Source organism: Chaetodon trifascialis, chromosome 3, assembly GCF_039877785.1.
Source record: "Chaetodon trifascialis isolate fChaTrf1 chromosome 3, fChaTrf1.hap1, whole genome shotgun sequence".
Lineage (NCBI taxonomy): Eukaryota > Metazoa > Chordata > Actinopteri > Chaetodontiformes > Chaetodontidae > Chaetodon > Chaetodon trifascialis.
In genome coordinates, this window is record NC_092058.1 from 5,811,874 (window position 1) to 5,933,769 (window position 121,896).

The window sequence follows — 121,896 nt, forward strand, 5'->3', positions numbered from 1 at the left end:
CAGACCAGCGTTATGATTACGATCGGCTGATTTGTTTTGTTTAGAGCTCGTCAGTCACAGGTGTGAGTTTACCTGGAGGTGATCTAAATCTCCTGCACTGAAGAGTCAGCGTGACGGCTCACCGATCAACTGATCGGATGGATTTAGTTCAGGAAAAGCCAAAACGTGTCGCACGTGTCCGAATGTGGAACAAACTCAGATGAGCCTGCGACCACAGACTGAACGCAGATTAAGGTCGAAGGTCAGCAGGTGGCTGCAGCTCTGCAGATCAGCACTGTGACTGGTCCCTCACTGTCAGAGGAAAACCTCATATGAACTGTGGTACAATGTTGTAAAAAAACATAATAAATTCCTCCAAAGGCTACAAGTAAACTTATTTTCGTTGTTGGTTAATATACAGTTTACAGTCTTGATTAATAGATTAATCATTTGGCCAATAAGTCTAAAATCCAGAGAAGTGCAGTAAACTATAAAACACGGAAAAGAAGCCAATGCTCAAATTTGAGAGGTTGCAGCTAAAGTATTATTGTTATTATTAGTCTTTAAATTTGAATGAAATTATTAAAAGATCATTAAAATAGTTGTTGATCATCAAATTTGAACTTGTACTGAAAGCTCAGCGCTGACTTATTTGCTTTTTCCTTTGAAATGAATTGATTTCAGTCTAAATTGTGCTTCGTTAGGGCAGTTGCCGTCAGTCTGTCTGCTGTGCTTCATAACTTCTTCACCTCTTTGACTTTAGTCTTTGCAGTCAGGACGTCACGTGAATTTATATGGATGATCGTATTTATTGACAGTTAAAATTCAAGTTCATATTTGATTTGTTCATCACAGCACTAGCTCATCACTTCACTTCAATGTCCAAAAAAATAAGAGACTGACATTTATTAAAAGAAAACAAGAAATCTGATTTAATTGTAACTATTATAACATTATAACTACTGTTAATAAGTTTCTGTTTTATTGGTAATGACTGATCTTAATGTAAAGGCTACAGTTGCCGAGTTACTGTAACTATTTTAACTTTAACTTTTTAACTTTTAACTCATTGTATCTTTTTCAATGATTTGTTTGCTTAATTTTTCTTTCATTGCAGTCGACCAAGCAGTGACGTGTTTAGGGTTCATACAGGGTTTTAGATGCTGCTCAGTGTGTCAGTGTATAATAATGATCCAGATATAAAACAAGCAGCTGTTGTGTAAAATTAAATCTCTGACTGACATCATCACAGTGCTGTCTTTGATATATGTACTGTGTGTGTGTGTGTGTGTGTGTGTGTGTGTGTGTGTGTGTGTGTGTGTGTGTGTGTGTGTGTGTGTGTGTGTGAAAAATGTACTCCAACTCTTTCCATTCAGGCTGTGTTACTGTATTCATTGTTCATTGTGTGTGATGCAAGCTGTCGTCAGCTGTGGTAAATACAGATTTGATGTACTTGTACTTACTTTTTCCACGTCTATTCAGTAAATATTGTTCTTTTCACTCCACTACATTCATTTGATAAGTTACTTTGTATATTCAGATGAACATAAATAATGATATATTATTGTGGTTTAAGGTTAAGATAAGACTTTATTTCACAAGCGACCCAGCAGCATAAAATCAGCTCCACCTAACAGCTGCACCATTAAAGAAATGAAGCCTGCACGTAATAATTGTAATCCAGTAATATATATTTGTTTTAAATGGGCCATTCTGCGTAATGAGTACTTTTACTTTTGGCAGTATACGTATATTTTGATACTAATACTTTTGCAGTTTTACTTGCTGAAGTGTTTAGAACGCAGTATTTTTACTTCTAACCGTGTATTTGTCCTCTGTACGTCCACCGAGGACACATATCGAAACTGTCTCGTGTTCTTTTCTGACGAACGAGCGGCTCAGGATTGCAACATCGTGGCTCCGCCCCCTCAGGGTGACGACATCGCGGCAGGAAACAACGTAACCAAACAGACCCAGAGTCAGTCCGACTCCGGCTCCTCAGTCCGCCTGGAAGTTCTGGAGCCGAGCGGGGGTCAGAGCAGACCGGGGTCCGGAGGATCAGCCTGGACGTGAATCCACACCGACACGCGGACGTTACTGTACTTCAAACTCCGACAGGAAGCCAGGAGGACTCGGTTCCACTCGGCTTTGTTCGCTTCAGCGCCGGATATATTTCTTAAAAAAGAAAAAAGACAAGTTTCTTTTTGTTTTTTGAGTAATGCTTTGGGTTCGTCGTCGTTAAGCTGATTCTCGCCGTCAGTTTAATGATGATTGAAGAAGGAGCTCGGTAACAGCTGACTGACGACAGGTTGCGCAACCGACACGACAATAAGGACACAAAGGCGTCATCAGCGGGCTCCAGTCCTCCCAGTATCCGACCTGCTGCTCCCAGTCCGAGCTCAAACTGCACGAGAAAACCTTTTGTGTTTGTCGTCGGCAACTTCTGCTCCACAGTTAGACATACAGCATCAGCTCCACGGCCTCCACTGGGTTTCTACTGAGTGTGCTGGATCTACTGGTTTCCTGTTGCCCTGCAGTCCGGACCAGTCCGTCTGTCTGACGAGGACAAGGTAAGAAACTGACCTCAGAGCAGTGATGGAAGAAGTCCTCGATAACTGAAGTCAAAATTCTGCTGTAGTATGATCAATGAGTAGCCTCCTCGTGGCTTTTCTTTCAGGAATATAAACATCGATACTGGATTACTTCTGCTGATGCAGTAACGTGTAAACAGCAGCGTTATGTTGTGGAGGTGGAGCTCATTTCACTGCTGTATAGAGTTTGTGGTAGTTTAATCCAGAAGATGTATGACTGACAGGAAATGAAATACTCAAAGTATAAATACCTCATAACAGTTGTGCCTGTACTGCAGTTCAGTAAATGTACTTGCAGTCAGAAGAGTTCATGATCAAAGTGTTGAACCGCGGGGTTCAGTCCTGAACTCAAGGTCAGTTTACGGCTCTTTCTGGAACTTTCAGTCGGATCACATGGTCTTCATCAGCAGATGTTTTTTGCCTGGCTGTCACAGAGATGGGTCTGTCAGCAGCTCAGACGATTAAGTGGCTGGCTGATGTTTCAAGACCTCAACGCTTTAAAATGGCTTCAAAGAATTTGATCTGCTTTGATGGATGCAGTGCGATGCAGCTGAAAGTTCTGGAGGAGTCTAGAAAGTCGGGATCGGTTTGTCGAAGCACCAACTTTGATGCATGACTTTCAAGGCTGACTCCAGGACAGCTGAGCAGACTTCATCCCATGATGAAGACGCTGAAAGGCTGACAGTCAGTGGACCTTTAGGCTTAACGTCAGTCAACAGGGACACAAACATGAACAAAGGCAAATATTAGACTTTGTGAAAGCAGAGTTTTCTGCTGTGAATCATTACAACTGATTTTAATGCAGCAGGAACACTGTGAACACAAGAAATGAGCACAAATGTGGTGAAAATAAACAGAATCATAGTCAAATAAATAAAAAGTAAAACATGAACAGGACGCCTGAACTTCTGACTGACACGCTGACAGCAGCAGAAACCAAGTTGGTCCCATCAGATCAGTGATCCGTCCTCGTTCCAAGGATCCAAAAAAACACTAGCAGGAGAGAAAAGAAAGAAAACGAGGCTTTTCATTGCTGAAACAGTGAATTAGTCCATCAGCAAAAAACTGAATGAGCTGCCGGTGATTGGTTTGTGGTTTAAGTCGTTTCTTTTGGCAAAAATGCTAAAAACAGAGAAGTTCTCTGTGTCTTCTATCATAACAGACTGAATGTATTTGGACATTTTGGACATCACGTGGACATCTGAAGCTGATGATGATGAAGACAGGAGCGACTGTTCAGCCAGGCCTTCGTCAGGTTTTGTGTTTCGGTCGTTTGACCTTTGATTGTGAAGCTGCAGCCGAACACGAAGTGACTGAAGAGTGTTTCACAGAGCCGAAGAGATGAGACGTCAGCTCTGTGTGTGCGTGTGAGCGTGTGTGTGTCAGGGGATGACGTCGCTGTGGTGACGCTGTGACTCAGGGTGTTTCACCAGAGTGAAAGCAGAGTTAGCCAACAGCAGGTTTCCACACAGTGTCGCCGCGGCGACCAGGCTCTACAGACACACACGCACATGCTCTCTCTCTCTCTCTCTCACAGCGTGTGTGTGGTAGGTGTTGACTGTATTTAAAGGCTGTTTAAACTATAAACTGTTGTGCTCTGATGCAACGATCTGAAAGCTGAAGCGTCTGTCAGCTTACAGGAAGTTGCATCATGAAGCCTATAGACACGTCAACAGTGTAACGTGTGAGCGGCCGACACACAGAACACACACAGAACACACTCCTCGTACTGTATGTGGAAGTATCATTGAAGAGGGTTCAGTGGAGGGAGGGGGCACCAGCAGAGGGCGCTGCAGCGCAGAGATTAAACCAGGAAGAGAAGTTAACGTTTACAGTTTTAACCCGAATCGTTCTTGAAAAAAACTGCAGAACTGAAACGTGCAGACTTAAAGCAGCAACAATCAATATTCTGATAACGACATGTGAGATGAGAGCGGTGGCGCTTTGTCATTTCTAATTTTCATATTGGTGCTCAAACAGGAAGTGATGGTAAAAGTTGGAGAGCGGATACGTTCAAGAACACCGGTTCTGCTGAAGCGAACGTACTGTTTAAAACACCTCCTGCAGCTGCTTCACAGTCACAACAAAGCTGTGAATGTTAATTAACCTGATGATGTCACTTCTCTGCTCCAATCACAGATGAGCACGGATGTGACAGTGCGATCTCAGCTGTGCCTGAAGAGGCTTTTGGACGAGCCCCGGGATAATTTGCCGAAATGCAAAGTCGCTCGTCTGACTCCGCACCCTCCAGCCACCGGCCTGTCGCCCTGCCTCAAGCCCAGAAGCCCCGCCCCCAAGCCCAACCAAAGCCAATCCCCAGCTAGAGTCGGACCGTACCTGCTGTTTGAACGCTGCGAGGGGGAGGAGACTTACAGGGCGGAGCACGCACACACACAGCAGCAGTACACCTGCCAGGTAGAGCTGCAGTAACACTGATACTGCAAGAAGTACTACCTATACTACCACTGATACTGCTAGTAATGTATTAACTACTGCTAACCCTAACCGTCCCTCCCTGTTACCATGGTTACAGGTGCTTCCTCTGCGTGGTTACCAGGAACGGTTGGCCGCCTACACCCGGATCGGTCACCATGACAACATCTGTGGCCTGCTGGATGTGGTGATTGGCCAGGACAGCGTGTACGTCTTCCTGCCTGGTCACCATGGAGACATGCACGCCTACGTGCGAAACCGGAAGCGTCTCGGCGAGGAGGAGGCGGGGCATCTGTTCACGCAGATGCTGAGCGCTGTGACGCACTGTCATCACAACGGAGTCGTCCTGAGAGACCTGAAGCTCCGCCGATTCGTCTTCACTGACAAATACAGGTGAGACGGACAAGTACTCCATTAATACTACTAGTACTGCATACTACAGTGACCACTATAGTGACACGAGTGAGGCTGATAGATTAGTAGTACTGATAATACTACTGATACTGCATACCACACTGACACACACAGGCGAGACTGAAAGACGGAGTACTGATAATACTGGGAGTACTGCAGCATTATGCTCATTCTACTGCTATACTAGTGACACTACCACTAATACTGCAAGCGTAATACTTCATGATACTGCAAACAACACTAAGGATGCTACTGGAAATTCACGCAAGTTCAACTAATACTGTCTAAGAGTGCACGTGACACTACTGATACTACTAAAGCGACTAAAATTACTTTGGATACTGCTGACGGTGCTGGTAATACTGCTAACATCAGTGGTATCAGCAGTCTTAGTAGTAGCAACAACATAATTAGTATCAGTGGCAGGCACTACCATGAATACGTCCAGACGCTGTTACCTACTAGTAGCAGTTCTGTCAGTAGTACTACAGGTAGTACTGCTGTCACTGCTGGTGCAGTAGATTGAACCTGTGGTTTTCTCTCTGCAGGACTCGTCTCGCTCTGCTCGGCCTCAACGACTGTGTCCTCCTGCACGGCGACCATGGTGACGACTCTCTGACGGACAGACATGGCTGCCCGGCCTACGTCAGCCCCGAGCTGCTGACCAATGGGAAAGGTTCTTACTCGGGCCGCGCCGCAGACATCTGGAGCCTGGGCGTGTCTCTCTACACCATGCTGATTGGGCGATACCCGTTTCAGGACACGCAGCCTGCCGCACTGTTCGCCAAGATCCGCCGCGGCGCCTTCAGCCTGCCCGACTGGCTTTCACCACAAGCCAAGTGTCTGATTGGCTGCATGCTGAGGAAGTCGCCCGCAGAGAGGCTGGAGGCGTCGGAGCTGCTGATGCACCCATGGCTGACCAATCCCTGCACGCCACATCACAGCATGCACAAGACGCATCACAGCTCACAAAAAGCACTACAGAATAAACAAGAGGAGGACGAGCAGGTGGTGCCAACATGGACAGAAAACAAACACTAGCACACTTTTGTACTTCTATACTTGTGAGGACCGGCGTTAGCCCCTCACCGTAACCATCACCCAACCTTTTACTCAACTTAACCTGATTCAAACTTTAACCCTTAAAACAAGTCTGAACCCTCAACACTGTCTGAAGAGCTGAAGATCAGACAAAGTGTCCTCAGTCCCTCAACCAAAAACTAAAACTGGTCCTCACAAAGATAGACATACAAGAACACAGACACTACACAGACCGTCTGATCCTGGATTACTTGACCAACCCTCAGGTGCCTTCCTCCCGCTGTAGCTGTGACTCACTCTGCCTCCTCGGAAAGGGTCTGTGACGGCGACCTCCCCTCGGGGCCCGGACCTGCTCCTCGTCTTCCACAAATCACAACTGATCCACCGGTTCCACCAGCTCCTGACACGAGCCAGGACGAAGGGTGTGTTCGTTGTGTTCCCCCTGAACTCAGAGTCCCAGTTAAACTAAGGCCTCATTACTGACGTCCAGCAGAAGCAGCTTTATTGATCCACATCAACACCCGGACACATGATCAGTTCTGATTTACGAAGCTGATGAAGACCGCCTGAACCCACCATCGGTTTGAAACAGTGGACTTGGAGGACTAAAGATGGGACAGTTTGTTTCTCAGTGTTTACACTTCCTGGTTTAAGAGAAGGATCGGTCAGTCACCAAAGTCCAACAGCACCAAACTGTTAATTCAGTTTCAGGCTGTAAAACAACGAAGTGTTTTTATGACGATCAGTTTCATGGAAGCTGAAAGCCGCCGTGACAGCCTGTTATCTCAGGATGGATTTCACTAAATTCTGTTTTTGTGTTCCTCATGAAAACTGATCCTGAAACAACAACATACTCATTATTCTTATTAAATAGTTTTCTCGAGACATTTTGCCTGGATAACAAACACGTTCATCTCTGGAATAACGATTACATGCAACCACGCTCCCAAAATAACAGTGCAGTAAATTTGTGATCATGAGAAAACTATTTCTGACACATCAGCGTAAGAGGATAATTCAACGTCAGGACAAAGGAGCTAATTTAAGCTCCATGTGTTGAGTCATAATATGAAAATAGTGACGCTGGAATCTCGAGATAACCAGACATTACTCCTGACACACGTCTTTTGTTGACTGGCCGATCACGACCCAGCAGACCTGGAGCCAGCCAATAGGATGCCTTCTTCTGAATGTGTCATTCAGACCTCAGTTACAGTTTAAGGATAAATAAACATGTTTCACAAACTCTTCTGGTCCTGAGCTGGTTTTTGTTTGGTTTTAATTAAGGAAACATTTTATTATTGGTGCAGTTACACTTATCAGACAAATAAAATCACCATGCTGACCGGCTGAATCATAAGTTAACCAAACAAACATTCAAATGACGCATTAAGGTAAAGAAATAAATCATCATTAAATGTGCCGGTTAGTGAATCTTTTATCTCATCATGTGTTAATGAAATGGTGGGTGTGCACGCTCTGAAAATAAGAAATATGAGGAATCACAAGAGAAAAATAAGATGAAAAACTGAATTTTTAAATGAAATCACCCAATGTTATTCAGTGTACAAACATCTCAATGCACAAGTCAGTGTTCCACTTTAACTGTTGACCTGAAGACATCAAAATGTGGGACAGAAGAACACACAGCGCAGGCAGCCATGTAACTTCAGAGCTGAGAGAATGACGACCGTTATGTTTTACTCGAGTCGACGGCTGCGCATGTTGTCATGAGAGCAGCAAAACCCTCCAGTGAAGAGACACGGCGCACATTTTTCAGACACCTGTCGAACAAGCGAAAGAACAACGCAGCATCTTCAGCTTTGACTCAGCAGCTGAAGATGCTTCGTACAGTTCTGTACGAAGCGTTTGCTGTTGTCTGGGGTGTTTCTAGCAGACTATTTCTTGGCTTCCAGCACAAAACCCTTGTCCAACAGCAAATTGACATTTTCACACCAGATGTAAAACGTAAAAGTGAGCTTTTGGGGTGCGAGTAGGTGTCGAGCTGTTGCCCCCGTTCCTAGATTTTGCGCTAAGCTGAGCTAACCAGCTGTTCACTTCATATTTAATGGACAGATATGAGAGTGGTATTTATCTTGTGGAACTCGGTGCCAAAAAGCGAGTAAGAAGCAGCAGTTTTTCTCACCTTCGTGTTTAATAGTTAAATCCCATCAGACAGCAGAACAAACCCTGTGTCACGTCAGTCAGACTCTGATCCTTCATCACAAAAAGTCTGTTCTGTCCTCTTCTCAGTCTGAAACAGCCATTTAACAGTCAGTAAACTGTCCTTTACGTCTGCTCGGTCCCTGGTGAAATCATTGGCAGCAGCCAATCAGGAGACAGTGTCAGTGTCCATATCGTCAGTGTCGTCGCCCTCTGAGCGGCAGATCTCCTCCAATGCCAGCTCTGACAGACAGGAAATAGGAAGCGGAAAACAATTTGTCTGTTTACTTCACAGTTCTGACCGATGTTATAATATACAGCCAAATGCATCATTTTTGGTACAGCAGAGGACATTTGAGGACCAGAAATTTGCATATTCACAAAAGCAGATATTCTTTTTAAATGGAGAGAGCACCAGAGTGACATAGGCACCTACAAAGAGTGTTGCATTGTGGGTCGTTTGTAGCCTTAATGTAGATGGCTAGCAAGTTTCTTCAAGTCCATTTCTACTGTGTGCTTTCGAGAGTCAGTCCTAAAAGAGTTATCTGTGCAACATGTTTGGAGGAATTAAAGGAAAATGAGTCAAAAGCATCTCCTGACGTCTTCACCGCAGAAACAGGCCGGGGACCAGACCATCTGTCAAACAAGACTCAGTGCTGTCCACAGAAATCTAACTGCTACTGATCATATTTGACCATTTCAAGAGCCTGAGAGGAGAAATGTAACCAACAGAGACGATGTTCTGATTTGATGGGAGTATTTCTTGTTTCATTTTTATACAGAAAAGGCTTGAGGGTTGAGTTTGGCTGAGATGAAAACCTGCAGACTGCTGGCTGTCCACAGTGCACAGCTGGACACTCCTGAGCTGGAGAGTACATTTCCAACAACTGCCAACAACAGCGCTGCGGTTATGAGTCTCAAAACGTCCAGTATTTAATTTCACAAAACCCTGTGTGTCTGTGTGTGTGTGTGCGTGCGTGCGTGCGTGCGTACCTTCGCTCTCGCTCAGCTCGGGGATCTTCCTCAGCGTGTCTCGTACAGCAGGTATCACCTGGTCGTACATGTGCAGCAGCGGCCTGCAGCTCTCTGAGAAGCTGCTGTGATGCAGCAGCAGCCAGTGCAGCAGCAGCAGACACTCTCTGAGCAGCGACGCCGCCGCGCTGCGCCACCATGGCAACGAGGGGGCGGGGCACCGCTGCAGGGGCTCTGTGGGCTCCTGAGAACCACGAAGATCCAACCACTGACGATGGAAAACAATCACCACCGTCTGAACCAACTGACAAAGAGAGAAAGACTTGAGGTTTGTGCAGAAAGGTGCGACACAAAGTCTAGTGTCACTGCATGGAGAGAGAGCAGAGGGTCGGAGAGTTTTACCTCAGTGTAACACTGACAGGCGCTTTGACGGCTGGTGGTCCAGCTCTCTGCTCTCTGAGTCATCAGTCTGCTCAGCAAACGAACCACCTGAAACACAGACACAACAAAAACCCAAAACAGAAAAGTACTGTAATCAAACAATCGATAGCTTCATTCGCCCCCGGTGGGATGCATATACTAAGCATACACAAAGCACACGACACATGAATACAACGCTAAGAACAAAAACCATGAATACACTCAGTCAGTGAAAAGAATAAAAAACCAGCATAGTGCAAATAACTACGTTTTCCTCGTAGACTTTAGGAGGGAGACGGCAGAGGGTACAAAGAAGCAAGGTCTCAAATAAAAGCTGTTTTCACATATTAGCTGCTGCCAGCACAAACAAATCAAGGCTGAGCCTGTATTCAAACACTGAGGGGAGGAACTATGTGTTCTATAATGGTTTAAATGATGAATTTAGTACCAATTCCAGCAGTACAACAGTCATGTCATACTAGTAATACTGCTTTCATTAATACATTCATTCTGTCCCTTTTTTAGCTGCTGTCAGTGAAACTCAACACTTGTACACCACATTTATCAAGATGACAAGTAAGCATGGAGGATGTTTGAGTGTCAATCAACAGGAGCAATTCAGAACAGAGAATTATTAACAGCCCACTACTCTCAGAGGAAGGGTGTCACAGTGCTTCAAATGCTTATTGGACCATTTTACAGCATGTTTTTTGTTTATTACAAACAGTCTGACACTGAGACCACTGCACACAGTGGCCGGTCAGGCACATGGAGGTGTGAAAGTATTCAGGCTATGAACATCTCTTCTTTAATTGTTCACACCACTACTTCTGTGAAAAACACTATGAATTTCTGTGAAAACACTCTCAAAGTGTGCACCATTATCCTGATTTGGTACAATTTATGGTGCTGAGATTACAGGGACACACAAAAGACACAGAGTTGTAAGAGAGAGATCATGGAGACAGTCAGAGGCCATGAGCACGGCAGAGATTCAGAACAGGTGGAAACACTCCGACTTTAGACGTGGTCAGACCACACAAGACAGTTTATTTGAAACACGAGACCAGAACAAAACCTGCTGTTATCCATCTACACCCCCTGTAGGCTGTAGGACTGTGTGTGTGTGTGTGTGTCTCACCTGCAGGTCCAGCTCAATCCAGTCTGTGTGTGTGGCCCGCTTGTCTGTTCTGGTTCTGATAAACTGGAACAACTTCAGGAAAACACACGGGTCTACAGAAGACAAAAACTAAATCAAACACTGCTGCAGTGAAACCCTGTGGAGCAGAAACGTAAAGGTAAACGATGCAGAAACTGTTGGTTACCGTTTGTAAACAACATTCAAACCCGGCCCCTCCTCCCTGGCTCCACGCCTCCAGAAGTGGACCCCCCACACCCCAGAGCACTAACAGGCCAGTGTATCACCTGCAGTGTCATATACCTACGTAAGACAGCGACAGCAGTGTCCCTGACTGCCTGCAGGAAAGTGAATGATGAGGTGGCAAATACTTCATTAAAAATCATGTTTGTGTGTCATTAGCATTGTTTATATATATATATATGTATGTATGAACAAACAGCTACATTAATCGCTGGATTACTGGCTCTAATTACGCTTCGAGCTTAGCCATTAATTAGCAGACAATAGCCATGTGTCATGACACTAATGTAATCACGATGGCCAGTAATCTGTGGCGTTACAGACAGCAGTCAACATGAGATAAGCGTGCACAGACAGGAGAATTCAGCAGAGCTTCCTGAGCTGCAGGCACAGATTACAGCGTCAGCCTGGCTGCTACCTTTTTATGAAGTCCTGACCTCACCTACGCACTGTGATTGGCTGGGGGATACACACCCACACAAACTTCCCAACCACAGTGAAATAAGAAGAACATAAGGAAACGCAGGCAGCAGATAATCACACTGCCACACCCTTCTTGACGGTCTTCAGGGATCATTTTTTCAGAACATCCAGTATAGTTTACCCTTAAATAATTAAGTGAAAATAAAATAGTGATAAAGATAAGCATTGCAGTGAACATTAAAGAGCGGGTCCTTAGTGTATAAATGACATTAAATTACAGAGGAGTTGAATTCACTGCAGTAACGGCGCCGCAGCAAAGGGCGGAGCCTCACCGTGCTGTGAGCAGAGCTGCTGGGCCAGCGTCTGGTGGTCGGACATGGACATGAGGACGGACACACATCCTGAAGCTGTCTGCAGCCTGCAGTCTGCTGACAAACACACACACAGCACCTGCAACACACACTGCAACCTGAGAGAGAGAGAGAGAGAGAGAGAGAGAGAGAGAGAGAGAGAGAGAGAGAGAGAGAGAGAGAGTAATTAATTATCAGTCAACAGTAAAAAGATTATTTAATCATTTCAGTCACTTCTGCAGTAAAAACTGAACGCTGTCCAGAAGCTGCTCTTTTGTTCTCTGAATCTCTTTTTTCTCAGACGCTGCCATGAGTCTTGATACAAACTGCACTGATCAGGTTCTAAGGGTTAATCCCTGTCTGCTGTAACTAATCCATTTTTAAACACATCAGTTCATTTCCAGAACCTTCTGCATGTGATCTTCAGAAAGTTCGCCCGCAGTTCATATTTCATCAGTCATTTCTCCGGTCTGTTACATCACCGCACTGACTGTAAATTGCTGCAGATAGTTTACAGATATTGCATAACCACTGACAGTCAGTGGAAAATCCACACATACACACACACACACACACACTCCCTGCTGAGCCACTCCTCTACCCCCAGTAATCCTGCCAGGTGAGTGTTGCATCATAAGAGTGAGCGTGTGTGCAAGTGTGTGTGTCTTTCCAATGTAATCAGAGGAGTCCAAAAAAGAAAGATTGGTGCTAAATGCTGCCTCAGAGTGGGTGAAGTTTGTAATCACACCTTTAAGTGTGTGTGTGTTTACCTGTCAGCGTGTGTGTGTGGAGTCCTCTCAATGAGGACACACAGGGTCTTCATAGCGTTGAGGACAAGCTCGTCCCTCCGTGAGCCACCGCCGAGCCCCGCTTCACACAGCCGCAACACTGACTGCAGCAATGCATTGTGGGAGCACTGATCCACACCTGCAGCAGAGTGCTCGGCCTGAGACCAGCAGGAGAGAGAGGAGGATTTCAATCCAATGTTTTTATCTAAGTGAAAAATCCCTCCAGTGCGTGTGTGTGTGTGTGTGTGTGTGTGTACCTTCTCGTCTCGACTCTCCTTTAACAATACAGCCTCCACCACCTGGGAGCATCACAGAGGTCAAAGGTCAGAAAATACTTAACAAGCAGATGATCAATCGCTCTGTGTATGAACACCCGATCATTACTAAGATCACACCATACCAAACCTGAACTGTGATTTCAACAAGGACAGACACACTTACTCTTTGTGGACAAAGCCCACATCACAAAAGAAGTTACAGGTGATAGTGATGGAAAGAGTGAGCACGACATCCTCTGATATTTGTCTGGCTTTGAGTCATTACTGGTGTCTGTAGTATTACTGTGGTGTCATTACCTCGTCACTGTGGGCCAGCACCAGACAGAGGAGCCTCAGAGCAGCCAAACCAGTGTCCTCCACGCTGAAACCAGTCAAACCAGCCTCCTCCAGTCTCCTTAGTCCAGCAGCGGGAGCAGCATGGCCTGCAGGGAGCGAGCTGGCAGCAGCAGAGTCTGAGCCACCGGCAGAGGTGGAGCGGAGCAAGTCCAGAGCCTGACAGAGCCGAGACAGGTGAAGGTCCAACAGAGGGAGGAGGAGGGCAGCTCCGGGACACGACCTACACAAACAAACACAGGCACGCACCCGCACACACACACAAACACACAAGAAGAGGAATTAAGTTTTTTGTGCTTAAATGAGCGTTAGTTTCCCAAATCACGCTAAAAGTCTGTCAGTGATTCTCAAACTGAGAATCTGGTTTTGACAATGGTTATAATATTCATTGTTTATTTCTTCAGTTGACATGTGTTTGATAAAATTTGATATAAAAATGCAGTTCCTGGAATCTCCTGATTATCTACATGAACTCGTGGACTCATGGTGCTGCTGTTACAAAGTTTGGCCAAAAGAGGGCTGTCGTCCACAGACCTGTTCAGCTTTGGCTGAGCGTTGTTGTTCTGGATGTTGTCAGTGAGCAGCAGATATCAGAGTTAGTAAAGGTTCAGCAGAGCAGCTGTAGACTCTCAGTCCAGCAATCTACCTTTTGTTTCTGCTGCTGGCTGCAGCTTCTGGTCGGCTCTGACTCAGCATGTTTAGTCCAGTTACAGCCAGACTCTGGACTGGACTCAGAGCAGCTGTGGGAGCTCCACCTTCAGCACCACTGACTGCAGCATCAGAGTGGAGCAGAAAACCTGCTGACAGCCCACTGAAATCATAACACACAACAAAACACTGCATCAGTCCAGCTCCTTTGTGCTCGAGAGGCAATGATTACGACAAGTAGTGCTACAACCACCACCGCTGCTGCTCCTGTTTAAACATTTATCACGACTCCAACTCAACTCAAAATTGTGTTCATGAAGTTTTAAAATGACAAATGATATGGCATTAGAAGTTATTTTCTAATACAGAGCTTTCTCCCTTTAAGGATTGCGCTTTTGTGGATTTGGCGACACTATGTGGTGACTGGGGTGAAGTGGATGCATTAAGCCACTTCAACATGACACCGTAATGTTTGATTGAAAATCTTACGGGTTATTATTGTCATATATGCATGTGTAGACTTAAATACAAGATGTCCAAAGTCAGCCTGGTGTGCCGGCCTTAGGAACAAAGGATCCCGTCTTTTTATCAGCATGATGTATTTACTCGTCAACTTCATAAAACCACTTTCAATGAGCACGAAATCTTTTGTTTGATCTGTTTGTCACTTGACTAAAGTAGCTGGAGGTTAATTACCCTGCTCAAGGGCACTTCAGTAGTGCTAATGAGGGAGCATTAAGTGATGCTTGTTCACTTCCCGACCCAGATTTATTCCACAGCAGGCATTGAACCAATATCTGTTTCCCTCTGAGGTCACTGCTGTAAACACTTCACCCTCTAAGACATATGACTGCATTACCTTCCATGCTGTCATGGTTACAGTGCAGCGTGTTTACCTGGATGTCAGGTGGATGTCAGTCATACTCATAGACAGCAGGTGAGAGAGGCTGAGGCTGCTGGGAGACAAAGGCTGCTGCAGCAACAACCCCAACAGGACGCCACCTGGTGGACAACACAGAGCCACACACACAGACAGTTTCCATGAAGCCATCAGACGTGAGGGAGAGTAAACAAACAAACAAAAGAAAAAAAAGCCTCAGACATTCTGATTTTTAGTCTCTTATAAGGGTTAAACTCCAAAAGCAGCTCACATCTTTCCAGTCATTGTGGAAAGATCTGGCTTCTGGTTTGAACAACCAGGCTATTTCTTATTGCAATGCTTCACCCCCATTGCATAACCAGCGTAATGATGCACACTACACACAGACACACGGACAGACTGACCTCGGTGCTGCAGGTGCACAGGTCTGACGGACAGGAAGGGGTCTGGCCGAGACACTTCCTGCCTGTCACCAGATCTGCTGCTGGACGTCCCTCTGTCCCCACCATCTCTCCGTGTCTTCCTCGGAGTCTTCACTGGTGTTGTTCTGGATGGGACGTGGGCTCCAAATGTCTCCTTGGTGATGAAACCATTTTCTGTTGGAGAGGGGGAGCTGCTGCCACCCCCATGATGTAAGTGGGCAAGATTGCTCAGTACTTTAGGACTGAGAGGAGAGAGAAAGAGAAAGAGAGAAGAGCCAATCAGAACAGAGATGAGCAGACGACAATCATTCTGACAGTTATATGGGCCATTTCTCAATACCAAGTATGCCAAGTTCGGGCTTACGAACTTGGCAGTTCGGACTTAGCAAGTTCGACTTGGGAGTACAGTCTCTCCAGGACGGGAGGACGCAGGACCGTCATTCTGCAATTGGGACAGCAGCGTACTTGATGACGTTAGCAGGACGACACATCTCCGAAAACTTTGGAGCAAATTTTAAACTATGCGCTATTGTGATGAATCGACCACAGATTTTAAGTTTTTACATCCACTTTCTCACATAAAATAATCTTTAAACCACATTCCGTACTACTAAAACAGCAGTATTTCCAAACTTGTAACTTATAGTTGAGTCCTCTCCTCCGGCATCGTTGCGACGAAATGCATTCTGGGATACGTGGTTGCCCCAAGTCCGCACAAGTCACCATCTGATGCATACTCGATAAAGTGGGAGGGGCAAGAACACATCCGGGTATTTGAGTGTACTTGTCGAGATGCGGACTTGAGAATTGGAACAGTACTTGGACTCAGAGTGATGACGTTCCTCAAGTACACAAGAACACAAGTACAGAGAAGAACGCATATTGAGAAACGGCCATGCTCACTCGTGAGTCACAGCTGCAACTGTTCCACGACAGTGTGACCTCTGACCTTTGACCCCTTCATAAAATAACAGACTTCCTTTAGGTTTTGTTTTGCTTTTCTGAACTCCTCAAACTCTCAGTAATTTTCACAGTGTGCCTGTCTGACTCTGACCTCTACATAACGTCTTAGGATGTTTTGTTTTGTGCCACCAACAGTTCCAAACCCGACGATATTCAGTTTACAAAGATGAAAGAAATATATCTTCACACATTTAACGGATCACCAAACCTGTTGTAATATTGACTGACCTGTTTCTAGGCAGTGGAGAGGCCATCTTGTTTCTGTCTGAACTGTGCAGTTTGGTCTTCATCTCATTGATCTCTGCTTCTTTAAACTGCAGTTCTGACTGCAAAGATTGAACCTGAACAACATATCATTGTCATGTTATTCTGAGCATTGAATGTACTTTATGTACATACGTGTGTGTGTGTGAGTGTGTTTCAGCTCCTCACCTTCCTGTTGAGCTCCTTCTCTCTGTCGCTCTGCGCCCTCTGTCTCTCAGTCTCCAGCAGGATCTGGCTCTGCTTCTGAGCCTCCTTCTCCTGCTGAACTGTTTTCAGGGAGTCCCTCAGGACCCGGATCTCCCCGCTCTTCAACACAATCTCCTCCTCCACCTCCTTCAGCTAAAGCATACACATTCACAAATTAAGAGAATTCAACGTCAGTCAGTATAATGAACTGCTGTCTGCTTCTTTCATAATTTATTAAAAAGCCTTTATTACTGCTTTGTAGCTTTCAGTGACTTAAAACCACTTTACAAGAGCCCTGCTCAACAAAGACACGAGGATACAGAAAACTTAATAATTAATAACTTAATAACAAAATAATTTATTCATGCTAGAATCTCATGTGCGAATGCAACACTGAACGCGCTGTTCGACTCTGATTATGTGGTTCTGTTAACTGCGCTGATCCTCCAGGATGTTTTGTTCTAAATCTGCCCTGCTGATCTTTTGTCTGTTGGATGTTGTGAAGTTTCATAAAGGGAAAAACCAGCGAGTCTCACCTTCCTCTTCAGCTCTGCATGCTGAGCTTCCAGCAGACTGTAGGAGTCGTCTCTATCTGACCCAAACTGCTGCCTCTTACCTGAACAAATGAAACAACAGAACTTTGTCACAATATTCAACACAAAAACTATCATCAACTGTATTAGCTGTCTGACCTTCACTTTGACGTCTGCTAGTTAAACACTACGGTCATTCTGCAGGCTTTGTGAGCACCAGTAGAGGTGTATCAATACATCTTGGTACAGTGTACAATAATGCAGAAATATGCACAAGTTCCCATATGACAGTATGTGCACTGACTGTGACAACACACAGACTAGAAATTAGCCCTTGGTCACAAAAAATAAAGACAGAAAAAAAGAAACGTAGCTTCCTAAACATTGACTGAGATGAACAGTTGTTGATCTGAACTCACTGAGAAGCTCTCTGCTTGGTATCCCAGCATTCCCTCTGCTGCTGCTGCTGCTGAACTCAAACACGTTCTCTCTGTTGTGATTGGTTGTGGCTCTGCTCTGTTTGCTTTGCCCTGCAGAAGGCAGCCAGGTGGACCCATGGGCCAGCTCTGTTGGTTTGGTTCCTGGTTTAGACCCAAGCCCAGATGCAGTGGCTGAGGTGATAGCCTGCGAAGCAATGATGTCAATTTCATTTAAGTCGTCCTGGGTGAAGTCGTCGTCATCTCCAAATGGGTCATCAAAGGCCATCACTGTCGCTACATCGTGGTTCAGGCTTCGGAGGCGCTTGGTGGGAGGGCAGTTCATCCTGCTGGGGAGAAAGAAGGAGGGTAACCAACGACACACAACTGCTGGTCTCCAGTGTTGTTGGTGCAGCATCAGGACCTGTATTCATGAAGGGTTTCATAGCAGGAAATTGATTCTAGCTGGCCAAAAATTTTACTTTGTGATGCAACTTTAAGTTGTACAAGATGCAACTAAAAGTACAAATGAGAAAGAAAAATGTTTCAGTTTTAGGATGACAAATATAGATTTTATGACATCTCCACAGATTGTCATCTCTTCATATTTAATCTTATATTATTAAACATATTTCTGCTATTTTTCAAAAAGCTTCTCAATCTGACTTCCTACTTTTTATTGTTTGCCTCACAAGTCAAAGTTCGACCATTCCACCATACAGGTGACTGCTCATCAACAGCAGGTTTCAAGGCTCTGACAGTTAATGTTCATGGAGACGCACTGAAGCCAGTAGCTACTGCTGAGACGGAAGGGACGCAATCTGGACCTGATGAGTTTAGTAGAAGCACATCGAGAATGGAAACGTGTGTGTGAACACAGCAGCGATGCTGTCTAACTTTGTTCAGGCCAAAGTGGCAGCGGGTTGTTCGTTTCTCACTACACTAAAACTTCTAAACATGCCTGCCATTAGTTTTTTAGGAAGGCGTCTCACATTAACGTTACTTGCTCTGGATTTCCTGTTTTACCTTACCTGGTCTCCCGGTGGTCCGCTGCTGTCGCTCCTGTTAGCCACAAATACAATGCTAACTAGATAACTAATTTAGCTAGCTGTGATTCCGGTGGAGCCTGCTAAGCTAACACAGCTCACTTCGTCACACCACCATTTAATTGTCTGTTAGCATTTCATGAACGCGACGTTAGAGGTGTCTGATGACGGAGGTCGTTCAGGCGGTGCCTCAGCACCAAATTAAACGGTGAAATGGGTTAAACGTTTTCCAGAAACGACACACCGTGAAGTTACACAAGTCAGGATAAAATGTGTGCGAGTCAGGTTTTCAACCCGCTGCAGTGCATAATAATCTGACCAATCAGAGCGCGCTGCTCTGACAGTCTGACCAATCATAGGCGACCATGCGCTGGACGGGTTGCTGTACGGGTCCCAGTTCGAGACAAACTGTACTAAGCCCGCGAAAAAAAAGGGCGAAAGAAATTCTAAAAGGAGCAGATGTTTTGAAAGAAACATCGGCATTAGGGGAGCTGTTTTATTTCCTTGCAGTATTACATTACATATTTGATATCAGGTGTGGAGCAACTTCTTGGGCTCTCTGCTGGCCAGTTACACCTTTCAGTGAACCAGTGTCTGAGAATTGAGTGACAGGACTGATAGACCTCTCATGCATAGTTAATACACAGCTGCTGTCAGCATGCAACAACCTCACCTTAGTACAGAAACTGGATACAGCTGGGATCAACTGGCCTGGCTCTGTCCAAAGGGAACAAACTCCACCCATCAACACCTCTAAAACTCACCAATGAACACATTACTTTTCATAAGGCTCTGATATTTGACTTTTACTTTTTTTTAATTTTTTCTATGACATAGCAACATGTTCACGCTCCACATAACCAAGAGGCCATGCCTTACATACAATCATCTGCTCCACGTATCCCCCAGGCCTCAGCATGTTAATTTTGCTTGGATAAAGGGCTGTACAAGAATTTGGGGGTACACTTACTCTTTAATTGCTCTGAGCTCATAGTAATAAAGTGAGTCAGATGAGTGTGTCAACATTTTATTGGCCCTCTTTTCTCTCACCTGAGTTTGGCAGCTTGGACAGTCAGATGACATATTCACAGAGATTTTGGCGATCAAGTCAAACTGAAACTGTAAATTTGCAGGGACAAAAATGTCATTTTAAAGAGTGTGTGTGTGTGTGTGTGTGTGTGTGGGGGGGGGGTTCCTGCATCCTCTGTGGAAATGATCATGCACGTGTTAAGAACAAACAAAATTACAGGTCCAGCGTGTAGGATTTAGTGGCATCCAGTGGTGAGGTTGCAGATTGCAACCAACTTCATATCTGGCATCACTCCTCCCTTCCAAGTGTCCATGAAAATCTATGGTGGCTGTGAGACTAGTGAAAAATGCTGAAGACACTCTTTAAAGCCAGTGTTTAGTTTTGCTGGGCTACTGTAGAAATATGATGGTGCAACATGGCAGACTTGATGGAAGAGGACCCCCTGCCTCTGTACATATAAAGAGCTCCTTCTACAGGAAAGAAAAAACAATTCTCATTTTCTGGTGATTATATGCTGATGAGGACATGCTTATTCCATTTCTGCCAATAACTGCACCCTTGTAACTCCTGCCATGTTGGTGGTCTGACATTAGCTGCCACAGCCTTTATCCACATCTTATTTCAAAGGATGGTGGATGTTAACATGAATCCCTGTATGTACACTGCCTTCATATAGAAGCTTCTTGTGGCTTCTCAGCAACAGCAAGTGTGCTTTCCATTTTTAGATACAGACAGGTCTGTGTGTCACAGCTAAGGCTCTACAGTGTGTGTGTGTGTGTATGTAACTCTGACACATGCTCCCTCTCTCCCCCTCTCTCTCTTACGCCTCCATACTTCAGTACAGAAATGGCAGAGCTCAGCGAAAGGCATCCAGATGCACCCATCACCATCATCATCATCATCATCATCATCAAGACACACACGCACACAATCATCACTAACATCTGCACCACCACAGTATCACTGGCATCATCGGTATTCTGCATCGTTATGGGTCCCCTCTGCACAGATTGAGCTCTTCATGTCTTCAAAAGATAATTCAGCGACACACGCACATATATTTGGCAGGCGAGCTGGTTACCATAACAACCAAACAGTCAAAGCAGGGTCACTGAGTGAATCAGATGAAATGAAGCCTACATACATGTGTATACGTGTGCTACTGCAGAGCAGAGGAGTGACTGTAACTCTCAAATGAAGGTTTCTGATTCTGTCCATTGTGGATTCGAGACATCTCTGACTGTCCTCTCAGGAACGATTGGCCAGTGGTCTGGCTGCTACTACAACCAGACTGCCAGAGAGCTGTCCCTTGTGATGTCATATTCATAAACCTTTCTCAACTGGGAGTCACCAAGTTATTTTATTTGGCATTTATGCTTTATTTAGACAGTGACAGCTGGAGAGAGATTGGAAAAGCAGGGGAGGTAGAGGATGACATGCAGCAAAGGGCCCAGGCTGGGATCAAACCCAACGTACAGGCGAGCTACCCCAAACTGAGCAAGTTTAACAAAGGACTTGAAACTCCTGAGACCACATACTCAGCCCCGCGCCCCTATGTTACTGTTGCTACGCTTGGAGCAGAAGGCAACAGCAGTGATTGTAAATGTCATAATGAGAGGAGTATTTTCTGTTCTCTCACAGGCAGCGTGCTGGTCAGGTCATTACTGTGGTAGAAGGAGGGTATTTTTTTAAAACCTCCTTCACTTCAATCAAACCAGGAGCCCTTTCATAAAACTAGTTGATTTTTTTTTAACTTTATTTCTATAGCACTTTTCATACATAATAAAATGCAACACAAAGTGCTTCACGAGAGTTAAAAACAATATAAATTAAAATAGAACAATAAAAACCCATCCCTCCCACCCTCCATATGTACAAACACCCACCCTCAACCACGCACGCACGCACGCACGCACGCACGCACGCACGCACACACGCAGCACAGGGGGCACCCGCACCTGGTGCCCACCCAACCCTGACAAACCGGTGGACCCCCACACCAAGGTAGGGAGACCCCCACCAGCCGGGCCAAAGGGGCCCAAGGACAGCACCCCCGGCACATCTCTCAGTGTGGAGGACCTGCCAAGGAAACACTGGAATTAGAAAATAAACATTTAAAAGAAGAAAAGCTCATAAGATAATAAGTAACGTAGAAAAATAGGGTAAAATAATACAGAATATAGAACAGCAAAATAAAAGGCATCAACATAAGATAAATGATAAAATGTAATAAGATTTTAAAGGTCAGCTAAAAGCCTGATTAAAAAGGTGCATTTTTAACCTTCTTTTAAAAATATCAACAGTCTCTGCAGTCCTGAGGCTCTCTGGCAGGCTGTTCCACAGGTGAGGAGCATAGTGGCTAAATGTCGCCTCACCGTGGGTTTTTGTTCTGGCTTTTGGTACGGATAAAAGGCTGGTGCTGGAGGACCTCAGGGTCCGCGAGGGTTGATATGGTAAAAGCAGGTCAGATAAATAAGAGGGCGCAAGGCCGGTGAGACATTTAAAAACTAGTAAAAGAACCTTAAAATCGATCCTGAAGTGGACAGGGAGCCAATGCAGCAACTGTAAAACCGGTGTAATGTGGGCCCACCCCCTGGTCTTCGTCAGCACGCGTGCAGCTGAGCTTTGCAGTAATTGCAGGGTTGAAATACTCTTTTTAGGAAGACCAGGGAGCAGGGCATTACAATAATCTAAACGACAGGAAATAAAAGCATGCATTAGCACCTCTGTGCTGGCCTAAGAGAGAAACGGGCGGACTCTGGCTATGTTCTGAAGATGATAAAAGCCTATTTTTGTTATATTTTTGATATGTGGGATAAAAGTCAGCTCAGAGTCGAAAATCACGCCCAGGTTTCTAACAGATTGTACTGGTTTAAAATCTTGTAGTTTTGGTAAAAGTTTCTCAGTCTGGCCTTCAGGACCTATAACTAAAACCTTTGTTTTGTCCTGGTTGAGCTGTAGGAAATTCCCTGCCATCCATGACTTGATATCTAAAAGGCAGTTAAAAAGGGTATCTATTGGCCCGGTGTCATCAGGAGACATGGCAATGTACAGCTGTGTATCATCAGCGTAGTTATGGAAACTGATGCATGTCTCCTGATGACATCCCCAAGAGGAAGCATGTAAAGATTAAAAAGAATTGGACCTAAAATTGAGCCTTGGGGGACCCCACACTTAATTTCATGGGTTCCTGAGGAACAAGTATCCATACTTACATAAAAACATCTGTCTGTGAGATAGGAGTGGAACCATTTAAAAACAGTACCAGAGAGGCCAACCAGGTGTCTGACTCCATTTAATAAAATGTGATGGTCTACTGTATCAAAGACAACACTTAGATCCAGTAGAACAAAGACTGTAAGTTCCTTGTTATCTAAGTTCCACCTGATGTCGTTTAAAATCTTTAAAAGTGCTGTCTTGTTTAAAAAGTCAATGACTTGGTTAAAAAACAGTTTTTCTAAAATTTTACTTAAAAAGGGTAAGTTGGATACAGGTTGGTAGTTATTAAGAGCGTTGGGGTCCCTTCTTCAGAAGGGGCTTCACCACAGCTGTTTTAAAAGCGGTGGGTAAGATGCCCGTCTGAAGAGAGCAATTCATAATGTTCAAAAGCTGTTCCTCGCAGAATCCATAAAATGATTATAAAAGTGATGTGGGAATTGGATCTAAAAGGCAGGTTGTTGGGTTTACTCGGGAGAATACTTGACTAAGTGTCCTCGCATCAACCAGGGCAAAACTCTCCAGTGTTTCCTCAGGCAAGGACAACAATTTCCCTTGTGTTAACAGATAAAACTTGTTGGGATAAAAGGATGGATCTGATGTCCTTGATCTTGGTTCTGAAGTGATCTGCAAAGTTCTCACAAAGAGCGTCAGATGGCATGTTAAGAACTTTATTAAAATTTGTGCTAGTTAAAATATCAAAGGTGGAGAAGAGGAACCGGGGGTTGCTTGTGTGGATTGATGGTATTTTTGTTCATTTTAATGTCCATGCTAGCTTAATCATATTGTAACATTTCCATCTTGGCCAGAGCTGCATAATTTCAATGCTGCTATTGTTGCCAAAGTCTGCTGTGTTGGCTGCAGTGGTCAGTGTGACTGTGGGGTAAGTGAGGCCTGCGAGTGTGACTGACTGGCTAGCTAGCTACCCCTGCAGACTCTTATGGAGCTTCTCAAATCTGAAAATGTTTTCTTTTTCTACTGGTTATTCCTTTTTTGGAAAAATGCCAATATTCGAAAATTTCACAGTTGATTTCTCGCCTCAAAAATTGTCAGAAGTGAATTTCATGACGAAATAGAATACGCAAATTGTAAAACATTCTTCCCCTTGTTGGCCCGCCGTTTGTCATTGACACCATTCTGGTGCTTTGCATTGTGGGACACAGTAGGCAAGGTAGATTGGTCCAATGCATACTGGAGATTTTTGCCAAATAAGTACAACATCCTGGATGTTTATTATAGAGAAACATATTTGGAGAAACAACACATTGGTTAAAATTATGCTTAAATATTTTTATTCTCAAACAGTAGTATTTACTTTGACTTTGAGATAGTCTTTGGTAATTTTGGCTTAATTAATGTCATCTGAGGTAAGTCTGCGTGGATTTACTGGAGTGTAAACTTTCACACGCCAAACCAGATCAGGACAGTGCGGCTGATGTTAGCCTAATCGCTGATACAGTAACATCCAGGAACAGCCTCCACACCGTTGATGTTCCAGTCACATGTTTTCCTAACATTACCTGTAACACCAGAAAATATGCTGATGTTAGAGCAGACAAACACTGTTTAATCTCTTCCTTACACTTTTGCTTGTGTTTTTGTTTTGGAAAGATGATCAACCCTCCAAATTCTTTGTTTACAGAGTATCTCCCTTGATGTACTTCCATGGACACTGTTTCAACATGTGAAGAAGTCCAGACTGACAGACCTGCCACGCTTAGTCACCAGAGCTAAACTGTGACTGGGCCATAACTGTATGAGTGCGAGGTTAAGCAAACACTCAACTGACCATTTTAAACATGTTGAGATTTGTTTGCCAAACATATTGGCCCCATCCTGAAAAAGCTTATTTCATGTATTGCAGAAACATGCTGTTTTAAAATACAACCAGTAAATTTTCAACTATGAAATAAATGTAAAACCGTAACCAGTTGAGTTACAAGTGATTTGATTTTCTACTTCACAACAACAGTCACAACAATAAATGAGCATTCTATTGCAATGCCACTTGCAGCAAATGTCACATAAATGTCAACCACAAAGGAAACATGTATGAGCCAACAGCTGTCACATGGCCAACACCACACTAACATGGTGCATTAGTGTTTCATGTCTACATAATAGCGTAGTTGATACAGTAAATAGGCTATTTGGACAACATGTTTCTGAATTACTGTATTCCAACATATCACAAGATAAAATGTGCATTTACAGCAGAAAAAGAAGTTTAGAGATTAAAATGAACAGCACAGATTTATTCTACCTTTACTGCACAGTCATGGGACTGAAACTCTGAAGTCAGCATTGTGCTGAGGTGCTTTACCCCAAGTTATCATTAACAGCTGCTGTAATTTCTACAAACCTCCAAGGATCACTGTGCTCACTCTTCTTCTTTTTAGTTAACTGTGCACACTGAGTTTGGGTATATTCAAAATTTAGGGACCAAACTAAAACAGATCTTCAGCAGGCACACTGAGGGGACTACATCTCCCAGAATGCACTGAGCAGCATCTGCTGGAGGATCCTGGATTAACAACTAGAAGATGGATGGCTGGATGATGTGTTTCCTCTGTTACTGTGTGTATTGCTGCAGTACAGGCTCCCTCCTGCACATGTCGAGGCTTCATGAGGAGTTTCACTCAGAGAGGAAGACATCCACAGGGAGACCACTGCATCTGATTGGCTGATGACCCTTAAAAGGCCACCAATCAGACACCCTCCTCACTGTGTGACTGCGTGTGTTTCCCTCTCCGTCTCTGAATGCACTGTGTCAGCCTGCGCATATTTTTATGTTTGCAGCACTGCATGCATGCATGAGTGCATGTGTGTGTGTGTGTGTGCAGGATGCTACAATCTGGAGCTGTGAAGGAGGGGGAGGGGCGAGGATAGAGAAGCTGAAGAAATACATGAAAAAGAAAGAAAGAGGGATACTGTAGAAGAGAAGAAGGGAGGAGGGCAGTGAGGAGAAGACAGATGCTGAGGAGAGAGTGATAGTGAAAGGCACACTGAGGAGAGATAGGCAGAGTGAGGAGGAGGGAGAGACGATCTGCTGGAGGAAACAGCAGTATCGTTGATTTTCACAGGAACCAAGGCAGCTGCCCCGTTAGCGTGACGATGGGCTGCTGGCTCTCTGGACCGTGGATGGGTGACCAAACGGTGAGCATCCGAAGACCTGCCTCAGTGCTTTAAATGATGCTATGGGTGTTTTGTGACGTCTCTTTTGAAGAAGATGGACGTGAGTTCTGTACGGCACGTTCAGGTTTGTGTGTGCGCACGCGTGCGTGTGTGTAGATGCAGATGCAAAATGGCATCATTTCATGATTTCTGCATTTGTGTGTGTGCGTGGATGATAAGCCTAATTTATGTGTGCTTACATCTCAACTGTGTATGTGTATATATTTTGGCATTTTGTGCAGATATGTAGAAAATTAATGTTTGTATAGGAATGTGGTTTATATTTGTCATCATCTGTTGAAGGCTCACAGTCGTTCCACTGCCATCCTCTGTCTCCACACACAGGTGCCATTTTGTGCTTCTCGGCTCATGCTGTGGATGTGTGTGTGTGTGTGTGTGTGTGTGTGTGTGTGTGTGTGTGTGTGTGTGTGTGTGTGTGTGTGTGTGTGTGTGTGTGTGTGTGTGTGTGTGTGAGAGTCTGGTTGAATATAGCAGAGGGTGACTCATGGTTGTGATGTGCTGGAGTTAACAATATGTTCATGCGTCTAATTCTATGGCTGAGCTGCGTGTGTGTGTGCATGTGCGTGTGAAACAGGATGAGGTTCATGTTGGCTCGTAGGTGTTAACCCTTTGGTGCAAACATGGACATTGTGTCCAAATTTGTCATATCTGATTTAAATTGCCAAAATTTATGAATTTGGCTACTGTAATGGAATAAATCCACCATCTGTCTGCAGTCTTGTGACCCAGTTGCATAATGTCGATTAATTCAGTTTTCAGTCTGTAGTGTGTTCAGTTTGAAGTGCAGTTAAAATGGCAGCATGCAGACTAAAATTTGATCATAGTATTGCTGATGCTGTTATTCCACAATGCATGGCTGGATTACAGCATTGTTCTAGTGATTCAGTCTTTCACTTCCATGAAGTTGTTGGACTTGTGAGAGAATAGTGCAGCAGAGACTGAGGTATGGTGACTTTCAGTCCCTAGTATGGGTCGAACTCCCACAACACTGCACCCTACATTTCCCATAATGCAGCTGGATAACAGTTTGTTCTTAGACCCTTCCTGCCTGGTAAAGAACCTTTTTTAAAACTTTGCATCTCCAGTTTGTAACGCAGGCTCTGTTATATATCTAGAGTCCTCGAGCTCAAGCTGACATATCCCTAACACTACAATCATCAGCTATTTTTTTTAAGACAAAGCTCCTCCAGAGCCACAGAGACATTATACTCTCACGAGGTGAGGAAGACGAGTCATTCTGCTAACTGTGACCAGTAAACTGATCTGCATGTTTAAATATAGGTGGAGTACAGATACTACATACTGTCTCTGGAGGTCATCTAGGATTCAATGAATTAAACTGATGCAAGAACTATGAAAAAATTATTATATTGAAATAAATTAATCCTGCTCATTGGTTTATAAATTGCTAGCAATGGCCAATGACTGTTAAACATCTAATATTGACTAACTCTAGCCAGTGCTAATGCTAATGATGCTAAATGCTGCAGGATGCTCACAATTGTTGACCATTTTGTAAATTGTTTGATACCACATGATTAACATCAAATTAACCAACAGAGAAAACTGAATTTGTCTTTAAGACTGAGACACTCATCATTTCTCATTAGTAACAGATGCTTTGAGATGATCAGAGGATATAGTGAAGTGTCCTCACGTGAAGTACTTAAATGCAACTCTTCAGCCTCAGGTGTTGGTTTTATGACATATTTACCATTTTGTTCATTCTCCAGCACCACATGGTAGACAAGGTTAGCAACTGTCTGGTAAACAGTGGAATATCTAACAGCTCAAGACCAAACCTGAGCTAAAAGGAGGGTGAATGTTGCGCTTATATTCATCGGGTGGACATAAACATGGCTCCAGCAAGATGGTCATCTTCCTCTGTGTCTGCTGGATGGGGATCACATCTCTTCTTTCCCTCTGTCTCCCTGTTTCAGGTGAGTGGGCGGAGTCTCGCACACCTGAGCCAGCGGGATGCTCTGCGGATTCTGGCGGCCAGTCAGCGTCCAATCACAATGCAGATTAAGGGTCAGAGAGGGTGTGGTACAGAGGCAGGCAGGGGATCCTGGGAGCCCCTCCCCCTCAATCTGCAGCACCTCAACCTACCCCTCCCAAGGATGGGGGCAGGGCTTAACACATCTAGTCCCTCCTACCAAGACAGGTACACATACAAAGGCAGACGATATGAGGAGGATCTCAGATTTCTGTGGAGAATTGTTATTACAGATTAAAAAGTTAACAGCTAATAAAATCAACATACCATGAAGTCTTAATGACAGGTGCAGAAACTATAAACTCTAACTAATGCCTTTATATCATGGTTTGGGTTTCAGATTTCAGATTAAATTAATGACAATAAAATGAATGTTAACCTCATGAACATTTAAAAAGTCAGTAAAAATGTCCAATGTTCCCTTTTCAGGTATTCATGAACCCTGAATGTCAATTAATTAATTAATTCTCAGCTGGGGAAATTAGGGTGTGACTGACAACAGCAATAGCAGCAGGAATAATAACAATAACAATAACAATAACAATAATAATGATAATGATGATAAAAAACAAGTATGCACACTACTACAAAAAGTACATCAGCTCTGTGACATCCAATGGACCTGTACAGCATTTCAGTTCAGTAATGTAGTGAGCATAAAGTTATCGTGATCAGTAGGACAAAGCTATTTTATGCAAACACTGAATAATCACACTGAGCTGGATGAGACAGAACTCGCATTGCTAATGCTGCTGTTGTGCTTGAGACTGCTGTTTTCACATGTAACCACTCTGGAGAAAGTACATTTTCAAGGATGAAAAAATACATATCTAATTTAGCTGAAAGGTCAAAAATGAAAGAAAAAGATTTAATTTAGGTCTGCAGTTATTTCTGCATTTCCCCACCATGCACCTGTGCAGTAAGTACTTTCAAAGGGCTGCACACACCTCATGGGAGTATGCAAAGCAAAAGAGAAAACTATCAGGTATTCAAATGATATCTGAGGAGAACTTACTATCACTGATCCACAAATCCGAAAAACAAGAAATAAGTTATATTCTGAGGGTGGTTTTCTTAAGTTAGTTATGTTTTCAAGTGGAAAGCAGGAATTAAAGCTTTGGATTTTTTTGTTTTCTATTTAACACATTAAATTAAAATATTTAATATTTTAATTAAAATTAAAATAATTAATTTAGCTTTATTCAGTAAGGAGAAACTCAAACTATTGTACGAGATAATTAAAAATATCTTTACGCTTTAGCTCAACTTCCACATCCAAAGAGTGAAGAGGGTCACTCATATTTGTATATTAGGTTCTGCTTCGTAAAAGGATTAAAAAAAAATTATTTAGTGTTGAAAAAGTCTTAATTCTGTGATCTTCATCTTTCTCAGGCATTATTACAGCCATCTGTCTCTGCCACAAGATCACTGTGAAGGAGGACGGTACAGCTACCTGTCCAGCTCCCCACAGGACACAGTGGACATCGGCCACCAGGTAACACTAAGAACACACACACACACACACACACACACACACACACACACACACACACACACACACACACACACACACACACACACACACACACACACACACACAAGAAATAATTCCTATAATTACTAATAACGTAATAACTCATAAAAATATTGTGTTTCATTTGTGTTTCACATCATGAACCCCTAGGACCCAGAGCTGACTGGGCGTGGACCGAAAGGGCAGAACTGCCTGATGGGATGTTGCAATGCAAACTTAGAAGAGCCTAATGGCTGCCACAGTCAGGTATTCAAAACGAAGCTATGTCTCATATTGCTAGGGCTGCACATTGTCATTTTTCAATAAGGATGCAAATAAAATTTTCAGTACTCATACCAAAATAATACATTTTGTCAAAAGCTTTCTTGTTCTGGGTAGAGATGGCAGAAGCTGAGTGATATATCTTATTCCTCTGTGCCATAGAGCCTCATTGTTGTCCAAAAACTATTAAAAAGACACCAGAGAGCCACACTCTGCATTGATTATTCTTCATTACCATAAACACACACACTTTTGATATATTTTGACTCAGTCCCACATATACAATCCTACTGCTGGAAATGTCGGAGCATATTACGATTTTACTAACGCCTTACTAAATCTTTTAACATTTTATCAAGATCAGCATAATGGCTGTTGTATTTTATTCATGTCTATGGTTTATTAAAAGAGGGCTGTGGTCAGTTTTGCTTAGTTGTGTGTTAGTTGTTTGCTTCATGTTGCTTGCATGGCTAATATGTGACTGTATTATTATACTGATGTTTTGTTTCTTGTTGCTCTGCATGGCTTGCCTTCTCTCTTGAGGGTTCTTGTTTTGTCGTTGTTGCGGTCTTTATGCTGTATTTTCTCTTTATGTACATTTTGTGACTCTATAGGTTTTAAAAAAAACTTGCCGAAGGACTGCAGTTGAAATTTTGCCTAAATTCCATCATAAAACAAACAAAATCAGTACCAGTATCAGGACATATTTGATCAAGGGACAAGTCAATGGACCAAGAACAACAGCAGTAATTCACTATTAACCTTCAGTATTTGACAGATTCTCAAATGCATTTAATAATTACTCAGAAGGTACTAAGGTCCCACACACACACAGAACATAAAAATATGCAGTTATTTACAGCGTTTTGGTGTGTGTATTTGTGAAAACGACCTTAGGACTAAGGATGCCTGTTGTTACAGACGGATGACGAGGACTTCATGCTGGAGAAGCCGCTGGGCTTCCTGCCCCTCCACCACGAGCTGGACAGCGGTCTAGGCTGGACTGATGGCTCCCTCCACCAGGGGGACCTCTCTGGGCTAGAGACAGAGGAAGGCGGCCTAGAGGACTGTCATTCACATGGGGCCCTCGCACCGGGAGGCTGTGGGGGTTTCGGAGGTGGTGGCTCTCCCTCCTCTGAGTCTTTTATCTCCTCAGAGCTCAGTGACTCCGGCTTCTACAGCGTGAGCACCGGGGAGTTCAGGCACTTCCAGAGGCTACTGGAGAAACGAATGCGGCTGTACAATGCCAGGCTGCAACATCAGGGCGAACCCTGTGAGAGGCGAGAGCGGCGTGACAGCTGCCCAAAGAGCCACCGAGAGCTGCTGGAGGCCATCCCTGAGGCGCTGACCATGCAGCCTCAGTGTCAGCACCTGCAGCTCGCGATGGAGGATGGTGCTGGGTCCATTATGGACCTCCCACCCCGTGGACTTTTCAGGTACCAGCTGGTAGAATAATTGCCCCTTTTCACATGGTTCCGTCAGACTGGTGAATACCAGTTACCAGTTATCTAATACCAGTTCATTTCAACTAATTAAATGACTATAAAATTAGCCACCAACACCATGTGTTCTTCAGTGACACCTGTAGACAGTGACAATCAGAAGAAAATATTGAGAGGCAGTATGGACAGTATTAAGCACAATTTAGTGCCTGTTTAACCCAGATTAGACCCTTTTAAAACCAGCCTAACTTGTTTAATAATGTATAACTAGTTTAAAGACTCCAGTTAGCCAACAAGGCACAGTTAACTGAGCTAACTAACTGACAGCAGCTAGTAGCTACAGGCAAAGAGAACAGTGCTACAGTTAACGGGTACTTTGGTGATATGTTGTCCCATATTTGTTTGAAGTGACCTTTGAGGTGGCCAGTTCTTACACACTGCACCTTTAATCTAGTTTAACTGAAGTTTTCTAGAGTTAATGAAGCTGAACAGTTCAAAACCACCCCTTGGCTTCTGAACATTGTATTTGTACTTCCAGGGTTTCATCTGTCCAGTTCCATAAAGCTGATCGACCCTGTCTGAACCGTCACAGTTCCAGCAGTGGAGCCCTCTTTAACCCCTCCCATGCTGCAGTTTCTCGAATGACAGCCCCAGTCCTCTCCACCTGCAGCACTCCCTCCAGCCACCGGAGGCCACAAGTACCCATGCAGCAGCACCACCAGGGCTCTAGTTCAGTGGGTATGCTCAGGAGAAGCCGGACACTGCACCATCGCCCTCCTCCACAGGAGTACCGCCGCCGGGCGAGCCATCCAGCTTCCCCCTCCTATTGTGCAGCAACCTTGCACCACTGTGGAGGTGTCACACCATGTAATGTTCTGCCGCTGGGTTTGCCTGAGGAAGGTGAGCTAGTGGCAGGTGTGATGGCTTCCCACCCAGCAGGCCTAGCCCTCTCACCGCAACAGCACCCTGCCACTCTTGGGCACATTAGGGGTGCCAACACCCATGAGAGATGCTACGACAACAACCCTAACAACCAGATCCCTCACCACGACTGGTGGCACTCACAAGAAAGACACTTAATGCCTGAGCCTATGGTGACAGAAAGGGACAGAGAGATTGAGAGGGAAATGGAACAAAAAAGGCAAATGCAGAAGGAGAAAGAGCTGGAGAGAGAGAGGGAGGCACAGATTCAGGAGGAAATGGACAGAGAGAGGCAGCAGGAGCTGGGCAGGAACCGAGCCAGAGAGCAGCAGCACCTCCAGAGTTTGGTCCACCCTCCTGAAACTGGCGATGTCAATGACACCTGGCCAAAACCAGCCAGCCGTCAGTCCCAGGGTGGTGGAGGAGCCAGAGGTCTCTACAGTACCCTGGAGGGACACCCAGGGGCTTGCTCTGCTGCTGGATGGGATGCAAAGAAAGGACACATAAATGTGAGTTCAAGCCCGAATCCCAGTTCTGGTCTGCAGCCAAAACTTGATATTAGCTCCAAACCCAACACAACGTCACGGATCTCTAGGAACCAGCTCCTGAGAGACCGGGCTTCTCAGCTGGCGGATGAACGCAGCGGGATGAGCACAGATGAGGAGACCAATACTGACATGTTGATGGGTCGGTATTGGAGTCGAACGGAAAGGAGGGAACACTTCCTGTTGGCCCGTGAGCAGAAGCAGCAGCAGCTGCAGGCCAGAGGAGTGGCTATGCGAGATGGCATCAACAGGGGAGGAGCTGTCATAGGAGGGGGAGGAGCCTCTGTTGGAGATGGAGGTATGCTGGACAGCAGAGGAGGTGGTGCTTTTGTAGAAGGGCGGGGCAATACAGTCCTGGAGCTGAGTCAGAGGAAGCTGAGTCGTATGAGGAACAGGAAGCTGTTGGATGACTGGACAACAGTAGAGGAGCTGCTTACTCATGGGACCAGGCTGGACAACCAGGAGGAGATGCTGTGTCCCAGCTCCCTGCTGACAGTCACCACTGTCTAACTGCATGGACACCATGTGTAACTGTACTGTGTGTGATTGAGTGTGTGTGATGTCAAACCAACAATACAACATTTGAGTAAATCTTCTTGTTGTGTCTTGTCCAGATTCAGAGGTAAAGATGAACATCAGCTTCATCTCTGTGTGTCCAGTACAGAGACAGGTCGAGGACGTGTTTAGCCTAGCTCAGCACAAAGCCTGGAAGTTGGGGGAAACTGCTAGCTAGAAAAAATTGATTTCCCAACAACTCCAAAGCTGTCTGATTTGAAGAAACTTAATTTGTCATTCTTGGATTAAGCTATTTTAAATAACAGCGCAAATTGTACTTTCGTACAGCACCTGCATCTGCATAGTCACACATTTCCTCATCAAGCTAACTGAAGACCAAATTGTACTTTATGCTGCTGTGGGTCTGCAAGGGCGTGAGTGATGCCATTTTCATCTGCTCATGTCCATGCATACCCCGTGTGGATGTTTTTATGCCACATCAAATTTAGGACTGCACAGACTGTATGCCATCTGCCCTGCTGCCTGTGTCCTCTATGGAGTATTTTAGAGACTTCAGTTACGTGTCCATTATGAAGGACAGGTTACTCTTCATCTCTGTACTTGAAGCACAAAGGCAAAACTGATATCTTCGCATATGACTCTGGGACAGACAACATAAGGATCTATGGAAATGTTGGACTGTTCCTTTAATGAATGTGTGCGAGAGAGGGAGCCTCACTGTTATCGCTGTACATCACCTCAACTGATAGCTTTATGTGTGGGTGTGTCACCACTGTACAGCACTCGGGACAAAATGTGTGTGTCAGTGCATGACGCTTTTAATGACAAACAACCGAACAAGGTCAGATGAGTGTGTGTGTGTGTGTGTTTGCATCACATGTTTCACACTACATCTTATGCTACATTTATTTCACAGAATCTTAGACAAAATTACAAAAATTTGGGTTTGGACTCAAATCCCCAAACAGACCATGAGATTTCGGGGAGCAATACTGTTCTGCGTGTTGTACCTGGCTGTTCACGATAGGTCATAAACTACTACTTTTACATCAGGGCCACAGAACACATCAACTGTAGCAATGCAGGCAATGACAACTGAGATTTGATACCAAATCCTGAATGGTTTTTATAGAAACTCTGTTTACAATTAAAATATCAATCGGTGGGAGCTTTTGTAACTAAAAATGATTTTAAAAAACACATGGCCTGATTTACTTGCTTGTGCAACACTAGTCAAACCTTGTTGATCAGGGATGGGAAACAATGAGCCACGGTGATTCGCAGAGGATTTTGAGCACAGCTTTGATCTGTAAAATCAGCTCATCTGGGTTTATGCAGCATTCATGTCATATCATTGAGACTGTACTTACATGTAGCTGAGTTTGAACTCATGTTCAAGTCAGCCTCCAAGCTGAAATTCTGAATTGGAGGCATCAGGAATTTCAGACAGCTATGTTATGTCCCACTCAGTGAAAAGAACTAAATGTCAGTGACGGTGGCAAAACGGATGCAAAGTCATGACCACTGGCAGTTACATTTAAATAAAATCCACTATTAACACTGATTTAATTGGTGCAGATAATTAAAACGGACCAATACATTCCCACAATTTGTTACAAACTTGTATCATAAATTCTTCACTGTATCATATATCTTAATATAATTAGTATGATGAAAATATCTAATTTACACTTAATGACAATTTGTGTTGTGTGGGTACAAGGCCCGCCACAGACTTGTTTGAAATAATGCATGGGTGCCAGGGTAGGCAGCAGCAGGCCAACGCTCTTGTGAATGCAAAGTTATTTGTGATGACGATTGAAATTTTTTATGTGCTGCTTTGCTCACTGTGTGACCATGGCCCCCACAGAAATCCCATCAATTAAAACAAGATATCTAATTTCAATAGACAGTCAATTTTCTGGACATGATGAATGAATTATACAGGTAGCTGGCTAACGGTGCCCCTGCTGTCACTCAGTCAAAATACAAAACACCAACATTGCGCAGCAGCACTAGCAGCTCACTATCTGAAACCACCATGTCTGAATATTCCAATGTTGTAATAGCAGCAATTTATTTTTTTTTACTCCATTCTGACTGTTTGACTTTTATGGTGTGAATGCAGCATTAGTTTTGGCCCATCATGGCTCATGGTTCCCTGTTCCTGGTGTTGTTTTTGCTGTTGGCAGGATGTTTACAGATCTACCTACCCAGGTAACAGCTTATGCATGTTTACTGAAATCTACAGTGATGCGTTGACCGTGTGAAGACCATTTTAAAGAAAAGATGATACGGCTCAAGTCAACTTTATGTTGGTACAGACTGCTGCAGTGTCTTTACAGTCAGGACTGACCGAGCTCAAGTCAGCATTGTCGACATTCCACTAAAAACAGGTACAGTGTGAGTACATCTGAAATCTACTGATTCCAGGTCTGCAGTTCGGGAAAATGTGCAATAATACCTCAAGCTAGTTTTAATATGATAATGACAGTGACATGTGCGTGACCTGTCAGGTTTCCATCGAATGCAGTAACTCGTTTTAAATCAAACAGATGCACAAAAGTGACGAGTCACCACAAGTGCACAGTAATCCTAGATTCTAAAATGGTAAGAGCAAAGGTTATTGTAGATATTTACATTATTTCTTTACATTGCTTTCCATGAGAGGGACCTAAGAAAACAACTTTTTGCACATCATTTTTTATACGAAATGTTTTCCCTACCTTTCTGTACCAGGGACTGAGGCCAGTGGAAAGACTGTAGATAGAACGACAGTGTGTGTTGATGTTTATAAACTATCATAATGATTTATGGAGGAAAAAAAAAATCAGTTTATTGTCATTGTGTTGGACATACTTCAATATTTTTCTTGTGATGGTTACAAAACCAATGTGAACAGTTTTTATGATCTTTAAAAATCAACTTAATTTACTTAAAAGATGGTGAAACTTTGATTTACCATTTTCACAGAGTGAACACAAAATGTGAATATTATTGTCTATTTACATGGCTAAACTGAATTTTACTGTTGTTTTGTGTCATTATGACATGTACATATTGATTTTGTCAGAAGGTGCAGATGAGGTTGGAGTTAGTAACAGGACATGCTGATGCCATCAGACGCCTCCAGTGGTTTATCATGTGATTCTGTAGGTTAATAGCTGTGTTATGGAGGCTGTACATACAGCACAAAGATTAACATACTAGTATTAGTAAGTTTAACACTCACAAAAATTCATGGAAAGTGGTTCAGTTCTGAATGTTAAATGTGGCATCCATGAATTATGAGTAGGCTCACTGACACTAAAGCTTAAAGGAACACTGCAACATTTAATACACCTCTTCTTGTTCTCTCTTCTCCAGAGTCAGATGCTTCAGATGGATATCAGCTTCACCTCTGTCCATGACAGAGATGGGTCCAGGATGTTTGTAGTCTGGCTTAGCACAAATACTAGAAGCAATGCCAACATCACAAAGCTGTCCAATTCAAATGTTTGAGCTTACTAATTGACCAAACCAGATAAGTTGTGTTTTTACAGGATGTACTTAGTTTAGCTGGAACAAAGAGTGGAATCAGGGGGAAGGTGCTAGTCTATTTCCATCTAAAAACGAAACAACGCTAGCAGTACTTTGAGCTAATGTGAGTACGCTACCATGCTCACAATCACAATGTTAACTTGCTGATGTTTAGCAGTTCCATCTGTGGCAACTTTGCTTTCTGAGTACTGACTAAATTGTGATTTCGGCCATTGTTAAATGTCATTAGCAACATCTTTTTCCTACTATGATGAGTAAAAATGTCTGCTGTGAAAAAACTACAAAATTGAAGTGAAACCAAAACTCTGGGTTTCTATTCCACAAGTCAGAAAATCTAATTCAAAATCTGGCGATCTGGAGCCAGGCTAAGCTGGATGTAGGATCCACATGCACTCAAATGCATCTCAAATGTTCTGTCTTCAGAGTGGGGTTGCCAGCCCTAACCAACTGGTTTGTTTAAATCAGACAGCTTTGGATTTGCTTGAAGGTAGATTTACTCTTTTGACTTAGCTAGCAATGTCCGCTTGCTTTCAGTCTTTTTGCAAAGTGAGACACGTCCTGGGCTTATCTCTGCACTGGGCAAACAGAAATGAAACGGATAACCATCTTCTCATCTGACTCTGGAGATAACAGGGAAAAAGAGGATTTCCAGAAATATCAAACTGTTTGTTTCAAATATGTGGAATCAAACCTCCACCCTGTTTGTCTCCACATTTTGCTTCTCTCTCGGCTGTGACTCAAATAGTCTGAATAATGGATGACGAAGGAAGAATTTTTCCTTCCCACACGCCCCCCCCCCTTCACTCTCTTTGCTTACGTTACACAAGGACACAGAGAGCTGAAAATAGCGCTGCTGTCCTCATGTAATGTGAAATTAAAAGCACACTGAAGCGGAGACACTTGCTGCTGGGGAACTCAACACTTGTTTTACTCCATCTGACAATCCCTCCATCCAGCCTGCAACACCACCTCCATCTGTCTGTGCAAGGGTACTTTTCACAATGGCAAGCTTTTTGGGATATGATGATGTACATGTGATTGTAATAAAGAGATTTTAATTAGCTATGACATAGTGGTTTTGTGTTTTTATTAAAACATTAACAACACATTGCTGCTGCTGGGAGGTCTAGATGTTCAGATAAAAGCAGTAAACTTCAGGCTGTTTAATCATTCATAACTGGTCTGAATAAGTCAAGTAATGCATTATTTTAACAATTTGTTAATTGAGGTACATTTTGTAACATACAACACATGAAGTCAACAAATTAGTTCACAAAATTACATAATTCCACCAAATATTTGTAGCTCCCTCCTCCTCCAAAGAAAAAAACGTTTCTCATTCCAAGGGGCCATATATTGCAGCTAAAGAGACTTGTACAGAGACTCACTTGTACTGACCGTTCAGTCAAAGAAGTGAAAGTGACTGAAAGAATCCCAGTGGACCAAAAGATCAAGACCTCTGCCCTGAAGAGACAGGGGTGAAGAAGGAATGCGTTGGTATCAAAATGAAAACCTGCTCATCTGTTTCAGAATGAATATTACATAACTGTGGATACATGCCATTAAATTCCACATGAACTTTGACACCAAGAGTACTTTACCAAAAAATATGAAATAAAATATTTCTTTTTAAATTTTGATTTTGTTAATGTAGATGTATTTGGATGTCCTGTATATTCCTGTTCACAGCTGCCCATGGCTTCAGCATCAAAGGATATACATTAAAGCATATGCATTTTGACATGTTCATCATTTAATGGTGTACAACTATTTTGGATAGTTTTAATGTGTTATTATCTCTTGCACTATGTTTATCACCCTGGATGGGCTGCAATGGTTAAGAGGCCCAGTCATAACAGAGCGTATAAGGCTATTTATTGAGATACATGCTGTATGGCTGTGGTGACCTGAGGTCCAACTGGGATCAAGACATTGTCAATTTAAATCAATAGCTGGTTTGAAGCCAGCATGTAAGCGTAACATTATTAATCAAGTATATTACACAAAGGATTTCAATAACTGTTGCCTACAGTGATGTACTACCCACGATTACATTTTACACTGATGTTTTTATTTACATAAATGTGAGTTGTTGGGTATTTACATCCTACAGGATTTAAGTGAGTCATACACTTTGACTGTACATTGAGTCTATAGTCTGGTGCACATGTGAGATGGGTTTTAAGCTATTTACCCACTCCTTAACCTGTTCTTCGGAGATCTATATTGTCCCCTTTCTAATATGACCATGGATACCCCACTCTCTGATTGGCTAAAAACTGTATGAAAACTCAACCAGACCAAGAGCCACCCATTCATGCGGAAATGCTCACGCTCTGCTAGGTCATTGAACAGCAGCCAGACTCCAAGCTGGAGAAAGGAGACATCCTGGAAATGAGACTTTGCCTCCTGAGACTGCAACGGGCACATCCAGCTGTGAATCAGCTGTTGATCAGGGCTACTCCAGATGTATCTAAGAGGTGGAACACTTCCTGTCCAGGAAGCAGGTGAAGACACAGTCTTCTGAATGACTTCAACAAACTGCAGTCGTCTTCTGAAATGAACCTGAGAGAGGCTGAGATCTGTCGTCTGAACTCCACAGTCCAGTCCAGCATCACCAAAGACAAGACCCCAGTCAACAGCTGCGCCCGGAGGGCGTAGTGGGCACCTACAAACTGGGTTACTACCAGATAAAGTCTGATGACCATAATGGTCGAAGATTACCGGAATCAATTCTCTGACTTACAGCTGTATAAACATCTGCATATACACAGCAAATTCAAAAGGTTCTTTTTGAGAAAAACATGTCCTTGAGAAAAAGGGAAATGTGCGAACACTGTCTTTCACATTAAGAAAGAGCATCATTAATGAACGTTTCTAGAATCAAAAGTAACATAAGTGAGCATTTACTACTCTGAATAACTGTATATCACGTTCTTGTGGTATGAGATGGAATGAAACCAGCTCCTTTTCATTGATCATTTGATACTCTAATTGTATCCAGTTCAAGAATGTTCGAATAGTTCCCAGTGAATATGAAATACTAATTACTCTGTGATTATCTTAACCTGATCTGTTCAAAGGTCAACTTTTCCCCTTCACTTTTGTTAACAAATGCAGATAAAATCCATTTTAAATAAGAGTAATGTGAGCGATGATTAATGTCAAACTGTACTACTCAGACTCTACTCAAACTGAGTAGTGTGCCTTGGAGATGTTAAAGTTACTGTGATGTATCCTCACATATCTGTTGATGCATAGGTGCATTGTGATGATGAAGAAGAGATTCATCATAAATCACGAAACCAAGTGCAGACGTACTCTATGCCTCTGATTGTGTTTCAGTGAAAAAACTTAAGTTGAGTCACGATTTTGGTGCAATTAAAAAATATTAAAAATCAAAGGTGAGTTAAGTTTTGTCATGCACAAAAGGCCACTCATGTCAGGTTGTGTGTGATGTGATAGACAATGGTGAGAGATTATGAGAAACTAGGGAAAATCCACTCAAAGATCCCCAATGGACAACAGACTGCAACTTCTGTCCAAGGTTAAGAGGAAACATTGAAGTAATAACCTGGATGTTTGTTTCACATCATGCATCGTTTCCCTCCAGATGGTTGGTGACGTCAGGCTCTATTATAACGCAAGACAAGCATTCATCACAAAGCTCAAAGTTCTTTTCTTGTGCACTGACCATATCATGCAAGCACTCAGTGTGGGAAACTGAGATCACCTTTCTACTCACACACCACTGACCAGCCATCAGACAGAGGACACACCTGCTACATCTGGACAGGAGTATGACTTTGTCTCAGTTTAATTATAAATAAAAATATAATATAACATAATATTGATGTATAATAACACCTTATACTGATGGTTGATAAAGTATGTATAAACTTACATCCACAAAGGTGGAGTGTATGCTGAGTTCTGCTCTCTCTGCAGGGTCACCACTTTCCCAGATTCACACAGAACTCTGTCAGTCTCCCTCCATCACCCCTCCAGTCCTCCACCTGTTCCCCTGAGATCTAACCATTGTCCATTTCTAACATGACCACTGAACATGCGGCTGCTCAGCATATGAATTACTCTTGGTGAGCTCTCTGATTGGTTCAGACTGTGAGAAAGTCCAGCCAGACCAAGACCCACACATTCATATGGAGATGTGGGACTATAAAGAGGAGGGATGAAGCCAGCAGAGATCACATTCTCTCCACAGAGACCTCTACAGCACAGAGATCCAACCAGGCACCTACAATCACTGCAGCAATGACCAATTCTCAGGACCATCTGACTCTGACCCACAAGGTAAATTCAACATTCAACACGACTGAAATATTGTAATGAGAGGTTGTCTTCATTCATGTTTACACTTCACTCTAGAATAAGATGATTAATGACTTTGTTCTTCTCTCTGCAGCTCAGAAAGCCTCTGGTGGAGAAGTTACGCAGAGAGCGAATCAACAGCAGCATTGAGCAGCTCAAGTCTCTCCTGAGTCCAGAGTTCCTCAAACAGCAGCCAGACTCCAAGCTGGAGAAAGCAGACATCCTGGAGATGACGGTTTGTGTCCTGAGACGACTGCAGCAGCAGCAGAATCAACAGCACAAAAGTCTTCTGAACCACTTCAACAAGCTGCAATCTTCCTCTCATGACAACCTAAGAGAGGGTGACGTCTCTCTGCCGAGCTCCACAGTCCAGACCAGCATCACCAAAGACAAGAGTCCAGTCAACAGCGCCCCCTGGAGGCCGTGGTAGACACCTACACACTGGAGTTACCACCACACAAACTCTGATGACCACATTGGTCAAAGATTACTGGACTGAACTCGTCTGAGTTTTATGAACGTGTTCTTCTGTGTGCACAGAAGGTTGTATTTTGTGTGTGTTTCTTTGTGCAAGGTGACATTTCCTGAGGAAATGACAGCAACAATATCTTTCAAGTTCAGAAAGAACATCTTGTCATGCATGTTGCATGATCAAAGCTGATTGCATCAGCAATAATCCTTTTTTTTTTGCCTCACTGCACTTCATGTGTTGGTGGTATATGCTATGGTGATATTTGTTATATTTTCATTGTTATTGATCATTGTGATCAAAAACTTTTACTGTCCTTTTTATGGACATATTGTCATAATGGACTTAAATCTCTCTGATTACTCAAAGCTGATCTGTTATAAGATCCAAATATTTATTCTTTTGTTTGAAAAGGTTTGCTGAAAGTCACAATTGTCCTGAGGACCTTATAGTTTACTGTGCATCAAGTATTAGTATAATGCAATGGTGATATTTGCTAACACTTGATTAGTTAGATTAGTAATTTATTTATGATTTATGATCATTTTGATCATAAATCTTAATTGTCCTTTCTATGGACTTAACCTCACTTTATGTGATTATTGAAAAATGATCTGTTTTAAGATTAATATGTTTATCTTTTTACTGTAAAAGGTTTGACATGTTGAGAATCAACTAAATTTAACTGTTATTAAGAATAATGTGATCTGCTGCAAGGTCAGTTTTTATTTTGTTCACAAAGTGAAAATGTTTTGATCCCACTACTCTCTCTGAGTAGTGGGTGTCGCAGAAATCTACAAGTTGTTGTGATGTATCATCACCTGTAGATGGAGCTCTTTACTTTATGTGGCTCAGTGTGCCTTGATGAATAAAAAAAACACTGCAAGCTGATAATGTTGTGTTCTCATGTCATTGTGTTATGGTTACGCTATTTATTATGATGAAAGAGACTTTATTTTGTCATCTTCACTTATTTGATAGAGGTCTCCATCATTGTTTCTACCTCTGATTGACAAACCAAGATAAAATTCTGAAGTCAGCACATACAGAAACTGTTTATCCATAACATCCCTGTTTAATGTAAAACTAAAAATAGAAATGTGGTTCACTGAAGACTTTTGACAAAGAGGGAGAGAGTTTCAATTTGAAAAGGTCAAAGTTAATCATTTAACTCTTAAAAGAGCTCAGGCATTGTTTCTTCAGTGATGCATAATAAGACACACTTCTACTGTTCCTCCAGTGGAAGCAGTGAATTGACAGAGTGTGGGAAACCAGAGGAAAAGTGATATGTGACTCTCTTGATATGTATATACATTCACTTATCAAACAACGTTAGTTGCACCTGCTGCTATGTTTCCAAAACACTGCACATATCTGAAAAAATTTTATTCAGCAGAAGGTGAATCAGCTTATGAACTTCCTGCACTAAACCTGCAGTTCTCAGGTTTCTCTCTGTTTACTTTGTTACACTGTTTTTTTACATTTATTATTTGAGTGTTTTCCATGGTTGTGTTGACATTTCCTTTCCTTTCTGCCTTGATAGCTGAGGAGATTATAATCAGAGGAAGGTTCAATTTAAAATAAAAATGTTTAAATTGAATGTATTTTTCTCCCGGTCCTTATTTTAAATAGGTCATAAAAAATATCAATAATTATCGATATCGACCAATATAAAACACTTATATCGCAATAGAGTTTTCAGCCACATCGCCCAGCCCTAGTTTACGGTTAACAATGTCTATCTTTAAAGAGCTCAGACATTGTTTCTTCAGTGATGCATAATAAGACACACTTCTATTGTTCCTCCGGTGGAAGCAGTGAAAGGACAGAGTGTGGGAAACCAGAGGAAACTCCCTCACAGAACCCTGTGGGACAATAGATCCAGACCTTTGCCCTGAGGACACACATTAAAAGGGAGCCTGGCTCAAAAAATACAAACATTTTTATCTGTTTCAAATCATAGATTCAACCTCAAGTTTTCTGATTACAAAAATCTCCTTCAGCAGTTTCACATATTGTAAATTGCCATTGTACCTCTCCCTGCACATACTATACATGGAGAAACAATAGGTAGTGTGGAAGACCTTGAGTTCCTTGGACTCTTAGTGTCAAAACAGCTGAAACGGACCTCCAACGTCTCACCCTTACTTTAAAAGATGCCACAATTATCTTCGTCAAGATTCTGAAACTAACCCAGTTCCCACAGAAACCGGTGCTGAATTTCCACAGGGGCACCATTGACAGCATCCCGACAGTGTGGTATACAAGAGGCTCCGCCATCAAACGAAGGGACCTGCGTCATGTGGTGAAGGTTCCCCCTGGATATTACATATGCCAGTGAACCGAAGAAGGGTAGTAGCATTATCAGATTCACCACACCCCCCAGCTACTCCCCGTCTGAACCACTGTCGTCCAACAAACCTTCAGGACAGTAAGACCTCATAGCAATAGACTGAGGAACAGCTTCTATCTGAGAGCTGTCGCCTCCATCACACCCTTTTCTGCCCAACCACAGAGCAGAACAGAGTAACTGTGAGCATGCACACAGACACACATACACATCAAGAACTATGAGATACACAAACACACACAGACACACATGCAACCTCCCACGCTCACCCCGACAGACTGCTGACGGACTAGAATGTATGATATTTAGTTTGTTTAATTTCACTAACATTTCAGGTTTACAACCTTTTGACACTGCGTATTTGAGACAGACCAGTGGTTTTCTGACTGAATATGACCACAGCAAAGCATCATGTGTTGAACTCAGTGTATGTTGATATTCACTGAGAGGGTTTTTCAAAAGTTTAAATGACACACATGATGTGCTCGCTGATTTTGGCAACTTAAATTTTGACTTTTATTCTTGGACTGAATCTTCATGAGCTGGAAGTGGTAAAAAGAGACAATAAAGAAAAGACACAATGACGTGTGTGTTACAATGACAGGCATCACAAGTTATATTTGGATTGAAGCACATGCCTTCATATCTGTCACAGAGTGTGGTAAAACACTGGAGAGCAGAGTTTAGCTTGATTGACATCCTCACCCTCACCAGCAGCACACTTTTCTCCAAAGGGATTTGGCACACTTCAGGAAACAGCTGCCTCGATCTCCCACCCTCCTCTATGTGCTGAAAATTTTATTCAGTTACTGACAAAAAGGAATGCTTATGATTGGATGGTCAACATGTGTGACATTGACTGGAAGGTGACAGCATAACTTGCCAAATCAATTGAACTGATTCTTTATGATAAACTCTTCATCATAATTTCAAACTTAAAGTACATTAGAATGAGCCAATGGCGTTCCTTCCCTCCAGATGGTTGGTGACGTCACGCTCTGGTTCTACTACAACACACGTCCAGCATCAGTCACAAAAGCTCCATTCAAAGTCCTCCTGGTGTTCATTGACCACAGCATTCAAGGAGTCAGTGTGGGAAACTGAGGCCAATGTCCTACCCACACTGACTACAAAGCACAAGTCAGAGGACAGAGCTACATCTGGACAGCAGAGTGACTGGTCTCAAGTTTGCTGTTAAATAGCTTTTCAATACATTTGGAGCATCACATTCTTTTAAATACCCGAGAAAACTGAATTTGAAAAATGCATTATTTTAAGTGAAATGAATATCTAAAAAAAAAAAAAAAAGAATCATCATGAAATATGAAGATAAAATAGAGGATAAAGGCATTAATTGCAAAGTCTAGTTTAAAAATCATGGTCGATTATAATGAGATACATAACTCATATATTGCACCATAAATGCTATTCCATCACATGTGTGTTGGGATGATGAGCGTGTGCTCAGTCAAAGTCATTGATCTCAGCATCAGGCAGCAGATTTGCCCTCTCTACAGGATCACCACTTTCACAGATTTTCCTCCACCTGTTCCCCTGAGATCTAACTATTGTCCCCAAGGCAATAACAGCATTCAGCGTGTGTAATCCTTTATTGTTTCAACAAGCTCTCTGATTGGCTGAAACTGTGAGAAAGTCCAGCTAGACCAAGACCCACACATTCATATGGAGATGAGGGACTATAAAGAGGAGGGATGAAGCCAGCAGAGATCACATTCTCTCCACAGAGCCCTTTACAGCACAGAGATCCTGCCATGGCACCTACAATCACTGCAGCAATGACCAATTCTCAGGACCATCTGACTCTGACCCACAAGGTAAATTCAACATTCAACACGACTGAAATATTGTTAATGAGAGGTTGTCTTCATTCATGTTAACACTTCACTCCAGAATAAGATGATTAATGACTTTGTTCTTCTCTCTGCAGCTCAGAAAGCCTCTGGTGGAGAAGTTACGCAGAGAGCGAATCAACAGCAGCATTGAGCAGCTCAAGTCTCTCCTTAGTCCAGAGTTCCTCAAACAGCAGCCAGACTCCAAGCTGGAGAAAGCAGACATCCTGGAGATGACAGTTTGTGTCCTGAAACGACTGCAGCAGCAGAATCAACAGCACAAAAGTCTTCTGAAACACTTCAACAAGCTGCAGTCTTCCTCTCATGACAACCTAAGAGAGGCTGACATCTCTCTGCCGAACTCCACAGTCCAGACCAGCATCACCAAAGACAAGAGTCCAGTCAAAAGTGCCCCCTGGAGGCCGTGGTAGACACCTACACACTGGAGTTACTACCAGACAAACTCTGATGACCACATTGGTCAAAGATTACTGGACTGAACTCGTCTGAGTTTTATGAACGTGTTCTTCTGTGTGTACAGAAGGTTGTATTTTGTGTGCGTTTCTTTGTGCAAGATGACATTTCCTGAGGAAATGACAGCAACAATATCTTTCAAGTTCAGAAAGAACATCTTGTCATGCATGTTGCATGAACCAAATCTGATCGCATCAGCAATTATTAATTTACCCGACTGTACATCATGTGGTATTAATTTCAATTCATGGTAGTATATGCTATGGTAACATTTGTTGTAATTTTATTGTTATTGATCATTGTGATCAAAAAACTTGAACTGTCCTTTTTATGGACATATTGTAATAATGGACTTTGGTTCACTTTAATCTCTTTGATTACTCATAATTGATCTGTTTTAAGATCCAAATGTTTATTCCTTTTATTTTGAAGGTTTGCTGAAGGTCACAATTGTCCAGTGATTCTTTTATTACTCACTCTGTGTCATGTATTTGTAAAACATAACGCAACAGTGATATGTGTTACCTCTTGATTCAATCAATTTAATTTAATCATAAATCTGGATTGTCCTTCACATGGAGACTTTATCAAAAAGGACTTTCCAGTCACTTTATGGGATTTTTGAAAAATGATCTGTTTGAAGATCGATATGTTTATCTTTTTTACTGTAAAAAGTTTGTTTAATGTCACACTGTCAGTTTCCTAGTAACATGCTGAAAATTAACTGGATTTAATGGTTATCAACAATGTGATCCGTTGTAAGGTCGGTTTTTACTGTTTTTGATTTTGTTCACTGAGTGAAAAAGTTCTGATCCTTTTACAAAAAACTTGCAAAGGACAGTGAGTCCTCCAGTACTGTAAATCATTTGTCTTCTATGAAGACAGCTATTCCTTTACTCTCTCTGAGTACAGTGTGTCTTGTAGAAATCTACAAGTTGTTGTTGTGATGTCTCATCTCCTCAAGTTGGAGCTTTCTTATACTTTATATAGCTCATTGTGCCTTGTTGAATAAAAAACATTGCCAGATGGAATTTTCTGTTCTCATGTCATCAATTGTCATGATTAACCTCTTTATTACAATGACAAAGACACTTTCTAGATTTGTCATTTCCCACTTAATTAATAAAGATCACAATCATTATTCCTATTTTTGACTGACAAATCAAAGTAAAATTCACCACATACAGCAAACATTTACGCAGAACATAACTCCTTGGGATAAAATTATATGCATTAAAGTGGTTCAACTGATATGTTTGACAAAGAGGGACTGTCAGTGATATGTGAGTCTCTTGATATGCAGCCACTGAAGTTATCAAACAAAATAAGTAAAAAGGCTCATCATAAAAAGATGTCAGTTGCACCAGCTTTTTGGTGTAACTATCAGTTTCAGGTGCTATATCATAAAATGAGAACAATTTCCAATTCAAAGACAGTTTTTCTGGAACATTCTTTTAGTACGACATCAGTTTCAGGTGTCTTAATGTACAAAGTTTACAGTTAACAATGTCCATCTTTAAAGAGCTCAGACATTGTTTCTTCAGTGATGCATAATAAGACACACTTCTATTGTTCCTCCAGTGGATGCAGTGAAAGGACAGAGTGTGGGAAACCAGAAGAAACTCCTTCACAGAGCCCTGTGGGACAATAGATCCAGACCTTTGCCCTGGGGACACATATTAAAAGGGAGTCTGGCTCTTAAAAAACTCGGAACTTGTGTTAAATTGGGCCATTGCTGTACCTGTAGGTCGACAACATGAATCAGCATTAGTAACTCTTTTGGAGTAATTCCATCTTTTCAGAGGCAATTTCCTCAGCACGGTGTCTAAAAAAGTTTCCACCAGTTACACAACATTAAGTTCAGTTGTACATATTTAAACAAAAGGGTTTGGTGAAAATACTTCATGTTGTATTTCTCAGAAAAACAACATCATGATACGAATATGAAATGTAAGATCAAATACTTCAGAAAACAAGACACTCCTCACCGAAATTGACAACACATTGCTCTTTATTAATGATCCACACCACAGACTGCAACATTTTGACAGAGGTCACAACAGTTGCATGCAATATCCCTAAAAACTCGTCCAGGGTCAATGTTACAGTGCAGCAGAACAATAATGTCAGTGAAAAAAATGGCATAATGAGAGGTTCAGGCTGAGACCTAGTGCACAAAGATAAGGTTTTAGTATTTCACATTATTAATTCTTCATAAAACTGCAAGGTGATGTAATAAATTTCAACATATTGTGTAAGTATCGATTTTGTTAGGTTTTATTTTGTCTGAACTTGTTTTGAAGGACCACACCCTCAAAACCCTGGCGCCATGCACCGTATGTGCTTAGGATCCTCAAAAAGTCCATTTGTCGAAGGGCACATGCCTATTGTCTGCTAATGGATGGAGTGTGGGAAAGCTCTCGAGAAGAGAGTGACAATGACATAAAACCCACCAGCAGCCAAGTAATTCCCCAAAGGGATTTGGCACACTTCAGGAAGCAGCTGCCCATCAGGAAATCTCCCACCCTTGTGTGCAAAGTTGAAATTTCAAAATAGATGATGGTCAGTCGTGATGGGAGGATCAAAATGTGTGACAGTGATTGAAAACTGAAAATGTCAGATACTTTTATTTTGTTGAAACTTTGACAAATTTTTCATCAAAATATTAAATATTACAAACTGTCACAATCAGCCAATGGTGTGCTTTCCCTCCAGATGGTTGATGATGTCAGCCTCTGTTTCTATAACAACACACAGCCAGCATCTGTCACTGAAGTCCCTTTGTGGTTCACTGACCATACAGGGAGTAAGTGTGGGAAACTGAGCTCTACTTGTTACTCACACTGACTACAAGGCACGTGTCAAAAGACTCTGCTACATCTGGACAGCTGCATGTTTATTGTCCTGAGATGAACTAATTCAATTGACTTCAGTTTGGTCTCTAACATCTTATATTATTGTTTCGCAAAAGTTTATATTTTGCTGAAAAAAACAAAACAAAAAAAAAAAAAGAAAAATTGGTCAAACAATTAGATGAAATATCTGATAAATTAAAAATCTAAGAATTTAATTTGAACATTATATGCATTGGATCAATAAAAGCAGCTAAAAATGCACATACTTTTTGGATTTATTTCTTTATCAAAATTAAACTCATACATTGCAGCAAGAATGTAATTCCCTCATATATGTGATGGGATGGTGAGCGTGTGCTCAGTCAAAGTCATTGATCTCAGCATCAGGCGTCAGGTCTGCTCTTTCTACAGGGTCACCACTTTCCCAGATTCACACAGAGTTCTGTCAGTCTCTCTCCATCACCCCCCAGTCCTCCACCTGTTCCCCTCAGATTTAACTATTGTTCCCAAGGCAATAACAGCATTCAGCCTGTGTAATCCTTTATTGTTTCAACAAGCTCTCTGATTGGCTGAAACTGTGAGAAACTCCACTCAAACCAAGACCCACACATTCATATGGAGATGTGGGACTATAAAGAGGAGGGATGAAGCCAGCAGAGATCACATTCTCTCCACAGAGACCTCTACAGCACAGAGATCCAGCCATGGCACCTACAATCACTGCAGCAATGACCAGTTCTCAGGACCATCTGACTCTGACCCACAAGGTAAATTCAACATTCAACATGACTGAAATATTGTTAATGAGAGGTTGTCTTCATTCAAGTTAACACTTCACTCCAGAATAAGTTGATTAATGACTTTGTTCTTCTCTCTGCAGCTCAGAAAGCCTCTGGTGGAGAAGTTACGCAGAGAGCGAATCAACAGCAGCATTGAGCAGCTCAAGTCTCTCCTGAGTCCAGAGTTCCTCAAACAGCAGCCAGACTCCAAGCTGGAGAAAGCAGACATCCTGGAGATGACAGTTTGTGTCCTGAGACGACTGCAGCAGCAGAATCAAAAGCACAAAAGTCTTCTGAACCACTTCAACAAGCTGCAGTCTTCCTCTGATGAGAACCTGAGAGAGGATGATGTCTCTCTGCCGAGCTCCACAGTCCAGATCAGCATCACCAAAGACAAGAGTCCGATCAACAGCGCCCCCTGGAGGCCGTGGTAGTCACCTACACACTGGAGTTACTACCAGACAAACTCTGATGACCACATTGGTCAAAGATTACTGGACTGAACTCGTCTGAGTTTTATGAACGTGTTCTTCTGTGTGTACAGAAGGTTGTATTTTGTGTGTGTTTCTTTGTGCAAGATGACATTTCCTGAGGGAATGACAGCAACAATATCTTTCAAGTTGAGAAAGAACATCTTGTCATGCATGTTGCATGAACCAAATCTGATTGCTTGAGCAATACATTTTTTTTTGCCTCACTGTATTCATCATGTATTGATAGTACATACTATGGTAACATTTCTTATCATCTTTTGATTATTATTGATCATTGTGATCGAAAAAAAAAAAATTACTGTCCTTTTTATGGACATATTGTCATAATGGACTTTACCTCACTTTAATCTCTCTGATTACTCAAAACTGATCTGTGTTAAGATCCAAATATTTATTCTTTTGTTTGAAAAGGTTTGCTGAATGTCACAGTTGTCCTGTGACACTTTCATTTGTCACTGCACCTCATGTGTTAGTAAAATCTAATGCAATGGTGATATTTGTTAACTCTTGATTAGTTATGATCATTTTGATCAGAAATCTTAATTGTCCTTTCGAATAATCACTTTATGTGATTATTGAAAAATGATCTGTTTTAAGATCAATATGTTTATCTTTTTATTTTAAAAGGTTTGTTTAATATCGCACTGTCACAGTTTTTGTGTGACAATGTCAGTTTGAAATGTTGAGAATCAAATGAATTTAATGGTTATTAATGATAATGTGATCTGTTGTAAGGTCAGTTTTTACTGTTTTTAATTTTGTTCGCTAAGTGAAAATGTTTTGGTCCACTTGGAAAAAACTCGCAATGGACAGTCAGTCCTCCAGTACTGTAAATCATTTGTCTTTTATGAAGACAGCTGTCCCTTTACTCTCTCTGAGTACAGTGTGTCTTGTAGAAATCTACAAGTTGTTGTTGTGATGTATCATCACCTCAAGTTGGAGCTTACTTACTTTATGTGGCTCATTGTGCCTTGTTGAATAAAAAACATTGCCAGATTGAAATTTTCTGTTCTCATGTCACTGATTGTCATGATTAACCTCTTTATTACAATGAAAGAGAACCTTTCTACATTTATTTTTTCATTTTCACCTAACTGATAAAGGCCACCATCATTGGTCTTATCTTTGACTGACAAATCACGATAAAATTCAACATATATAGCAATCATTGATCAGAAACATCCCTGTTGGGGGTAAAATTATATATATTGAAGTGGTTCGACTAATACTGTTGACAAGGAGGGATTATCAGTGAAATGTTACTCTGTTGATATGCTGCCAGTCAATTCATTAAACTAAATAAGACAAATTAATTTTAAAAAGAATGAATTGCACCAGCGTTTTGGTGTAACTGTCAGTATCAGGTGTTTCAACATAAAATGTTGAAAGTTAACAATGTCCGTCTTTAAAGAGCTCAGACATTGTTTCTTCAGCGATGCATTATTAGACACACTTCTATTGTTCCTGCAGTGGAAGCAGTGAAATGACAGAGTGTGGGAAACCAGAGGAAGCACACTCACAGAGCCCTGTGGGACAATAGATCCAGACCTTTGCCCCGAGGAGACAGATTAAAAGGGAGCCTGGCTCTTAAAAAACCTGGAACTTATGTCAGTTTAGGCCGTTGTTTTAAATGTTCATTGATGTCATGAATCAGCATCAATACCTTTTTTTTTTTCTTGGAATAATTCCATCTTGTCACAGTCAATTTCTTTATTACAGTGTCTGAAAAAAGGTTCTGTCAATTACACAATGTTAAGTTCATCTGTTGTACATATCTAAACATGAGATTTTCATTAAGGTCACTTTAGTTTATGTTTCTCAAAATATTGCCATCATAGAAAAACCAAATGTAACACCAAAATTTTCAGAAAACAAGACTCTCCACACCCACATTGACAAACAAAGACTGTCTGATTAGTATTTACTCTGATTATCAATCAATACTTGGGACAGCGACATTTTGACAGGATCTGGAATTGGAAAGAATTGTGCACAATGTCCAAAAAAAATCCTCCAATGATAACACTACAGCATAGCAGGACAATAAAGCTAGTGGTGAAGAATAAAGCTTAAGATAAGAAATACTCAACACTAAAACTTGAAGGGGAGAGGGTCAGTTGTGAACACGCTTATAATTAAATATTTCACTCAATGCAGCTGTGGGTTTGGTTTCTCTCATAGGTCAGCAAGCTTACTAGACACACTTGCTGGGCTTCTGAATTTCGAGCACGGTTCAGCAACGTCAAAAGAAAATCTTTGGTAAATCCATTAAAGGTAATGGTTGAAACAATTTCTGGTCATCTGCCTTTTGCAGAAACACACAAATGTTTTGGACAGACTTGCTTTTGTTTGTTAGGTTGTTGTGCTGCACTATCTGTCCTCCCTTCTTATGGCGTCAACTTAGTGCGAACTTTAAAAGACCATCTTCTAATATTCATTTTTGACCAAAGCTAGCAACCTTAAATTTTTTTTGCATGGTGTTATCTAGTATCTGCGTGCAATCATATTATTAATGATGACCTGAGTGGACAAAATGGAACATGAGACATTGTGCCATTATGTTCAAATTGAGATCCAGCACACAAACATGAGATTTGAGTAATTTCTATTTTCAGTTGCTTGCAATTAGAAAATGCGAAGTAATTAATTTCAACATATTGTTTAAGTATCATCTTTCTATTTCAATGAGTTATTGGTTTTTGAGGGGACAAACCCTCAACGCTTCATGCACCGCATGTGCTTAGGATTCTCAAGAAGTCCATTTGTTGAGGGGCACATGCCTATTGTCTGCTAATGAACAGAGTGTGGGAAAGCTCTCGAGAACAGAGTTGAGTGTCAATTACATCCATCCCACCAGCAGCCAAAGTAATTCCTCAAAGGGATTTGGCACACTTCAGGAAGCAGCTGCCCCTCAGGAAACCTCCCACCCGTGTGTGCAAAGTTGAAATTTCAATACAGATGATGGTCAGTCGTGACTGGATGATGAAAATGTATGCCAATGACTCAAAACTGAAAATTGGCGATAGGGATTTATTTGGATCAGACTTTGACACATTTTTCACCAGGATTTCAAATATTACAAACTGTCACAATCAGCCAATGGTGTGCTTTCCCTCCAGATGGTTGATGATGTCAGCCTCTGTTTCTATAACAACACACAGCCAGCATCTGTCACTGAAGTCCCTTTGTGGTCCACTGACCATACAGGGAGTAAGTGTGGGAAACTGAGCTCTACTTGTTACTCACACTGACTACAAGGCACGTGTCAAAAGACTCTGCTACATCTGGACAGCTGCATGTTTACTGTCCTGAGATCATTTTAACTGCCTGAATGGGCATCACACTGCTCTCTAACATCTTAACGTACTGTTCTAAAAAAATCTGCTGTTTTTTATCAAGTCAATGGAAAACTTTGATATGTTTTAGGTTTTGGCTTTAAATTGCCCTTGACAATAAAGAAATGGAAATGCTGCAAAGTTTTTGTATTATTCATATATAGTAGTATAGTATAAATATAGTATCATATATGTAATTGATATATTGCACCATAAATGCTATTCCATCACATGTGATGGGATGATAAGCGTGTGCTCAGTCAAAGTCATTGATCTCAGCATCAGGCAGCAGATCTGCTCTCCCTGCAGGGTCACCACTTTCCCAGATTCACACAGAGCTCTGTCAGTCTCTCTCCATCACCCCCCCAGTCCTCCACCTGTTCCCCTGAGATCTAACTATTGTCCCCAAGGCAATAACAGCATTCAGCGTGTGTAATCTACTATTGTCTCACCAAGCTCTCTGATTGGCTGAAACTGTGAGAAACTCCACTCAGACCAAGATCCACACATTCATATGGAGATGTGGGACTATAAAGAGGAGGGATGAAGCCAGCAGAGATCACATTCTCTCCACAGAGACCTCTACAGCACAGAGATCCAGCCATGGCACCTACAATCACTGCAGCAATGACCAATTCTCAGGACCATCTGACTCTGACCCACAAGGTAAATTCAAGATTCAACATGACTGAAATATTGTTAATAGGAGGTTGTCTTCATTCATGTTTACACCTTACTCCAGAATAAGTTGATTAATGACTTTGTTCTTCTCTCTGCAGCTCAGAAAGCCTCTGGTGGAGAAGTTACGCAGAGAGCGAATCAACAGCAGCATTGAGCAGCTCAAGTCTCTCCTGAGTCCAGAGTTCCTCAAACAGCAGCCAGACTCCAAGCTGGAGAAAGCAGACATCCTGGAGATGACGGTTTGTGTCCTGAGACGACTGCAGCAGCAGAATCAACAGCACAAAAGTCTTCTGAACCACTTCAACAAGCTGCAGTCTTCCTCTGACGAGAACCTGAGAGAGTATGAATTCTGTCTGCCGAGCGCCACAGTCCAGACCAGCATCACCAAAGACAAGAGTCCAGTCAACAGCGCCCCCTGGAGGCCGTGGTAGTCACCTACACACTGGAGTTACTACCACATAAACTCTGATGACCACATTGGTCAAAGATTACCGGACTGAATTCGTCTGAGTTTTATGAACGTGTTCTTCTGTGTGTACAGAAGGTTGTATTTTGTGTGTGTTTCTTTGTGCAAGATGACATTTCCTGAGGAAATGACAGCAACAATATCTTTCAAGCTAAGAAAGAACATCTTGTCATGCACGTTGCATGAACCAAATCGGATTGCTTCAGCAATTAATATTATACCTCACTGTACTTCATGTGTTGGTGGTATATGCTATGGTACCATTTATCTTTTGATTGTTATAGATCATTGTGATCAAAAAACTTGAACTGTCCTTTTTATGGACATATTGTCATAATGGACTTCACCTCACTTTAATCTCTGATTACTTAAAACTGATCTGTTGTAAGATCAAAAGATTTATCTTTTTTTCAAAAAGGATGATTTAATGTCACAATTGTCCTGTGACACTTTCATGCTGTATTGCACCCCTTGCATTAGCAAAATGTAATACAATGGTGATACTTGCTCCTTCTACATTGGTAATGATCATTGTGATCATAAATCTTAATTGTCCATTTCAAGGACATTTTGTTGAAGAATTTTCACTCAGTTTATGTTATCATTGAAAAATGATCTGTTTTGAGATCAATATGTTTATCTTTCTACTGTAAATGGTATTAATAACAATGTGATCTGTTGTAAGATCAGTTTTCACAATTTCTTCTTTTGTTCACCAAGAGAAAATGTTTTGATCCATTTGTAAAAAGAAAACTTGCCAAGGACAGTGAGTACTGTGTCCACAAATACTGTCCATCATTTGTCTTTTATGAAGACAGCTGTTCCTTTACTCTCTCTGAGTACAGTGTGTCTTGTAGAAATCTACAAGTTGTTGTTGTGATACATCATCATCTCAAGTTGGAGCTTTCTTATACTTTATGTGGCTCATTGTGCCTTGTTGAATAAAAACTGCAAACCGACAATGTTGTGTTCTTGAGTAATGTTTCCTTATAAGACACTTATTATTATTCACACATTTCTCTTGTACATTTTACTTATTATTTTCTCTCATAATTAATGAAATTCTCTGCAGGCAATTTAATGGCAAAGATCAAATGAAACCCACAAAATACCTGGCTTTCCTTAACATACCAGGTTACTGTAAATGTAAGTGTAGTAAAACCAAAAATGTTTCATTCATATGTTATGATTCGTAAGATGTATGAAACTAAGTATAGGAATGTGGTTCAATGGAGATGGTTGATGTATAGGAATTACAAATATGATGTCACTATTAATATGGAGTGAAGTCATCAAACCAGCTCAGAAAAAAAAAACATTTCAGTGAAGTTTGTGCCGCCTCTTTATTTTGGCAGAACTGTCAGTTTCAGCTGTTTTAACATAAAAAGCTTAAAGTTAACCATCTTTCATTGAAAAGAGGTCAGACACTGTATCTAACGAGATGCATAATAAGACACACTTCTATTGTTCCTCCGTTGGAAGCAGTGAAAGGACAGAGTGTGGGAAACCAGAGGAAGCACACTCACAGAGCCCTGTGGGACAATAGATCCAGACCTTTGCCCTGAGGGGACGGATTAAAAAGGAGCCTCGCTCCCAAAATGGAAACGTCTTGACCAGTTTTAAATCATGGATGCAATTTCAACTTTTCTCCTGATGACAACATCACCAACACCAGTTTTAGATATACTGAGATATCCGAAAGATGAGGGTAAGCAAAGTCAATAAATGGCCTTCTGTCAGATAAAAAACAGTTTGTTGTTTATCATTTAAAATGTTAAATATTAGTGCTTCTTTTACTTCAGAAAAAAATCAGGATTACAGTACGCTGACATTTTGCAACAAAAGACAAGGCACTAGAAAGGAGAATATTATTCAACATTTGAACCAGGGGGGTCAGTGGTTTTCTGACTGAATACGACCACAACCAAGTATCACATGTTGACTTCAGTGTTTGTCGATATTTACATGGTAAGATTTTTTGATAATTAAAATGACGTAAGTGATGTCCCAATTGATTTCCAATTTTCACAAGTTTGACTTTATATATATATATCTTTAAATCGAGTCTTGCTGAGCTATAAAATGGAAAAAGAAAAACTAAGAAGAAATTTAATGACCACCACGTTTGAGGCACATGCCTTCATATCGGTCGATGGATGGAGTGTGGGAAAAGACTGGAGAACAGAGTTTAGCATGATTATCACCTTCACCCCCACCAGCAGCACACTTTTCTCCAAAGGGATTTGGCACACTTCAAGAAACAGCTGCCTCAACCTCCCACCCTCCTCTATATGCTGAAATTTTCATTCAGTCACTGACAAAAAGGAAAAATGAAGATTGGATGCTGAAAATGATCAAAAACTGATTAAATATTCTGCCAAATCAATTGAAATAATCCTTTATGACAAACTTTTCATCATAATTTCAAGCTTAAAAAATGCCACAACCAGCCAATGGCGTTCCTTCCCTCCAGATGGTTGGTGACATCATGCTCTGGTTCTACTACAACACACGTCCAGCATCGGTCACAAAAGCTCCATTCAAAGTCCTTCTGGTGTTCATTGACCGCAGCATTCAAGGAGTCAGTGTGGGAAACTGAGACCAATGTCCTACTCACACTGACTACAAGGCACGAGTCAGAGGACATTGCTACATCTGGACAGCAGAGAGACTGTTCTCAAGTTTGCTTTTGATGCCTTTTCAAAAAATCTCGAGCACCAAATTCTTTGTTATACCTGAGAGAAAAAAATAATAAATATAATAATTAAACAAAATTAATAGATATCCATGAAATATCAAGACAAACGAGGATAAATGGCATTAATTATAATGTCTAGATTTAGGTTATGGTACAATAGCATGATACAGTCAGAAAAATCTGTTTCCACTGATGATTTAATTTAATTAGATGTAAGTTATACAGTATTTTTTACTACAGACACATGAAACGGTCTCCTGTGACTGATGTGATGATGAGCGTGTGCTCAGTCAAAGTCATTGATCTCAGCATCAGGCGGCAGATCTTCTCTCTCTACAGGGTCACCACTTTCCCAGATTCACACAGAGCTCTGTCACCCCCCACCCCCACCCCCCCATGCCTCCACCTGTTCCCCTGAGATTTAACCATTGAACCGCAAAGCAATAACGGCATTCAATGTTTGTAACCCACTACTGTCTCATCCAGCATTCTGATTGGTTCAGACTGTGAGAAAGTCCACTCGGACCAAGATCCACACATTCATATGGAGATGTGGGACTATAAAGAGGAGGGATGAAGCCAGCAGAGATCACATTCTCTCCACAGAGACCTCTACAGCACAGAGATCCAGCCATGGCACCTACAATCACTGCAGCAATGACCAATTCTCAGGACCATCTGACTCTGACCCACAAGGTAAATTCAACATTCAACACGACTGAAATATTGTTAATTAGAGGTTGTCTTCATTCATGTTTACACTTCACTCCAGAATAAGTTGATTAATGACTTTGTTCTTCTCTCTGCAGCTCAGAAAACCTCTGGTGGAGAAGTTACGCAGAGAGCGAATCAACAGCAGCATTGAGCAGCTCAAGTCTCTCCTGAGTCCAGAGTTCCTCAAACAGCAGCCAGACTCCAAGCTGGAGAAAGCAGACATCCTGGAGATGACAGTTTGTGTCCTGAGACGACTGCAGCAGCAGCAGCAGCAGCAACAGCGAGCTGTGGACTCAGCAGCTGTTGATCAGGGCTACTTCAGGTGTGTCCGACAGGTGGAGCACTTCCTGTCCAGGCAGCAAGTGAAGACACAGTCCAAGAAAAGACTGCTGAACCACTTCAACAAGCTGCAGTCATCCTCTCATGACAACCTGAGAAAGGATGACGTCTCTCTGCCGAGCTCCACAGTCCAGACCAGCATCACCAAAGACAAGAGTCCAGTCAACAGCGCCCCCTGGAGGCCGTGGTAGTCACCTACACACTGGAGTTACTACCAGACAAACTCTGATGACCACATTGGTCAAAGATTACGGGACTGAACTCGTCTGAGTTTTATGAACGTGTTCTTCTGTGTGTACAGAAGGTTGTATTTTGTGTGTGTTTCTTTGTGCAAGATGACATTTCCTGAGGAAATGACAGCAACAATATCTTTCAAGTTTAGAAAGAAGATGTTGTCATGCATGTTGCATGAACCAAATCTGATTGCTTCAGCAATTAATATTATACCTCACTATACTACGTGTGTTGGTGGTATATGGTACCATTTGTTATATTTGACTGTTATTATCATTGTGATCAAAAAACGTGAACTGTCCCTTTTATGGACATATTGTCATAATGGACTTGACATCACTTTAATCTCTCTGATTACTCAAAACTGATCTGTTTTAAGATCCAAATATTTATTCTTTTGTTTGAAAAGGTCTGCTGAATGTCACAATTGTCCTGTGACACTTTCATTCGTCACTGCACCTCATGTGTTAGTAAAATATAATGCAATGGTGAGATTTGTTAACTCTTGATTAGTCATGATCATTTTGATCAAAAATCTTAATTGTGGACATTTTGTCACAAAGAACTTACTTCATATGAATTACTGAAAAATGATCTGTTTTAAGATCAATATGTTTATCTTTTTATTATAAAAGGTTTGTTTTGAAATTTAATGGTTTTTAGGAACAATGTAATCTGTTGTAAGGTCAATTTTTACCATTTTTCCTTTGCTCACAAAGTGAAAATGTTTTTATCCACTGGGAAAAAATCCCAAAGGACAATGAGTACTGTGTCCTAAAATACTGTAAATCAATTGTCTTTTATGAAGACAGCTGTTCATTTACTCTCTCTGAGTTCAGTGTCTCTTGTTGGAATCTACAAGTTGTTGTTGTGATGTGTCATCACCTCTAGATGACGCTTTCATACTTTATGTGGTTCATTGCGCCTCGTTGAATAAACAACATTTCCACATGCAAACCTTCTGGTCTCATGTCATTGTCTATCATTGTTATCCTCTTTATTTTGATGAAAGAGAGACTTCGCACATTTATTTTTTGATTTTCACTTAAATGATAGAGGCCATTATTATTATCGCTATCTTTGACTGACAAATCAAGATAAAAATTCAGCACGAACAGTAAATCTTCATGAAGAACGTAACTATTAAATGTAAAACTGAGCATCAGAAATTTTAATGAATTCTATTTAAGATGTTTTCATGTCACTCTGTTCAGGTGGAGTAAGTTCAGTCATTAAAATAACTGAGAACAATTTCAAATTCAAAGACAAATTTTCTGGAACATCCTCTTGGTATAACTATCAGTTTCAGGTGTTTAACGTCAAAAGTTTACAGTTAACAATTTCTCTCTTAAGAGCTCAGACTTTGTTTCTTCAGTGATGCAAAATAAGACACACTTCTATTGTTCCTCCAGTCAAAGCAGTGAAAGGACAGAGTGTGGGAAACCAGAGGAGACTCACTCACAGAGCCCCATGGGACAACTGAGCCAGACCTTTGCCCTGAAGGGACAAAGATTAAGAGGGACTCTGGCTCCCAAAACTGGATTTTTTAATCTTGCCTTTGGTCTTGACTGTTCCTCTCCTACAAATCAGCATTTCTGCTTTTTAGAATATTGTGAATGTAATGATGGTCTGTTATTTCTCTTTTCTGAGTTGTGTGGTTCTTGCCATAATATGGCTCACAACAGTAGTGAAATGGTGTTATTTACTGTATACCAACAAAACCTCAGCACAATCCAACTGATGGTCTCAAATGCCTTAAAAGGGAAGAAATTCCATTAACTAACTTTAGACAAGAGACACCTGTAAATTGAAAACCATTCTAGGTGACCACCTCACAAAGCTGGGTGAGAGAATCCAAACAGTGTGAAAAGCTTGAAAAGCTGTCAAAAAACAAAAAGGTGGCTACCTTGAAGAATTTAAAATATAAAACACGTTTTGCTTTAACACATATTTGTTGATTACATAGTTCTGTGTTATTTCACAATATCGATGTCTTCAGTGTTCATCTACAATGTGCTGCACATAATTCATATGCCGAGACAGTATTTAACAAAGAGAAATATCTAGATCACTTTTTGGGGGTTACTGTATTTTACAATGGTAAGCAAATGCAATTTTTACAGTCTGGGTTGTGTCCAGTGTCAGCTTCAAGACACATTATTATCTGAGCAGAAAAAAAAATGCATTTTTAGACGGCCCACCCTGATGTTCACATCCCAACACATCAAACAAATTTGAGATTTTAAAGCTTTAGAAAATTAATCACTTTTCTACTTATATCAGTTGTGGAATAAATAATAAAAGTGCCAGTTTTGGTTTTTAAAAGGTCTGCCCGCAAGGACTGTGCCAAACAGGAGGATCCGTAAAAAGTCCATTTGTCGAGGGGCACATGCCTATTGTTTGCTAATGAACGGAGTGTGGGAAAGCTCTCGAGAACAGAGTTGAGTGTCAATGACATCCATCCCACCAGCAGCCAAAGTAATTCCCCAAAGGGATTTGGCACACTTCAGGAAGCAGCTGCCCCTCAAGAAACCTCCCACCCGTGTGTGCAAAGTTGAAATTTCAATACAGATGATGGTCAGTTGTGACTGGATGATGAAAATGTATGCCAATGACTCAAAACTGAAAATTGGCGATAGGGATTTATTTGGATCAGACTTTGACACATTTTTCACCAGGATTTCAAATATTACAAACTGTCACAATCAGCCAATGGTGTGCTTTCCCTCCAGATGGTTGATGATGTCAGCCTCTGTTTCTATAACAACACACAGCCAGCATCTGTCACTGAAGTCCCTTTGTGGTTCACTGACCATACAGGGAGTAAGTGTGGGAAACTGAGCTCTACTTGTTACTCACACTGACTACAAGGCACATGTCAAAAGACTCTGCTACATCTGGACAGCTGCATGTTTACTGTCCTGAGATCATTTTAACTACCTGAATGGGCATCACACTGCTCTCTAACATCTTAACGTAATGTTCTAAAAAAATCTGGTGTTTTTCATTAAGTCAATGGAAAAACTTTAATGAAGTTTAAAAAACAAAATCTACTAAATGATCAGTTGACAGTAGAATGATTTCAGTAGATGTGTTTTAGGTTTTGGCTTTAAATTGTCCTTGACAATAAAGTTTTTGTATTATGCATCAATAACATATATGTAATTGATATATTGCACCATAAATGCTATTCCATCACGTGTGATGGGATGAGGAGCGTGTGCTCAGTCAAAGTCATTGATCTCAGCATCAGGCAGCAGATCTGCTCTCTCTACAGGGTCACCACTTTCCCAGATTCACACAGAGCTCTGTCAGTCTCTCTCCATCACCCCCCCATGCCTCCACCTGTTCCCCTGAGATCTAATCATTGTCCCACAGGCAATACCAGCATTCAATTTAAGTAATCCACTATTGTCTCACCAAGCTCTCTGATTGGATCAGACTGTGAGAAAGCCCGCTCAGACCAAGATCCACACATTCATATGGAGATGTGGGACTATAAAGAGGAGGGATGAAGCCAGCAGAGATCACATTCTCTCCACAGAGACCTCTACAGCACAGAGATCCAGCCATGGCACCTACAATCACTGCAGCAATGACCAATTCTCAGGACCATCTGACTCTGACCCACAAGGTAAATTCAACATTCAACACGACTGAAATATTGTTAATGAGAGGTTGTCTTCATTCATGTTAACACTTCACTCCAGAATAAGATGATTAATGACTTTGTTCTTCTCTCTGCAGCTCAGAAAGCCTCTGGTGGAGAAGTTACGCAGAGAGCGAATCAACAGCAGCATTGAGCAGCTCAAGTCTCTCCTGAGTCCAGAGTTCCTCAAACAGCAGCCAGACTCCAAGCTGGAGAAAGCAGACATCCTGGAGATGACGGTTTGTGTCCTGAGACGACTGCAGCAGCAGAATCAACAGCACAAAAGTCTTCTGAACCACTTCAACAAGCTGCAGTCTTCCTCTCATGACAACCTGAGAGAGGCTGACATCTCTCTGCCGAGCTCCACAGTCCAGACCAGCATCACCAAAGACAAGAGTCCAGTCAAAAGTGCCCCCTGGAGGCCGTGGTAGTCACCTACACACTGGAGTGACTACCACACAAACTCTGATGACCACATTGGTCAAAGATTACTGGACTGAACTCGTCTGAGTTTTATGAACGTGTTCTTCTGTGTGTACAGAAGGTTGTATTTTGTGTGTGTTTCTTTGTGCAAGATGACATTTCCTGAGGAAATGACAACAACAATATCTTTCAAGCTAAGAAAGAACATCTTGTCATGCATGTTGCATGAACCAAATCTGATTGCTTCAGCAATTAATATTATACCTCACTGTACTTCATGTGCTGGTGGTATACGCTATGGTACCATTTGTTATATTTGACTGTTATTGATCATTGTGATCGAAAAACATGAACTGTCCCTTTTATGGACATATTGTCATAATGTACTTGACATCACTTTAATCTCTCTGATTACTCAAAACTGATCTGTGTTAAGATCCAAATATTTATTCTTTTGTTTGAAAAGGTCTGCTGAATGTCACAATTGTCCTGTGACACTTTCATTCGTAACTGCACCTCATGTGTTAGTAAAATATGATGCAATGGTGATATTTGTTAACTCTTGATTAGTCATGATCATTTTGATCAAAAATCTGAATTGTCCTTTCAAATAATCACTTTATGTGATTATTGAAAAATGATCTATTTTGAGATCAATGTTTATCTTTTTACTGTAAAAGGTTTGTTTAATGTTGAACTGTCACAGTTTTCCTGTGACAATGTCATTTTGACATGTTGAGACTTAACTGAATTTATTGGTTATTAATGATGATGTGATCTGTTGTAAGGTCCGTTTTTATTGTTCTTTCATTAGTTCATGGAGTGAAAATGTTTTGGTCCACTTAGAAAAACCCACAATGGACAGTGAGTCCTCCAGTACTGTAAATCATTTGTCTTTTATGAAGACAGCTGTTCCTTTACTCTCTCTGAGTACAGTGTGCCTTGTAGAAATCTACAAGTTGTTGTTGTGATGTATCATCACCTCAAGTTAGAGTTTTCTTATTTTATGTGGCTCATTGTGTCTTGATGAATAAAAATAAACACTGCAAACTAACAATGTTATGGGTTTTTTCATTATTACAATGATGATGAAAAACAGATTTTCCACATTTCTTTTATTGATTTTTCTTTCTTATTTGATAAAGTTCTCTGCAGTGAACTTAATGACAAATATAACGATTATATGAAGCTCACACAGTACTTGTCCATCTTTAATGTAGCTGGTTACTGCAAATCTAAGCACAATAAATTTTAACTTGATTTCACTAATGTGCTGTTAACCTTAATATGCAATAACGAAGCATGGGAATGCGGTTCAATTAAGATACTGGATGACTAGGGATTATAAATATTACGTCACTCTGCTCATATGCAGTGAGATCATCAATCCAATTTCGAAAATACATTTCAAAGAGATTTTTGCTGCATCTTTATTTTGGCAGAAATGTCAATTTCAGTTGTTTAAATTTAAAAAGTTAAAAGTTAATCATTTTCCTCTTGAAAGAGGTCAGATATTGTACCTAACAAGAAGCACAATAAGACACACTTCCTATTGTTCCTCCAGTGGAAGCAGTGAAAGGACAGAGTGTGGGAAACCAGAGGAAGCGCACTCACAGAGTCCTGTAGGACAATACGTCCAGACCTTTGCCCTGAGGTGACAGATTAAAATAGAGCCTTGCTGCTACAACAGAAAATTCTTTACCTGTTTTAAATCATGGATCCAATATAAACAGTTTTTTCCAATGTGAAATATCACCTTCACAAGGTTTAGACATATTGCTGTTTCCTATGGACAGGGGCTTAGCAAAGTTAAAATGTAAAATAATATATAGAAATTTCACAAACATTTTAAGATTACAGCACTTTGACATTTTGAAACAAAACACAAGGCACTAGAAAGGAGAATATTATGTAGTATTTAAACAAGGGAGCCCAGTGGTTTTCTGACTGAATATGACCACAGCCAAGTATCACATGCTGACCTCAGTGTATATCGATATTTACATAAGAGGTATTTGATTTCAATGACATATGTGACGTCCCAGTTGGTTTCCAATTTTCACAAGTTTGACTTTATCTATATGTATATATATATATACACCTTTATACCGAGTCTTGCTGAGCTGTAAAATGTAAAAAGAAAAACTAAGAAGAAATTTAATGACCACCACATTTGAGGCACATGCCTTCATATCTGTCGATGGATAGAGTGTGGGAAAAGTCTCCACCAGCAGCACACTTTTCTCTAAAGGGATTTGGCACACTTCAGGAAACAGCTGCCTCAACCTCCCACCCTCCTCTATACGCTGAAATTTTCATTCAGTTGATGATACAAAGAACAATTCAGACTGGATGTTAAAAATGTTCAACAATAATCAAAAACTGATTAAAGATTGTGCAAAATCAGCTGTGTTGATTCTTTATGACAAACTTTTCATCATAATTTCAATGTCATAAAAAATGTCACAACCAGCCAATGGCATTCCTTCCCTCCAGATGGTTGGTGACGTCACGCTCTGGTTTTACTACAACACACGTCCAGCATCAGTCACAAAAGCTCCATTCAAAGTCCTTCTGGTGTTCATTGACCACAGCATTCAAGGAGTCAGTGTGGGAAACTGAGGCCAATGTCCTACCCACACTGACTACAAGCCATGAGTCAGAGGACAGAGCTACATCTGGACAGCAGAGTGATTGCCGTCAAGTTTGCTGTTAAATAGCTTTTCAATACATTTGGAGCATCACATTCTTTTTAATACCCTAGAGAGATGACTTTCTAAAACACAGCATTTTAAATAAAACAAATTCAGGTGGAAATTCAAACAAATAGACAAAACACAAGAAAATTAGGAAACACTGCAAGTAGCAAAAATCACAATGGTAACCATTTACAGGGGACACTAAAAAGTGTTCAATATGTTTGGGCACCACTGGGAATAAACATGGGAAAACAGGCATGTTCATACAGTGTATTTCACTTTTTAGAGCCCCCTGGGAACAGTTTCTATTGTCGTTTTGAGTATTTTTAGGGCATCTCTGGTCTATTTAGGTTTTTTTCTAAATGCTGCACGTGTTATCAAAATTTGTTCTTAATTTCCTTGTGGTTTGACAATTTCTATGTGTTTTCTTAAGCTACAATGCGTTACAATTGGCTACTGTAAAAATGGCATTATTTGATCTTTCAGCTAAATTTTAAGGTGTGGATCGATACAAGCATTTACAAACACAAACACACACACTCACAAAACTGATGTACTGATGATTTAATGCAGTTACATGTAAGCTGCAACTAACTGTCAATCTTCCACATGTGTGATGGGATGATGAGCGTGTGCTCAGTCAAAGTCATTGATCTCAGCATCAGGCAGCAGATCTGCTCTCTCTACAGGGTCACCACTTTCCCCGATTCACACGGAGCTCTGTCAGTCTCTCTCCATCACCCCCCAGTCCTCCATCTGTTCCCCTGAGATCTAATCATTGTCCCCCAGGCAATACCAGCATTAAACATGAGTAACCCACTATTGTCTCAACAAGCTCTCTGATTGGTTCAGACTGTGAGAAACTCCACTCAGACCAAGACCCACACATTCATATGGAGATGTGGGACTATAAAGAGGAGGGATGAAGCCAGCAGAGATCACATTCTCTCCACAGAGACCTCTACAGCACAGAGATCCAGCCATGGCACCTACAATCACTGCAGCAATGACCAATTCTCAGGACCATCTGACTCTGACCCACAAGGTAAATTCAACATTCAACACGACTGAAATATTGTTCATGAGAGGTTGTCTTCATTCAAGTTAACACTTCACTCCAGAATAAGATGATTAATGACTTTGTTCTTCTCTCTGCAGCTCAGAAAGCCTCTGGTGGAGAAGTTACGCAGAGAGCGAATCAACAGCAGCATTGAGCAGCTCAAGTCTCTCCTGAGTCCAGAGTTCCCCAAACAGCAGCCAGACTCCAAGCTGGAGAAAGCAGACATCCTGGAGACGACAGTTTGTGTCCTGAGACGACTGCAGCAGCAGAATCAACAGCACAAAAGTCTTCTGAACCACTTCAACGAGCTGCAGTCTTCCTCTTATAAGAACCTGAGAGAGGATGGCGTCTCTCTGCCGAGCTCCACAGTCCAGACCAGCATCACCAAAGACAAGAGTCCAGTCAACAGCGCCCCCTGGAGGCCGTGGTAGTCACCTACACACTGGAGTGACTACCACACAAACTCTGATGACCACATTGGTCAAAGATTACTGGACTGAACTCGTCTGAGTTTTATGAACGTGTTCTTCTGTGTGTACAGAAGGTTGTATTTTGTGTGTGTTTCTTTGTGCAAGATGACATTTCCTGAGGAAATGACAGCAACAATATCTTTCAAGCTAAGAAAGAAGATCTTGTCATGCACATTGCATGAACCAAATCGGATTGCTTCAGCAATTAATATTATACCTCACTGTACTTCATGTGTTGGTGGTATATGCTATGGTGACATTTCTTATCTTTTGATTGTTATTGATCATTGTGATCAAAAAACCTGTCCCTTTTACGGACATGTTATTATAATGGACTTTACCTCACTTTAAGCTCTCTGATTACTCAAAATTGATCTGTTGCAAGATCAAAAATTTTATCCCTTCTTCCTTAAAGGTTTACTGAATGTCACAATTGTCCTGTGACACTTTCATAATTCACTGTGCTTCATGTATTTGTAAAATACAATGTAATGGTGATATTTGTTGCCTCTTCATTAGTTATGATCATGTTGATCATAAATCTTAATTGTTCTTTCACATAATCACTTTATGTGATTACTGAAAAATGATCTGTTTTAAGATCAACATGTTTATCTTTTTATTTTAAAAGGTGTGCTTAATGTTGCAATGTCATTTTGACATGTTGAGAATCAACTGAATTCAGTGGTTATTAATGACAATGTGATCTGCTGTAAGGTCAATTTTTAATGTTTTTGATTTTGTTCACTGGGTGAAAATGTTTTGGTCCATTTGTACAAAACACTTGCAAAGGATAGTAACTGTAACTGTCCAGTACTGTAAATCATTTGTCTTTTATTAAGACAGCTGTTCCTTTACTCTCTCTGAGTACACTGAGTCTTGTAGAAATCTACAAGTTGTTGTTGTGATGTATCATCACCTCAAGTTGGAGTTTTCTTCGTTTATGTTGTTCATTGTGCCTTGTTGAATAAAAAACATTGCCAGATGGAAAATTTTCTGTTCTCATGTCACTGATTGATTAACCTCTTTATTACAATGAAAGAGAGACTTTCTATATGTAATTTTCATTATCACCTAATTGATAAAGGCCACCATTATTGGTCCTACCTTTGACTGACAAATCAAGATAAAATTCAACACATATAGCAATCATTTATCAGAAACATACCTGTTTGGGGTAAAATTATATACATTTAAGAGGTTCAACTGATACTTTTAGTGAAATGTCTCTCACCTTGATATGCTGCTGGTCAAGTCATCAAATGAAAGAAGTACAAAGTTTGCTTAAAAAAATGTTAATTGCACCAGTATTTTGGTGTGACTGACAATTTCATGTGTTTAACATAAAATGTTGAAAGTTAACGATCTTTAAAGAGCTCGGACATTGTTTCTTCAGTGATGCATAATGAGGCACACTTCTATTGTTCCTCCAGTGGAAACAGTGAAAGGACAGAGTGTGGGAAACCAGAGGAGACTCACTCACAGAGTCCTGTGGGACAATAGATCCAGACCTTTGCCCTGAGGAGACAGCTTAAAAGGGAGCCTGGCTCTTACAGAAGCTGCAACTTGTTTTAAATCAGACCATTATTGTAACTGCTCCTCAATGGCACGAATCAGCATCAACACATTTCTTTTTTTAGAGTAACTCCATCTTCCTTGAGTCATTTGCTCAGCCACTTCCAAGACGTGTCATATCACTGTTATGCCAATAATACACATGTCCACTCTCTGCGAAACCCAAAAACCTAACTCAACTGACCTCCCTCCATGACTGCTAAGCATCCACCAAAGAATGGATGTCTCTTAATTTTTTCCAGCTAAACCATGACAAGCAGAAATCCTTTTTACTGGTACTGATAACTTTTCCTCCGCAATTGATCAGTATGCTGCTCCATTTCACTCAAATATCAAATCAACTGCAAAGAATCTTGGTATCACCGTTGCTCAGTATGTGACTTTCAACCAACATGTTAGTAAGCTTGACCTGTCCTGTCTTCTTCAGTTCAGAAATATCCCCACAATCAGATTTATCTTGTCTTCGACACATCTTTAACTCAGAATGTACACTTTCATTTTCTCCCGCCTAGATTATTGTAATTCTCTCTACATGTGTCACGAGAGGGAACAATTACAGTTCACAGTTAGATCAGAATGCAGCTTCCAGGCTATTAACTTGAACTAGCCGACAAGATCGAGCTGATTTCAAATAAAGTACTGAGAGACCTTGCCCCAGTAACAATTCTGGTCTCCTTGTTCCGTATTGCACTTCTTGACCACTCTCATCTCGCCCATTTATCCATCCCTGGCTCCAAATGCACAATCCCGATCCTCTCAAATCATTGTCCCCAATCTATCTGATATGTTGACTCGTCAGACTGTTTCAGGCAGCCTCTGAAAATGCATCTTCATTGGCAAGTCTTGTTTAGATCTCCATTCTGGACTTTATTTGTTGTTGTTGTTTCTGGTTTGTTTCTCATATTGTGCTGTGTTTTATATTGTAATGTATTTTTTACCTTATTTATGTATTCCCTTTTATCAATTCATGTGTGCGAAGCACGTTGCAACTGTGTCTTTTAAGAAATTCTCTATAACTACAACTATGAGATTACTTACTTTCTTGTGAGAGTCAATATTTTCAGCACATTGTTAGAAAAGGCTTGTCACAAACGCAATGTAAGTCCACCTGTTATACATATTCAGTCTTAACAGTTTGGTTTATATCATTTCAGGGTATGTTTGGCATGTAACGGTACAAAAAAAATGTAGCAGCAAATATTTCAGAAAAGCCACCCTCCTCACCCACACTGACAACACATCACTGTCACTCTAATGCGCTCTTATCATTAACACCACGGACAGCGACATTTTGACAGAAGTCCAAACAGTTGCGTGCAACGTCCCCCCCCCCCCCCCCCCAAAAAAAACCATCCAACGGTAACGTTACAGCGTAACCGAAAAATAAAGCTAGTGGTGAAAAATAAAGTTCAAGGTAAGAGTTACTCACCACTAAACTTGAGGGTCGGTGGTGAACCGTCCCAGGAGAACAGATCTCACTCATCGCAGCTGTCCGTCTAGTGTCTCTCGCAGGCCGGCTCGGTTGGCGTTCACTTGTTGGGCTTCCGGTAGTGGAGCACGGTTCGGCAACGTCGACAAAAAAAAAAAAAAAAAAACTTTAAAATTCACGAATGGTAATGGTTGAGACAATGTCTGTTCTTCTTCCCTTTGTATAAACACATGGAGTAAACGTTGAGACGTGTTATGGTTTGTTGGTCCAAAAAACTCAGCCACTGAACCAGTGTTTTGAGGATGGACGAACCGAGCCGACTACACGGTACCGACGTCCGCCATTGGCCGTTGATTCGTTGGACTCGCGCACGCAGTGGCTGAATTTCCTCACTTCTGTCATTTGCTTCGTCTCCTAATATTTTTTCAGGTGTTGCAACTGACCTCCCTACCTCTGGTGTGAACTTTGACTCAGAAGAAGTTGAAAAGACTATCTTCTAATCTTCATTTTCGACCCGAGTTCGCTACCTTAATTTTGGCGCGAAGTGTTGTGGAGTCTACTTCCTGTCACATTAATTATGACCTGAGTGGACAAAATGACTTAATGAGTGGTTCCGCCCCGATGTTCAGACCCGGCGCACAAACATGAGATTTTCATTTTGTCGTATTAGTTAATCATTAATATGTCTGCAATCTGATGTGATTAATTTTAATTTCAACATATTGCTTATGTAGCCGACCCATTTTTTTTTTTTCTTTAATGGCTCATGTTTTTACCACTCTCCACCTTTGGTGCTGGACACTGCCAGTGTACAGGACTCTCAAAAAGTCAATTTGCAGAGGGGCACATGTCTATTGTCTGCTAATGGACAGAGTGTGGGAAAGCTCTGGAGTAACAGTTAAGTGTCAATGACATCCATCCCACCAGCAGCCACATAATCCTCCAGAGGGATTTGGCACACTTCAGGAAGCAGCTGCTTTCCCAGGACACCTCCCACCTCCATGTGTAGAGCTGAAATTTTGATTCAGTTGAATGAGGCATGATTATGACTGGAGGATCAAAAGGTGTGGCATTGTTTGAAAACTGGGGGAAAAACTCACTGAGATGAACGGTCATTTTGGTCAAAGTGGATGACAGAATTTCAAATATTACAAACTCACAATCAGCCAATCGTGTGCTTTCCCTCCAGATGGTTGATGATGTCAGCCTCTGTTTCTATAACAACACACAGCCAGCATCTGTCACTGAAGTCCCTTTGTGGTTCATTGACCATACGGGGAGTAAGTGTGGGAAACGGAGCTCTACTTGTTACTCACACTGACTACAAGGCACGTGTCAAAAGACTCATCTGGACAGCTGCATGTTTACTGTCCTGAGATCATTTTAACTGCCTGAATGGGCATCACACTGCTCTCTAACATCTTAACGTAATGTTCTAAAAAATCTGCTGTTTTTTATCAAGTCAATGGAAAACTTTGATATGTTTTAGGTTTTGGCTTTAAATTGCCCTTGACAATAAAGAAATGGAAATGCTGCAAAGTTTTTGTATTATTCATATATAGTAGTATAGTATAAATATAGTATCATATATGTAATTGATATATTGCACCATAAATGCTATTCCATCACGTGTGATGGGATGATAAGCGTGTGCTCAGTCAAAGTCATTGATCTCAGCATCAGGCAGCAGATCTGCTCTCTCTGCAGGGTCACCACTTTCCCAGATTCACACAGAGCTCTGTCAGTCTCTCTCCATCACCCCCCACCCCCCACCCCCCACCCCAATCCTCCACCTGTTCCCCTGAGATCTAACTATTGTCCCCCAGGCAATAACAGCATTCAGCGTGTGTAATCTACTATTGTCTCACCAAGCTCTCTGATTGGCTGAAACTGTGAGAAACTCCACTCAGACCAAGATCCACACATTCATATGGAGATGTGGGACTATAAAGAGGAGGGATGAAGCCAGCAGAGATCACATTCTCTCCACAGAGCCCTCTACAGCACAGAGATCCAGCCATGGCACCTACAATCACTGCAGCAATGACCAATGCTCAGGACCATCTGACTCTGACCCACAAGGTAAATTCATCATTCAACACGACTGAAATATTGTTAATAGGAGGTTGTCTTCATTCATGTTTACACTTCACTTCAGAATAAGATGATTAATGACTTTGTTCTTCTCTCTGCAGCTCAGAAAGCCTCTGGTGGAGAAGTTACGCAGAGAGCGAATCAACAGCAGCATTGAGCAGCTCAAGTCTCTCCTGAGTCCAGAGTTCCTCAAACAGCAGCCAGACTCCAAGCTGGAGAAAGCAGACATCCTGGAGATGACGGTTTGTGTCCTGAGACGACTGCAGCAGCAGAATCAACAGCACAAAAGTCTTCTGAACCACTTCAACAAGCTGCAGTCTTCCTCTCATGACAACCTGAGAGAGGCTGACATCTCTCTGCCGAACTCCACAGTCCAGATCAGCATCACCAAAGACAAGAGTCCAGTCAACAGCGCCCCCTGGAGGCCGTGGTAGTCACCTACACACTGGAGTTACTACCAGACAAACTCTGATGACCACATTGGTCAAAGATTACGGGACTGAACTCGTCTGAGTTTTATGAACGTGTTCTTCTGTGTGTACAGAAGGTTGAATTTTGTGTGTGTTTCTTTGTGCAAGATGACATTTCCTGAGGAAATGACAACAACAATATCTTTCAAGCTAAGAAAGAACATCTTGTCATGCATGTTGCATGAATCAAATCTGATTGCATCAGCAATTGTATACGTCAGTGTACTTCATGTACTGGTTGTACATGCTATGGTAACATTTGATATCATTTGATTGTTATTGATCATTGTGATCATAAACTATTACTGTCCTTTTTATGGACATATTGTCATAATGGACTTTAAGTATTCAAAACTGATCTGTTGTAAGATCCAAATGTTTATTCTTTTGTTTAAAAAGTTTGCTTCATGTCACACTGTCACAGGTTTCTGGTGACATCACATTTTCTTTAATGAACATTCATGTATTTAGCAGTTTTTAACCTGCTGTTATCACTCTGTGATAAAAACACTATGATCTGTTTTAAGGTCAGTTTTTACTCTTTTGAGTTTGGTCATTAAGAGCAATTTTTTGTCATTACAAAGACATCTGATCCTTTACTGAGGACTTTGTGTACAGCGAAATCTTGAAGTTGTGATGTGCGTATGTTCATCTATCATCAGAGCCTTTCAAACTTGATGTGGCTCATTGTGCCTTTTCAAATAAACCAACACTGCCATTCGAACATTTTGTGATTTCACATCATCTTGTCTCATGGTCTTTTAATAATGTCTAAATAATGCAATTTCTCAGCCCAGCATCCATTTTATACAGTTAAAATAGAAGTTTCACTCAGTGCTGTGCCTCTCTCTGTGGCTGCTATTACATTTTGACCCCATTACAATCCAGTCGTGATTATAAGACCACCAAATCACACTCCCATAAAAGGATACATGATACGAGATGTTTTTGACATTTTTCTGACATTTCTGTCTTATTTACATACATACATACAGAGAGAGAGAGAGAGAGAGAGAGAGAGAGAAGAGGTCAATCAACGAGTCAAAGACAAAGTGTCAAATATGATCAATGACATTTATGTTGACTCAACCTTTTCAAAGTTAATTGACAAGAAACATCATCCTACACTGAACTCACTGTCAAGAATCTCAAGAAATATTTAACCATCATTACCATCCACGCATATGTAAGGCACACACACACACACACACACACACACACACACACACACACACACACACACACACACACACACACACACACACACAGTTGCGGCTTGCAGACTTTCTACAAAATGTAAACACAAAAAATATTCAGATCCTTTAGTTAAGTAAAAGTACTCTCACCATACTGTGAAAATACTACAGTAGTATTTTTAAGTATTATGAACAATATGTATTCAAAGTACATTTTAAGTCTGAAAAGTATGAAAAGAAGTACTCACTGTGCAGTACAATGTTCTCTGTCAGTGTTTTACCATTATATCAGACGTTTTTGGATGAACATTACTGCTGCATTAACGTGTATTTTGCATTTTACTGCTGTAGATGTTTAAGGTTGGGCTCATTTGAACTACATTATATATTGTTGGATAGTTTAATCTACAGCAATGCATCATATTCTATAAGATCATCATGTGTTTTCAGTGTGGCTGTCCTGTGAGAACCACGTATCTCTTATCAGCTCAACTTTTCATGAGCTCAGAGTTTTTTTTATCTTAAGAAGTTGGAGAATTTTCTGAACCCATAAAGGAACATCAGGAACATCCTTCAGTTTATCAGAAACATTCGCAGTTTATCAGAAACATTCACAGTCAAAATCAGCACATCTGGAGATACATGGTTTTCACTTGGCGCAGGGTATCAAGAATTGTAATCTGAAAAGCAACTAAAGCTGTCAGAGATGTCGTGGAGTCGACGTATAAACTTGCATAAAATGGAAATACTCAAGTAAAGTAGCAGTACAATGAATTTGTATGTCAGTACAGTACTTGAGTTAATGTATGTAGTTGTATTCCATGACTGGGAAAGTTGTGAAGGCGGTCAGAAACTCAAGCAAACTCCATGACATTGAAGTTGTTAAAGATGCTTTAAAGTTGTTATTTGTGAGATTACTGTTTTTTCAAACAGGATCACAAACCGTTCTTTCATCGTGAGCCACGGTTTTTCACATTTCGTCTCTTGTCTGTCATTAGTATCTTGTTGTTTTTTGTTCATTATCTCTAGGTGGGTTTACCTTCCTGCTTGTCTCCCCTCCATCTGCCTCTTTCTGCTGTCTGCGAGGGGCTCAGGTTTCCCAGCTCCCCTCCTCTAAGCTCCCACACTTCCTTGCGTAAGGCCGAGCGTGCCCCGGTCACACGCCCTCCTCTCTCTCCGGAGCTGGGAGCCACGGCGACACACGGCTTCCCACACTTGCGTATGCAGCCTGTTCAGCTGCGCACACAATGGAAGTGTGTCTGCTCTCACAAAGCCTCAGGACGGTTCTCAGGCAGAGAGCCACTTCACAGACGAGCCATCTGGTTCGGCTGCAACTCACTGCTGAGACACACACAACACACAACTTTAAAACAGCTTCTTAGGAAATATATGATTATTGGTAATATCATATTGGGGTTTAGTCAATGTTTTATCTGCAGTGGCAATTAAAAGTTTTGTTGTCAAAGCAAGAAGAAAATGTTCTGTCCATTCACCCCATGGAAGTATGGTCGTATTTCCTAAATATTATACAGTTGCATGTCGTCACAAGGCTTTAGTCCATGTTGTACATCTGATTTTCGAGTAATTGATGCCACTGAGACACTACAGTGTTGTTTAGCTAACTGGAAAAGTCTGATTTACAGAGGGCCAGCTGTTTGATAAAGCTGTCATTTTAATGCTGTTTCTGTTTTGTACTCATATGTAGGGATGTTTGCTTGCGTGTGCAATCTTATCTTTTGTCTTTTTTCCCCTTTTCTCTGTCTATTTCCCATCCTTTTGATATATTTGCTCTTTTTAAAATGGACTAAGATGTGCATTTCCACCTCTCCATCACATTATCTGTTGTTTATGTTAACTTGTATTTTTTGCAAACATAAAAATCAAATCAAATCAGTGATAAATGTAATATTTTGTCTTATTTTAATTCCACATCCCTCGTTAACTGTCATTAAAGGGTCTTTGCTAGGCGTCACAGAAGGAAAAATTTTCCCGTGTCCACTTGAGGAGAAACATTTTCCCACTGACCTCGCTGATCTGTGGCACATAGAGAAAGCATCCCACCTGTTCTGTGTGACAGGCATTAAATTAACTCCATTGTCCCGAGCTCCGAGCCTCCTGATTGGCTGAAATGCAGCATAAATGCAGAGCGGAGACGCAGATGTCATCAGAGACGTCCTCTGAACCTTCGCAGGCAGCAGCAGCACTTCACACTGCAGGAAGCAAACCTTGAAATGGCTCTTTACGCAGACCTCGCTCTTCAAGACAGCGTGAAGGAGCAGCTCTTCAGGTAAGCCAGAGCTACGTTTCTCAAAGCAGCTGTCAGTCATCGATCTGTTCCTGGTTGTTTCAGTCCTGTAAAGGCTTTTATTTCATGGAGTCTTGAATTTGTTTCTGTCAGGTGTAAACTCCACGTGTTGGAGAGGAAATGCTGCACTGGAGTGGAGAAGCTGAAGGCTCTGATTGGAGAACACCTGCAGAATGGGATCCCTGTTTCAGACATCCTGGAGAAGACCAAGTCCTTCCTCACTTTGAGGAAAGCCCTGCTGTCACACAGCGGCTACTCCAAATATTCCAGGGACATTTTGCGTCTGTTTCCCGATGCAGAGGAAGACTTGGCTCCACTGTGCTTTTAATGACGACGAGAAAGATGAGAAATGGACGATAAGGAGTCTCTGAAGCGGCTCTGTGAGTGTTGATTGTAGAGAAACGCATCGTTTGCATTATGAAAAGCATCTCTGCAGAACCCTCACATGAGTGGGGTGAATTTTGAGGAAGAACACCGGATCACACTGGAGATGAAGACGTCACTGGCAGAGACGAAGAGTCAGTAGTTTGCTGTTAAAACATGTTGTGCTGCTATTTGTGGGATTTATAACATGTTGTGGTCGAAGCCCACAGAAGATAAATCCTGTGTCTAAACTATGCAGGAATTAGTTGCTGATGCTTGAACATTAAGGAAAATGTTTCTACATTTTTATTGATTAACTGCAGTAAAATCTGCTTAAAATTTGAAGCCAAACAGAGCACCTAATCTTCCTGTGAAGGTACTGTATAAGCTAATAATATTGTGTGATTGCAGTTTGCATACAGTGTCTTACTGCCTTGCTTCAAGGTATAATGTATCTTAAACACCAACCTTTCTTCTGAAAAGGGATTTTCTTATTGTTTTCTGTATGCCATGTATGCATATTTCATGTTGTTCACCATTTTTATTTTTATTCATCCAAAGTGGATTGAAATATGTTTTGACCTTTTATCAGATTTCAAGAAAAATAAATATGTAAGAGATTTAAAGAGAGTCTTCTCGTGTCACCTCACTGAAATCAGTATTGGGGGATGCATCATGAAAATATTCATGTTCTACCAAAAAGAGAAAAAAATGGAAAATCTTGGGGTGGATTTTCCTGTCAGTTTACACTCCATGAACAGCAGCAGTAACTCTGTTAACGTCACCACCACTCATGTTCAGGCAGGTGACGAATTACATTTACTAACTACTACAGTATATTTACCTCTGACTGTTCATTCTACACATGTGCACAATCCTCTGCACTTAACTGTTTGTGCACATCTGGTTCGACACTAACTACATTGGTGACACAGCGGTAACACTGTCGCCTCACAGCTAGAAGGTCCTGGGTTCGATTCCTGCTGTGGGTGCCGGGGGCATGTCCTCCACCATGCCTTCGGTGTGGAGTTTGCATGTTCTCCCCGTGTTCACCTGTGGGATCTTCCATAAAATGAACCCCCCCTCTAAAAACATGCATGCAAGATCACCACCTGACCAATGGTCAGGTGTGACCAATGGTGACAACAAAGAAAGTGGGGCAGCCCACCGCTCCTGGATGGGTTAAGGCAGAGGAAAAATTCCACCATTGCATGGCGTGTGTGTGTGCATGTGTGACAAATAAAGGGGATTGTCCCTCTGATTTCATTGACTCAGTACCAGTAATTTGTGCAGTGATGATAAAGATGATTTTCATATAATAGAATAGAATAGAATATTATAGTAATAGAATAGAAAGGAAAATGGGAACATAATTGTGGAGAAACATTCAGCTGCTTGTACAAAGGGCAAAAAAAAAGGGCAGCGATGGTTCACTGTATGCTATGATGAGCTGTATTAGCTGAATTCTGTATTATGAAGTTCCCATTCACCAGATTTATGCCCATTTCATACTGATGGGAGACTGATGTGTCAGACATGGGGAATCTGTGACAGCCTGACACCTTATTATTATGTGACACTATCGTTTGAATTGCTTATTACGGATGATGGAGGGCTGAACCAGCAGCTGTCTGACTGCCTACCAGCTTATTATCCATCATATGTTTGTAATTATTCCCTACACAAGTGAGGAGTGGTCACTTTTACCAAAAGATGATGTTACTGAGACATCTGGCTAAGCATGAATTCATCAGCTATTTATCCACAACATCACCAAGTGATCTCCTGTTTTAAAAGACACTTTGAAATATGCAGTAGGTTAAGATCTGGAGCTTTATGCCTGTGAGCAGCTGATAAAACATGAGTACCTACACGAGTATCTTACAAAAACAAGGCAAGCAAATGTTTGTTTGTTTTTTTTGTGATTGTTTTAATGCGCATCACTTGGCTTGAAGAGATACATTCATTGTGAGACATTTCCCTTCACTGAAGGTATGAGTGCTGTCACTCACAGAGTTAGAAAGCAGCACATTTGTCTTGATGATTTTTTCATACACAAAATGAATCTGCTAAAAATGCAGACAGTTGAGATATCAAAAAAAAAAAAAAGATATATCAGAAAGTACATTTCAATGAATGTGAACATCACATGTAAACCTGAAACATGCTCGACATGATTAACTAAGTCTCCTACATGGAGAAAAGGTACATACATCATTGTCGATGTCGCTGACAATGAATAGTCGTTCTCATCGGGAACAATAATGTTTACTTCACAGAGTAACACATGAATCAGAAATAAGTATCTTTGATGTACAAAATAATAGCAAATCTGTTGTCTGTAAATATCACAGGAACACAGGACCTTTACAAAAGGTATTAAAAGTGAAAAGTTGCAATAGTATGCAATAACTATTCAAACCACAAGAATGAGATCAAGCACAGCTGCTCGTTCGAGCTTCACTCCTGAGATTCACTTGTTTGTGAGTACTTGGGTGTCTACCACGGCCTCCAGGGGGCGCTGCTGACTGGACTCTTGTCTTTGGTGATGCTGGTCTGGACTGTGGAGCTCGGCAGAGAGAATTCAGCCTCTCTCAGGTTCTCATCAGAGGAAGACTGCAGCTTGTTGAAGTGGTTCAGAAGACTTCTCTGGGCCTGTGTCTTCATCTGCTGCCTGGACAGGAAGTGCTCCACCTGTCGGACACACCTGAAGTAGCCCTGATCAACAGCTGCTGAGTCCACAGCTCGCTGCTGCTGCTGCTGCTGCTGCTGCTGCAGTCGTCTCAGGACACAAACTGTCATCTCCAGGATGTCTGCTTTCTCCAGCTTGGAGTCTGGCTGCTGTTTGAGGAACTCTGGACTCAGGAGAGACTTGAGCTGCTCAATGCTGCTGTTGATTCGCTCTCTGCGTAACTTCTCCACCAGAGGCTTTCTGAGCTGCAGAGAGAAGAACAAAGTCATTAATCATCTTATTCTGAAGTGAAGTGTAAACATGAATGAAGACAACCTCTCATGAACAATATTTCAGTCATGTTGAATCTTGAATTTACCTTGTGGGTCAGAGTCAGATGGTCCTGAGAATTGGTCATTGCTGCAGTGATTGTAGGTGCCATGGCTGGATCTCTGTGCTGTAGAGGTCTCTGTGGAGAGAATGTGATCTCTGCTGGCTTCATCCCTCCTCTTTATAGTCCCACATCTCCATATGAATGTGTGGGTCTTGGTCTGAGTGGAGTTTCTCACAGTCTGAACCAATCAGAGAGCTTGGTAAGACAATAGGGGATATTGCACTGTGAATGCTGTCATTGCCTCAGGGACAATAGTTAGATCTCAGGGGAACAGGTGGAGGACTGGGGGGGTGATGGAGAGAGACTGACAGAGCTCTGTGTGAATCTGGGAAAGTGGTGACCCTGCAGAGAGAGCAGATCTGCTGCCTGATGCTGAGATCAATGACTTTGACTGAGCACACGCTCATCATCCCATCACACACGCTGGAGAGTGATAATGATCATAATGACGTTACATTTGAGTTTTTATAAAACAGAACATGCCTACACCTCTGTTTATACTGCCAAACTATGTGGCCACGTGTCACATAATAACTATTCTCTTGTTGGTTTCTGTCTGGTGATGTTGCTGAATCTGCAGATAGTGCAGTCGTATTTTTCTTTAGGTACGCTCCTGGATGAAATAGCTTTCAAACACAAATCACCTTATCGACAGCTGGATGAAGATTTCTGCTCATGCTTTAAATAAGGTTTGATTTCAGCTATTATAAACAAGCCTTAAATTCAAATTCATATTGCACCATAACCAGCACCTAATCAATGCAGGAATAGACTCCCTGTCATGCATAAACAGCGTGGAATGCAGAGGGACACTTTGCATATCAAGGAGGAAGAAAAATGTTCATTAATCCTGAGCATGTCTGCATTCCTTATGGACATTTTACAAAAGCCCGGTAATGACGGGTCTTGATGACAGGAATTTCCATTCAGAGGCAGTGAGACAAAACTCGTAAACTGACTCCATAATTAATGTGATGTGCAACCAGACACACTTCTTTTGTTCTTGAAAGCAGTGAATGGACAGAGTGTGGGAAAGCAGGGAAAACTCACTCACAGAGCCCCAGAGGGACAATGGAGGCCGGCCAGACAAAGACGTCTGTGAGGGGGGCAGAATTCTTTACTACTGAATTTTAAATGACATTTTTTACTCACTAAACATGACAGTATGTATATTTACATCATATTTTTCACATGTATGTATTATTAAAAAATCAAAAATTACTCACTGTGACAATTTGAATTTCTGTTGTTTGTTGAACAAAATTCAATTAGATTTTCATTAAAATTCGATGATGCCAAATGATCAAATTTTTATTTAATTTATAGTCCTACAGTATTATAGCCAAATGTTTTTATAGTTGTCATTATTTTTTTATTTGTTAATATATTTTAAACCAAAAATGTATCTAATTAATCCTTTAAATCAAGAAAATATGGTCACGCCTTACTTTAAACCCCAAAATTGCATCTACAAGCTATATATAAAAATTGAAAAATAAAAAATATTCCAGATATAAGAGTTTATTAATCTGTTTATCAATATCTAGCCCTCTTTCTGTGGGCACCCATAAGTGGAGGCTGGTGTATAAACGTACAATGAATGATAATATGCTAAAACTAGATTATATGATATAGTATATATATTCATTTACAGTACTTTAATGACATTTACAAATTTCCCTTATACCTGCTTACAGCAATAGTGTGTTATAAACCATTTATCAAATGATTATATACTACTTAAAAATGCAAACTTGAGGGTTAAAGTAAGTTGCTACCAAAAAAAAAAACATAGTTAAAAGCTCTATATAATTATGTGGTTCATTACATTTAGTTGACTTGGTTACATCCCCAGGCAAAATATTTGTGTTTATTTCTCCTGCCCTCTTCTCCTAATTGAAGCGAGCGTCTAAACAGCAAACTTTGGCCTCAGGGGAGAGCTGGGAGCTGCTTGTGTGGGGCTGAATTAGCATTTAACAAGGCACATGTCTATTGTTGAGTGGGAGCTCTGTCAATGGACGGAGTGTGGGAAAGCCGCGAGAGGCAGAGTCACAGTTCAGTGTGATTAGCATCCTTAACCCCACCAGCACCTGACGGCTCTCCGGGGGGAGTTGGCACACTTCAGAGGAAGATTCTGTTCTTTCTTCTCTCTTTTCTTTCTCTGTCTGTCTGTCTCCGCTGCCAGCTTTCTAACTTTTGCCAACTTCAGCTCCCCTCTTGTTGATCAGGTCATCGTTTCAATACAAGCCTTTTTATTCATTCTATTGACGGATGCCAAACTGCCAGGGCAGTGTCGCCCTTACAACAAGCGATATAAAGAGTTTTGTCTTGCTTTATGTTTTAACATACGTGTACTTTTGTCTGAATTCCATGTGTTTTAAGAAACATCCACATAAACTGACTCACGGTAACTAGCAGATAAAAGAAGACATTTTTGTTGGAGTTTGTTGTAGAAAACATTAAAAGGGAAGTGAAGAAGTACTCAGATCTTCTATTTAAGAGAGAGTAGTAATACCACAGTGTAGAAATACTCAGTTACAAGTCAAAGTCCATTCAGTTTTTTTTTTACTTTAGTAAAAGCAGAAAAGCATTAGCATTAAAATATACTTAAAGTACCAACAGTAAAAGTACTCATAATGCAGAATATTGAATTATAATCGATGATGCATTCATGTGTTCATCACTTTAATGCTGAAGCTAGTAAAGGTGGTTTAACACTTTATATAGTTTATCTGCTCGATAGTTTATTGATTCCCATCAGGGATCAATAAAGTTTAGTCTTGATCTACAATAACACATAATAATGTATTTATTGATTGCATGTTGTAATATCGAACTAAATCTGCATTAGTAGTAACTAAAATGATCAAAGGTGTGTTGTCGGATGGAAGTATGAAGGAGCACAAAATGAAAATACTCAAGAAAAGTACAAGTACACCAAAATTGTACTTAAATAGGCAACTTTCTATTCAAATCCTCCACATTAAAACTCAGCCACCGTCATTGTTACTTTCTGGCCTTTAAAGTCGTCAATAATGCTGTCAGACTCCTTTATGGTTACTGATGGCAGCTCCCAGGATTCATTGTGGGAAACCTTAACTGACTCGTTACTCACTGGAACAGCAGTCACAAGACAGAAGACACATCTGGATGACTTTCAGCTGAATGAGTTTGATTTTACTGATCGTCTCATCGCAACATGAACAGAGCTTGTATGAACTACTGTAAAAACTTGTGGCTGGTTGCAAGATAGTTTTAGTGTGTGTTTACTTAAAAACTTCAATATTTAATGATCATTTATGATGAATAAATGTTCCAGTTTTTTTTTTTTAACATGGTCAGCTTCAAGGACTGATACTTGATTTAATAGCACAAATTCAACAGCACCTCTGAGCCTCTAAGGAATGTGAGTGTTTTTCACAGTGAGGACAATTGCACAGTCACTCTCCCACGTGTGTGATGGGATGATGAGCGTGTGCTCAGTCAAAGTCATTGATCTCAGCATCAGGCAGCAGATCTGCTCTCTCTACAGGGTCACCACTTTCCCAGATTCACACAGAGCACTGTCAGTCTCTCTCCATCACCCCCCAATCCTCCACCTGTTCCCCTGAGATCTAACCATTGTCCCTGAGGCAATTCAGCGTGTTGCTGCTCCACATGCCTTATTGTGTCACCGAGCTCTCTGATTGGCTGAGAGTGTGAGAAAGTCCAGCCAAACCAAGACCCACACATTCATATGGAGATGTGGGACTATAAAGAGGAGGGATGAAGCCAGCAGAGATCACATTCTCTCCACAGAGACCTCTACAGCACAGAGATCCAGCCATGGCACCTACAATCACTGCAGCAATGACCAGTTCTCAGGACCATCTGACTCTGACCCACAAGGTAAATTCAACATTCAACACGACTGAAATATTGTTAATAGGAGGTTGTCTTCATTCATGTTTACACTTCACTTCAGAATAAGATGATTAATGACTTTGTTCTTCTCTCTGCAGCTCAGAAAGCCTCTGGTGGAGAAGTTACGCAGAGAGCGAATCAACAGCAGCATTGAGCAGCTCAAGTCTCTCCTGAGTCCAGAGTTCCTCAAACAGCAGCCAGACTCCAAGCTGGAGAAAGCAGACATCCTGGAGATGACAGTTTGTGTCCTGAGACGACTGCAGCAGCAGCAGCAGCAGCAGCAGCAGCAGCAGCAGCAGCAGCAGCAGCAGCAGCAGCAGCAGCAGCAGCAGCAGCAGCAGCAGCAGCAGCGAGCTGTGGACTCAGCAGCTGTTGATCAGGGCTACTTCAGGTGTGTCCGGCAGGTGGAGCACTTCCTGTCCAGGCAGCAGGTGAAGACACAGTCCCAGAGAAGTCTTCTGAACCACTTCAACAAGCTGCAGTCTTCCTCTGATGAGAACCTGAAAGAGGCTGAATTCTCTCTGCCGTGCTCCACAGTCCAGACCAGCATCACCAAAGACAAGAGTCCAGTCAGCAGCGCCCCCTGGAGGCCGTGGTAGACACCTACACACTGGAGTTACTACCACACAAACTCTGATGACCACATTGGTCAAAAGTTATCAGACTTATTCTTAAGTGTAATGGAGTGTTGTACTTCCATTTGCTTTTTGAAATGTATTTTCGAGGAAAAATGAATTTATTTTAGTGAAAATATTGAGGAGCGCAACATTGTATTCTATGAATAATACATCTAATACATCTATTGATTTATTAATATAATCAGAAATTGGCCAATACTGGTCAGAATTATCACACCTGCCTTTAAGTCCTGTAAGTCTTCTGCACAAAGAGTGATGTAGTGACAGCAATTAGCAAATCTCTGCTACTTTCTGGTAGCTTGTTTTCCATTTTGATGTACTTGATTAACTTTTTACTTTGTAAAACATTACTGATCCACGTTGGGTCTTGAAGTCACCTGTTCTATCATCAACGTGTCTGCTTGTGTCAACAGCACAAATGTACATCTGAAAGTTATGTTCTCTCAGTTTAAGAGAGTTGGTCCGCTTTGTTTAGGTTGAACTAAATGATTTTCTGTCTCTTGTAAAGACACTGAAGCAGTTCACTCTATCTGAGTACATCGTCTAAAAGTATTACCGTGATGCATCATCACCACTTGTGCCTCTTTGATGTGACCCATTCATTTTTTTTGAATAAAAAACATCAACTGAAACTCAAGCTGTGTTATTTCATTCTTTACAACAACCTTAACTGAATGCACTGACAATGCAGGGATTGTATTATTTATAGGGCTCCTGTAATGTTTGATTGCATTACTTTAAAATGACTGCTATTGCCTCCATCCCTCTGCAGTCTGCTGTCGATTCACTCATTGAGGACACTTTAAATGAGCATTACTCTCAAGTGGTTAGTTTATGTATGTGCCATTCAACACAAAAACTGTGAAACTGTTTTTCTCTTTCGTTTTCCCTTAAGTAGCTTACCTTAAAATATCCATTCTACCAACACATGAAAATAACACGCATCACTTATACAAATTTCCCCACAATTAGACTGACATATTTTGATATTTCTGGAAACTTTTGAGATCCCCACTGGAAATAAAAAAAAGCTCTGTGGATGTGGACAAAGTGTGTCTGCACAGCAAAAGTTTGTTATGAGCTGAGCCACAAAGAGTGTATGGCTACAATAATTACCTCCAAGTTGAAAGAGCAGAAAAAGAGTCATTCATATAAATCTGTAGCAGCTTCAAAAACAAATAATTTACTATGAACCACCTGACTGATAAATCTGTTGCTCATCATATGTGTAATACTTTGACATACTGCACCAACTACACGTCAAACACCTCCAGCATCTTAGTTTCTTCCTCCTTTTAAAGATTATTGGTGCTATAGCTGTTATTACAGGTTCAAGCGTTTACTGTGTCCACAGTGTGACTGAACTATTTACAAGACCACGCCCTCAGATTGTATATGGACGCTGATTGGACGGCCGGGGGCACGCACGCACGCTACGCACGCAGCGTCAAATCATTGTCGACCATGGCGGAATGTGTTCGACTTGACAGCAGGACAAGTAGCCATACCATGGATAAAAGCATCACTCTTCCGCCCGACGAGATATTCCGCAATTTGGAGAACGCCAAGCGGTTCGCAATAGACATAGGTACGTGAGAAAAGAAAAGTTTTCTTTGTTTTTTTGCGCCACTTTTGCTCGTACGGAGCTAATCCCACAGTCCAGCTACGCTGCAGCCTGATACTATGACAACACATGACTTTAAGTGAAGTAAACAAGGCAAAGCTAACGTTAGCGCCTTAAATTCGTGTCTCGGGTTTAATTCGTTTAACCGCAAGTGTGCTCACCGTGAAGGCGGAGGTCTGGTGAGATTTCGGCTTTGTCTTTACCTTTAAAGCGAAGGTGTGCCGAACAACCTGGCCAACTTTGACAAGTACAGCAGCGTTGGCGTTAGCTGCTAGCTAGCCTGTGAGTTTGTGCCGTCTCTGATTAGCTAATGCTACAGTTTAAAGCCTGGATTTTAATCCAGTTTAACGTGTGCTGTCTAACGTGTTTGTAATCGGACATTGCTTTTGTTCTTTTGCCTTAACAGGTGGATCTCTCACAAAGCTTGCCTACTACTCGACTGTTCAGCACAAAGTGGCCAAAGTACGATCTTTCGACCACGCTACAAAGGTAATATTGATGTACTCTCTGTGGTATTCTGGGTACCGTGCCAAGATTTAGTATATCCCACAAGGCCGAGCTGCATGGGTCGGGAATCCCCTGTTTTCCCGTGTTTCCTTGACCACCACCGACGGCTGTCATTTAGATAACCTAACATACACTTCGTATTTGAGCGGATGTAATGGAGTACTCTTTCTCATCTGTGTCTCAGGAGGCTGCCAGTGATAAGCTGTATGAGATATCCGTGCAGGAAGAGGTCACTGCGCGGCTGCACTTCATCAAGTTTGAAAATGCCTACATTGAAACGTGCTTGGACTTCATCAAAGACCATCTGGTCAACACAGAAACCAAAGTTATCAAAGCCACAGGTGGAGGCGCACACAAGTTCAAAGAGCTCATTGAGAGGAAACTGGGACTTAAGTGAGTGTTTGTGCGTTCGGTTTGATGCTGCACAGCGCTGCCCTGTAGATAATGCATGCACAAACAGAACCAGAAAGGGAGGAACATTTCTGTCATATTCCGGAAATTGAATGAACAATGAATGAATCAACCCTTACTGGAGCTGATTCACACACAAAGCAATGTCCTGCCCTCTTCCTGTAAATGAGGTTGAAACAGGACAAATGTGATTGTTTAAGAGACATTACTTGATCCAATTTGATTTCACTTTATTATGAAGACAACTCTGGAGAATATCTGCTGTTTACTGGCTTGCAAACTGTGACAGCCACTTCTCTGGTGAACACTGTGAAAGCCCCAGAGCTCGCTATTGTCTCATCCATATGCAATTAGCACTATATATAGATATGTAACAGTTACCCAGTGAGCTATTACTCTCGAAACAAAGATAACAGGGAACTACTGGGTGAAATTGTCTATGTATTTGTTTCAGATAGCTCGTCTGTTTAGAAAAATATAAATGGCTGATATTCTAAAAACAAGCTCACACATAATATTTGATTTACCAGAGGGACGACAGAACCGTTTGTCCTCTGCGCTGGCTGTGTCTCATTTAAACTAAATGATTCTTCACGTTGTGGCAGAGTGGACAAAGAGGATGAGATGACCTGTCTCATCAAGGGCTGCAACTTCGTGCTGAGGAACATCCCCCACGAGGCGTTCGTGTATGCCAAGCATGCTGACTCAGAGTTCCGCTTTCAGACGACTCAACCAGACATCTTCCCTTACCTGCTGGTGAACATCGGCTCTGGGGTGTCCATAGTCAAGGTAATGAATTAAAGTTTTGGCAGTGAATCAGGAAAGAAGGTCTCCCTGTTCAACAGAGTCGTGGTTAGTTAGATGCTAAGTTAGCAGTACTTAAATATCTGTTATTCTGAATCTGATACAGCAACACGTTTCACAGACTGGGAAAGATGTGGAATGCTCCAAAAACACCTGTTTGGAACATTCCACAGGTAAACAGGTTCATTGGTAACAGGTGATCGTGTCATGATTGGGTATGAAAGGGGCATCCTGGAAAGGCTCAGTCATTCACAAGCAAGGATGGAGCGAGGTCCACCTCTTTGTGAACACATGATTGGATGAAGGAGATTAGTCCATCGACTCAGAGACACTCGTCAGTAAACACAGTCTGTTTGCAAATGACTGCATTCTGTTTTTATTTATTTTTACACAGCGTCCCAACTTTTTGGGGTTGGGGTTTTGCTGTGTTTACTGTGAAAGTTTGTCTTTTTCTAACGTTTGACTAAACCTGGGTCTTCTGCTCTCGTTCTTCAACAGGTTGAGTCGGAGGACAAATTTGAGCGAATAGGAGGAAGCTCAATAGGTGGAGGGACGTTCTGGGGCCTTGGAGCCTTGCTCACCAAAACAAAGGTATCCTAAACATCTCACTGTCAGACTGTAACAGCTGTTGGTTTAAAGTCAGCCATGAAAGATGTCTTCTCTGTTCAGTTTGTTTCCTGAAGCCTCTTGAACTTTACCCTTTTCTGTCCTGCAGAGATTTGATGAGTTGCTCCAGTTGGCCTCAAAGGGGCAGCACACAAGTGTGGATATGCTTGTCAAAGATATCTATGGAGGATCTTACGGTTCTTTGGGTTTGACTGGAGACCTTATTGCGAGCAGTTTTGGAAAGTCTGCTACTGCTGACAAAGGTGACACGTGGGCACACTGATGTTTTTCTGTGGCTGCCCTGTCGAGTTATATATGTGTATGTTCAGGTTGGTGTAATGAAAGACTGTAACGAGTCCAGCGTATATTTCTGTGTTTGAGTCTTCTCAGTAAGGCAGGCTGAATATTTTCCAGTTTTAGTACCAAACCTATGTTGAAGTGAACTGACCTCTCACCCAGTTCTGATGCGGCGCTGTTCTCTCTGTGTGTTAAGAAATGTAGGGATGGCAGCATTCAGCAGAGAGTCACAGCTTTGGCAGCTTGAAACAAAACCTGTCACTGTCCATCTGCCGCTGCTGAGCGATCATTCAGTAGTTCATGATTTTGATGCTGATGTCAAATCATTTTGTTATGCTTTGTACTGAAAAGAGTTCACAGAGGTGTTGATGCCATTGTACTGTTAAAACATATTAGTACCTTAAGATTCAAGTGTGTTTTCAGCTGCTATAATCAGCTTTTCAGCGAAGACGCATTTTGCCGTCTGTTGATATAATTCTGCTCTGAATTGTAGAGTTCTCTAAAGAAGACATGGCCAAGAGTTTACTCCATATGATCAGCAATGACATCGGGCAGCTGGCCTGTCTGTACGCAAAGCTCCACAACCTGTCCAGAGTTTACTTTGGAGGCTTCTTTATCCGAGGACACCCCGTCACCATGCACACCATCACCTACAGCATCAACTTCTTCACCAAGGTCAGGCCGGAAAGACAAACAAACCCCATCAAACGTGACGTTTACAGTCATGTTATGGCCTTATGTTTTGTTGTTTTAGGGTGAAGTTCAGGCCTTGTTCCTGAGACATGAAGGTTATCTCGGAGCCATTGGAGCTTTTCTGAAAGGAGCAGAGGAGGACAGTAAGGAAAAACCTACAAATGCACATTATTGTCCTCATGTAGGTGTCAGCTGGGCTGCTGTTTGAAATGATGAATGTGAGCCTGAAAGACATGGATGTCATATGTGACGCACAGCTTCTTGCCTGATTAGGCTCAGCTTTGTGGGCTGTATAGCCAACAGTTTGCCAGGCAGCTGAGGTGGAGATGCATGCACAAAAGGAAAGTCCACATCTACACACACATCTACTTTTAAATATTACGAAAGACTCGGATATCAGCAGGCTTTTAGATATGCACAAATATTGCAGTGCAGAGCTTTTCAATAATGAAAGAGCAAGACCGCGTTAGTTAAAGGGAGAACGCATGGCTGCATGACAACGTGAATATTAGTAGAACGTTCATATTTATTAGCTACGTAAACAGTAGGAATATGGTTATTTTGTGCATGTAAACAGTCACTGTGCCTGAATCTATTCTCTCATGTCCTCCCTCACACATTAGGACTGACTGCAGACTTGTAGTATTACAGGAAGCAGGTTCATGCCTGTTTTCACATGCCTGTCTGTCTTTCACATTGACACCTGCAATGGCAGAATGTAGAAGAACTATTGTAGGTTGAATGCTACTGCAGACTAACAGAGTAGAATTTGTATTAAAACAACTATTTGTGTCAAATAATGATGAAATCTAACTTAGTTTGAGGCCAAATATTTGTAAAATACACACCTTGAGTAATAATAAATCCACTATATTAAAACAGTTTTACCATAAATGTCATATTTCAACATCTTGTACTCCTCCAGATCCAAACCAGTACAGCTGGGGTGAGAATTATGCAGGAAGCTCGGGCCTGATGAGCGTGTCACCGGATATGAATCCCATGCAGCGTGCACGCAGTGGAACGGTGAGTCTGCAGAGGAAGCAAAGACTGATCACATAGAGGACCTGAAGCTGGGTCACGGGCCGCAAGGCCCCGCTTAAACCACTTGAGTGACCTAGTTTCACTCCTGCGCTGGCTTATTGTTATTTTAAATTTCACCTTCCTCCTGTTTAATTTCTGATGTCTTTAGATTTAAGTCACATTTTGTTTTTGATCTCCGTCACCTCTGTCCTCAGTGAGTCCATAAGCATCGTACAAAGAGCCTCATTAATCTCTGATCACCTTTCTTTTCATGTCCTTTCCACACATTCCTCTGTCTACCTAACTCTCTCCTTCAGTTTCCCGTAAGTACCTCCGTCTGCTTCTCCTGTGTGCCCTGGTTTGATGACATGTGGCTCCCGCTCACTGCGCCTCGTCCTCTAGCTGGAAACGCTCCAGCTTTCGGTCACGTCAGCACTCACTTTGTTCACAGAACAAGAGAGACCTGAGAGCAGGTGTTTTAGCTTAGCTTCGATTTGGATGAGGGCCTCGCTGCGGTTTTTGTCCCGTACTAAATCCTTTTTTGGTCAGATCATGTGCTGTGAAGATGGAAAATAAGAGCGTGTGATGTTTTTGACTCCCACTTCGCCTTCTGATTCCTCGGTGTGATATTTTAGCATGCAGGCCTGTGCAGAGAATGAGGAGCTGTTAACCTCTGTTAGCATTAGCTGCCCTGTAATCCGCTCTCACCACTGAATTTCCTGCTCTTTCCTCAGCTTTCATTAACTAGTTTTCATGAGTGCAAACTGGCAAAGTGTGATACAGGGCTGCAAGTGAAATATTAGTTCATCTGTGAGGATGTACCACTCAATGTATGTTCTTTAAAAACAATTGACTTCCTTTAATGGACTATTGATTGTGTTCCACTATTAATGAACCTGCTGCCTTCCGCTGGCTTTTAGGATTAAATCTTGCTCGAATCTTCCCTCCCTTTTCCTCCTCTCTGCTTCTTTGTTGTCTTACCAAAGGAAAAAAAATAACATGGATGAAACCTACCACAGTGCTGCTAAGAAAAAAGGGAAATCTGTCCCAGAATAAGAATCTTTCAGAGTGACAGCAGCAATAGGCTTTGACATTTGACATGACAGCATGTGTCTCGTCTGTCTCTTTGTTGTCTAGTTTGACATGTTGGAGATGGACCGGCTGGAGAGGCAGCTGGTGAATCTGCCGCTGCTGCAGGACCCTTCATCTTACATCCCCGACACCATGGACCTCACAGAGGACGCGCTGGCCCGAGAATACTGGCTGTACTGCTTCGAGGAGGCCCTTGATGGGGTAGGACGGCAAGCGGTCTCAAATTAAGTAGTGTCCGTCCAGAAAATCGTTTTTGTATTTAATTGAGCAAGTTTTAAACTATTGTAAAACAGATGAACAAAATGTTGAATAAGCAAGAAGCTCTTTGAATGGCTTTGACTGCGATATCTGTCTATTAAGACAAAATAAGCTCAGACATGGAGAGTACATCTGGTGTTTACAGGTCAGCTTTTCACACGAGATGAATTGGTTTGATCTTTTTTTTCCACTCAGTGCTTGTGTGCTGTGGAGGCCGTGAACACGGCTGATTGCTGCTCTTGTTTTTTCGGAGCAGGTGGTTAAGAGAGCCGTGGCGAGCCAGCCCGACATGCCAGAGGCGGCCGAGCGAGCCGAGAAGTTCCGTCAGAAATACAGACACAAGCTTCAGACCCTGCGCCACCAGCCTTTGTAAGGACTGTTTTTGTTTTTGCACGTTTGTCCCAGAGGTCGCTCGTAGTAGACCGAACCTCGAGCCTTTTCTTCGGCGTCTGCTGTAGTTTCATGTCTCCGTAGCCGCTGTCACTGCACGTGTGCTTTTCAGTATAAAAGGGAAGTTTTGATGTTGAATCTGTGTCCTGTTTCAGTTTTTCAGAGTCGGGTGCAGTGCATGAGTGTGATTTATCAGAATAAACTGCAGTCAATGATGCACGTGTAAGATATCGACATAAAAATGGCAGATTTTCAGAAACCAGTCTAGTTTTTATCTGTAACTCTTTGTGAAGCCACAGTACGAGCAGCGTTAGTACCAGTGAAAAGGGCTATGCATCGACCGCCCCAGCCCCGTTCTGTGTATGTTTTTCTCTCTGGCTAATGTAGAGCTTCTCTTCTCACCTAGTGCTTATGGATCCCTCACTGTCAGAAGTCTGTTAGACACGAGGGAACACTGTTTAAACGAGTTCAACTTTCCTGATCCCTACTCTAAGGTCTGAGCAAAATCTATCAACCTCTTCTCTTCTCTTTTTGTCTTCTTTTCGTGTGCTACACGGCTGGTTTGGCCCACACTGAGCTCATTTGTCTACTTCATACAGTTTTTCATACAGTCTCATGGTGTTGCACAGATTTACTGTCAAATTTAGGTGATGCATTAGTCTTTATTCTCATGTTGTTTTAAGAAAAATCATTTTTCTCTCATCTCTCATTGCTTCTGATTACCGATCTTTTATTCCATTCAAAGCAGCCGTACCATCTCTGTGCTCTCTTGTAGATTAAACAGAAGGAGAACGACATAGCTCTCAAGTACTACCAGAAGGCTGTGAAGTCCCTGGAGGAGCTGAGCTGGGAGGAGAGACAGTTCGCCCTGGTTAGGGGCGTCCTGGCTGGGAATGTCTTCGACTGGGGAGCCAAGGCCGTGTCGGAGTGAGTGGAGTTAATGGCTTTTATATCCTGTGAGCCGCCCGGTTGAGTGGTTGCTTTGTTCTGCCTGATTGTGGATGGTTTGATGGTTTCATGCTGCAGCAGATTTGAACTGGGAGTTTTTCCACTGCTGTGGTAATGGGTTTGGCCATGTTACATTGTTTTGAGCGAGCTACCCTGAGGCGGCGTGAATTGAAAATAACCAAAATAAAACATCTATTAAAGGGCTGCTTCTCATTAATCCCAACAAAGAGAGGAACCGCATCCCAGTGATTCTTTGAGGGTTTTTTAAGTCTGTTGCTGTTTGAAGCTGAAAGTGAGTGACTGCCTAAAGGTCAGCTGTGGTCTGCTCTTTAAGAAACGAACTGATAAGGGCCGATTTGAGAGGATGTGCAGGCTGCAGGGGCTGCCATGTTTTACTGTCAGTGTTTGGAAAGTTCAGCGTGTGAAGCATTTGTTTTGCAGTTTGTAGCTTCTTCGCAGCATCGTCCATATTTGAAGTACTGTCGTCCACCATAAGCTGATATTGATCTTCATGTGATTGGTGTTGCACCATGTGATGAAGCCGTCCATCTGTCCTCTGAAAACAGCATGTTTCTCACTTCATGCCTCTTATTTAACTCCTTCAGGCTTCAGTGCAGATGCTATGAGTCTGGACTGACATGGATGTAAACTGCTTCTTGATTGGTTGGCAGAAGCTTTCAAACATGAGGTGGTAATTCTAGTTGTACCGTGATCCAATTACCTGTCTCACTTTTGCATATTTTGTTTTGATCACACACAGTGTCCTTGAATCTGATCCTGAGTTTGGGTTTGAGGAAGCTAAGCGACAGCTGGAAGGTACCTTTCGCATTTGCTGTTGAACCACTGGACACACACACACCTTTTAATGTCTGTGTGATTTTTTTTTTTTATCATATTGTTTAATGTCTTCTTCTTCTCAGAGCGGCCGTGGCTCGTTGACTCCTATGACCAATGGCTCGAGAGACTAAAGGTCAGGCTCTGTCTCTTTTTCATTTCAGATGTATTCATTGCAGCATTATTGGCGTGAGGTTAGAGGTTTTATCAGAAGCGCCTGACAGGATGCGATGCACCCAGGCGGAGACAAACAAAAGTCACGGCTAACGCAAAGAGAAAACAGACGGCAGCTTTTTAGCGCTCAGCAGTAATGTTTCATATACTTGTGATGGTGTTTCTGTGTGTGTGCTCGTGACGATTAGTGCTTGAATACCATCCATCCTGGTTTTCTCTTGCAGGGTCCTCCTCATAAGTGTGCCTTGTTTTTCGTAGATAATAGTGGAGTAGACATCATTCTAGGGGTGATTCCTTTTGTCAGAGAGCTTCTCTCTCGAGGAACAGAGGTGAGGAGCTGCAGCAACATAAAGTCACAGATATTCAGCTTGATGAACTGTTAATCCAGCTCTTGTGTCCGTCTGCCTTCAGGTTGTGTTGGCCAGTAACTCTGGTCCGGCTTTGAATGACGTAACGAACGGCGAGCTGCAAATATTGACGGAGAGAATCGCTGCCATGGATCCAGTGATTCAGTGAGTGTTTTTAAAGAAGGACAAACTGATGAGAGCAATCATCAGGCCCCTTTTTACATGATCATCCGTAACTTCTAAAATCAGATCTCATGATTTCACATCTGAAAAGCTTTTTAAAGCCTTTGCAGAGGATCGTCAGTGAGCTGTGGTCTGTGTGTTGTGCAGGGCTGGTCTGAGGGAGGACCGGTTGACGTTGGTTCAGAGTGGTTCCAGCTCACCCTGCCTGGATCTGAGGTTGGTTTTTTGGCAATTTTACATGGGGCATTTTTAAGGGGGGTGCTATTCAGCCTGTGAAGCTGTATAATATCTGGAGGGAACGTATGACTGATGTCATCAGGGGCATCTTGGCTCGAGCTGAGAGATCAGAAAGGCTGCGTTATAAACTGGAGTTTGAGTTTGAAACAATGAATCAAGAACACTGCAAATCAAGATAATTACGCTTTCCCGCTTTCACAGATACGATAAATCACACCCTAGTGGGAGGTAAAGGTCTTAATGGGAACAAAAATTCGTTCCCGAGCTTGGAAAGACTCAGTAATGTACTACCCGAGACTGAACTGGACCCGTCTATTATTTGAAAGCTGGGACCCAGACCCATGCAGAGCTGAAACATGCCAGAACTGTTAGCATTGCTAATTTGCGATCTCATCCTAATGTCACAGTGGTGCAAGTTACTGTACAACACACATGCACACACACGCAGCACTTCATCATGATCAGCGCTGACAACGGCCGGATCTTCTCAGATCCACGCCGCTGTTACACGTGATGTTAAACAGACCCAGCATCTGCGGTGATAGAACGGGACTGGACCTGGATCTGGGGGGTCGAGTCTGATCTGGATGTTTATACGTTTAACAGAACTCTGAGCAGCTGGTGAAGGATTCATTAGATTCACTGTTAACTGTTTTATTCTCTGCGTTTCCGTAGCCGTCTGGACAAAGTGCTGGCGATGGTGGTGCGGGAGCGACAGACCGACCTGGTGATCATCGAGGGAATGGGCCGAGCCATTCACACCAACTACTACGCCATGCTCAGCTGCGAGAGCCTCAAGATGGCCGTCATCAAGAACTCGTGGCTGGCCGACCGACTGGGAGGAAAGCTGTTCAGCGTGGTCTTCAAGTACGAGGTACCGGCTGGGAAAGGCAGCCAGCACTCCCCGGCGCTGACGCCCTCGTGAGCCCGGCGGAGCTCGAGTTTGAGCGGGACAGCACGCCGAGCAAAGTCGAGCAAGCGGAAGGGACGAGCTGGAGCTCTGAATGTAAGGATGATGATCGTGTACTGCCACTCAGTGAATGACTGATCGCAAAGCTGATTGTAAAATTTCGGCAGGTCTTAAAGCTGATCATTAACAGGGAGGTTTTACATTTAATTTTGAAGCATTGTTGATTTTAGCGCTGGTTTCATGAACACGGTTTACATTGCTTTGCAGGTCAGCCTGTACAATCACTTTGTTTGCTGCCGTCATTACTGCACATCGATCTGTCTTTGTTTCCGTGTGCAGCCACTGCCTGCGTTCAGTGCTTTCTAACAGACTGTGATGACAACTGAGATCTTCAGCCTGTCGAGAAACGAGTGAAAAACAAAGGTTTATTTTGAAATAATCTGCATCAGTCACTGACATGCTGCCAACACACAACACTGAGCGCCCATATGGCCAAATGTGATTCTCTAGCTGGAGTGTGTGTGAGCTGCAGCAGTAATTGCAGCTTTCAGCGGTAACACTTTTTACATGAAGTGTCTTTAATGTGCCTTGAGGCTGATGTGACGAAAGCATCGTTCACTTACATTAAGCTTTTAATTCCCGTTGAAGGCTGCGATGGCACACAAATCTCTGCTTTTGTTTCCCAGCGATCTCACGCCATCGTCTCTGAAGCGTCCGTGTGTTTTATTACTGCCAGTGAATGAACTGAGATTAAGAAACGAATCACTGTCACTGTCTGGTGTGTAGCTGTTAAAGTGGCATCAGGGAAGACGCTTGATGAGAAGGTGAAGCAGCACTTTATCACAAAGAGATTTTCCTCCACAAGGTGGCAGTATTCTACTGTGACGCACGAGTTCTCAAATCTTTCCCAGGGTGCTTGGTGTCAAATCTTAACACTGCATATTTCAGGTTAAATATTCTAACTGCGTGATCACAAACATCACTTGGAACTTTCTGCCGCCGAGCTGGCCGCGGCAGGAGTCCCGGGAGTCATTGTAATTAACCGGCATGTTCGAGTACAAGCTGTAATCCATCCCTGAATCAAAGATGCAAAAAGTGTTTAAAGGCAATAACACCGCAGCACGTAGTCGTAACGAACATCGAACACTGTGTGACTTCATTGTGAAAATCCGAACTCGAGACGGGATCGGATTTTAAAAGCCTTGGAGTGAAAACGTCCCCCAAACTTTCAGTTACTTGACATGTGGACTCCACATTGCAATATTGTATGTGTCATTTGTTCATACATGTGATACACAAGTGTGTGTGTGTGTTTGTATGTGTATATATACACACAGTATATATATATCTATATATAGAAAACTCATTTGCATCACTTCAGTTAAGCACACCAAGCACAATTTTGTGTATTCTCCTGACAATCAATTTTAATTAAATGGTGAAAACCTTTATTTTATTCCGTCTGTGCGTGGGTTCATTTCTCGTGTGTCAGTGGAGTTTGCAGCCGTCTTAGAGGAATAGGGAGAGTTGAAAGTTGCCCCATATTGAAAAACCGAACCTGCCCCTGGCGGCATAAAAGCTCGACACCCTGGTATGTGGTGGTTGATGCCTGCTGGGGAGCTGCGGGTTGATAATGCATGAGGACGCCTGGCAGGGGGTCCCCCTGCTTTTCCTCTCATCACTCTGCTGACTGCCAAACACACACACACACACACTCACACACACACACACACACACACACACACACACACACTAGCACCAGCTCTGCAACACGCCCTCATGGATTTTGTGACATCTGTGTATGAAGTATGTTGGGTCTGTTCTGGTTTTTGGGTTTCTATGCTTTTACTTACTGTATGATATTCATGAATGTTCCCCTCCAGCATCAGTTCAGTCACGGACCAATCACGTAGGAGTGCGACGCCCACACTGATGCAAAACTCAACCGTAATCTGGTAATTTTGCGTCCTTGTCACTGATGTGTTGCAGGTGAACAGATCTCAGGTGCTGCACCAGCATTTCCCTTTGAACGTCGTGACCACGCACAAAGTTCCCGCGCCTGCAGCTGCAGTGGCGCGGAGCTTGTGTTGCACGGCTTTGCACTGTATACCTTTCTAATTACTCACAACACTCTGGTACTGCGGGCCCTGAGAACACAGTGCAGCATTGACTGCAACTGTTTGCATAACACTAATTACTGTAGTTACAGTAAACAGTGATTTCAAAAGATGTTTTTTTTTCTCGGGCTTTCAGTCCGCTAAACTGTAGCTGAACCTTTTGTGCATTCTGAGGAACAACAACATCAATTTGATTGGTCATGTGACCTTGAACACACAATACGCCACATTGTGTATCACCTTTTAGAGGTGTGTAAAAACAGTGAGTTCCTCTCGTGTCTTTTGGGTGATTGTAGTAACTTTTCTTTTTTCCACATTATTGTTTGCATGTGATTTACTCGACTTCATGTGTTAGAAGGGTGGAGCTTCCTGTGGTGGGACATTTAAATAACATGAGGCATCAGAGTCATAATGTGGCTGCGCCGCTTTCACCTGACAGGATGTTATTGGACATTAATTCTCTCAGTAGGTTTTATCCATTACTCTTAGCCTACGTTTACATGTAGCAGGGTGTTTTGGAAAATGGATATTTTGGCCCCTCCGTTTTCAAAAATAACATCGTGCACACAACATCGTTTTCAAAAATGTTGTCGTTTACATGAACCCGGATAAATCTGCCATCGAGTGCATCATAACTATGCCAAACCTGTGGGCGCGAGCGTAAACATAGGTCGCTCACATGATGTTAAGTATTTTCAGTCGCATGTTGTGATGTTTCGGAACCTAAAACGCTGTTTAACCCAGTTTACACGCCAACACAAAACCACCGTTTTCAGAAATCTCCACTTTGGCCGGAGTTTTTAAAAATGATCGTTTACCGTGAAAAAAAAAAAAAATCAGGTTGCGTGTAAACGAGAGGCCAAACCGCATGAAAACATATGCATTTTCCCGAAGTGTAAACATAGCCTCGGCTAACTAGTTCTGCTTTTCTGATGGCTTTCAACAGTTTTCAGGTGCTTTCAATCTCAGCAGGTGGTGATCAGGTGTTACAGCTGATTCAGGTAGTGCTGGAGGAAATTCAGACCCTTCACTTCAGTAAAAGCTGTGTTACCATTAAAAGTGCATTGAAAGTTTTGAGCCTTTTGAGGACTCCTCTTTCATGATGCTATCACCTGTTACCAATGAACCTGTTGGTATTGTTGTCCCAACATGTTTGAAATGTGTTGCTGCATCAAATTTAGAATAAGCAGATATTTACAAAAATCAGTGAATCTGATGAGGTCAAACATTAAATATATAGTCTTTGTGCTGTTTTCAGTTGAGTGTGTCAGAAAGGATCAGGAAGCTCGCTCAGCTCATGGTTGAATCGAGGGCAGCTGGACTTGTTTGTAGAAATGTTTCACCTCCCATCCAAGGGGCTTCTTGGATGCTTAAAAATACTCACTGTAGAAAAAAGTCCCCTGTGACTGTTACACTACGTATTACATCATTAGATTATTGTCACTCATGCGTTGATGTAAAAGCAGGATTTTTCTGTCGTAGTTGTTGAGTTGGAGCTCAGTCTGAACCATTTTCTCAATGACTGCAATTAATGATTATTCTCATTAAGGGTTAATCTACTGATTATATTCTCCATTAATTGATTGATTAAGCGAAGCGACACCTTCACAATGCTTGTTTGGTACAAACCTGAAAATTATTACAAATAAATATATTTGAATAAGATGAAGGAAAATCAGCAAATCCTGACCTTTGAGAAGCTAAAATTTACTTTAGTGATTATCAAATAGTTGACAGTTAATGTTCTGTCAGCCGGCTAAATGATCGTTTGAGCGGTGCTTGTGTGGACTGTTGGTATGTTTGTGTGTAAAACTCTTCATCTGTGAAGTGACTAGAGCTGCAGAAAAATGTAATGGAGTAAAAAGGAAGCGCTTCCTTCTGAGATGTAGGGCAGAAGTATAAAGTGACAAGACAAGAAAAGACATGAGTAAAGTACAAGTAGCTCAGATTTATAATCCTGCTGGTGTTTAGGTGGCACGGTGAGACAGTGGTAACACTGTCGCCTCACAGCTAGAAGGTCCTGGGTTCGATTCCCGCCTGGGGGCACTGGGGACGTGTCCTCCACCATGCCTTCAGTGCCCGCTGCTCAAGGAAAGGGGCCTTTCTGTGTGGAGTTTGCATGTTCTCCCTGTGTTCACCTCCATAAAAAACCCCACTAAAAACATGCATGAACATCACCACCTGACCAATGACAAGAACAAACTGGGTCCCCGGGCGCCGCCGTCAGCTGGCAGCCCACCGCTCCTGGTCTGCCGCGGAGGAAGGACGACCAGGATGGGTTAAACGCAGAAGAAACAATTTCACTGAAGCATGGCGTGTGCATGTTTTGTTGTTGTGATTAATGAAGTAAGTCTTAGTGTTTATTAAGTTCACAAACTTCGAGAAAATCCTTGGATGTCTATTTCACTTTTAACCACCTCAGATTTTGAACTCTTTTGTGGAGCTTCTCCACAATGTCTGCACCAAACCCCACCCATCCCCATTTCCGGTGGAGAACACCTGGATTACCTGCAGCGACTGTTCGCGCTTGCAGAATCCAGACCTGTGAGAATACGCTGGTTTAAAAAAAAAAAGAAGAAAAGGTTTTGATCCCAGCATGTGTGCCGCTGACTCTGACTGCCATCGTGATCTCTGAAGAAACTTCTCCAGTCTCACAGGGGGCACACTGGAGCTGCGGGGGTCCCATTCAAATGCCATCTCGTACTTCACAGAGCTGTTGATATCTTGCTCCAATTTGCCTGACAGAGCGTAAGCATGAAGCAATATGTGGAAATCTCAGCCCGGGACGGAAGCCAAAAAGAGTCAAAGTGCTTTAATGTGTTTTTAAGCACCAGGAATACTCACTGTAGGATCAGCGTGCATCAGCAGCTCATTAGCTCTTCACCCGCTAACAGGATATAGATACATAGATAAATGAGAGACGGCAGTTATAGTAAATAATCAAATAAACCCGCTGTGTGTATGTTTTATACACTGAACATACATGAATTCACTCCAAATTGGATTTTCAGCCTCAGATGTTTGAGCACATTTCTAAAGGCCTTTTAAATGTTAGCGTGTTATCTTGGTCCAGCAGACTCCGTCCCTCTGTGTCACACTCACACTTCACTAAGTGGCTTGTCAGCATTGTTTGCATTCAAACCAAATGAGTATAAAGCCTGTTCATTGGTTTCAATAACGCTAACAAGCAGTTTTTCAGGGCGGACACACAAAACAAGAAAAAATAAATTGAGACTAGAATTCCAAATGTCAGCCGATTCCCTCGAGAGATCTACAAACAATCATCCAGCAAATATAAAGCATTAAATCTGTCCACACAACAGGCTCATCGTGTACGTTTAGACTGAGCGCTGCTGGCACTCTGCAGTCAATTGACTTTGTACAATCAAGAACGAGCAGGCCGTGAGGTGCAGTCACATGGTTCCACTGCAGAGGAAGTCCACCAAACCAGACGCAGCACTGGATGTTATTAAAGGTGTTTTTTGAGCTGTTATCTCAAAGAAGTTTGTTTTATGCTGGTGCATATGTTGTCTCTTTTGATGCTGACTTTAAAAGATGATGTTGGCATACACTGCATGGCCAAAAGTATGCGGACACCCACATGTGATTGTGGATCATCCAGTTTCAAAACTACAGGCGTGAATCTGCTGCCATGACGACGTCCACTCCTCTGGGAAGGGTTTCCACCTTATTTTGGACCCTGGACCCCAGCACTGATGCTGCATGATAAGGGCTGGAGTCCCACATCACCCCAAAAGGTGCTGGATAGCTACCACTGAGGTCACTGAGGTATTTGTTTAACTAACTAAATATTGGCCAGTTAACTTTTGTGTGTATGCTGCGTTTTGATGCAGATTATTGTTGGATTAAACTGATTCTGGAAAGTTATTCTTGGATGCAGTTGAGGACATTTCGTGCATTCGCATGCTGTGGATGTCTGATGTGACAGGGACATTTTTGACAGCCTGGAAAAATCCTGATATGAAAAAATAAAATAAAATCTGATATATATCTCAGCTTCTGTTGGTCTCTCACTGCAGAAAAGTGACATAGAGTACCGATAACAATGCAACTCTAATGACAAAACAAACTGCGTCCGTCCTTGTCTCACTCGCTGGGACAAGCCCCAGGAGACATCCAGGCAGCCAGCCCTGACACGGACGCGCACTCGGGAGCGAGCGCTCGGAGCTGGTGGTGACTCTCCTCCTCTTAAGAAGCAGGAGACAGTCCGGATGCTCGGCACATCCCGGGGCGCACGGAGAGCGGACTACAGAGGTGCCGCCGCCGCTGCTTTGTGTCGGTTCTGTCCGCTGTCAGCCTGCAGCCGTGCGCCTGAGCTGCCGTTCAAACCATAAACAACAACAACACAGGGAAACAACAACAACAAACAAACGGGTAAGGAATTATCTTTAATTGCATTATTCCTAATGTGAGTGCTTGGGTTGGTTATGAGCGTTTTTGAGGGTTTCACCCACATTAGTGTCGTTTCTTTAACGCATTTAAAGGGTTTTGTGGTGTTTCCGTGACGCTCTAATGAGTTTACCGTGACTTTATTGTAATTTATAGCATTGTATGTACCCTGTGTTCGATTATTTTATGTTACTCATACAGTAGATTGTCTAAAGGTCTCAGCTCTGCAGCTACAGCTGACTAGAATCCTTATCAAAATCATGGATTTAATGCAATTGTTCAGAACGATCTGCGCGTAAAAACGCATCAATGCCGCATCTTAATAATGTCACAAAACTTAATAACTTAATTAATGCAAATTGTTCCGTCCCAGTTTCGGTGATAAAAAAAGCCAGTCTGACTTGCTGGGAGTGTGTCGATCAACAGACTCAGATTCAGAGCGAGGATGACTGTTTGCCAAAAGATAATTAGATTTGGTTTGATACCAGAAAAAAGGACTTAACCCGATAATCAATTTAACTTTTGTGGTGGAGGCGCTTCCTGTTGTCATGCTTCAAATTCAGATCGACATCACAAAGGAATTCATCGGATGAATGGAGAGGAGAATCAGAAAAGATTGGTGCGATTATCTGCAAGTGACAGCTCATTGTTGTTCACTGCGCACAGAAGACAGTGTGAAACTGTGTGTGTGTGTGTGTGTGTGTGTGTGTGTGTGTGTGTGTGTGTGTGTGTGTGTGTGTGTGTGTGTGTGTGTGTCCATGACATGAGATAAAGGAAAGGAGGGATGGGAGATTAAAGTTGGGAGTCTCAGTGTGACACCATGCAATTAAAAGTGAAACATGTTGCAAAACAGCAACATTTGTGGACTCACATCAATAAGTTGCAGTTAATTAATAGCGAGTCAATCAGCAGGGAAGCATCAGACATGATCAGGAGTGTGGAAGGACCCCACAGAGAGCCGACCTCGGGCCAAAACAACTCAGATTCACTAATAAGTGCAAATGAAAAGATAACCCAAGGACACATGAACATCATTTGATGTTCAAGTGGAAATTAATTTAGTTTTTTTCCACAGAAGTGTGAAATCATCAAACACATTTAGAGAATCCAGTCTGAAAGTGACTCAAACCACCTTCAAAGAGCCACAGATTGTCTTAATTTTGTGCTTCCAGTTAACACACAAGCAGTTCTCTTCATTTCTTTTATCCTGAGTTTGAGTCTCTGCCAGAAGGCGACATTGCGAAACATCCACCCGGTCTCCTCCACCGTGGTGTGAAACTCGCCTTGAACGTCACTGCCAAGCGTGGCTGCATCTGTTTGATCAAGACTCTTTCAACATTGGCAGGCGGTCAACGCTGCTCGCTTCCAGAGAGAAACTTTGGGTTCATATAATGCGTTTACATGCTTCACTTGATCATCTCTAAACAGGAGAGTTTCCCCCCGCTGACCGGTCAAACTGTTCCCATGCGGAGCGTCCAGATCCAGACCCGGGTGTCCAGATTTCACGGGTTAGCAAAGAACAAGTTCTGTTGCTGCTTTGGGAAGCCAGAGCTTTGTTGTTTCCTGCGAGTTCGAGGGGATTCAGCTGGTGTCCTTATCTGCCACGAAATGAAAGATGCCACCGACACTTTGTTCTAATTAAGACAGGATAAATCCTCCCTCTGTCTCCCTCTCGCCTCTGTTTTCTGTCTCACATCTCTTTCTCCCTCTCCTCTCTCGCCGCATTCATCTTATTTTCTCCTTTCCTCCCACTTTCTCCCCCCGTCCTCCTCCTCCTCCTCCTCCCTTTTGTCTCTCTCATTCTCTCTCCTCTCTGTGGGACGCCTCTTGCTGTGCTTCTGGAGCTGTTTGTGTCTCACAGCATTTTTGGAGCATGTCTCTATGTGGGTGTCTGGAGGAGGTTTCCCCGCTGTGAGTGTGTGTTTGTGTGCATGCATTGATTGTAACCGAGAGAAAGTGTGTGTGTGTGTGTGTGTGTGTGTGTGTGTGTGTGTGTGTGTGTGTGTGTGTGTGTGTGCAGGCCTCAGTGCACTCAAACGGGAGATAAGGGCCACGTCGCAGGATGTCGCTGATGTTTCCATGCATCAGTGACAATGTTCTGGTCTCGCCCCACATCTGTTGTACCTGCAACCAAATTACCACTGAATCGCTGGGTGTCTCCCTGCTCTCTGCTCCGGCTCACTTGCTGACAGATGGACCTTCCTTATGGCTCTTTTTTTTTTTTAATCACCCTGTGTTGCTTCCAGGGGCCTTTGCCATCCAATACACACTTAAAAGCTGCAAAAAAAAAAACTCCCAGTCATTGTGTGAATCCCACCGATAGTGTTTGCAGAGGATTTTGGGAGACAAAGCACTTTTATATTGCTGAAGTCAGTGGCATTGGCCCTTGAGGAAATGAAGTTTTATGGTTTAACTGCAGCTTGGCAGGGGTGTTTATTATGCAGAGGCTTTAACTGGAGCTGTAATTTGGGTGCTTGTTATTGAGCTGATATTTATGGCAATTTGGTGCACGTTCACAAACTAGACCTATTTTGCCCGAGATGAGAGACATAAAAGTAGTTGTTTATGCATCAAATAGTCAGCGTTATTGCTTTAAGACAGAGATGAATGGCTCTGTTCGGTGTTAGAGAGCACACATTTATTCTTCTTTGTGTCTATTATATTTAATTATGCACTTTCTGTCTGTCATATCTGTTTATAACAGATACTGAAGCCGCTGCTCAGTGAACCGTGCAGCTGAAAGGAGATATTTAGTTTGTTCCACCCGATGTTTGCTGGACAGTTTCTGAACCGGGTGCCGTAACCTCATGGAGAAATAAATGTCACTGTCAGTTTTTGTTTTTGTACAGATAAAAAAAGAGATATGACATGTTAATTGAGTTTTTCAGATGCTGGTAGATAGATTGTGTGATCTTTGGACAGGCTTGCTGTTTTCTCCGTTTTAAACTAAGCTAAGCTAATTAGCTTCTCGCTGTAGCTTCATATTAACAGACACACATCTTCTCATTTAGTAATCTACCAGAAAGCGAATAAGTGGCCACATTTTGAGCTATTCTTGTAAGCCTCTAATCTCAGTATGTGGCCAGGAAGAGAGAAAAAAGCCTTGAAGGTGGCCTCTGCCTGACATGACAGCTCTGCTTCAACAGCCTGCTTCAGGAGGCTTTGTTTGCTGGATCCTTATGGCCCTGCCGGTTGCTATGAGAGATAAAACAACAGGAGCAGATGGCTCCTGGAGGGTTGGTGTCACAGCAGGTGAAGCTAGAAGACGCACACATGCAGCAGTCGAATACCAGGGTCGCCTCCTGCTCCGCCTCGCTGCTCTTCCTCCCTCTCACCTTCCTCATCTCGGGAACAGGCCTGGGTCCGCTCACTGTTAAGTATGTTTTTATAACGAGCACATCGCAGAAGTGCCGCCATGCTTAAGGGACTGACCGATTGATCACAGACTGGAGAGAGGTCTCTGATCTCATCAGAGCTTAATCAGCCAGCCCTCTGATATTGCCCACCTTTTGCAATTTCTTGCAAGATTACCTATCACTTCATACTTATCACATTCTGCTCTGATTCATGCCCCCGGTGGCCGTCTCACACTGTACGCTGTGCTTAGGAAAGCATCTGGCACACACACACATATATTGTGTTTCCTACAAAATGTAAACCATAATAAAACAGTTTTATCTTCCCTGCTCAGGCGTCCTAAAAATGTAGAACTGATTTTAAGATTTCATTATATTTTATATTGCGGCACGTATTTTCTCTACATACTCTCCTGAGCTCAGACGTTCATAAACTGGACACGTCATCCTGTCTGAGGTCAAAATGAGACACGGAGTTGTCCAAGAATTATGGCGTCCCTTTGAAAAGCCTTTATGTTTTTGTCGCTCTTTACTTCTGTATTGTAAATTTCCCCTGACATCACGAGCATCTTCTCCACTCTGTAGAGGATGTCCACACACACACACACACACACACACACACACACACACACACACACACACACACACACACACACACACACACACACACACACACACACACACACACACACACAGTCACTGCAGTGCTTCTCTGGTTTTATTTTGGTAGTCCACATTATTACCACCACTAGCTGCTGTTCTGCAGGCTGTCAGGACCTTCGATTGGCCAAAAAGTCACCTCCTCACTGATGCTGCTACAAAATTGTGAACAGAGTTATAATGTCTAACATCTAAACCAGGATATGTTAATGCAACATTATGCATCTTGATTCATTTGTTCAACCTCAACTTATTCGCTGATCAAACAGTTGAATCCGTCTAATTGATGAATGTTTCCTCTCACTTTCTACTCAACAATAATCTCTGTCACCAGATTTCTTTTTCAACATGTGGACTTGAAAAGAATTGGCTGAAATGAGAGAGACTCTCACCTAATGTTGGTTGACAGTCTTTCATCAGAGTGAGTCACATGGTCCAGTCCTCAGCTTTTGCCATTATAGTAAATCCCTTCCATGAGTATTTATATCTGAAAAGGCTCAAAATTCATTTTTAGAGGGAAAAACAATGTCTCAACTTGAAGGCTTGACTTCAAATCTGATTTATTACAGGACATATTCATGACTAAATAAACTAAATTTAAAGTTCTGATTTGCTTATTAAGAGTTTATCCTTCAAAATTCTGCCTCTTCAGGAAAGTGTGAGTGTCGTTCTCGAAGGTAACGGCCCCACTCCTGTCACCAGCCTGCGCTTTAAATATTGTTAAATCCCGGCTGGTGCACAGAAATGTGTGACATCATGTTTTTCCAGCAGTGAGACAAGTTCACAAGGTGGGGCCTCCAGTGAAATAACCAGAAGTTTTCTAACTTTGGCAGAAAACATTGTGTAAAACCGTCACTACGGAGCCCCCGAGAGAAAAAACTATATACCGAGGACATTTTACTCATGCAGCGCTTGAAATGATATTACATGAGCACGAGATACGATTGGCTCCCACCCTTTTGGTTAATTCGTGGGGAGGAGATAAGTGCAGCGTCAGGAAGCATCTATCGTTTTCCTCCCTGCTTCCAGCCTCATCTCGATGGTTTATGGCTCGGAAAAGTTTGATGACAGTACCTGCAGTCATTTTTCCAACTGAATCCGTGTCTCATTTGTGGTCTGTAAACAGCAAATCCATCAAATTCAGTGCCCCTTATGGCTGTTTTCCAAGTTACTGTAGCTGTCAAAAGCCGTTGAGTGCACAAATTAACCCAAATGTGGCAATGAATTGTATCATGCAACAGCATTTTGAGCGCTCACTGAGTAAAGGGTGGCCTCTGTGTATATACATTATACTGTATTGTTTTCTCTCTATGGCCACTCTGGGGCTCCGCACATCACTCATACTAAGTAGGACATTAACACATTTTCATTCTCTCAACGCAGGATGCTGAAGCTAAAGTCCAAACAATCATTTGTCTCAGTGGTTCCGCACAGTATCAGTCTCTGTGTAAACGTTACCGTTCAAATGGTGCATTATCTCATTTGGGAATGAAACTCGTCAGTTCCAGGCCACTCGTTTGGCCTCCCGTCGCCTCACTAGCAGATGTTCGCCCTGCTGTGCCCTGCCTACAACACACAGCCATGTATAATACAGGCTCTGGCAGGCGGCTGTGTTGTTCACAGAGGTTGTTTATCACACACAAGAGACTGTGCTTAAAACTCGGAATGCCACCCAGAGTGCTCCATTATCGTCCCCATCCTGCGTCTCCTCAAAGGACCACCTGTTAGCAGCACATGAAAGTCTGAGAGAGGGAAACAGGGCACTGCTGTGCTGTGCTCAGATACTCGGTCCCCCTCCATCTCCGCCTGCCTTCTCTCTCTCTTGACGGGTCTATTCAGGCCTTAGATTTGATTGTTCTGACGCACGGTGCCTTCTGTCTCTATGGAGGCGTCACATCTTTCTTTCATGTGCAGAAAATGAATTTTTTGATGGGTCACGTCGTGACGGTGTTGCTCGGCTTCTGCTATCAGCTCCACCTCAGCTGACGCTTTGCTGGTTCTGTGTCTGCAAACATTTTGAGCGTTGATCCTAAATGAGATGCGTGGGTACAAACAAGAAATGGATGGATGCGCTTTTGCTTCTTTTGATTCCCGCGTCTAAAGAAAAATCTCCTGGAGTTTGCCTACATTAAAGGAATGTTCCACCAAAAAATCTATCCCAGTATTTGATACTTCAACAGCTGATTTTTAGGTGGGGTTTTAAGGAACAGTTCAAGAATTTTAGTGATATGCATATGAGCCTTCCTGCTGAGGTAGTTGAGAATAACGATACCAGTCTGTACAAAAAAATGAAGCTGCTTAGATTAGCTTAGCACAAAGACTGGAAACAGGGGGAAACAGCTAGCCTTAAAGCACCGCTAAAGGTCACATTTTATCTTGTTTGTTTAATTTATACAAAAACAACAACAACAAAAAAAACTGTATAAAAGTATATCTATTCTGGTTTTATACTGGGTTATGTGAAGGACTTATTGGTCGGACCCAGTAAAGGCCACATTGTGCTTGAACACACTGCACACCTGACCACTCCCCTCCGCACACCTGACCAATCGCTGCATGAACTGGGTTGTTAGTTTGAGAAGCTGTGACCCCAGTTCTAAAAGCTGTGAGGAGGGGGTCTCCAACAAGCAGCTCTGATGGATCTGATGGTGTCTGAAGCATCTCCCTGTAAAAACACACATTTTACAGTTTGGTTTTGTTGGGATAAGATAAAGGGCTTCAGATGTGCTAGCACGTGGACTGAGCCGTGCTAGCTGTTTCCTCTGTTTCCATTCACTTTGCTAAGCTAAGCTAACCGTCTGCTGGCTGCGGCATCATGTTTACTGTTCAGACTTATCGTCCTTGTCATCTTACTCTTGGCAGGCGAGCAAATAAGCCAAAATGTCAAACTACTCCTTTAATAGATATCAGAGAGTCATGTGATGTGATCTCTTAGACAATCCCCTATCTGCTCTGCTCTGCTCCCCCCCTCCTCACAGTTCAGTTTACTTTCTCATTAAATGACCCTTTTGGTCGTTCAGGGTCCAGGCTGCTGGGCTGAAGCAGCATCCCATGTGTCAAACAGACAGAGCGTAATCCTGGCTAAACACTTTGTGTGTGACACGGCCGATTGCCCTCCCCCCGACTCTCTGAAGGCCTGTTCGGAGATAAAGGTCTCACCTCAGCAGCCAGCCTCACACTCTTGTTTGCAAACTGCACAGCTGGTCGAACTCCCAGAGGCCAGCCGACGCAGTCTGCCTCTAAATCCCTGAGGGCGCAGCCTGCGCTCGCACTGCAAATTTCCCCCGACATCACCAGCATCCTCTCCGCCCTGCCGCCTCCGTCCTGTTTTTAGAAACAACTAAATAACCCGCTGTAAACCCAAGGGTGTGCGTTTTAAACTTGGCGTGTGTCAGCGTGATGAAAGAGCAGAGATCTTATCAACCCCCCCGACTCCACCTCACAGACGCTCACACAACATGTGCACACGGCATCACCAGCAGCTCAATACTTCTCACACATTGATTTTCTGTATGCCGCCGACCGCTGTTTGTCTTTTAACACAAAGGAGTCGCCTGCCACAGCACCATAATGCCGTTGTGTGTGTCGATCGTCCCGATGTTTGAAAGTGGACGAGAAAACAAAACGTGTCTTAGAAACAACACCATGAACTGTCGCCTCACATGAGGCTTTAAAATGAGAAGACTTGGCGTTCACTCTTCCATTGTGTAGTGTTCTGAATAAAAATGGCAGAAAATTGGATAATTAGATATCCAATGTAGAGTGTCAGTGGAATAGTATTGTATCTAGATTTGGATATTTGCTTTGTTTTCTCACTATTTCTCCTTTTTGGCCATACAAAAATACTAATTATCAGCCAGAATACATGTACAACTCAAATCATCGTCAGTCATCACTGACTGCAGCTTGAAACATTAAGATGGGAATAAAAAGGAAAAGTGCTTCCACTGCAGTGCTCTGGTTTTTAGACTCCGCACCATCAAGGTGCCAGGCCTTCGGTGCAGATACACAGAACCTCATATTTCAGTTCAGTCACACCTCACAGATATGTTGACTTTTGTAATGAAGGGTACGGTTGGAGGGCTCTCGAGACCACTGAATAGGCAGTGATGAAGGATGTGCGCAGTGCAGTATCTCATATTGAGTGTGGCATGAAGGTACGGGAGTGAAGGCTGGGAGTCGTTTCTTAAAAGAAGCAGGAGTGTCTGTCCAGCTCTTTATCGCCTCCTCAAAGCCACCAAGTCCAGATAAATGGTCCCACTGAAGAGGCTGAGAGTGATGTAGTGTGAATGTGTAGATGGAGAGATGGGGGGGGGGGGGATATTATATATGTGACTGATTGCACAGAAAATGTCCTCTAAGCATTTGTTTACTAAGATTAAATTAGGGTTGAGATATGCGGTTAGTATGTAGGTAAAAATTTCCAAAGCTGCAGCTGAAAAAGTTTCTATTGATAAAAGACGACATACAACTCTGAATCCAAAAAAAGTCGAAAATGGTTCAAAGACAATATATTTAATGTTTTTCCTCATCGGCTTCATTGATTTTGTCAATATCTGCTTATTCTGAATTTGATGCAGCAACGTGTTTCAAACATATTGGGACAGGAGAAACCAAAGACTGGGAAAGATGTTGAATGCTCCAAAAACACCTGTTTGGATCATTCCACAGGTAAACAGGTTGATTGGTAACAGGTGAGAGCATCATGATCGGGTATGAAAGGGGCGTCCTGGAAAGCCTCAGTCATCAAGCGAGGATGGAGCGAGGTTCGCCTCTTTGTGAAGGCATGATTGGTTAAAGGATGTTACTACATGGGCTCAGGAATGCTTCTTTAAACCGCTGTAAAACAGTTTGTTTGCAAATGATTGAACCTGTTTTATTTAAGATTTACACCGAGTCCCAACTTTTTTGGAATTGAGGTTGAATGTAATGCACATTGTCGCTCTTTAAGGCTGTACCACTGTGCTGCTAGGAGCTAAATGCTAATTTAGCTCAGTGCTACCACACTGATGTTTAGCAGGCATAATGTTTACCATGTTCACCATCTTAGTTAGCATGTTAACATTTGCTAATTGGCACTTCCTTACATACTGGCATTGCTTTGGGTCATGCTGCTAGCATGGCTAAAAATAGTAAGCAGCACAGTCCATGAGTTTCAACCTGCTGCTTCCATTAGACGTGAAATGCAAATGAATTTAGATGCTTAAGAGACTGATGCACTAACTGTATTTTTTTTTTTTTTTTCAGTATCAAACCTCTGAAAAGTTAGTTTGCATCATGCTAGCTCCATAAGCTAGCTGCTAACAGGTACAATGGATTCTAATGGCAACCCAGACTCATGACAAGATAAAACATATCAAAACATCAATAAAAACTCTTCAAGCCTCTTCTGAAGGATAGTCCACTTCTCCACTGCTAGTTCAGATATTCATTATGTTAAACAACTGTTTCTTCGCTGTGCAAAAAAAATCGTAAATATGTTCTGTTGGATAGTGACAGCCACACTTAATGACCAGAGATAATAAAGAAATCAACAAATCCACATAACTAAAAGTACTATTTGGCATGTTTCCTTGAAAAATAAAATGGTGAATCAGTTATGAAGATACTTGTTGATTAATTTTTTGTCAGTTGACTAATCAAGTAATCGACTCATCATTTCTGGTCTAACTTTGATGACATAATCCATCAAAACCACCAGATTGTTTTGTATAAATTATGAATGCAGCTTAAATCTACATAAGCACAGTGTGTGCACTATGTATTTTCTCTTCCCAGCAGGTGGTGTTGCGCTTTCCACACAATGGCTTTCTCCTGGAGTCTCCTGCTGGCGTTCTTGTTTGCCGCCCTGGTACTGTCACACAGCGCTGAGCCCGGATCCCCCCACGGCAAGAGGAGGCAGGCACAGACCTCAGCAGGTGGCAGCAACATCCTGCAGCACCCGCTTCAAGGTCTACAGGGCCACCGTTACAGCAGGGACCGCGGAGGGCACGGGGGCCAGGGGGCCCGTGCTGCCAAAGGTGGAGCCGGGCTGCTCTCCCACAGGCCCCTGCACCCCCTGGCCAGGCCTGAGGATGATGGGACGGGCCTGGAGAGTTTGAGCCCGGTGAGACTGGAGATGGGCCCGGGCAGGGACAGAGACAGAGCTCGAATGAGTATGAAGACTCCATCCCAGGTCAGGGAAAACGACCTTCTGGGGACACACAAAGGACGGGGCCATGGACATGGGAATGGGCACGGACACCACTTTGAGCACAGGAAACAAGGGAGTCGTCGTGAGAAGGGGCGGCACGGAAAAGGTGAGCCATGCAGAACACAGAGCATGTTCCCACCTGACGTTAACGTGCAGCCTGGGTGATCCATCACAAGTGCACAGCACAGAATGTCATTTCACAGCTTTACAGCAAGTCTACACATGTGACTCACGTGACCACTTGTGATCGGATCTCAACTTCTCTGCTCTGCGTGCAAATGAACACGTACATCTTCCTGTTTGCAAAGAACAGATGCATTGTTTTTTTTAACTAGAGGCCCAACGGTAGCGACTAACACACTGAGACAGCTGATGCTTTTTATACACTCAGAAAGAAATAACTTAATGTGTAACATTTACAAGAACAGGGTAAAATATGTGAAATATATCCTAAGCTGTAGAAAAACTTTTATATTGATAAAGATCTTGGCAGTGCTCTCAGTGATGTGGGGCTCACATCACTGATAAATTGGCATTGCTGTGAAGAGTAACTCAACTGAACTGTAACTACTGTGGTTTCTACAGAAGAAAAAGAAGAGCCAAAAGCTTAGACTGAAAGTCCATCAGTCCTCAGACATTAGAGCGCTCGTCTCCTGTTTGTTGTATTTTTTGTCTAATATTGTCTCTCCGTCCGTCCCGTCTGTCCAGGGTTACTTCCTGAGCCTGAGCTGAGCTCTGCGTTTAGGGACAGAGATCTGTTTGAGGATCCACCCTCCTCCTCTGCCGCCTCCCCCTCCCTCAGCATGACCCCTCCCAACGAAGCCCCCTCCCCCATTGCTGCCGTCTTTGGCTCTGGCTCCTCCATGGTTACCACGGTGATGAACGAGCATCCCCCAACGCTGCCCCCGGCCTCCACCAAACCCCAGGTAACCCCAACGAAACCCAAGTGCTTATTAAAGGCTGCGTCTGTTGTGCCTCAGTGTGATCCCGGCGTGCGGGGGAAATAGAGCGAAAATGGGCCCCATTACTGTCGTTATGCTGCCGCAAACCTCATAGCTCATCTTGGAAATGACACTCTCTACAGCGTGAACCCGAAAGTGCTGCTTGTGAAAAATATCCTCCAGCAGGCCATACTCGCTGGCTCTCGGTCACAGTGCGTATGATAAATACGACCACGTTCTGTATAATAAAACTACGCCTCTGGGATCAAAATCAGTCCGGAGTCCGGCAGCACATTTTCTATAACTACCTCCCTTTATTAGAAACCGTGGCAGGACAAAATGTATGTGAGCACGGAGAGTCTTTTCTGTGTCCAACTGTGGGCACATGCACTGAAAAATCTGCAGGAGCGCACGAGGCACCACTCACCACCTGTCACATTCACCCTGCATGACGCTTCAGCAGGATGCAATAAGCAGCATTTATGAGGGGAGAAAGCTTCACGCGTGTCCTCGGCCTCCTGTAATCTTGGAACAATTACAAATGAGACTCTTTAAGACAAGATGGTACCTGATGTCAATAGATATTGAGCCAGTGCCCGCTTGGTGAAAGCTTTTACATTCGTCACAGCTGCTGTTTCAAACACCCAACAGCTTGTCAGGCGTTCGTGCTTTAGTCATGGCTGATGGACAGTTGTTTTGTTGAGGAGTGCTGTTCATCACGGCACAGTAAAGATGCTGCTGGACGTTTTTAAAGAATGATCGATCGTATTTGAATGGAGTTCTGATTGAAAGGATTTCTTAGTTCAAATGATTAATCCCCACATGGCCTCGCTCAGCTGTGCACGTCCAGCTGCTAAAACCAGTTCTCACTGATGAACACAGAAAAATGCAAATGAGCTAAAGTTAGCCGAGAAGGCTAATTTTCATCTGTTGTCCCCAGTTAAATGAAGCCAGTGTTTGTCTTAACTCTCAAAACATAATTTGCTTGCTTCATCCTGTTTTTCAACACGTCTTTTTGGTTTGTGGTTTTGCTGATTTCTCACAAAGGAAGCTTCATCAGGGTCAAACCCTCGTTTACTTTAATGTATGAGAAATAGAATTTAAGTATAGAGAAGCCAGCACAAGTACGCTTTTACTTTTTGTTCTTAATTTAAAGTATGTTTGTCACATATTTTAAAAAAGTGTACTTCGAAATAGATTAAGTTAAATGTATTTCAAGTGAATCCTCAAATACTAATTCTGCAATACTTAAAGTACTTATAAAAAGTGTACTTTATTGTGTATTATAAATTGTACTTAAGTGTACTTTTTACAGAATTACATACATACATAATTTAGAAGTCATAAAGTGCACTTGAAAAGTATACTTATTTTCAAATCCTTTGTAATACACTATTAGCATCCTTAATTAATTAATTTCACCTCATTTTAAGTACATTTAAGCTGATTTTCACTGGTGTCCACTTAAAGTTTGTAAAAAGTTGTGCCAATTTAGCAACTATTACACAAAGTGTACTTAGTACATTCTTCAAAAAGTATAATATTAAAACTATAATATTTTTGCGCCTGGGCTAAACCACAGACACAAAGCTTTTTTGTTCAGATATTAAGTGTAAGTGTCCCTTCATCGTTATCCAGTATCAGTAATCAGAGTAGTGGTAGAGACAAATCCTCCAACTTGTTCCAAAATGGTTTGTCATTGTCTTCCAAACAGCTGTCGTGAGTGTTTTATGGTCCCGTCTTTCTGCTGCTAAAATGCATAACTGTTACAAAAATGCTTAATTTGGAAATATGTGATCTGCCTCCTCTGCAGTCAAAGGTTTGTTAACGTCGCCCAGCTAAATCTTTGTTCACTTTACCGGTGAGGACAGTCTCAAAAACGGACATTACCGTCTTCCTTGCTCAGATTTCTTGTGTGTGTGATTTGTGAAGTTTTAAAGAAGTCGTGTTGGACTTCCCTGTGTCCCGGCCTCTGTGTTTGGTGTCTGCAGGCTGGACTGGCTCGGGTTTCTGTTCTAAGATGTCTGAGTCCAGGAGAACAATCAAACATTATTGGACCGCAGAAGGAAAAAGCAATAGCCTCTCCTGAACTTTGCTTCAGTAGCACGAGCATGCGACAAGGCTTCTTAATTAATGTTCGATCTTCTGCTGATGGTTTAATGAGCAGCCAAGCACAAGTATGTAGCCCTCTGCAATTAATCTAATTGATATTTCCATATAGGCTCATTTCCTGAGGGTGAGAGGAAACAAGTATGGATCTGTTTCCATGAAGAGGTTGATTCCTATTTGTTGATGGATGTCTTTCAGGGAAGAAATATTCCTCAGGAGACATTTCAAAGTCCTGCTGACTTAATTACACCACCTGACATTTCTGCTTTGTGTCCTCTGTGTGAGGAAGATGACAGCGGTAACGTTTTTATGGCTTTTATTGCAGAAAGTTCTGGCTGAGCGACGTACCCGGGAGCTTTGTTTTACAGCAATGTCACCGCACACTTATCTGAATGAGATTGTTTTACTGTGGCAGAATATTTGAATATATGACACTCGTACCTTCATATGAATTTATGGATCGGTCCAAAGGTATCCAGCTACGGCTTTAACTCTTCAGAAGGAAGCAGGAATTTAAACTGTTTATATTTTCCAGCCCAACCTTTATTATGGTAAACTGTCTTCAAACATAACGCACATATAAATATGTAAATATACACTTAGTGGGACTACTACAAAATGAGTCATTGCACATCAGAGCTGGAGGCAAAGTGCTGGAGTTTGCTTTAGATTCTTGCAATCGCTGTGCAATATATTTGTGATTACTTTAAGTTTAAAGCTCAAAATAGCAGCCTCAGACTCTAATGTTCAATGTGACTCACAGTCAAGTTTTAGGGTAGGAAGAATGGAAGGAAAGACATCCTGCATTGATGGCTTCACCTTTCTTATCACTGCTGGAGGAAAACCCAACATTTGTCCTGAGGGAAGTGCAAGAGTACAGACCATTATATCAGTGAAATGAAAAGGGTATATCCTCTGGGGAGCATGAATGTACTCGGCTGATTTTTTGCCAATTTGGCCAAATGTTTGGTTTGAGAGGTTCTATCAGGAACGTCCATGATCTTTAGTAGTTTTAGTTGCCTAAACCTAATGAGTGTTCAGTCGTTTTTGAAGGCAAAATGTTGTCACTCATGTAAGACGTCTTCTTGGTCTGGTAAGTATAAGACAAGCATGGTAAAACCAGGATGAATAACAGCTACAGCGGCAGCACAAACAGCACTGCTGTACTGAAATAAAGGAATATGGCACATTTGTACCAACATTAGTGGTTTACTTGATTAAAACATTGCATATAAACATCTTACCAAACTAAAGTCACACATACAGTACGTCCACGAGGACCGCCGATCACTTGCATTACTTGCAGGCTGCATTAGTTGCTCGCCATCCCCACTGGTGAAAAATAAAGCCTGCGGTCGAGTGTAATGAACTGTATGTTTCAGTCTATACGTCTGTGCATTGCGTCTGTATTAACAGCACAAATGGTGTGATGGACTGTATATTTGTATTCCAGACTGTGGGCAGTCGCGTTCTGTCACCAATCGATTGGGTTTTAAAGCTCTGCTGCCGTCTCTGTTGACTCTGTGAGGGCATTTTATGAATCATTGAAGCTGCTCGTCACCACACGAGTCCGATGTGTGAACGCCCTCAATGTGTTTGCTCACAATTCTGATAGAAAAGACAGTCAACAAATCAAACCGTAGTCATCTGCTGCTGCAGTAACATCTGAGGCGACTGAATTGATCTCTCCAATGTATTCTCTACGGCAGCTCATTTGCTGGATTGTGTCAAATTTAGGATTAGTTTTTAATACACATCTTCATATTCTGATCACAGTTGCATTTGAATATATAAATAAAGAAGATATTTCAAATATTACCGTGGAGGCAGACCTTACACAGCACGCTGAAAGTAATTGAAGATGGATTAGATGTTTACAGATCTGCATATCAGCATGTTTGAGCTTGTCCGTGTGGAGTTCTTATACAGAACGTCTGTTAAGCCCAAATGCAAATGTTCCCGCTGAAATGTAGAGTTAGCCATAAAATGTGAGGTGTGATTTCAAGTTATGTTTCCTGTTTCAGAGGTCTGGAAGAGGAAAAGGACAAGGAGAGGTGATGCCAACGCTGGACATGGCACTCTTTGACTGGACAGACTACGAGGACATGAAACCTGTGGACACCTGGCCGTCTTCCAGGAAGAAGGGTTAGCGTAGCTTTAACTGTGCATGCGGGCTCGTAAAAGGTTCTCCTTTTAAAAAAACAGCTAATTATTTTATTCTATTTAAAATAACAGCCATGCTAGCAGCTCTGTGAAGCTCAAGGCACAGTGTTGCTTTGGCTAAGATGCTCATCATCAGCATGCTAATATGCTAACAATTACAATGTTAGCATGTTTATGTTTAGGAGGTGTAAAGTTTGATATGTTCACTGTCTTACTTTGGCATGTTAGCTCGCTAAAGTACAGCTGAGCTCCTGAAATGTCGATACTTCTGCAGGTTTTTAGCCATAAAGGCCATTACAGTTCATTCTAAGGGCAATCCATCCAATGGTGGTTGAGATATTTTGACAAAAAGCAAACATGTCAGCCCTGTGATGGCGCTTGAGCAAAATTCATATTCATCCTCTGGGAACCAAGAATTTCTCTATGAAATCTGGTGTCAGTCCTTCCAATAATTACTGAGATATTTCACTGAAAACGCACTCAAACTCCATCATCATTAGATCTTATCCTCAGGGGACCATGAATATCTGTCGTAAATGTCATGGCAATTTATCCAACATGCGTTCAGATATTTCAGTCTGAACCAACAGCAGACTGAAAAACAGACGGGCAGTGAGTCACACCAGCAAACTTCTTTTTGCTGCTGCAGACAAGAGACGGAGTAAGAACCTCAGCAGTGGAAACGTGACTGTGGACGCTGACGCCATTGAGCCATGTGACCACCACCTGGACTGTCTCCCAGGTCAGTCTATGTCACACACGTCCATCTGGACCTCAGTGCAAAAGATCAACGTCACAGTTTACTGAACTTTTGTTCTCACAATCAGCAGCTTTGTCGACATCCAGAAATCATAATGTGACATCAGTAAAATCAGCACAACAGAATTTAGTTGTCATTGTCTTTCAGGTAAACATCACATGGTTTGCTGTTTAATGCAATGTGCTCGCTCTGTTAAAGGTTCCTGTTGCGACCTGAGACAACACGAGTGCAAACCTCACAACCGAGGCCTCAACAACAAATGCTACGATGACTGCATGTGTGAGGAAGGTGAGTGAGGAGACCATGGTGAAAAACTGTCAGGGCTGAGTAGAGGAGCAGGTTTGAAGCAGGAGACAAGCAGGAAAGGTAAACGCTCAGAGTCACTCAAAACAGGCACAAACACCACAACCCATCTCACAAGGACTGAATTGATTTGGCTGGTATATATACACAACTCAGGGCTGATGAGGCCAAGTGGGAACAGGTGTGCAGGTAGGCGGGGTCAGGAGATCAGGTGATGGCGGGAGAAGGTTGCTGCATGCCAGGAGGGAGGGGCTGGATCTGAGACGTGAGTGTGCAGAGGAGTTGGCTGAGCACTAGTTTGATGCATCATGCTGCCATTATGTTTCTGTTTTTTTCAACACGGAGAGGATTCAGCTCATTCAGAGCTCTGCAGCTATTAACCACAACCAAGAGGAGGAAGCACATTAGTGCAGTTTGAGCTGCTCTGCACTGGCTTCCTGTAGCATTCAGAATTAATTTGAAAGTCCTCCTCCTTCTGTACAAAGCCCTTAATGGGCTGGGACCAGGCTTCATCGCTTTATTATTCGCCTTCACAAACACTCCGATCATCTGCTGCAGGCTCATTGGAGGTTTCCAGCAACAAATCGTTGATGCAGCCTTGAACACATAAAGTATAGATATCAAGGAAGCAGCTCACTAAATATTTTTTAAAATAAAGCTAAAAACTTATGAATGTGTTGCTGAAGTCAGGTCTCGAATGAAGTTAATTTTCTCCTGATTTGTCTGAAAACACGATTTTAATGTCAGAGGATAAGAAGCTTGTGAACACTGATATTTACTTTAGTGACTATGGGACGAAATAATCGGTCCTAAATGTTAAATGGTTTTTTTGTCATCTTTGGACCAGGCTAGCTGTTTCCCCCTGTTTCCAGTCTTTGTGCTAAGCTAAGCTAAGACAGCTAATAATCATATCCACTTGGTGGCACTTTCAGCATCTATTTAAGAGTTTACAGCAGCAGCTCGTCTTGAATGTGCAGTGATGTCTCTTCCCCTCATCTCACTGTTTATAATTAAGGTTTTATGATGGGTAGGGGTCCCTGGAGGAGCAAAAATTAGTGGCAGACTGAAATGGTGGTAAACAGACAAAGTCCCAGTGTTAATAAATGTTGATTTTCATGTAAAATTGTTTTGAGTTTAGAGATGTTGGTTTGGTAGATTGTTATCACCCCGGGGTCAGTTTTCATGAGAGTGTAAAAGTGGTTAAATCTCAGGTGGGTTTAAAGTGACATGAGCATAATGTTGGTTTTTAGACTCTGAGCTTCTACAGCACTGCAGATTTAGCTGAAACTGAATCAAAAATATGACCCTTGTACAGTTAAAGACGTGCAGTTCATCCGATTTATTCACTGCCTCCTATTCAGATAACAGGTTATCTGCCATCTTTCAGGGTTTCGTTGCTATGCTAAATTCCACCGGAAGCGGCGCGTGACCAGGAGGAGGGGCCGCTGCGTGGTCCCAGAGTCCGTCAGCAGTGACCAAGGAGGCTTCATCACTATCTGAGGAGCTTGGAGGAGGAGGAACGGGAAGAATGACCCCATGACGGAGTAGATAGTTCAGCCAAGACATCACATGACACTGGTAACAGGCCGAGCGCTGAAAGATGGCGGCTTGCTGGTTTTTAAATTGTCATTGGAAACAACATGACAGGTTGTTTGAGTGTGTCACACCTTCTAATCCAGCAAACCACCATCTTTAAGCACTTATTTAACTCTTAAAGGTTAAAGTTCATCAGTCTGAATCCAGTTCTGGTCCCTGCAGGAGCTCATTTTTAAGGAAAACATGAAGATGAGGCTTTTCAAAACTCACTCAGTCCACATTAACCGTTTTTTTTTTGTTGTTTTTTTTTTGAAGAAAATGTGATTATTATTTGTGTTAAATTGCTCTAAACGTGTCTGAGTGAACTCTGTACTCATCTCATTGTTGACGTGTTCATCTTTAGCACCGTCACAGCTGCCGTTGTTTACTTTTCAGCAAGATTTTGTGAGTTTTGGAAAACCCCCTTTTTCCAACGTCCCTCACCATTTTCCTGCGTCTGATTGTCTCCGTGTCTGCTGATCTGAGTCAAACAAAGTTTACAAATCATTTTTAGCACTGATTGCTGTGCTCGGAGGCTTCAGGATCGTTCAAACTGAGTCGCTCACATACAGTGAAATTACTGTGACATAGTTTCTGTGAGTTTTCTGCTACGTTTCCTCTCTAAAAATCATTTGTAAATGCTCTTTGAACCCAGTCTGCTGTCCTGCTGTAAATATGAATGTGTTTAAACTGCCAACGTTTTGTTAAATTGACGCCACTTCTCTTCAAATGTACGTAACGGTAGGATGATGCTCAAAGATGCTTGTTTGACCTTCTTTTACATGTCTTAATATATGTTTTATTTATACTGTACTCAAACACACATTTGTCCATGAATTGTGTTTTTCTGTCTTTTTGTTTTCATGATTAAACTCTTACTAGGATATTGTCTCTGCTGTGATGTTGGATCGTGTCTTTGTGTGTTTCTGTCTCGTTTGTGCTGTCTGACGGGACCACAGCGTCACTCACAGCAGAGGTGGACGAAGCATTCAGAGATCCTCTACTCAAGTACAAGTACCAATACAATAATATATTATCAGCAAAATGTACTCAAAGTATCAAAAGTAAAAGTACTTCTGCAGAAAAATGCATTATTGTATTATATTATTAGACTGTGTATGTTGCCGCTGTAGCTGCTCGAGGTGAAGTTTGAACTGTTTTATGTACGGGTCAACGGTTTAATCCATCTGTCCCCAAACTATGGCTTGGGTCTCTCCAAAGGGTCAAGAGATAAATCTGAGGGGTTGTGACTTGATAAATGTTGGAAAGAAGAAAATACAAAATTCTGCTTCACATATTTGCATTAGTTTTCAGACTTTTCTCCTTTTTTATATAATATATTAAATAATTTCTCCACTTTAGGTTTGGAATAGACATTTAAATGACAACATCTGATGAGTTCAGAGAAAAATCACTTTGGTGCAATTACTGAACTCATCAACATC

General features: G+C 42.2%; 13 protein-coding genes and 1 pseudogene across 15 annotated transcripts; 12 read left to right on the forward strand and 2 right to left on the reverse strand.

Annotated features, from left to right (window-relative positions):
* The first annotated feature begins 1,960 nt into the window (after nt 1-1,960).
* Nucleotides 1,961-7,700, forward strand: trib3 (tribbles pseudokinase 3). The gene is made up of 4 exons (XM_070959602.1): nt 1,961-2,549; nt 4,710-4,985; nt 5,104-5,396; nt 5,966-7,700. Exons 2-4 carry the CDS (start codon nt 4,710-4,712, stop codon nt 6,456-6,458), a joined length of 1,062 nt encoding a protein of 353 aa, XP_070815703.1. The 5' UTR covers nt 1,961-2,549; the 3' UTR covers nt 6,459-7,700.
* A 28-nt stretch (nt 7,701-7,728) lies between these two features.
* atrip (ATR interacting protein) lies at nt 7,729-19,232 on the reverse strand. The gene is made up of 16 exons (XM_070959603.1): nt 18,910-19,232; nt 17,882-18,225; nt 17,466-17,545; nt 16,912-17,082; nt 16,708-16,820; nt 15,499-15,758; nt 15,111-15,216; nt 14,213-14,377; nt 13,531-13,789; nt 13,213-13,254; nt 12,938-13,113; nt 12,150-12,286; nt 11,155-11,246; nt 9,996-10,082; nt 9,615-9,897; nt 7,729-8,864 (listed from the first exon to the last, which is right to left on the reverse strand). The coding sequence occupies exons 2-16, from the start codon at nt 18,222-18,224 to the stop codon at nt 8,791-8,793; spliced, it is 2,388 nt and encodes a 795-aa protein (XP_070815704.1). The 5' UTR covers nt 18,225; nt 18,910-19,232; the 3' UTR covers nt 7,729-8,790.
* A 6,696-nt stretch (nt 19,233-25,928) lies between these two features.
* On the forward strand, nt 25,929-38,188 carry LOC139329124 (uncharacterized). The gene is made up of 6 exons (XM_070959273.1): nt 25,929-26,326; nt 28,306-28,529; nt 29,754-29,856; nt 30,046-30,141; nt 31,078-31,592; nt 32,137-38,188. The coding sequence occupies exons 1-6, from the start codon at nt 26,285-26,287 to the stop codon at nt 33,572-33,574; spliced, it is 2,418 nt and encodes an 805-aa protein (XP_070815374.1). The 5' UTR covers nt 25,929-26,284; the 3' UTR covers nt 33,575-38,188.
* Nucleotides 38,189-41,309: 3,121 nt separating this feature from the next.
* Nucleotides 41,310-42,802, forward strand: LOC139329269 (transcription factor HES-4-like; annotated as a pseudogene).
* A 3,178-nt stretch (nt 42,803-45,980) lies between these two features.
* LOC139329255 (transcription factor HES-1-like) lies at nt 45,981-47,615 on the forward strand. The gene is made up of 2 exons (XM_070959454.1): nt 45,981-46,103; nt 46,217-47,615. The coding sequence occupies exons 1-2, from the start codon at nt 45,981-45,983 to the stop codon at nt 46,547-46,549; spliced, it is 456 nt and encodes a 151-aa protein (XP_070815555.1). The 3' UTR covers nt 46,550-47,615.
* A 2,476-nt stretch (nt 47,616-50,091) lies between these two features.
* LOC139329339 (transcription factor HES-4-like) lies at nt 50,092-51,719 on the forward strand. The gene is made up of 2 exons (XM_070959611.1): nt 50,092-50,214; nt 50,328-51,719. Exons 1-2 carry the CDS (start codon nt 50,092-50,094, stop codon nt 50,658-50,660), a joined length of 456 nt encoding a protein of 151 aa, XP_070815712.1. The 3' UTR covers nt 50,661-51,719.
* Nucleotides 51,720-54,598: 2,879 nt separating this feature from the next.
* Nucleotides 54,599-56,162, forward strand: LOC139329337 (transcription factor HES-5-like). Its single transcript, XM_070959609.1, has 2 exons — nt 54,599-54,721; nt 54,835-56,162. The coding sequence occupies exons 1-2, from the start codon at nt 54,599-54,601 to the stop codon at nt 55,165-55,167; spliced, it is 456 nt and encodes a 151-aa protein (XP_070815710.1). The 3' UTR covers nt 55,168-56,162.
* Nucleotides 56,163-58,473: 2,311 nt separating this feature from the next.
* LOC139329336 (transcription factor HES-5-like) lies at nt 58,474-85,155 on the forward strand. 2 transcript variants are annotated; one of them, XM_070959608.1, is made up of 3 exons: nt 58,474-58,596; nt 58,710-58,901; nt 84,191-84,542. In XM_070959608.1, exons 1-3 carry the CDS (start codon nt 58,474-58,476, stop codon nt 84,485-84,487), a joined length of 612 nt encoding a protein of 203 aa, XP_070815709.1. In that variant the 3' UTR covers nt 84,488-84,542. The 2 variants fall into 2 exon arrangements, with proteins under 2 accessions (XP_070815709.1, XP_070815708.1); XM_070959607.1 differs by lacking the exons at nt 58,474-58,596; nt 58,710-58,901 and adding an exon at nt 83,766-83,873 and having other exon boundaries at nt 83,987-85,155.
* LOC139329262 (transcription factor HES-4-like) lies at nt 62,699-64,311 on the forward strand. The gene is made up of 2 exons (XM_070959465.1): nt 62,699-62,821; nt 62,935-64,311. The coding sequence occupies exons 1-2, from the start codon at nt 62,699-62,701 to the stop codon at nt 63,265-63,267; spliced, it is 456 nt and encodes a 151-aa protein (XP_070815566.1). The 3' UTR covers nt 63,268-64,311.
* On the forward strand, nt 66,881-68,476 carry LOC139329295 (transcription factor HES-4-like). The gene is made up of 2 exons (XM_070959508.1): nt 66,881-67,003; nt 67,117-68,476. The coding sequence occupies exons 1-2, from the start codon at nt 66,881-66,883 to the stop codon at nt 67,447-67,449; spliced, it is 456 nt and encodes a 151-aa protein (XP_070815609.1). The 3' UTR covers nt 67,450-68,476.
* On the forward strand, nt 72,452-73,778 carry LOC139329338 (transcription factor HES-1-like). Its single transcript, XM_070959610.1, has 2 exons — nt 72,452-72,574; nt 72,688-73,778. The coding sequence occupies exons 1-2, from the start codon at nt 72,452-72,454 to the stop codon at nt 73,018-73,020; spliced, it is 456 nt and encodes a 151-aa protein (XP_070815711.1). The 3' UTR covers nt 73,021-73,778.
* LOC139329164 (transcription factor HES-5-like) lies at nt 78,842-80,093 on the reverse strand. The gene is made up of 2 exons (XM_070959337.1): nt 79,971-80,093; nt 78,842-79,857 (listed from the first exon to the last, which is right to left on the reverse strand). The coding sequence occupies exons 1-2, from the start codon at nt 80,091-80,093 to the stop codon at nt 79,420-79,422; spliced, it is 561 nt and encodes a 186-aa protein (XP_070815438.1). The 3' UTR covers nt 78,842-79,419.
* An 820-nt stretch (nt 85,156-85,975) lies between the features above and the next one.
* Nucleotides 85,976-97,320, forward strand: pank4 (pantothenate kinase 4 (inactive)). The gene is made up of 19 exons (XM_070959393.1): nt 85,976-86,114; nt 86,557-86,639; nt 86,842-87,050; nt 87,674-87,857; nt 88,371-88,463; nt 88,588-88,741; nt 89,269-89,450; nt 89,530-89,611; nt 90,394-90,494; nt 91,629-91,784; nt 92,098-92,210; nt 92,638-92,725; nt 93,007-93,158; nt 93,940-93,995; nt 94,100-94,149; nt 94,412-94,516; nt 94,599-94,699; nt 94,865-94,933; nt 95,630-97,320. Exons 1-19 carry the CDS (start codon nt 85,991-85,993, stop codon nt 95,877-95,879), a joined length of 2,352 nt encoding a protein of 783 aa, XP_070815494.1. The 5' UTR covers nt 85,976-85,990; the 3' UTR covers nt 95,880-97,320.
* A 4,845-nt stretch (nt 97,321-102,165) lies between these two features.
* draxina (dorsal inhibitory axon guidance protein a) lies at nt 102,166-121,342 on the forward strand. Of its 2 annotated transcripts, none has more exons than XM_070959880.1 (7): nt 102,166-102,376; nt 112,186-112,706; nt 113,309-113,526; nt 117,675-117,795; nt 118,463-118,555; nt 118,772-118,861; nt 120,264-121,342. In XM_070959880.1, exons 2-7 carry the CDS (start codon nt 112,211-112,213, stop codon nt 120,374-120,376), a joined length of 1,131 nt encoding a protein of 376 aa, XP_070815981.1. In that variant the 5' UTR covers nt 102,166-102,376; nt 112,186-112,210; the 3' UTR covers nt 120,377-121,342. The 2 variants fall into 2 exon arrangements, with proteins under 2 accessions (XP_070815981.1, XP_070815982.1); XM_070959881.1 differs by having other exon boundaries at nt 102,259-102,376; nt 112,189-112,706.
* The last annotated feature ends 554 nt before the right edge of the window (nt 121,343-121,896 follow it).

What these genes read in the sequence shown, in the direction of transcription:
- LOC139329164 (XM_070959337.1), bottom strand. Translation starts at nt 80,093, where the DNA reads ATGAAGCCAGCAGAGATCACATTCTCTCCACAGAGACCTCTACAGCAC. An exon ending in ATCTGACTCTGACCCACAAG is followed by an intron (nt 79,858 to 79,970) that starts GTAAATTCAAGA and finishes TTCTCTCTGCAG; the next exon opens with CTCAGAAAGCCTCTGGTGGA.
- draxina (XM_070959880.1), top strand. Translation starts at nt 112,211, where the DNA reads ATGGCTTTCTCCTGGAGTCTCCTGCTGGCGTTCTTGTTTGCCGCCCTG. An exon ending in CGGCCTCCACCAAACCCCAG is followed by an intron (nt 113,527 to 117,674) that starts GTAACCCCAACG and finishes TTCCTGTTTCAG; the next exon opens with AGGTCTGGAAGAGGAAAAGG. An exon ending in TGACTGCATGTGTGAGGAAG is followed by an intron (nt 118,862 to 120,263) that starts GTGAGTGAGGAG and finishes GCCATCTTTCAG; the next exon opens with GGTTTCGTTGCTATGCTAAA.
- trib3 (XM_070959602.1), top strand. Translation starts at nt 4,710, where the DNA reads ATGAGCACGGATGTGACAGTGCGATCTCAGCTGTGCCTGAAGAGGCTT. An exon ending in AGCAGCAGTACACCTGCCAG is followed by an intron (nt 4,986 to 5,103) that starts GTAGAGCTGCAG and finishes CCATGGTTACAG; the next exon opens with GTGCTTCCTCTGCGTGGTTA. An exon ending in GTCTTCACTGACAAATACAG is followed by an intron (nt 5,397 to 5,965) that starts GTGAGACGGACA and finishes TTCTCTCTGCAG; the next exon opens with GACTCGTCTCGCTCTGCTCG.
- LOC139329338 (XM_070959610.1), top strand. Translation starts at nt 72,452, where the DNA reads ATGAAGCCAGCAGAGATCACATTCTCTCCACAGAGCCCTCTACAGCAC. An exon ending in ATCTGACTCTGACCCACAAG is followed by an intron (nt 72,575 to 72,687) that starts GTAAATTCATCA and finishes TTCTCTCTGCAG; the next exon opens with CTCAGAAAGCCTCTGGTGGA.
- LOC139329336 (XM_070959608.1), top strand. Translation starts at nt 58,474, where the DNA reads ATGAAGCCAGCAGAGATCACATTCTCTCCACAGAGACCTCTACAGCAC. An exon ending in ATCTGACTCTGACCCACAAG is followed by an intron (nt 58,597 to 58,709) that starts GTAAATTCAACA and finishes TTCTCTCTGCAG; the next exon opens with CTCAGAAAACCTCTGGTGGA. An exon ending in AGCAGCAGCAACAGCGAGCT is followed by an intron (nt 58,902 to 84,190) that starts GTGGACTCAGCA and finishes CAGCAGCAGCAG; the next exon opens with CAGCAGCAGCAGCAGCAGCA.
- LOC139329337 (XM_070959609.1), top strand. Translation starts at nt 54,599, where the DNA reads ATGAAGCCAGCAGAGATCACATTCTCTCCACAGAGACCTCTACAGCAC. An exon ending in ATCTGACTCTGACCCACAAG is followed by an intron (nt 54,722 to 54,834) that starts GTAAATTCAAGA and finishes TTCTCTCTGCAG; the next exon opens with CTCAGAAAGCCTCTGGTGGA.
- LOC139329295 (XM_070959508.1), top strand. Translation starts at nt 66,881, where the DNA reads ATGAAGCCAGCAGAGATCACATTCTCTCCACAGAGACCTCTACAGCAC. An exon ending in ATCTGACTCTGACCCACAAG is followed by an intron (nt 67,004 to 67,116) that starts GTAAATTCAACA and finishes TTCTCTCTGCAG; the next exon opens with CTCAGAAAGCCTCTGGTGGA.
- atrip (XM_070959603.1), bottom strand. Translation starts at nt 18,224, where the DNA reads ATGAACTGCCCTCCCACCAAGCGCCTCCGAAGCCTGAACCACGATGTA. An exon ending in ATGCAGAGCTGAAGAGGAAG is followed by an intron (nt 17,083 to 17,465) that starts GTGAGACTCGCT and finishes TGTATGCTTTAG; the next exon opens with CTGAAGGAGGTGGAGGAGGA. An exon ending in CGAGCTGAGCGAGAGCGAAG is followed by an intron (nt 8,865 to 9,614) that starts GTACGCACGCAC and finishes CCTGTCTGTCAG; the next exon opens with AGCTGGCATTGGAGGAGATC.
- pank4 (XM_070959393.1), top strand. Translation starts at nt 85,991, where the DNA reads ATGGCGGAATGTGTTCGACTTGACAGCAGGACAAGTAGCCATACCATG. An exon ending in GCGGTTCGCAATAGACATAG is followed by an intron (nt 86,115 to 86,556) that starts GTACGTGAGAAA and finishes TTGCCTTAACAG; the next exon opens with GTGGATCTCTCACAAAGCTT. An exon ending in CTTTCGACCACGCTACAAAG is followed by an intron (nt 86,640 to 86,841) that starts GTAATATTGATG and finishes TCTGTGTCTCAG; the next exon opens with GAGGCTGCCAGTGATAAGCT.
- LOC139329339 (XM_070959611.1), top strand. Translation starts at nt 50,092, where the DNA reads ATGAAGCCAGCAGAGATCACATTCTCTCCACAGAGACCTCTACAGCAC. An exon ending in ATCTGACTCTGACCCACAAG is followed by an intron (nt 50,215 to 50,327) that starts GTAAATTCAACA and finishes TTCTCTCTGCAG; the next exon opens with CTCAGAAAGCCTCTGGTGGA.
- LOC139329262 (XM_070959465.1), top strand. Translation starts at nt 62,699, where the DNA reads ATGAAGCCAGCAGAGATCACATTCTCTCCACAGAGACCTCTACAGCAC. An exon ending in ATCTGACTCTGACCCACAAG is followed by an intron (nt 62,822 to 62,934) that starts GTAAATTCAACA and finishes TTCTCTCTGCAG; the next exon opens with CTCAGAAAGCCTCTGGTGGA.
- LOC139329124 (XM_070959273.1), top strand. Translation starts at nt 26,285, where the DNA reads ATGGGCTGCTGGCTCTCTGGACCGTGGATGGGTGACCAAACG. An exon ending in AGTCCCTCCTACCAAGACAG is followed by an intron (nt 28,530 to 29,753) that starts GTACACATACAA and finishes CATCTTTCTCAG; the next exon opens with GCATTATTACAGCCATCTGT. An exon ending in CAGTGGACATCGGCCACCAG is followed by an intron (nt 29,857 to 30,045) that starts GTAACACTAAGA and finishes ATGAACCCCTAG; the next exon opens with GACCCAGAGCTGACTGGGCG.
- LOC139329255 (XM_070959454.1), top strand. Translation starts at nt 45,981, where the DNA reads ATGAAGCCAGCAGAGATCACATTCTCTCCACAGAGCCCTTTACAGCAC. An exon ending in ATCTGACTCTGACCCACAAG is followed by an intron (nt 46,104 to 46,216) that starts GTAAATTCAACA and finishes TTCTCTCTGCAG; the next exon opens with CTCAGAAAGCCTCTGGTGGA.